This window comes from Tasmannia lanceolata, unplaced genomic scaffold (assembly GCF_043159265.1).
Source record: "Tasmannia lanceolata isolate RefF3 unplaced genomic scaffold, GAP_Taslan_0.1 ptg000026l, whole genome shotgun sequence".
Classification (NCBI taxonomy): Eukaryota; Viridiplantae; Streptophyta; class Magnoliopsida; order Canellales; family Winteraceae; genus Tasmannia; species Tasmannia lanceolata.
The window spans coordinates 9,393,674-9,537,476 of record NW_027518703.1 but is presented as its reverse complement, the minus strand read 5'-3'; the positions used below and the strand labels follow the sequence as shown (position 1 = coordinate 9,537,476).

Genomic DNA, 143,803 nt, shown 5'->3' with positions numbered 1-143,803 from the left:
GTGCCATGTCAGGACCACTTTTGAGAGCCAATCTAAATCTCTTTAGCAAGCATCTATATATGTGGCCAGCTTTCACCATTAACAATCTCTATCCAACATCATACCTATAGTTACAAATTAGGGCTCTTTCCTTTGAAAATGGATATTTGAGACTCTCACATACATGAAAGATATAAAAAATGGCAGTCATAAATCTTTGATCCATCCAAAAAATCTGTCGAGAAATGCTCGTACATTTAAAAAAGTAGTCTTCAATGCTCCCTTTTCTTTTTCAAGGATGACATCCTTAGTCATTGCCAAAATCCCTAGTTTCAGCATATACTGCCTCGGATATTAAATGTTGTTGGAAGGAAATTTGCTCCCAGAAAAAACATCCATCCCTCACCCCACCCTAAAAGTTAGCTTTGCTGGCTCCAGCTTGGGCAACCCCCCCCCCCTAAAAGTTAGCTTTGCTGGCTCCAGCTTGGGTACCCCCAAGCCCGACTGGAATTGGAGGGCTCCTTTGGGACAAAGGTCACACAGGGTTGTCGTTTTCTAGTCCAATCGGTATCAACGATTTAGACGAGGCTGAAGTCAGATCTGTGCCGCAAAGTATTAGACTGCTGATGGTTAGAGAGCTAAATAATCTAGAGGTGGAAGGGGATTCCCCCAGCGTAATCAGGTGGCTAGATGGGAGATCTACCCATCCTTTGAGATTTTCAGAGTTCATAGAGGAAATCTTTGAAATGTTTGAAGGACATTCACGATAGACGAATGGAGACGCGGATTGCTTAGCCCGGGAGGGGGCATCCCGTACGGCCTTAAAGATTTTTAACTTTCTCCCTCCGTTGTGGGGGGAGATATGTTAATGTAGGATTGGTCTTGTTTTTTTAGGGGTGCACCTCGGGTCTATTTTTAGGAATTCGGATTGAGCTTTTACCTTAAAATCGGGTCGGGTTTGGATTGATTCCGGTTCATTTTTTGGCAAAAGCTCAACCGACCTGACCCAAGTTGCACCCCTATGTTTTTTCTTCTGCTTCCTTGTATTTCTAGAAGTCGAGCCCAAAGTTGCACCCCTATGTTTTATCTTCTTCTCCCTCGTACTTCTAGAAGCTTCGACTTTCTCGTTTCTGTGATTTTCTTTTAATAAATCTTTATTAGTTCAAAAAAAAAGTATTGAGTGTGTTCATATTTGTTTAGTAATGAATTAGGTTTGTTTTGGTTTTTGAGTTTCGATTGTAAATCATTCTTGGAACAAACCAACAACGTTAATTGCTGCCAGATTATCAGTTTTGAACTTACAATAGGTTACTATGTTCTTATAAGATAAAATGTGCATGTTTTCTAAATAAAAATGAAGGTGCAAAAGTGCAAATGGAACTTTTTACTCAATGATCCATACAAATTATCTCTTAGACGCCACTGTTAAAGCATAAAAGATCAAACAATGCCATCTCCAATGGCTTAAGCTTTTGGCGTAATTGGTTGTTTGACATGGTATCAGAGTAAAGGTCGTGGGTTCAAAACTCCTTGACATTAGAAAAATTAACATGAAATGGCCAACCCGGCCACATGTGCCACGTATAGGTTAACCCTAAAAAGTGGGGCCACACGTGAGGGAGGAGTGTTAAAGCATAAAAGATTAAATAATGCCATCGCCAACTGCTTAAGCTTATGGAGTAATTGGTTGTTTGACAGCAACTGTGGATGGGCAATGGAAGAAAATCCAACCCCATTGGAATATTCTGACCCCCTTCTAGGGGATTTTTTTTATGAATGCCGGCCACTGCTTTTTTTATCTTCTCATCATTTATTTGATGGGCACAAATTATAGAATTATATGGTTAAAATAGTCCATTGAGTGTGGATTTTGTTACCCATCCATAGCTAGGTCTAGAAAATAAAATGTTTGGATCATTGAGCAAGTGCCTCTACTTGTACTTCCCTGTGTAGCTCAAAATCAGCCCGTTCACTTTTCTGTGAATGGATGAGATTAGTACACAACTGAAAAACAGATTTTTTTAATCTATGTCATTCATGGAAAAGTGATGGGCTGATTTCAGGCTATTCGTGACGGGGTGAACCAGCCTCTTTATTTTAAAACTACTTGCAACAGTAGTACAAGTGGGTCTAGCTGTTCAGTGACCAAAAACATTCATCTACTGGATCCTACAATGGATAGGAAATGAACTAAAAATAATTTTTAGAGGTAAGATTAGCCTCTTGACCCTCCTCGTTTGGGTGCAAAGACACAATTTCTGGGATGATTTCGTTTGATTTCTAAAGACTGCTCACATAGTCACATGTCATATATATATATATATGAAATAGAAAACCCAGAGCCATAATAGAAAAGATTTATAAAATTTAGGGAAAATTCTGGAAAAAATGTGATTTTTAGCTGAAAATCTCAAAAAAAAGGTTGAGTTGGCTAAATTCTCAAAAATGGGTGAAACGCATCCCAAGGCATGTTTTAAGACAAAAATGCCATTGAGTTGCTTTTCCCTCCAAGAAAGTAAGAAACGGATCCCAATGCATTTCACGTAACATTTATACCTTTTTACCTTCTTCTTCTCCAAGCCAACTGATGAAACTCCATTGCTTGTTGCAAAACTCCATTGAAATTCCATTGCAAACCAGTGAAACTCCCCTTCAGAACATCTAGATTTTATTGGATCTCTTTATTTTCTTTGGCTATGAAACCTAAGCTTCTCTGGTAGGTCCATTTTGATACATTTGCATAGATTTAACATGTTCCTTATAATGCTATAGTGTATTGTCATCATCTTGTTTATTTGTTAGGGATTTGTTATGGTTTTGTTAGGCATTTGTTATTGTCATCATCCTCTTTACAATGCTATGGTGTATTGTCATCATCTCTCTATCTCTCTATTATCCTCTATGTTTCTATTTAAAGTAAACCCGAATGAAACTCATGTCTATACAATCAGAACCACTATTTAAATGTGTGAAGCAATATTTTATTCTCGGAACCACTGTTGATATATGGGAACAAGTATTTAGTCCTCTCAACCACTAAATAGTGGTTCCAATGGTTTGAATAGTGGTTCTGAATGTGGAAATACAATCAGGACCCTAGGTAGAAGATCAAAACCACTATTTAAATACTTACGTAATCTATTTATACCGTCTTAACCACCATGTAGACCTCTGAACCACTATATAGTTGTTTCGAGAGTATAAATAGTAAGAATAAAAGGTTATGCAGCCAAAACCACTATAAAAAGTGAGAATCAGTGTATAAATAGGGGATTAAACACTCAGAACCACTAATTATACCTAGGAACCACTATATAGTCGTTCTAAGGTATAAATAGTGGTTCTAAGGTATAAATAATAGTTCACACATTCCACTGGTATTTCATTGGTTGTCAAAGTTGCAATGAATTTATAAACAATGGGGTATAAATAGTGGTTCTAAGGTATAAATAATGGTTCACACATTCTACTAGTATTTCATTGGTTGTCAAAGTTGCAATGAATTTATAAACAATGGGTTAAATATTTGTCTAAATACTCAGATCTTATGGTGGTTGATAGTTTAAATGGCCTAATACTTGTTCCGAGAGTTTAATTGTGAGATTGAAATTTTTCTATAAAAAGTGAGAATGAGTGTATTTATAGGGTTTTAAACACTCAGAACCACTAATTATACCTAGGAACCACTATTTACCACTACGTAGTGGTTCCGAGGTATAAATAGTGGTTCCGGGGTATAAATATTGGTTCATACATTCTAATAGTATTTCATTTGGTCTCAAAGTTGTCATGAATTTATAAACATTGGTTTAAACACTCAGAATTACATTTAGATGAAAGAAACAACAATTAAATCCTTCCAAGCACTAATTGTGGTTTTAAGATTCATGGGAACCACAATTACAGTCAAAACCACTATAAAAAGTGAGAATGAGTGTATACATAGTGGTTTAAACACTCAGAACCACTAATTATACAGTGAGAACCGATATTTATACCTCGGAACCACTATTTACCACTATTTAGTGGTTCCGAGGTATAAATATTGGTTTCAAGGTATAAATAGTGGTTCATACATTCTAATAGTATTTCATTAGATCCATTATCCTTTTTGGAGTGATTTTCGGATCTTAGTTTCTGAGTCCGAGTCACAAGCTATTTTGAGTCAAGTGGGACCATCCATCAAAGTGTCATAAGTCCTACTTATATTGTACATAGTTAGCGCTTAGAGTTAGGGATCAAGAGAAAGTAGAAAGAAACTCGAGAGAATGGACAATTTTTATCCAAACAAAAATACAGAACATGAAATGTTGTTTGAAGTTTTGAGTATGTTTTCCATAGGCTAATCCTCGCCCTTCAATCTATAGAGGTTTCCATAATCCGAATTTTCTCTATGGATTGGAAGGCTAGGATCACCCTATGGAAATGATTTTTTAGGCATAACCTATTTGCATTGTGGCCCATCTAATGGACGGTTTGGATCATCCTATGGTGTGACCCGTACAATACTTTTTGAAAAATGATGGAGTATATGGGTTTACACCATATAAAAACTCTTTCTCATGAAGAAACAATAGGTCTTCCCAACCATCAAGTCAAAAGCCAAGCGTATTTATATAATTGAACACAGTTTCTAGAAGGGCAGTGATAAATTCATCTCGTATTTTTCAAAATGGACTGTTAGACCTGGCAAACGGGTAACCCGCGTGAGTACGGGTACAACCCGTGCGGGTATGGGTACTGGCGGGTACAGGTAAGAAATACTAGCGCGGGTACGAGTAGCCTTTCATGAACCGGGAACCCACCCGGCCGGGTACGGGTATACCCGCGGGTAACCCGGCAAATTCTCGAAAGAATGTGATTTTTAGCTGAAAATCTCAAAAAAAGGTTGAGTTGGCTAAATTCTTAAAAATGGGTGAAACGCATCTCAAGGCATGTTTTAAGACAAAAATGCCCTTGAGTTACTTTTCCCTCCAAGAAAGTAAGAAACGGATCCCAATGCATTTCACCTAACATTTCTACCTTTTTACCTTCTTCTTCTCCAAGCCAACTGATGAAACTCCATTACCTATTGTAAAACTTCATTGAAATTCCATTGCAGACCAGTGAAACTCCCCTTCAGAACATCTAAATTTTATTGGATCTCTTTATTTTCTGTGGCTATGAAACCTAAGCTTCTCTGGTAGGTCCATTTTGATACATTTGCATAGGTTTAACATGTTCCTTATAATGCTATGGTGTATTGTCATCATCTTGTTTATTTGTTAGGGATTTGTTATAGTTTTGTTAGGCATTTGTTATTGTCATCATCCTCTTTACAATGCTATGGTGTATTATCATCATCTGTCTATCTCTCGATTATCCTCTATGTTTCTATTTAAAGAAAACCCGGATGAAACTCATGTCTATACAATTAGAACCACTATTTAAATGTGTGAAGCAATATTTTGTTCTCGGAACCACTGTTGATATATGGGAACAAGTATTTAGTCCTCTCAACCACTAGGTAGTGGTTCCAATGGTTTGAATAGTGGTTCTGAATGTGGAAATACAATGAGGACCCTAGGTAAAAGATCAGAACCACTATATAAACACTTACGTAATCTATTTATACCGTCCTAACCACCATGTAGACCTCTGAACCACTATATGGGTGTTTCGAGAATATAAATAGTAAGAATAAAAGGTTATGCAGCCAAAACCACTATAAAAAGTGAGAATCAGTGTATAAATAGGGGATTAAACACTCAGAACCACTAATTATACCTAGGAACCACTATATAGTGGTTTTGAGGTATAAATAGTGGTTCTAAGGTATAAATAATGGTTCACACATTCTACTGGTATTTCATTGGTTGTCAAAGTTGCAATGAATTTATAAACAATGGGTTAAATATTTGTCTAAATACTCAGATCTTATGGTGGTTGATAGTTTAGATGGCCTATTACTTGTTCCGAGAGTTTAAATTGTGAGATTGAAATTTTTCTATAAAAAGTGAGAATGAGTGTATTTATAGGGTTTTAAACACTCAGAACCACTAATTATACCTAGGAACCACTATTTACCACTACGTAGTGGTTCCGAGGTATAAATAGTGGTTCCGGGGTATAAATATTGGTTCATACATTCTAAAAGTATTTCATTTGGTCTCAAAGTTGTCATGAATTTATAAACAGTGGTTTAAACACTCAGAATTACATTTAGATGAAGGAAACAACAATTAAATCCTTCCAAGCACTAATTGTGGTTTTAAGATTCATGGGAACCACAATTACAGTCAAAACCACTATAAAAAGTGAGAATGAGTGTATACATAGTGGTTTAAACACTCAGAACCACTAATTATACAGTGAGAACCGCTATTTATACCTCGGAACCACTATTTACCACTATGTAGTGGTTCCGAGGTATAAATATTGGTTTCAAGGTATAAATAGTGGTTCATACATTCTAATAGTATTTCATTAGATCCATTATCCTTTTTGGAGTGATTTTTGGATCTTAGTTTCTGAGTCCAAGTCACAAGCTATTTTGAGTCGAGTGGGACCATCCATCAAAGTGTCATAAGTCTTACTTATATTGTACATAGTTAGCGCTTAGAGTTAGGGATCAAGAGAAAGTAAAAAGAAACTCTAGAGGATGGACAATTTTTATCCAAACAAAAATACAGAACATGAAATGTTGTTTGAAGTTTTGAGTATGTTTTCTATAGGTTAATCCTCGCCCTTCAATCTATAGAGGTTTCCATAATCCGAATTTTCTCTATGGATTGGAAGGCTAGGATCACCCTATGGAAATGATTTTTTAGGCATAACCTATTTTGCATTGTGGCCCATCTAATGGACGGTTTGGATCATCCTATGGTGTGACCCGTACAATACTTTTTGAAAAATGATGGAGTATATGGGTTTACACCATATAAAAACTCTATCTCATGAAGAAACAATAGGTCTTCCCTACCACCAAGTCAAAAGCCAAGCATATTTATATAATTGAACACAGTTTCTAGAAGGGCAATGACAAATTCATCTCGTATTTTTCAAAATGGACTGTTAGACCTGGCAAACGGGTAACCCGCGTGGGTACGGGTACCGGCGGGTACGGGTAAGAAATACTAGCGCGGGTACGGGTAGCCTTTCATGAACCCGGAACCCACCCGGCCGGCTACTGGTGTACCCGCGGGTAACCCGGCAAATTTAAAGAATAAATTGTATATATATTTACCAAAAAAAATTAAATGATTAATGGGTGTATGAACACATAAAGGTGGTACGATGGATGTACAAGCCTTGATATTTAATCCAACAGCAGCTTCTTAACAAGTCAGCTGCTGTTGGATCAAATATCAAAGATGGGATTGTGAGTACATGTTTATACGCCCATTCATCATACAAATTTTCATTTTCTTTAACAAATGTTTGTTTTGGTACAACCAAAGATACCAATCACATAGTCTAATTGCTTTGACTTGTTTTGTTGGCCCACCCACATAATCTATTTTTTACTATTTAGTGTTTAGGCATTAAGAATAAAAAGTTGAAAACCGAATGGCGGGTAACCCGCGGGCACCAACGTCCGACCCAGACCCACGCGCGGGTCACGAGTTCGGGTTGGGTGCGGGTATTTCTTTTCGCGGGTAATGAATTTGGTACCCGTACCCCTACGGGCCAGGTGTACCCACAGGTACGGGTCCCATTTTGCCAGGTCTATGGATTGTACAGCCCACACCATAGGATGATCCAAACCGCCCAATTGATGGGCCACAACATAAATAGGTTCTGCCCCAAAAATTATTTCCGTAGATGATCCCAACCATCCAACCTATAGAAGTTTTCATAATCTCAGTCCCTCTATAGATCGGATGGTTAGAATCATCATATGGAAATGATTTTTGAGGCACAACCTATTTACGTTGTGGCCCATCAATTGGGCAGTTTGGATCATCCTATGGTAAGGGTTGTATAGTCCATTTTGAAAAGGGAAGTGATATTTACGCCCCTTTTCATTACCAGGGACACCCAGTGTCAGTGTATCAATGGCAAAAAGGGACCTAATGTACTTTATGTCAGAAAAATCCAGTGGTTTGGATTGCAAAGTACACTGGCAAATGGGTGTCCCTGGTGATAAAAGGGGCGAAAATATCATTTCCCTTTGAAAAATATGGGCTTAATTCATCCTAGAAGGTGGCTATACAATGGAGTTTTACCGAAGGCAATGGACTTTCAACACTTGCATTGGGAAGAAGCAGCTAAAAAAAGGTGAATAGGGTTTGTGAAATTCCTTGGGATCCGTTTCTCAAAAAGGTAGAGAGAAAAGCAACTCAGAGGCATTCTTGTCTTAAAACATGCCTCGGAATGCATTTCGCCCCTTTCTGAGAATTTAGCAACCCTTTTTTAGATTTTCATTAAAAATCACATTTTGTTTAGAATTTTCCCTAAAATTTACAACTCATATCCCCTCTGATTTTGTTTATCCCATTGGAGAAAGTGCCTTCCATTCATATCATCTCATCCAAATCAGAGATGAAATCCTACAAATCCACTTACCACCAAAAAAAAAGAACAGACAGAAATCAATACATTCTTAACATCTCAAACCCAATTCCATTATTAAATGCTGAATAAATCTATATACCAAATCATAAAAGAGAAGAAATCCTCTAACCCCTTTCAAGAACCGACAGAAAAGATGGCTTTTTCTAAGTTTTCTTACTTTCACTTTATATACACTGTAAAACAGTAGAAAACCTCACCCACCCTTCACTCCTCATCTCCTTCCTCCTCCTCCACCTTCTTGCTAAACGCAACAAAACCAGTCGATCTAAGCCACCCCATAGCAAAATACCCCAACACCCCAACCACAGTTAAAGAAGCACTGATCACATAAACCATCTTACTCCCAATTGTCATCACAAAAATCAAAAACCCAGATGGAACCAAGCACATACACACTACTCCTGGTATACCCAAAGGCACTCTATAAGGTCTCTTCAATAAAGGGTACTTTTTTCTCAACCAAATAAAAGAAGCAAACTCCAACAACATACCCAAACTATACAAAAAATTAGCAGAAGCTATGATATCAGTAAAACCCATATAAGAAACCCCAAGACCCAAAAGACTAGTCACCAAAATCCCCACCCAGGGTGTGTTGAACCACACTGATCTCGCCGAGAAAAACCGCGGTAAAAACCCTAATTCTGCCATACCCAATAATTGAAATGAGCTACTACTCAATTGGGCTTCAAAGAGTCCGATAGCAGATAAAACGGACCCAACCTCAACCCAGTATTTGAGCCACTTGCCTGCGATCATCCCCGCCGCGTCCGCTAAGAACCCGTCAGTCCATCTGGCTTGATCGACGTTTAGAGCTCCAGTACCGGATAAAAGTGGGATTAAGTAGCCTAAACAAGTGAGAATTCCAGCTGAAAATAAGGCTTTTGGGAATGTTTTTTGAGGGCGATCGACTTCTCCAGCGAGAGTACTAGCATTATCCCAGAAATTCAGATTCCAAAACAGAGTATTGAAGAACAGACTCCAGTCTTTCTTTACGCCTTTCTGACCCAGATTAATCCAACGGTGGGGATCAATTTTGGGGATTGAGATGAAGGCCATGAGAAGGAATGGGAAGAGTGAAACCACACCAAGGGCTACAGCAGTGTAGCCTACTATGGTGAGTCCAGTATAATTGAGAAAAGAGAGGATTAAATTGAAGAAAAAAATTGCGAGATTGCGATAGAGACCACCTGAGAATATGGGGAGGACTAGTTTAAGGTAATCAACACAGAGAACTGGGTAGGCCGCGTTATTGATAGCGCCACTGAGGAATTTCCATGAGCCCATTAAAGATCCGAAGAAGGGTCCGAAAGCCCGATCGGCCCAGATTACGTACCCGCCATTGCCCGGAAAGGCGGTGGCGAGTTCAGCGGTGATGAGGGCTTCTGGGATGCTCCAGATGAAGGGGAAGATGAGGAATCCGAGGAGGGCGAATAAGGGGCCCGCAGCGGCTACCACGGGTTCTTCGCCGAAGGGCCCACCGGAGACTTCGAAGTAGATGAGGAAGATGAGGGGGATGAGAGTGAGTTTTTTGGTGTTGTTGGTTTTGTGGGTGGGTGCTGCTGTGATTGGGAGAGTGTTGTTTTGGGGGAATTCTGGGTCTTGGTCTTGTAATTGGTATTGGGGGTTATGGGTGGAAGCAGAAGAGCCCATGGGTTGCTCTTCTTCTTTTGGTTTTGAGGGTTTTGGGATTTGGAAAGAGGTTCTGGGAGACATAGAGGAAGAGAGTGGTCAAAAAAGGGTAAATGAACAGTACCACACTTGTTGCTAGAATGTTTGGGTAGCAGAGCTTGTTGGGGAAGAGATATGATTTGTCATGAGTGTATAGGGGATCTGGTAAAAATGTAAAAACGCATCTAGTAAATGATTGGGGTTTTGCAAAAGACAGGAATACCCTTTATTTAAAGAGCAGTATGGCCTGTGGGTGGCATGATGATCTTCCTCCCCCTCCTTTGGATTTCCGGGATCTTGTGGAAAAGTTTGGAAAGGGAAAAAAAATGTAAAATTGATTACTTTTTAGTTTTTACCCATGGAAAAAATAACTTGAACCCACCTTGTTCAACTTTTATTTAGAGAGACCTTCAGTTTATGATAATGTTCCTCTAAATTAACCATAATCATATTATTTCCTTCTAAATTGTGGGAAGAAAAAAAATTTCTACTTGTCTCAAGAAACCACTAAAGCGCTAGGAGCGTAACTGGGCGCGCTGCAGAGCGGGAACGCTTTTCTCTATGTGATTTGCAAAACGTTGCCAAATGCCGACACTCATGTTGCAAAATGTCATACTACACGATCTGCATAAAGTCCATAGTGGGCGACTCTTTCTGCAAAAACAGGATTTTGTGATTCTTTTTTTTTTTTTTTATGATACCTCCCCTGAATAAAATCCCTCCCCGGTTAATGTTTTCTGTGAGAATGGTTCACTGCTCGAGGATAAATTCACCCCTTTAACGTTTTTCTTTCCCTTAAAGGGGGGATTTTATCCATAGGGGGCAATATCATTTCCCTATCTTGTATGTGTTTTCCTACCTCAAATATCTACTTTGGCAGCTAGTGTCTCACAAAAATCTCTCTCTCTCTCTCTCTCTCTCTCTCTCTCTCTCAAACTCACAAGCACATTCAAACACATCTATTGCTTTGTTCTAACTCCAAGGATGATGGAGATAGAAAGCTATTGAAGTAAGGAGATTCATCCTCCTTTCTTCAGTTGGAGTAATCCGAAGATGGAATTTCCCTTGAAATAAATTATGCCAGCTCTTATGATTTAATATAAGGAAATGATAAATCCGCTGCTTTTCCTTACATGGTACACCCAAATGCAGTATACGTGGCAATCACATCCGTTGAATCCTTCTGACGTGAAGTACATCAGCTCCTCTTCAGTCATAGATACAGTGTTGTTGGGTGTCCCAAGTGATGAAAAGGGGGGCATTTATCATTTCCCTTAATATAGTATCGGTTAGCCTCGTTTCCCACAGTTGTATTTCCTAATGTAACTCAGGTTACCTTTTACGATTGTTTTTCCTTGTTTAGGTAATTTCCATATTACTGAGTAGGTTTTCTTAATTTCTTTCTATTTGGTAATTTCTATTTCTGATAATGCTCTCCCCAATTTCTAAAAGATGTAGATGTTGCGTAAGTATTCGACCGGCAATTTAGCGTCGTTCGCACACTGGAGGTTGAGTTTCCTCAAATTAACTCATTATTTTCTCCAATTTTTCTCCTATTCTATTATTCTTCGTTATCTTGTTCTATCAAGTTGGTATCAGAGTACTTTCCTGGTAGATGCTTCTCACTCGCCTTCAAAATAACAAGCTTAGTATCAAGGATCTAAAAGGGTCGTCCTCAGAAGAACAAGGCCCGGCCGGGCACAATGGAAAGTGCCTGTTACATAGGGCCCAAAAATTATCAATTTTGGTGAACGTCGGCATAAATTTTGTATCAACCCCATCTTCTCCTCTTTATTACTCTTTAATCACATTAAATTCTTCCAAGTCAATCTTGAGGAGCTTATCATATTCATCATACTTATCCTCTTCTTATAACCTTCTAAATTGAAGACAAAATCTCGTACTCCGGATTTTGAGGGAATCTGATTTGCCTGCATAGTTTATAGATGCATTAAAGGGAGGCATAGGTTTCAATATAACTTACCATAGCTTATCCATAAGAAGGAAAGAAAATAAAGCATGACAGTACTAGAAAATCAATTTAGATCTACCATGACAGTATTTGAATGCACATTTGTGTTTAGGGTTCTGAATTCATATTTTTAATTAGCAGCTCTCACCTATTTTCTGAAACATTAGGTGGTTTCATGAGAATAACAATGAATTTGTGTCTCAGATTGTCAGGACTTTGCAAAACATCAACAAAATTTTCCACCCATAGAAGCAAAATGTCTGAACAGAATCTTCATTGTAGGAAATGTATAGTTCCTCCAGTGTGGATGGATCTTGAGGTGCAACTTCAAACGTCAAATAAGTTCAGATTTTGGATCAAGTCTGAGTGACTTAATTGCTGCAATATTACTATGCTTGATAGATGTTAATGGCGGCTCGATATTACACAGGATATCTTCAACTACATCAGAAAATGCTATCAAATGAGTAAAGCATAAGGGAGTATGCAGACGTTGAGCTGGGTAAGTAAGCCATGTATCCGGGAGGAACTTCAAAGAAGGGCCGTGGGTATGTTGTACCAAATTTTGGTGTAGCAGCTATATTTCGATTCATCCTCTTCATGTGTTTGAATAGATTGATGTTGAACCCGTTTCGTATGACGGTAGTTGCTTGCCTCCTTGGCGCTGCCCCACTATGCACTATTCAGGGTGCTACCATTGAGAAGCTCTATTAGTAAGGGATTCATAGATGGTGAAGGCCCTTTAGTCTTTTGATCAAAGTAGGGGTCGTGAGAGAGCAGAGCATACCGCCCTGCCATAGTCGCACATCTGTTTATAGCAGCAATTGTCAACAAGGTTGAAACTTCCAGGAAAAAACTTCGAATTGGGAGTCCCATCCTCCTAGCGAACTTACTGAACCCTAAACCGACACAAGCAAACCAGTAGAGTATACTAGAGTATACCAGGGTGCTTCAGATATCCATGTCAAAGGAACTCGGAGAAATGACCCCAGAACTTGTAGTTCTCTTGCTACTCTATGATGCCACCCTTATCTTTACTGAGACATCAATTGCAGCCCACTCAAAGTGAAGGATACCTCCCTAGTGAAGACAACGCTCAGAGTTGTAATGGTTACATTTTCTTTGATGAAATCTATGGATCATAGTTCCAGAGAAGTTCTTGGGTAACCTTTACCTCTGTTTGGCAGGGTGGGCATGACTGAAATTTATCACCAGCACAAGGTGCTGAAAAATCTTAGTTGATTCTTATTTGACACACTTTCACTAATTTCAGGTTGTTCTATTTGACCCACTTACCAGTACTTTACTTCATGTATGGACAAAATAACTTGGTGCATAGCCAATTTTAAAGATGCCCTTAGCTCGAAACCCACTTTTTCGACACCGGCATCAAACTTGAGATGGGGAAGGTCGATTTAAAACTTTTATTTGGAACACTACAAGAGACTACTCAAAGACATGCATAGGATGCTAGCAGAGATAGAGCTCTCCAGTCCACTCTGTCTGATACTTGGAAATTTTTTTGGGTCTGAACCAAGCTCGAAAATTAAAAGAAAAGTGCAATTTTGCCCCCACAAAAGAAAGAATGCTACCCTATAGGCAAGTTATGCCATGTGATGATATATATATCTGCAAAAACAGGGTGTGTAGAATGAAATCTGAAAAACAAAATTTCGAAAATAAATATAAGTGTAGCTTGTAGGATGTAATACCTCTCCGTACAATATATAAATAAGAAATGTTCTGATAATAAAATCAATCTGAGAGGGAGCACAAATCCCATTCATGGTAAGGGTAGTAAAGTAAAGCCGTCAAAGATCTGCCCTCCCTGGATATCTGGGAAAGGGAATAACGTCTCTAATATTGTCGATGCCAGTGGCAAACAGAACCATGCGCTCGAAGCCCAAACCAAACCCACTGTGTTTGACAGTTCCATAGCGCCGCAGGTCAAGGTACCACTCATATGGCTCAAGAGGTAGCTCCATCTCCTGTATCCTGCAATGATAGAGAAAGGCAACTGTTATGAGGAAAACTCGTCCTATCTTTATACTAGAATGTAAAATTAATCGTCGCCAACTCCTGGTTCTTTCGTCGCCAACTACTGGTTCTTTGTATAATGTCATTCACAGAAGCATCGGTGGCCCACAATCAAAGTGGCTTTGTAGGAAGGTGACGAGTTTTGGATAGTCTCATTAACTCAGCAAAAGAATTCCAGTCAGGGAGTAATGAGTATTGACTCAAGTTTCAGGTCATCATCATATTTATCCATAGAAACTTATGGCGTGGGATCAATATTGAAAGTGATCTATTATGGGACATTGCCCATATTGCTAGCTGAATAGGAATAATTTCCCTTCAAAGACTTGGGCTTTCCTCTTAAGCTAGAAGACCCCAACAGGAAAAATGATGGAATATCATCGTTATAAAAAAAACATCAAGTCACACTTGGAGAAATGCAACTCCTGTTGCCTGTCTCTTCCTAGTACAATAACTTTTATGAATTCCACCTTAGCAAATAATCTACTAATTGCAAGTCCATGTATAGAATTCTTAACTTGTTATAAATGAAACAGTGAGATTCCTTTTAAAGTTCAATCTATCAGATCCAGAATGTTTATTTATTAAATTGAGAGATGGTCCATAAATCCAAAAGAGACATACGAACCTCAACCCCAGAAACCTAAAAGTTAGATTTTTTTTTTTCCTCTCCTTGGGAAATGGTGTAGGGGCAACAATGTTTCCAACCATTTTTATATTCCAAAACCAGCTATGCGCCTCATTTTGGTAATCAGTATGACAAAATTGTGGAGCTTTAATTTTCTTCATTGTGAATATGTCAATTTCTACAAAACAAGTACTAGCTGGTTGTGACTCATTAGAGACCCCAATACTTACACAAAGCAAGGAATTCAATTAATTGGAAGATACTCCATCTATAGAAAAAAAGGTGCCAACATCAACCCCAGAAACCTAAGAACTAAATTTTGGTCTCCTTGGGAAATGGTAGTGGAAAATAACCAATTCGTTTAACAAGTTTTTGTTCCAAAATGACATTGGCATTGTTTTGGTAGTCAGGAAATACAACTTCATATAGTCTACTTTCTTCATGGAATATATTTGTTCTTAAAAACAAGAACTAGCAAAGTGAATCATTAGAGAAGGCACAAGCTACTCATGGTATCCGAAAATTTACTTCAATAGCTTCTCATGGAGGATTAGGCATGTATGTCTTGCTTCAATAGCTTCTCATGTATGTCTTGCTCCATAAGCTTCTAATAAACCAGGTTAGGCTTTCATATTAGCTTCCATTCACACAAATCCAAGCGTGTAGGTTTTACTTAATCAGATTCTCATGATATTTGTGATTCAAATAAACTGTGGCAACTATGTCACAAATGCCTGGCCTATCTTAATGTAGAGATATTGAAGTGCATGTACATAGCTACACTGCTACAGTAACCCTTCCTCATTTTTAAAGATTGCAATTTACACAATATTCGATCAAATTGTATGTGTGAATCTTACAAGTTGAAAGTCAATAAAACTAGATAAAGAAAAGGAAAAAAAAATCATTTGTGTAAATGTCTGATATCCAAGCATCTATCCTAGCTCAGAATTCTAAAAGTGGTTAACTAATGCATTTCTCTCAGTTATGAATCTAGAACATGCAATAAAGTAAGGCCTATCTTAATGTAGAGATATTTAAGTGCATGTACATAGCTACACTACTACAGTAACCCTTCCTCATTTTTAAAGATTGCATTTTACACAATATTCGATCAAATTGTATGTGTGAATCTTACAAGTTGAAAGTCAATAAACCTAGATAAAGAAAAGGGGAAAAAAATCATTTGCATAAATGTCTGAAATCCAAGCATCTATCCTAGCTCAGAATTCTAAAAGTGGTTAACTAATGCATTTCTCTCAGTTATGAATCTAGAACATGCAATAAAGTAAGGCCCTGTTTGTTTCAGATTCTGACAACCGATTGTCAGCCCTAAACCTATTATTGGACTCGAATTTTGAGCCCAATAATAGGTTTGGGACTCACAATCATTTGTCATAATCTCAAATGAACAGGGCATAACAAAACAAGAGATCTGAATTATGCAAGAAGATAGAAGAATAGATCAGATGAAGAGGAAGGAGGAGGAGAAGAGGAAGAGAGACAGGGGCGGGGGGGAGATGAGGGGAAGATGTTTGTGGTTGAAACCCCAACACCACGAACTGTTTAATTAAGATGTCATTCACTTTACACAAACCCAAAGTGATGAAGATCGTAGAACCAAAAAGAAGCATATTTGCCCATTAAAACTTTTCGGATTTTTATTTCCATGTCATTTAGTTTCTAGGATTATTATTTCCATGTTTTTAGTTTTAGGGCTTTTATTTTCCGTGGAATTTTACTTTCTTTGCATATATATAGGCCACATGTATTAGGGTTTTTGGAGTTTGACGATGAATGAATGAATTGAGAATAGAGATTCTCCCCTATCCTTCTTCCCCCTCTTCTTCTCTTAATCTTCTTCTTCACCTCTTACTCTTCTATTTCTCGCCTCTAATTTCTTGCCTTCTCTCTTCTTTCTTCTAATCTCTTCCCCTTTCCTATTTCTATTCTTCTTCTCTTTTCCCCTATACCCTTTATTTTTCCAACCTTGGGCCACATCAGTTTGGTAACAGAGCAAAAGATCCTAGCTCTTTATCTCTCCATGTCTCTCTCTCTCTCTCTCTCTCTCTCTCTCTCTCTCTCTCTCTCTCTCTCTCTCTTTGAATCTTGAAAACTATCATAACTTCCCTCCAACAGAAAACCATCCGAGCCCCAGCTACCTCATGGTCAGACCCCAAACCCTTTTCCAAACCTTCTCTAAACTCAACCATGTTTCTCAAGTTGTTTGGTGATCCAAACTTGCAAAAAAATTGCCCTTGCAGCCACATCTCTGCAACTGTGTGTCACCGCTAGCCATCCCCGTCAACTCCGGCACGTCTCCCAAACTTTTCTTCTCCGCCCTCCTGTTCTGTGAAGTTTAATTAACTCAAGAGTTTCCATTTTTGGGTTTCTTTGACAACAAGTAAGTTCTGCTTTTATCTAATAGAATTTGTATATGTAACTTGCAGAGCAAGTTTCACTGTAACTTGCACAGCAAGTTTCACAAAGGCAAAGAGAAAGATAAGTTGCCAAAGTCAATTTCGTATCCCACTTGCTAAGGTAAGTTATTCCATATGATAACCCCCCCCCCCCCCCACCCTCCTTTTGTTCCCTGGACACCCCCCGTTAAGGCATATTTCCACCCCCTTTTCTTTCTTTAGGCACCCCCCACTTAAGTAACTCTACTTTTACCCCATTCTTACCTTGGGCACCCCTTCCAATTAAGTGAGACTAATTCTGCCCCCCCCCCCCCTCTTTTATCTTTAGGCACCCCCCCCCCCCTCCAAAAAAAAAACCAGAAAAAAAACAGGAACAAAGTTTTCTTTTTCTCTCTCTAGTCTGTCTCTCCTCTCTCCATCTAGTTTCTCTCTCTACTTTCGGGCTATTTCCACTTGAAATCTGTTAGTGACTTCTACACGGAAGTTGTTCCACGCAGAAAGGAGAGCACCAGCGACGCTCAGAACAATTTCAGGAGAAATCTCAGCCGTCGATCACGTTCCATCATCCGATCGACAACTTTCCAACATCTGATCGACGATCCGCGAAAAGCATTATTTTCCTTTCGACATCACGGACATATCTTACGGCTGATTTCTACAGATTCCATCTTGAGCCATGCGTCATTGATTCGCCCCACAATGACTACACCATGGGTTTCGTATTTCTATGGTTCAGATACCAGCTACTATTCCTATGGAGATTACGATGTTACATGCCTGCAATGGATCAACGCTCTTGATGCATACCATAAGTATTATGGTTATGATCATCAAATGACCATTCGTCGAGTCAAGGATACAGTATGCAAAGATGCCAAGGTGAAATGGAGACAGTTCTTGCGAGAGCGCAGTGAATTAGGCATGCCTTACTTATTTTAATCGAAGGCAAGATGTCAGTGATGAGTTCGCGAAGGTCTATGCTCAAACAGCTTATTATCGATATCATCAAAGGCAAAGACAAGTCCAGCCCCGAGGAGCCTGGGAACAACACACTCAAGCTACTTTGGATCATCACTCAGACATGATAGCTAATATGAAGGTAACCTTGAATCGCATTAATAAGCATCTTGGGTTTAAGGCTCCCAAGGAGGCCACGACTATCCGGAATTCATGCTCAGCCTACCTGCCTCCTTCTTCCCCTGTTGCTGAGGCTAATGCCACGACCGATGTTACAAACACCCACAACATGCCAGACGATGCTAGTGATGATTAAGATATTCTTGGTGATGAGGCTGACACTAATGATCCAGTTGCTGGGCGTACTGAGTCTGAGCCTATTGCAGAGATTGTAGACACTGAGGCCAATATGTGCAGAGGATGCCGATTCAACAGTAGATGAGCACAGTGACAGTATTGACTTTACAGTCGATGCTCTGATTGAGATGATTATGGATGTTGAGACCAAGGATTTCGGTGCACGTGACTATCATCATGAGCAATGTCAGTTTGACATCATAGAGCCACATGAGATACCGGTGGATGATGACCTTCTGGACGGTCATCATGAGGATGCAGGTGATGGCTTGACATATGTAGATGAGGTGCATGGGGATACCAATGCTGTAGATGGTTACACTGTGTAACAGGAGATTTTGGCAGACGTTGTTCATGTGTATATGGTGATGCCTGTGGATTTTACATTTGGCTCGACCAAGATCTTTTATGCAGTTACCATGAGTGACCATTTACAGTCTATGATTGGCCTCAGCCAGGTTGCCACTTTTTCAGGCCGTTGCACTTACCCAGATGGACCGCTTCTAATGCCCTATATCAGATGTGACTTCGACGACCTTCTACTCCTACTGCGAGACTGGGTCATTTATATATTTGATCCAGGAGGACTAGAACTCGAGGCGAGTTCTTTTCAACAAGGGGAGAATGATGAAGATCGTAGGCCCAATAAGAGGCTTATTTGCCCATTAAAACTATTAGAATTTTTATTTCCATGTCATTTAGTTTCTAGGATTATTATTTCCATGTTTTTAGTTTTAGGGCTTTTATTTTCCATGGAATTTTACTTTCTTTGCCTATATATAGGCCACATGTATTAGGGTTTTTAGAGTTTGATGATGAATGACTGAATTGAGAATAGAGATTCTCCCCTATCCCTCTTCTACTTCCCCCTCTTCTTCTCTTAATCTTCTTCTCCACCTCTTACTCTTCTATTTCTCCCCTCTAATTTCTTGTCTTCTCTCTTCTTTCTTCTAATCTCTTCCCCTTTCCTATTTCTATTCTTCGTCTCTTCCCCTTCTTCTCTTTTCCCCTCTACCCATTATTTTTCCAACCTTGGGCCACATCAGTTTAACCTTAGGCCACATCACAAAGTTGGGCCTTAGGCCCTGAATAATAAGTCGCTTGAGTGAATAATAAAAAACCCAAAGCTCCCCCTTTGTCTAGCGTGGGCGCTATCCTATTCTTCTACACTCGATAAACCACACAACCAAAAACCAAAAGTAGATTCTTGGAACGTTCATACCCAATACAGTGTGAGCATGCAACTCCTGGACTAGCAGGCCAATCTAAACACATTTCAGCAATTCTGCACAGGCCCCACCTCACTAATATGTGAATAGACTCAGATTACCTTACTAGCCTAAATCTAGACCGCGTCAACGTCAATTTAGACTGCATTGCACATTAGCACCGTCACCTTAGACAGCTAATGATTGGCACCAAGTGGACCTGCATGCATGCACATGGACATGTACACCCACAAACACATATTGATGCAGTCAAAGGTGCTAAAGTTGACTGTAGCAGTCGTCATTTACTGTGAAAATTGGCAGAGAAGGGTTGTTTGGATGTAAGGTGATTTGGTGATCTTAACTAATTTGTAGCATGTGTTGAAATTGTTTTTGAAGGCTCCATCCAGAAAAATCGTGAATAATATTTTTGAGGCTAAATCTATTTTTTCTTTTTATTTCAGAATGTACTTTTTAGGCTAAATCTTCAAAAAAAAATCCATTTCAGAATCATAATAGGTTTAGGGCATCTATGAGAGTGAAATAGACAATTTGGGTTGTTCGATGGACAAGTTAAGGATTTGAGGGTTAATATAAAGTTGTATGGACCTTCTCCCATGGATGTCAAATGGTCTTTTGCTTTAAGCTTTGAAGCTTGCTTTGTTGCAAGACACGGTCACATCTTGTCTATAAGCTATGTTGCATGGGTACAGGTACAAGTGTCAGATCCGACATGAGTATGAGTGTTGAATTCGGGAAACCCCAAAATGAGGATTAGTGGATTGGCAATATATTGAATCATTTAAAAAATGTAATAGCTTTGCATAAGAATATGGTTGGTACATGTCTAAAGGTTATACATTGGGAATCTTAATAGGCTAATAGATGTAATGTTTTTTTCACCACTAAAAATGTACTTTTTCGTATAAAAAAAGTTTTAACGGTAAAGCATTTTATTAAAAGATAGAAAGAGGGGAAAGGCCACCCCGACAACCAAAATGGTAAATACAGTGCAAAGGAGAAAGAAGAGCGGTACAATACCAGAAGAAGAATTCTCAAGAGGAGAGAAGGGGGGGAATGGGGGGATCAAACAACTCTAGAACTTCCCTACCTACACCGACCTTGCTAGTATGTCAGCCTCCCCGTTAGCTGATTTTTTTACATGGCTATAGGTAATGGATGTGCCTTGCACTCGGTCATTGAATCTCATCAAACCATTACACAAATCTCCATGGATGGAGATGAGTTCCATGCAGTCAGCTGATAACATTGAGGGAATCGTCCTCTACAATTAGTCTATCCAAGAAGGTGCCCTCTATTATCCTCATACCTTGGTGGACCACTCTCACCTCTGCTTCATTGGAATCAGTGATTCCAACTGGGCTTTCAGAATGCCCACCAGGATAAAACTCTCTTACAATGGATACAACTCAATTTATGGTAAATGTAAATCTGCTCTAGCAAAATTCAAGAAAAAAAAACAATAAAAGATAAAAGAGGTGCGTAAAGTGTAGCATCCGAATCCATGGAGTCTTGGAATCCAACATATGCCCAAAACTAGTACTTCATCCATTCATAAGAATCTATGTAACAGAATTCTACAGACTACAGGTATCCCCTTCTATTACTTTGATTTGATGTCAGCGCGAAGTATCAATTTTTCAATTTTCTATAATGTTCTCTTGCATTTCCCAGCCGACCCCAACTAGTTTGGGACAAAGGCTTAGTTGAGTTGAGTCGAGTTGAGTTGTTCTCTTGCATTTCCCAGCCTCAATGATCCTTTTGTCTGCTAAATCATGGCTAAATGAGATAGTTGTGATAATGGTGGAAGGATGAAACATAAAAAAGATGAGCTCATGCTGAACCTAGTCAAGCAAGTGGGTCGACCAACGCAGGCTTTTCTATTTGGGTCAAGAACAAGAAATAGCCATGCTAAGTGAATTATGGAAGGATGGTACAACTGTACAAGTGCCACAATGTATAGGCTATGTTTGGTTGCGGGCATTTACCTCGGAGGGTAGTCGTGTACATAGTCAACAGGGAGGAGCTGAGCATTGGATTTACCTGGAACTTACCTGGGAAAATAGTGGTATGTGATGTTTTGGTTGTCGACCTCGGAGAATAGTGGTAGGGGGTGTCATTAGCAATATATATGTGTGTGTAGAGAGAGAGAGAGAGAGAGAGAGAGAGAGAGAGAGAGACAGAGAGAGAGAGAAGAGAAGAGTCATTTCCAAGCAATTCACGCAAAATTCTACCTTTTTCGATGTTGGCTTGAATTTCATAGCGAGGGGAGAAGGGTGACACATCAGCAAACATGCAATGATTAACTAGGAGACATCCCTAGGAGTTTCCAAGGATTTCAATGCTATATTGGCAACCAAACGAGGAATTTTGATGACGTGGCACTCAAATGCCAAGTGAAATCCCTAAGTCTCCCTAGCTTTTGTGCAACCAAAGACGGTTGCTTGTGGAACAAGTTTGGAATCCAAGGGATAACATAAATTTATAAAGAAAATTTATTGTGGATGCTATGTTAGTAGAGCACTTGTTTAAAATTATGAAGACAATCTAAAATAACTACATGATTAGAGTACAAGTCATATTACATGTGTGTGTGTGGTTGCAAGTACATCCAGTTTTGTTTTTGTGGAGAAAGCACATTCAGAACTGAAAGTCAATATCAAACATATAAGTCAAGGAATAAGATTTGAATACCTCTTCACAATGACATCATACCGCTCCTCCCTTTGGCTTCCCCCAATCAACTCCCCAACCTGAGAAGAGAACACAAAGAACTTGGCATCTACCCAGTTGCATAAAGCACTATCTTAATCAAATAGTAAATATTTTTATATGATTCCCTTAAGTCTTGAGTCATAGTAATTCTTAAGTCCGTGTAATTGTATATTGTAAATAGTTGTGTATTAAAGTAAATATTGATCAATGAAGTGTATGAGATGACTCTAGGAATAGTGCATTAATTAATAAAATCAAAGACAGAAATCAGCATACCTTGGGTACAAGCACATCCATAGCAGCCACTGTTTTTTCATCATCATTGACCTTCATATAAAATGCTTTAATTTTTTTTGGATAATTATATACAATGACAGGCTTTTTAAATATCACCTCTGTCAAGTACCTGCATTATTGAAGAAAGAGCCAACTTAGTATAAACAATCAAGGGATAAGTAAGCCTTAAATTCATAACATAAGGTTCAAATACCTTTCGTGTTCAGATGCTAAATCTATACCCCATTCTACATTATTCTCGAACTTCTTCTCTGTGACATTCTGTAGAAGTTTTACTGCTTCCGTATATGAAATACGCTCAAAGGGGCTTGATGACACCAGCTTTAGACGATCTATGGCCGTTTTATCAAAATTTTTAACCATGAATTCCATATCATCGAGGCAATTGTCAAGTAACCACTGGCACAGAAATTTCACATATGCCTCTGCACAGTTCATATCATCCTGTGAAACGTGCACAAACTTTAAATGACTCCATCCTTGAATATACTTTACAAAATTCCAAAACATAGGCACATTAAAAAGCATTGTCATTCATTCTGGAAATATTATGAAAAGCAGAAAAAAAAAAACAAACACAACAACAGCCCAACAAACCAATGAAAATCCAGATAGGTGCGATCAACATGATCCTACTTAATTAAAATTCATAGATTTTCTTGTTTTTTGGAGAAGATTCGTAGATTCATATTTCAAATACCTCCAAATTTGCAAATGCTATCTCAGGCTCTACCATCCAAAATTCTGCCAGATGCCTTGATGTGTGAGAGTGTTCAGCCCGGAAAGTTGGTCCAAAAGTATACACACTACTGAGAGCACAAGCAAAGGTCTCAACCTGAAGTTGACCGGATACAGTTAGAAATGCCTGGCGCGCGAAGAAATCTTGGGTATAATCAATCTTCCCATCCTTTTGAGGAATGCCACATTTAAGCTTAGATCTCTCTTCTAGCCTTGAAAGGTTCTCTTTAGCATTTTTAAGTTCAGATAGGGAAGCATCAAGCTCTTCCTTGCTCGCTTTTGCAGATTTTAGATCTGCAACCATGCCTCCTTTGTCCTTAACAAGAAGCTTTGCCGCTTCTATTTCAGCTTCTGTTGGGGGAGGATTTTGTTTCAGCTCCCTCTCAACCTTTTCAGCATCAGTACACAAGGTTGTAACTTGAAACATTTCCCCAGCACCTTCACAATCACTAGTTGTGATGATGGGAGTTTGTACATAAAGAAAGCCATTCTTCTGAAAAAAGGTGTGCGTTGCATAAGCCAATGCATTTCTTATTCGAGCGACTGCAGATATCTGAAAACATGCACAAAAGACAGTCATAATAATGATACAATTCTGGGTGAAATGAAGGGAAAGAAGGTAGGTACATTTAAAAATATGTATGTCATCCATGCACTCGGTACAAATGGCCAGCTAAGATACCAAGCTCCTTCATCTAAATCAAAAGTTTGGAAGCATACAGTAGAGAGAGAGAGAGAAGGAACAATCGTGCTCATTCTTGATATGCAGAACCACGAAATAGTGATAAGGTGGACCGTGGACCATATGGCCAAGCCTTATTTTAAACAGCACCAGTATTAGAGGGTTGGACGATACTCTCCAATAGAAAATCCTAGGACCCAAACATGATTGACATTGACAACGCCTGAGGCAGTTTTCAACCCGGCCTAAGGTTCACTAGAAAATTATTTTGGCTGGCACCTATAACATCCTTGAGCAACAGATGGTCCAATTTCATCGTCATTTCACGGCATTGCAATATGCAAAACAACATCATTAGTCTCAAGCCACGAGCGCACCCATTCAAAGGGCATGTGGTTGATGCAAACTGCAAAGCCACATTTCACTGCACGAAGCCCTTTTTTTTGCCTCATCCAATTTGGATTTTGGACCCAACCTCCAATCATCATCAGCGTGCAATACTGGAGATATGGTCAGCAGCACCATGCCACAACTACTTGTGTCAAACCTTTCGAACATTGGACGCATGGATTTATTTATTTTTTTAATCGTTAGACGCATGGATAGCTAGTTACCACCCTGCCATAACACCAAACTCCCACCAAAGAATGTTGTCAGACTTTAGGACTTACAATTAGGGGTCTATGTTTTTTTCTGGGACACTGACCCACTGAACCACATTGTGGCCCATAAAATCAACCCTTTTCAACAAAAACAGCGCAGCCCTTGGGCAATTACTAATTTCAGACCATACAGGTTTTCTTTCAATTTGGTTAACTCCTCCAAATCACAAAAAAGAAAAAAAAAATACATATTTAGTTGCCATGAAAAAATATAACAAATTTTCTATTCGAAAAACTCAATTTTGACTTGCGTAAGTTAACTGCTAATAAATCTTTACTACTTTTTCCTTCTTTGAATGATCATTTGCAGTAGCTTTTTCTTTTCAATTGGGTTAACTGCTTGATATCACCCAAAAAAAAACTGCTTAAAAAAAGGTAACAAGCATTCTAGTCTGAAAAACACAATTTTGGCTTGCTTAAGCTAACTGTTAATAACTCTTTTCTACTTTTTTCTTCATTTAATTATTATTCGCAGCAGCTTTTTCTTTTCAATTAGGTTAACTGCTCTATATCACCAAAAAAAAACTACTTTTTTTGTTGCATTAAAAAAGGTAACAAGTATTCTAATCTGAAAAACACAATTTGGACTTTGCTTAAGCTAACTCTTAATAAATATTTACTACTATTGCCATGTCAAAAAAAAAAAAAATATTTACTACCTTTTTATTCTCCAAATTATTATTTGAAGATCAAAAAGATTTTTCTTTTCAATTAGGTTAACTGCTAGATATCATGAAAAAAAAAATACTTGTTTGGTTAACAAGAATTCCACGCTGAAAAACACAATTTTGGCTTGAATAAGCTATAACTATAGATAAATCTTTGCAGCCTTTCTCTTCTTATATTCTCAGATCATACACCTTTTCTTTCAATTAGGTAACTGCTCAGAATCACAAAGTAATAAAAATCTACTTATTTCGTTACCATTCAAAATTGTGTTCGTCAAATTCAATGTAAATCTCAAAAGAAAAGTAAGAACTTGAAAAAACACAATTTTGGCTTGCTTAAGCTAACTGGTAATAAATCTTTACTACATTTTTCACTTTATATTGTCAGATCATATACAATTTTCGTTCAATTGGATAACTGATCGAAATCACGAAAAAAAAAATCTACTTTGTTTGTTTCCATTCAAAAATATAACAAATTTCCTACCCAGATAACTCAATGACCTCAAATTCAATATAAATCTCACAAGAAAAGATCAAACTCGGAACAAAATTACCGTATTAGTCCTCGGCCGGAGATGAACAACGTCCCGTAAGAATTCAAGCGTGAGCTTAGTCTTAGGCAAAGGATACTTAACAGGATCAACAGGGCCCACTTCAAGAACCTTACAAACCCTAAGCTCTACATTCTGCTTAGTACCAGTAGGAGGTTTTTTCAATTCCCCCTCAACAAGAACACAAGTCCCCGTCGGAACGAGATCTCCAAGAGGCGAAACAGAGGCATCAACAAGAACCTGAAGATTCGCAGGGCACGAGCCATCATTCACCTCTAAAAATGCAAACGTGCCTTTTCCTTGTTCTCGGCCTGTTTTTACCCACCCTCCGACGGTAACCTTTTTTCCGGCGAGTCCGACACCTCCGTCCGGTCGTCCGACGATGTTTTTTATGAGGACTCGGCGAGAGAAGTTCTCGAATTGTATGGAGTCGTCGGTTAGGGTTGTGGATTGCATTTGGGAAATTGGGGGGGTGAAATCTTCGGCCATTGATTAGGGTTTTTGAAGGAGCGTCGGAATCAGAAGATGGAGGGTTGGGGAAGAGACTTTATACTCGGGGCACAAGAGAACAATAAACCCTAAAAGCTAGCGTTTTTATTACGAGGCATAATATGTAAAAGGGTAATGATATATTCGCACTCACTGTAGGATGATTCGAACCCCTTGTTAAAGTGAATTCTGGCGGACTTTAACGCTTTTTTGACGTGTAATAGGGGTGCGAATCATCGTACAGTGGGTGCGAATATTTTCTTAAAAATAACCAAAGCTACTAATATTAGCATTGACTTGTTTTGATAATTGCACTAATTTTTCTTGTCTTTGTTATTTAAACAGCGGTCATTTGTCAAAGGTTATTACAGTCCCCAACAACGCGTGAGGAAAGAGAACGAGTCCACGGAACGTTTATTTTACGGTCCAAAAAGGAAAGACAAGATGAGTTTGTGCAAATATTAAAACATGGTAGTGCCAATATCAGTACCTACCAAAATACCAATGGGATGATAGGATGAGAATTGGTTATTGTGGGAAGTGAATGAGAAGCTTCAGTAGCCATCACTCGTTATCAAAGTGATCTAGGCTCTTTCTTTCTTTCTTTTGATGGGTAAAGTGATCTGGGCTCTTGATCTAGGAAGTCACACCTTATCAATGGTGCACCGTTAACACATCCTTTTCTTTCGAAGGGGTTTCCAGTGCACTTCTCACGTTTGGTTACTTGAGTTTTATGATCTAGATTTTACAAGCTAAAAACTGGATTTTTTCAAGTAGTGTGGTTTTTCAAGTAGCGTGTGGCAGGGGACAAAAGTTATGGCTCATGGGTAGATACTGGACAACAAATACTGGAGAGACAAGATAAGTAGTCTCCTAATAGTTTGAATCAAAACATGCAACTTAATACCACCAGTAGATGGCGTGGCACCCCAAAATCAACCAAAACATGTAGTACACCACAGAAATCATGGATGAAACTGACTTAGAAAGTTTTTTCCATGGATTTTTTGTTGATCAAGTTGTGGAAGAGGGACGAGGCAGGTGGAAGAGGGAGAGAATTGCGGGCATGAGCGTGCGAAGAGAGGGTGAAAAGTAGCTGAAAAAACAGGGAAAACAAAAAACCTACTTAAAATATAGTTTTTGTTCTCCTTATTTTTTCCACTCACCCCAAACATGATCCAAACCATTCAATTTTAGTCCTTACTGTAGCTTAGGTCGTTCCCCAAAGACGCATGGTTCTAACTCTTTCTCATATGGGATTTTTCTGTACTAGTTGTACCATCCAAAAAATGAGACTAGGGGTGTCAACGGATCCACTTCGGGTCGGATCCACCTATGTTACAGTTACGAACCATTCAAATTCCTTATCGGTCGGATCGGAGTTGGATTGTTCTTCGAATCCTACTTTCCACATCATGATCACAATCCATTTTAATTCGGACCATCCATCGAAGTGTCCTCTTATATCCCACTAAGCTAAGTAAACAATTAATTTTTTAAAAAAGAGATAGAATGGCAGTCCACTATTAGTTTGTCTCTATGCATTTTCTTCAACTAAATTAAAATTTTATCTATTTTTAATCTACATGTATAATAATGCTTGTAAGCAATAAAACTAATCAAAATTACATACACAAATATAATGTATAACTATTATAAAAGAATATGATGCATAAAGAACAAAACCCCTCTCTCTTTTCCTTCTTGAAAGTATGAAATGAAACGACTGAAATGAGTGAGATCGCATTCCCGTCCGATTCATTAAGTGATAAGAGAGATTTTGACCAAAATACCCTTCATAAAACGGTAAGCATTAACAAATTTTGGAGGGTATTTTTGTAAACCATTTCGGATCGTGACTATCCAATGGGCATATGTGGCGTGCCCATACACAACTCAAAATTTTTCGAATCCCAGATTTGATGATCCGAAATATGCTCATGAATACTATTCATATGTTTAGATCCCGTTCATTAACGTTCGGATTCGGACGATCCATCGGACCGTCCGGATCCATTGACACCCCTAAATGGGACCAACTATCTAGAGTGGGCTCCCCTTAAACAACGACTTTAGATAATGAAGCCAAAGGGACGAGATATCTCCCTCTGGCCTCTTCCATTCACATTTCAGACAGTCTCTCTTTCAACAGCGCGCCATGTCTTGGAGCATCAGCTTTAGCCGTTGGTCATCCTTGAAAAAGCTCCAAAACCCCACAAGAAACAACCCTCTTCTTCTCCTCCTCCTCTTTTCCTCCTCTTCTACTTCAACTGCTTTGCCTCCTCCAATCCGAGTCTCACTCACTGAGTCCGCAGGCCGAGGCACATTCGCCACCCGCAAAATCGGCACAGGCGAACTCATCCACACTGCAAAACCCTTGCTCACTCACCCTTCCCTCTCCCTTCTCCACCAGGTATATATAAATTCATTCCTTTTCTTCTTTTCTTCTCCCAATTCTAACCCTCATTAAAAAAACCTCAATGGGGTCTTGATCATTTTATTAGATAATGCAATTTCTCAACATGTTCTTGTCATCTTCAAGAAATTTTGGGTTTATTTTGATGTGAGCCCATAAAATAATGTGTGTGCAATTGGGGCAGTTTTACAGATAAACTGCAATCTATAAAAATAAAAAATAAAAAAAAACCCAAATGACATCTAATGTATATGTGATCTAGGTCTGTTATTTATGCCTGAAGAGATTGGGAATGAAAGCTTCTGAAGCTTGCCTTTCTTCTCCACATGTCGATCCAACCTCTCATTTCTGCAGTGAGGAATGCAGAGATAACTCAAAGGTTTATTTTATTGTGAAAGATTGTTGATTTTACTTTTTATGCTTGGTAACACTTCTGCACTCTCTTAGGCCTTTTTTGAAGTCGAGAGGAAAGCTGATTGGTCGGCATATGATGATCACTGCAAGTACGAACCGTATCTCCATAGTTAGGATCATGTTTAACTCATATACTCAGGATCATGTTTAACTCGTATTGCATCACTGTGGGATTTCAATTTGGTACCTAGAATTGTACACCCTAAAATTTTGCCTGTTATATGGTTTGTGAGTGTGTGAAATCTTAATGCACAATGAAACATTGATATTTTTGTTTAACACGCCTGTATATAATATATTGCGTGAAATCTATTGCATAAGCTTAATTTTCTTTCATGTGTTTTTTGTTTTTTGAAATGGAATTTTCTTTTGAGTGTTTGCGACGAGAAAATACTCTCACTGAAAAAAGAAAAAAAAAACAAAGAAAAAACTGTTCCCTCTTGCAATATATTATATTTCGTAGGTTTTTTGTAGGTGAGCAATGAAAAATTATTTTATTGTGCATCCATTTAGGTAGTTGGAAAGCATTACATGCTGTTCTTCTTACTTTTTTGTCCTTTTTTTTTTTTTTTGAAGAATGCGGGGGTTGAAATATCCGTTTTTGGTGAAGCGCTTGGCTTGTATGGTTATATCAGGTGCAGCATCTTTAGACTGTCTTGACATACTCCAGCCAGCCAGTTTGTCGTTTGAAATGCTTTCAGAGGTGAGGACCTTGGAATTTTATCTGAATCAGGAATAGAGACATGAAAAGCTCGGCTAATAGCATTGTTCCAGTGAGAAATGTTTTTAATTACAAACATCTGGAGAACCGCCTACACTGCATTACATTTCATTGCGGTGTGCAGAAGGCTGAACATTTCTTGTTCTTGCATCTATATCAAAGGCAACCCACATTGCTATTCAGATTATTATGTTTTCTTTTATTCCATTGATAATCTTATATGTGTCAGTTTTTAATTCCTAGATGGAAAAGGAGTTTGAATTGTTGAGGCACACTTTGATGAAAGCAGGGATCAACAACAAGCACATAGCATGTATCCTTTGTGTGGGAGAAATTATTATCCTAGTCTCACTAATATCCTATGTTACATAGACTCTTCTGGATGGTTGAATTACCCATGTTGGATATATGTCAAATTCTGACACTCCATGTATTTGGGAAATACTTTTAGATTTCCTTTTTAACTCCACTAACATCAATTTACATTTACCACATGTTTGAGCCCTATCCCTTCCAACAGTAAACTTTTTATTTTATTTTATATGGAATAAAACATTAATCTTACATAAAAATTTCCTATTTTCATTTTACGGTTCTATCAATAGAAGTACTATATTTCTAAACTTGACGAAATCATAATGCCAAATCCACAAATCCTACTTTGCCACCCCGTACACATTCTGTATTGCAACAGTCAGATGTAACATAACTGTTTTTGCTTGCCTTGCTACCCTGGTAACATTTTTAGCATGTTTTTAAGAAACAAGTTTCTTTGACTTGACTAGTTCTAACGAAGGAATGGTATATCAGTGTGCTGGCCCGGATTCGTATCAATGCATTTCGCATTGAATTGGTTGGTGGATCGTATGAGGATCTTCTTTCTTCTGCAGCAGCCTCTGTTGCAGCTGAAGCTGCAGTCGGAAATGCTGTTTATATGCTTCCATCCTTCTACAATCATGACTGTGGTAAGGTTGCATTCTTCTACTCCCTTAAAAGTCTAAACTTATTCCTTACTTTTATTGAGATGTCCTGTGGGTGGTATTCGTATAACTCAAAATGGAACTGAGATCTCTACATTTCAATGTAATATGATGGTAACAGGAGCATAGTTTCACACTCTTTTGGTTGTCTTATCCGCTTCTGCATGACTGGGGGTGGGGATGGTGGGGAGTGGGGGGGGGAACAATGGCGAGGTATACACTTGTCACATTAGGGAGTCCTGGTTAACTCTAGCTGGCATCTGGTCAACATGTTCCCTACAGTAAGGGGGTAAAAAAAAGTGTGCACCAGCTTTTGTGGTAGACCCGAAAACAGATGAAATATCCATCGGAAGTTATACAAGAATTTCTATTATAAAAGAAGAACCAAACAATTTTCTATTGTGAAAAATGAGCAAACAATAAAATTGGGTTGAAGATACATGGGAGACTCTTGAAGTATTCGATTATAATTTGGCAATATATTCTAACCCCAAAGTACCATAAATTCCATCGCTTGTTCTCCTCTCTTAAATTCTTTCTGGCCTCATGAAATCATTTGTTGAGATGAGGTGAACTGGGACTGCTTGAGTTCTAGATATGGGGTGCCAAATATTCATGCTTGTTTTAGTTTTTAGAAACCAACTCTTGATCCTCTCCCCTCCCCCCCTCCCCTCAAAAAAAAAAAAACACCCACCCACACACCCACACCCTCTCTCCCCGTGCGCGCCTAACTGAAGACTCCTCATTTTGTTCCTACTTCTCAGTTTGGAAAAGAGAACTCCCAATAGATCGTAGCCACAACATTTTCAGAAAGCATCTTGATAAAGTCATAAAACATCTATTCCTCTAGTTGAAAATATTCCTCTCAAAGAACCCCACCATGATGGATAAAGCAATTGCATGATCTCATTCACCCTTCCCTCGCGTAAAAATCTTTTTCTTTTTAGCATATTCCTTGTTAAATTATTGGCTTGTTTATGAACTTTTCTTGCTTTGGTTCATCCTGGGTTGGAGAAAACTTTGAGTGCCAACAACTTATAGTAGTCCTATTTTCACAAATCCTCTTTTGAAAATGGCAAACCTTTGATTGATTGTAGGCTTATTCTTCCATTTTTTATTGGTAATTTCATTAAACTGCAAGAAGCAAAAGCAACTCATAATAAAGAAAGTAACATCAAAATACCAAACAAAAAGGAAAATTCATAGACAGAAAAAAGAACCTCATGGAAGAAAGTCGAAAACCAAAGTAGTGTCGCTGACAACCCTGGAGTAATCAAGTCAATCTGCGTTGTAATTGGCAGAATTCCAGACGTGTCTAATGAATGTCAATGCCATGACCCTCAATCGCCGCACAAATCTCTTCTATTGCATCTGCAAGTATCCATGAGTAGTTAGAGTCATTTAGTTTCATTAAGAGAATTGCCCTCGATGATAAGGTAATCCAACGAAGTCTGTCAACAAGACGAATCTCATACATGAAGGGCATGAACCTCCACCTCGTTAGAGTCTGTCTATGATCCTTTGAGGTTGGGCCTTAAATCCAGATGGATCCTTACTTTAAATACATAATCAGTTCCCGATTCATTGACATCTTTCTATGATCGTTTGCAAATGAAAAAAAAGAAAACATCTTCTTTACAAAGCTTGGGTTCAAAATCCTCCTTCATATGCATGTGTTTTTTTTTTCTCCATCCTTCACCAAGGACCATGTCCGGCAGGCAGGAATTTTTTTTTTCATGATAAATTAGTGTCTCCAAGTGATGAGAGAGAGCTAGGTCAGGTGGGAGGAGGAGAGATTTGAGAGGGAACGATTGCGATGAGGGTGAGGAGTGGCTAAAAATTAGGAAATGGTCAATCCTATTTTGAGTAGGCTTTTTGGTTTCCTGAGTTTTAGCCACTTCTCACCACTTGAGACACTAGTTTCATGATTTTTAGCCACTTCACCACTTGGAGACACTAGTTTATCATGGGGGGGGAATTCATGGTACCCAAACATGCCCTAAAGATTTGTGTTTTTCTTTTCCCTATAACATCTTGATTATAATTTAATGGTCTCCCAAGCAATAAGTGGCATGCTTACATTGGGACCACACTGCACGTCCTCTGTACTTTGGTCCCCTAAAAGAGAAAATTAAGTAACGAGTAGAAACATGTACTTCACCTCCCTTCATGAACCATTGTATCTTGTACATTTTGTGCTGCTCTTCTTCTTTCAAGTGCATTTTGTCCACCATATTGCTTGAATATGTTTCCATTGGATCATTCACTTGTAAAATAACATAACTTTCCTCCCTAGGTACACCTTGTTTGAAAGATGTTAGATAGCTGTCATGTCTCTTCATCGATGATCTTTGGTGGTGAAAACAGTATCTTTTGAATCAATAAATGCTCTCCACTTTGTGATATTTGGTGAGAGAATCATCTCGCATGTCTTGAGCCTTCTCACTCCAACTATCCTTCATGTAAAGCCTCTATTGTGTCGTTTTCACATGTGTTGCCCCTGTTTCTCCTTTGTTGTTCTTATGATCTTGTATTTTACTTATGCCACGTATGGCTTGAGCATTCTGCTGCAGGGGGAGGATGCTGTTAATATTATTTTTCTGAAGAATTTCCTTAATGTTATAAAGCATCAGCTAGTAAACTCGACGAGATCTTGAGGATTGCGGTCTTCTGACACCATAGCCCTTGTAGGTCCTAAAGAGTGTATTATAAATTACAAACTCAGCATTTCCTAAGTTTGCAGTGTAATAACTGCAATCTTTCTTATGTGCTGGTTTGTTTCTCATGGGCTCAATTTTATATTGATCAATGGAACTATGACCCCTTTCCCACACTAATAATTGTGCAAAATACACACTGCATGCTCGTTTATGTGAAGCTTCCCTATATTGTGTAATTTCAGTCAGTACAAGCGTCACACTTATTGCAGCTGGGAGTTTTTCCTCACAAATTGTGGATCATCTTATGCTGCTCCATTTGTTGGAAGTTTACTTCCCATTCCATATCAAATTAACATATGGTAGACCACCAAGTTCATGCTATACATTTTGCTTGTAATCTCTATCTATAGTTGTAGTATTGAATGTTCTAACTTAAAAAGAAGTGGCTGAGCTGAGTATTTTGCCATTTTCAGATCCAAATGCGCACATTGTATGGATAGATAATGCAGATGCAAGATTGAAAGTCCTTCGCGACATTGAAGAAGGTTTAAGTACCTCGAAACATTCATCATTTTTTTGGAATCAATCACCTTATTAACAATGCCAGAATTACATAAGAACTGTATCCGAATCTTATTTGGTGACAGGAGAGGAGCTTTGCATCTGCTACATTGATGCGAGTATGGATCATGATGCTCGACAGACCCTCCTTAATGAAGGGTTTGGTTTTCAGTGTCGTTGTCTTCGCTGTATGTCTGGCGATTAGAGAAAAAGCATTGCATTGATCATGCTTATATCTGGTTTCTGCGACTTTCGATTCTGTCAAATTTGCTGTAATAACCTTCAATTTTATTTAAAAAGATTATCCTTATAATATCAATTAACAGTTGGACTTCTCAACACTTCCACTTCTTTAGGGCCTCTTTGGCTACCAACAAAATTTTACATTATTCGCAAATAGCTCTTTGAAGAAAATCTTACCTGCAAATGGGACATTAAAGCCACTTTGGAAGATTATACCCAAAAAAAAAAAAAAAACAAACAGTATATACATAAATAAATTTTAGAGGGTATCCAAAGAGGCCCTTTATCTCTTTGATCTGTTTATGTAACGAAGGAAATAGATAATTAAATCCCCGATTATCTAAAAACATTTAAAATTACACAAATAACTCTAAGTGCATATAGGTGTACATGCAAATAATTTTTAGAGGGTACATAAAGAGGGCCTCAATCTCTTTGATATTGGTTTATCAAGTGCTTGCAAAGGGGCAAGGAAGCTGGGGGAGGAAGAGAATTGAGAGGACATTTGTGAGGAGAGTTTGATGTGGCTGAAAAATAAGGAAAACAAAAACTCTATTTTTTGTCACTTTGCATCATCTCCTCACTCATTCCCTCTCAATTCTCCTCCTCTCAACAGTCCACACTTGGAAAGCTAATATTCCATGGAAAAAAAATCCATGGTTGCCAAGCATTGCCTTAAAAAGATTATGAAATTGCCTCTTGATATTGCTGGAATTGTTTTATGACTGATATGTAAATTGTATAAGGAAAGTGGACTTCGAGGCGTGCACGAAACACTTTCCTTAAGGCTTTATTCACTCTCACTTGTTTTCACAAATTTGCTACGAGATTATGCGAATATCCTCTAGGATACAACCAAGTCTCGGTGGAATCTACAAGTAGCAAATCTTGGAGAATTCCCAAATAAATTTCTAAAAGGAATAATTCAAATATATGGCAAATGCTTTCATAAGAGAGAGAATGTTAAAGAGAGCAAGAAAGTCAAAATTATGAGTTCATTAGTTTCTTATTTTAGGAGACTACACCCTCTGTTTATAGGAGTGAAAACATCTATTTGGAAAGGTACATCCTTCAAGAATGGTTACACCCTTTCAAGAATTGACACACCCACCCTTTCAAGGATGGACACCATTTCAAACTGATGCCGTTCCAAATTAATGCCTCCTTTGAAAAATATGCCTTTTCAAAAAGATGCCTTTTCAAACAAACCGTTTCAAAAATTCCAACAATCCCCCACTTTTGTTTGTAAACAATTTATTTAAAAATACTTGTCAAACATTTGCCATAATTCATAGTCTTGTATGCTTAAAGATGGTATCTTACAATTTAAAACCACCTCTTAGTTTAAATATCTCAAAGTTGTATCAAAATGAACGGTGTCCGCAGATTAAACCAACATTTTAAGTAATACAACCGGAAGTACTAAACACATACAATTCCCTTATTCCTAATAAGAAAATCATTTACACTTTGCACTATTATGGCCATGTGCTATATCCGTATTCATGAACCTCTCGAGAATAAACCATAATTCTCTAAAGAAGCGGCACCACTTCCTTGTTCATATAGGTGAAGTTTTCTTGTGTCTTCGTTACTATAACACATTTAAAACTTCATTAAGAAATTAATTCAACCTCAAATTCGTAACGGAAAGTATTGTCCCAAGGTAGTTAGGGCTAATAGATGGACAATACCTATCAGTCACTCACAGTAACTTGTTTTTACCCCTTAAAACCTGAGAACTAGAAGTTTTCTAGAACTATTAATGGTTTTAAGCCACATATCAATAGTAGTACTCTTTACTAAGTCTCTAGACAAAGCCTTAATAAATGGATCAACCAAGTTTTTACTTGTCTTTACATAGACAATTGTAATGCCATCTTGTATCAATTGTCTCACAAACTCATGTCTAAGACTTATATGTCTAGACTTACCATTATAAGCATTATTATAAGCCCTTGATAAAGTAGCTTGACTATCACAATAAATTCTAACTGGACGCATAGGATTAGACCACAATTTAAGGTCTAGCAATAAATTTTTAATCCATTCGGCTTCCTTTCCAGTTGCCGCTAAGGCAATAAATTCGGATTCCATCGTTGAGTGTGAGATACAAGTTTGTTTCTTGCTTGCCCAAGAAACGGCACCCCCACCAAGGGTGAAAATCCATCCAAAAGTGGATTTATTATCTCCCACATTTGTAATCCAACTCGCATCAGTATAGCCTTCTAGTACAGCAGGGAAATTATTAAAATAAAGTCCCGGTCCAATAGTCTTCTTTAGATATTCCAAAACCCTACCAATGGCTTGCCAGTGTGATGTACTAGGGTTACTAGTGCACTTACTAAGTTTACACACCGAATAAGAAATATCTGGCCTCGTGCAGTAGCATACATTAAACTACCAATAGTACTTGCATATTCAATTTGTGCAACAACCCTGCCAGTATTATTTTCTAACTTAATACTCGCATGAAAAGGAGTATGGACTCCATTATGGGCAACAACACTTGGATATTAGTAGATTTACCTAAAGGTTCTAAACCTATTGGATGTAAGTGGGTATTTCGAAGGAAATACAATACGGATGGTACTATTCTAGCATTTAAAGTTAGATTAGTGGCTAAAGGGTTTAGACAAAAAGAAGGTATTGCCCATTTTAACACATATGCTCCTGTGGCACGTATCACTTCTGTTAGAATTCTTATAGCTTTGGCATCCTTATATAATCTTTATATTCATCAAATGGATGTCAAAACGGCATTTTTAAATGGAGATTTAAATGAGGAAGTTTATATGGACCAACCTGAAGGGTTTATCCTACCTAGTAATGAACATAAAGTTTGTAAATTGATTAAATTGCTTTATGGATTAAAACAGGCACCTAAACAATGGCATGAAAAGTTTGATAGTGCTATATTAAAGTTTGGTTTTATTCATAATTCTGGTGATAGATGCATTGATTCTAAATTTACTAAAGAACTATGGTGTTATAGTTTGTTTATATGTAGATGACATGTTATTAATTCCAACAGGAATACCTTTAATATTCCCCTCGTCATTTGTACAGAGATAACTGATGAAGATTTATCTAGACCATGGATGTTGGGTGGTTGATCTAGATCATCCATTAATGCGGGCCCTTCCTTATCTTTGAAAGGTGTTTAACGGACGTAGTGATCGATCAGTGGGATCGATTTATGTAGTAGGACCCACCGGATAGTCTGTGTTTGAGATGCTTTTTTCCTTTGTCAAATTTTGGTAAAAAAAAAAAGGGTAAAAAACAATGAAAGCTAATGCTACTTTGATGTGCTAATCTCAATATTCATAACTGTAAATAACAAAAGGTAGTAGAAAAAGGGAAAACAAAAGCATTTGCGTCTGCCGGGAGTCGAACCCGGGTCTATTGCTTGGAAGGCAATTATCCTAACCGTTGGACTACAAACGCCTATGGATGCCTAAGGAAGTTGCCAGAATTTATTTAAAAACAAAAGAGAAAGGTGAAGATGTTGAGTTCCTGCCTACTACTCAAGTAGATACTTCCATCATCTCTAAAAATTATTCACATGGAAGCTATCAACCCCCTCACTTTGTTTTATACATTATCTTCTCACTGCTGTTAAAAATACTAAGCATGGTATCAACATCCAAGCAGAAGAGTTTAGTCTTAGCTCAGTTAGCTCAATTGGGTAAAGGGTTTGTTGTGCAACCTTGAGGTCGGAGGTTCAATCCCAGCTCACCTATTTAAAAAAAAAGAAGAGGATTCAATTAGAAGAGTGTAAAACAAAGTGAATAGTGCCATTATCAAGATGTATTAGCGTGGATATTAATTAGAAAAGTATAAAATTAAAGAGAGGAGTGTCAGTATTAAAACAAGGGAGTGTGAATAAAAACCCCTCACCAAAATAATATCTAAAGAGTCCCTTCAAAATTTTATACGCAAAAATACATAAAAGGATAGTGCAGTGATAAATCGACTCCCCAAATGGATGAATCGACTCCCCATGTGTCTATCTCTCTCTCTCTAACCTGGAGGAGAGAGAAAGACACATGGGGAGTCGATTTATCAATTTGGGGAGTCGATTTATCACTGCCCAAAAGGATATGCTTCTGTAATGATTCCAACCAAGCATCCACTGAATTTCACATTAATAAATCACACAAACTGAACTGTGCTGTTGAAAATAGACAAAAAGAAAAGAAAAAAAAGGCCGCAAGGGCGCCCCATTGGATCCGCATGACTGCCCTACATTAAACTTTGCATTTGTCACTGTAATAATGACATGATCCAATGGGGCATCCTTGTGGTTGGTTTTTTTTTTTTGCAAAGCGCCCTTCAATTTAGCATTCCTTTAGTTGTAGGGAAATAATTTATGCGCTCCGATGTTTTGATAAACATCCGTCGTGTAGTATTTAAAGGGCTGTCAGAGGAATATTAGGGTTCTGAAAAAGCAATTAAAGCCTTAAATACTACACGACAAACGAGTGGAGCGCATGTTTATCAAAACATTGAAGCCCTGAAATCATTTCCAATTAAAGGTATTTTATTGTTTGGTCAAACTATATGATGGAATTAATGGTTTTTTTATTGTCCCATTTGAAAATTTTTAATTTAAAATATACTTATTTCCAATTATAAGGTATTTTATTGATTGGTCAATAAAACATTAAAAAAAAAAAAAAAAAGTAGATGGAGAGAGGGCAGGTCTTTATATCTTAGAAAATCTCAGGTGGTTTGATGCAATTTGTTGTGGATAATGCCAATGTAGGTGGGCCCAATCTGGATATTTATGTATATAATTTCCCCTCAAAAAAACAGCCACCTTCTGCTTCCATTTAATTACTTATACGTCTCTTTTTTTGACAGAAATTCTAAGGGAGATTATATTTTCACCCCCTCTGCAGTACGTATGCGCCCCCTGTTGACGTCAAATCACGTTATAATGGGAAAAGGCAAAAATAGTCTCATTTGCTAAATAGTTTTTAGTGTGTTCTATTTTGATAATGGCACTACCCACTTTGTCTTTTACTTTTATAATCAGCTTTCCACAGCTGTTAAGGGGGAATCAGTCGTGCAGGATTTTAATGTGCGGACTTCAAGGTATTGTCCATGCCTCTTTGGGGACTTTGGACTTTAATGTTCTTGGGACTCTGGGTATTCCAGCGGAGACTTTGTAGAGTCATGCAGACATTTAAATCACCCGTTAGTCATCAACAAATACATGAATTTGAAGTCCTAGAGTTTTAATGATCAATTTTTACTATGATCTCATAGATTTGTGGGCCCTACTAAAATATCTAAGTAATATTGTGCATTTGTGGGTCCTACTAAGTGCAAGGCCAAAGTAGTCATTTCACTTTGGATATGGTCATAGACTCATCTTTCTAGGCTGATAATAAGTCATTTGTTAGATTGATCTAAGCTGTCCACTTGAAAGGGCTTGGTTTGGATCTCCTATAGCCCCAAAAATCAGGCCAACACACCTATATTCCTCTATGACTCCACCTATCTCACGATCAACCAATCACACCCGTCCATCTCATCCAATAATTGAATGGCATATTGTTTGGGCCCACCAATAGACATATGAAAGCTAATTACATGATCTCATATAGCACTTATAATCCTTTCTTTCAAATAGTTTCTCTTGCCAAAAAAAAAAACAAAGAAGAAAATTGTAAGAACCCAAAATTTTGTGTTCCTCTTCTCTTGAAAGGGTGCACATATTAAAAAGTGGGGTTGTAAAATTCCTTCCTTGCAATTTCGCTCTGTTCACTTGCGTTCCCGGGAAAGCAAATCCCTGGAAACAGACTCCTTTTTGCTTGACAAGACCTTGACAAGACATAATTCTAGTGTTCACTTGCTTTCCTGAGAAATTAACAAGCCTGGGTGGAATATGTCAAATAATGACATGGAATTGCAAAAAATGACGTGGAAATGTCTCTTTTCTCACTAGTGTGGGAAACCAAATCCCATTATTTTGGTCGGATTTGCTTTCCCGGGAAAACTAGTGATAAAAGGTGGGCAAGCAGTTTCTCGGGAAACATTTTCCTGCATAGATCCTACGCACGTGAACAGGCGCGGGAAACCGTTTCCTACACAGTTTCCCTGGATTTCTTTTCCTAATGCCACGTCAGAATCCCGGGAAATCTTTTCTTTTCCTTTCCCGGGAAAATAAGTGAACAGAGCCTTAAGGTTCGGACGGTCTTTCTCTGACTGACTAAAAGTTGGTCCCGCAACAATTACCCATACATGTCAAATCACTCAGCCTATTCGAACGATCTCCAGTGATAATTGTGTGTGGTCAAAAGTCCAAGGAGAATAATGAATATAAAAAAGGAAATTGATATCAGCACAACTTTTATAACTGCACCAACCAATCTTGTCGTTTATTGAGCTGTCAAGGGTTATTACAGTTGCCCAAAAAGGAACAGACAAGCTGAGTTTGTGCAATTATTAAGAATGGTAGTGTGGATATCATTTTAATAAAAAAATACACAAATTTTCAAGTCCAGCGGACTTTCTTTGAAATCTACAAAGAACAATGAATAAAAAAATACACAAATTTCTCTTCTAGAATGGATTGATTTTGTGAGAGAAAACATAAAAAGGCAATGGCCAGGGAAGGTATGTCTGGTCATCGCCACCATTATTAGGTTTCAGGTCTAATCAAACCCAAAACCCAGAATTCTTGTCAAAGGAAAAGAACAGATTCTGAGAGAAAACAGAGATTTTCTCTCAATCAAATGAAGATTATGGAAATTATTCCTTTGTGGCAAGTTCTCTCTCTTTCTGGGATCATTTTTTGGATTTTCATCTCCTCATTTCTCAACCTGACCCACAAAGTCAGATCACTTCTCCAAACATCCATCACCCACCTAGTTGTTAATGGCACTCCCTTCATCCTTCACATCCAGGTAAACAAAACCCATATCACCATTCTCTTTGAATCTCTTCAAAAGATGGCAATTTTGAGATTTTATGAGATTTTGGGGTTTGTTTCTTGCAGGGCTTTCAGCATGTTGTCTTTGATACTTTTTTCTCTGCTATTTCATGTGTTGTCTCTGTGCCATTTTACACTGCTTTCCTTCCTCTGCTCTTCTGGGTAGGTTTTTTTTTTTTTTTTTTTTATCTTGATTGAATTTTTTTTATTGTTGTTCATAAGTTTTGGGTTGTTGGTATTTCAATGATTTCTTGGTTGTTCTTGTATTATTTGTAGAGTGGGCATAGCAAATTGGGTAGACAGATGACACTTTTGATGGCTTTCTGTGATTATTTAGGGAATGCTATTAAGGTATTTGCTTTTCCATAATGGGGTCTTTATGTTGTTTCATTTTTGTATTTGCCTTTTTATCCAGTGTATGTAATAATTTTGGGTGTTTGTGTGTGGGTGGTAGGATGTAGTATCAGCTCCTAGACCCAATTCTCCACCTGTTAGGAGAATAACAGCTACTAAAGATGAGAAAGAAAATGCATTGGAATATGGATTGCCTTCTTCTCATACTCTTAACACAGTTTGCCTCTCTGGGTATCTTCTAGATTCTTCTTTTTTGTTCTTAATTGGTTATGGTAATCATATTGAGTACCAAAATAATTCTGTTCTTGAATTTGAGGGTGTTGCAGATATCTATTGTACTATGTTTTGGCAAATAGCTCTGATACCAATGGTGTTGTAATCTTGGCTGGAATTTTCGTGGTTTGCGTGCTTGTAGGGCTCATTGGCTTTGGTGGGTTTGTAATCCCTGTTTTTTTATGCGGATTTTTCTGTTAAGATCTTTGTAGGTTTCGTTGATCTTGCTTTGTATTTCTCACTTGAAATTTCGCTTTGTTTTAGGAAGGATTTACCTTGGCATGCACAGTGCGATTGATGTCGTAGGTGGACTTGTTGTCGGGCTTGTGATCCTTCGATTTTGGATTTTGATTCATGATTACGTTGACAGTTTTATCATATCTGGACAGAATGGTACGGGTTTTGGAAATTCTCTACTTTTTTTATATGGATTTTTTTTCTTTCATTGGTAAAATCAAATGTAACTTTTACTCAATTATGAGAATTGTTGTTCCTTTTCGGGCCGATTTCTTTCATTAATGTTGTTACCTTGTTGCTAACTTTGTATTGCAGTTATAGCCTTCTCGGCCGCCCTTTCTGTATTATCGCTCTTTGCTTATCCAACACCAGAGCTTCCAACTCCAAGCTTTGAGTATCATGCAGCCTTCACTGGTGTTGCTTTTGGGATAGTAAGCACAAAGCGTCTCACCTTTTCCATATCAAAACTTATCATTAATTTATGAATTCCCTCATCTTTTTTTTGGGGGGGGGGGAAATGACAAGCCAATATTAGGAAATTTGACTTTAAGACACTGATACTTGGAGCAAATTTTCTCATATCTAGATTTTTCCGCACTATTGACAATGCGCGACCGTGTTTTGATACTGAGACAAAATCATCTTGTTTTACATGTTTTAACCAGCTGTCAAACAGCTATTACAATTCCCCAAAAGCTATTTGACAGCTGGTTAGAGCATGTAAAACCAAGATTGCTAGAGCGGGAAGCGGAAGCAGGAAATGGAGGCTCTCTTAACAAAACCATTAGTCACTTTCCACAACACTAAATGAAACAAGGAGAAAATATAAAATAACAATATTAGGAGAAGCTACGTACAGAAACTAAAATGGAGACTGGAGTTGATAGAGAGAGACTGGAGATTTTTGACTTCATCCCTCCTTGAGGCTACGAACTGACCACCCAGGTTGTGGGGTCTGTTTTCTCTATTAATAAAAATTTTCATCATTCGAAAAAAAAAAAAACAAGGCAGTGAACTCTGAGGAACGAGTGATGACTGATTGGACATGTGACTCAAAATTGGGGACATGATTATTCGTCGAACCTTCAAGCTCAAAGCATATCGGGTCATAATTTCAGTTTTCAGATCTAGTTGCATACCCATTAGAAATTTCCTTCTCCATGGAAACCCTTACCCCAGGATTGAGCCTTTGGCTCAATGGTCAAGACTTGGTTCATCAACCTGGAGGTCGGAGGTTCAATCCCAGCTTACCTACGCAAAAAAGGAAGCCCTTACCAACCAAAAAAGAAGGAAGTAAACCCTACAGCCCAAAGTGGCGAAGAACAAATAGAATTTGCTACGAAAGCTGGCTAAGGGGGTATTTCTGCGTATGAGAACATCGCAATGGAGGTTATAGCCGAAATAGGATTCGGCTCCCAATTACATTTTTTTAGCCAGTAGGAAACTTCACATTTTACTTCGTGCCCATCTCAGTGAGACCCAGTCACAGCATGCCTTTTCTTCCTAATTGGCCTAATTTATTCCCATTGTTTTGAGAGAAACTATTCAAACTAACCTTATTTATTGAAACTGTGGTAGATGATTCCAATCTTATTCACCCTTAATGGATTAGAACCTTAAAATTTTCAGTGGGCATCTCTCTCCACTTGAGGGCTTTCTGCAGTAAGATTCTGTACTATTTGATGAAATTGGCCGTACATTGTACCCGAGGAAATTTGTGCTTGAAAAAAATTGATTAGGTCATGTTAAATAAAACTTTTTCTCAAAAAGTCTTAATGGTGCCACTAAGTTTAACTAATTTTGCAACCCAAATTGGGGTTTAATGGAGTGATATTCTGCATGCTCAACTTTTTTACTTGGTAAATACCATGATCTGATGTTTCTGTGTTTCCCATAATATGCTTTGAGTTGGGGAGTGATAAATCGACTCCCCATGTGTCTTTCTCTCTCCTCTCTCTAACGCAGAGGAGAGAGAAAGACACATGGGGAGTCGATTTAAGATATTTGGGAGTCGATTTATCACTGCCCTTTAAGTTTCAAATGTGAAATTTGATATATTTTATTAAATAACTTACCACTTCTCACTAATTAAATAATTTAACACTTCTCACTAACAACCTCGGTACATGACACCGCTTATCAATGGATCTGCGTGTGAAAATCAATGTAACAAATCGAAACTGGAATGCTCCAATTAAAGCTTAGCAATTAAATAAAAAAATATTTTAACATGTTAACATGTCAAAATGCACATTTCTCATGTTGATGTATTGAAATTTGCTGCTATTGGGTGACAAACTTGTGTTGCTTCTCGAGGAAAGTGCTTGACCATGGTTGCTTAACAACTAATCTTATGATAGTCAGAAACCTTATGAACCAGAAAAATAGTTCTCTCATTTATGTGCAATAGTGTGCAATAGCATGATTAGGGTAAATTGATCTTTGTAGAAGGCGGTATGGGGAAGCAGTGATGTTCAGTTGTTTTAGCGGCTGACAGAAAGAAAGAAATAGAATTCTTTTTTTCTTTTTTTTATGAATGGTAAGAACTAGAATTCTTTGCCAACTAGAGAATGCTAGCATTCAGTTAATTATTCTAAAACTGAATGGGAACGTATTCTTATTTTTCGTATCTTCGGTGAAGATGTTTATTGGAGGCAGCGTGATGCTTGGATTCATAGCTAAAGTGTCCAAAGAACCATATGTTTCAACTGGAAGTGCCTAGAGTGAGAGTCAAACAATTTGTGGGTCATGTCTTGGTTCTATAGTCCTTGGAGCTTTCATATCAGTATGGATTGTTTTTCTTGAGAACCACAAAGAACTTCAGGACAGTGCACGAGTTGTACTTGCGAGAAAATAATCTTTCTTGCATTTATTAGCTCTTCCAGGAGATTGATTTGCCATCATCAGGTTTATAGAAGCTCATGTATGTGTTACCCAACACAGAGAGGAATCTTGGTTGCAATATTACTATTTGTCAGGGAAAAAAATTCAATCCATTCTATCTCCTGATACTTAGGATGCAGTGGAAAGTAGGGGCGACTTGTGGAGAGGAAATTTTCAATCCATTCAATACATCACGTATTATAATCACGGAAGGGGCGACCTGTGGAGAGGCCTACCTGGTAAAACCAGCCAAAGTAAAAGCGGGTGAAAGTTACCATAGAGTGGGCTGCCGAGGAAGGGGGTTAAGAAATCTATTGTACTCATGCATTAAAAGAGGTCAAACATGTTATCGACTTGATGGGAAAAGAGGGAGCGGAGCAGGAGCCCACGAAGACTCACTATCAGTAGTGATATCTTAGTATGTTAAGGATAGCATTGAAGTGGTAGTGGCTGTAGCAGTTGGAGTGTTGGATCTAGTGGGATGCCTTTCCCCTCGCTGTACTTGAACTGTTCATTTTAATAAATTTCTGTTACCTTTTATAAAAAAATAAAAAATTTCTGCTCCTTTTGTGCTTTTATTTCTCTTCATTTCTAATAAATCTTCTATCTTTCAAAATGAAAAAGAAAATTTTGAGGGCAGCTTTCATGCCAAAAGATGGATCAGAAAATTATCGTTATTCATATGTACATGGAGTTTCTGCATCAATTTCCATTTGCTATTAGAACTTGGATTATAGAAGTCATGCAATTTAGCTTCAAGCTGTCTTTGTGGATTCTTTTGGAATTAAGATTGAAAAACACAGTCCAATACATTCCAACTAAAAGTTAAAAAAAAAGAAAAAAAAGAAGAAAGAACCGAAACATATTTTATGATGTTATTACATGAATCTTGCTGTCCACTGACATCGCATAACATTTAGCTATTTTCTAGATTTAAGATCCTTTCTCTTATTTCTTTTAGTTGCTTGATGGGCTAACTAAATTTTCCAGAGTTGGGCTGCTACTCTTGTTTACATAATGAAATGTTTTCGGCTGTTGTAGGTTACAGGAGTCCACCAGACTTACCTTCAGTTTCACCATGACAACGTTCCACATATCTTTAGCCCACAACTCACCATGACAAAGTTCCTTGGAAGGACATTTGTGGGCATTCCTACGATTCTGATAGTGAAGTTTTGCACCAAGGCTCTAGCTAAATGGATGCTCCCTGTAATATGCAACACTTTGGGCATCCCCATAAGCTCGTCATGCTACATCTCTGCACTCAAAGAGTCTGTTGCCAGTATAGAGGACGGCGAGAGCATCCTGGCACTAAAAGAGTCTGTTGCAAGTATAGAGGAGGGCGAGAGCATCCCGGCACTAAAAGAGTCTGTTGCAAGTATAGAGGACGGCGAGAGCATCCCGGCACTAAAAGAGTCTGTTGCAAGTATAGAGGACGGCGAGAGCGAGCGATTGGGTTATCTTCAGAGGATGTGCTTCTCCTCTCAGGAGTCTTATGATGTCGACACCGGCATAAGGTTTCTTCAGTATGCAGGCCTTGCATGGTCAGTAGTCAATTTGGTTCCATTGATATTCTCTCATTTGAGGTTGTAGCAAGATTCCAGATTGAGGTTTGATTGATTGTACACTATTTACGTAGAACTCGTTTCATATTTGCGCTCATGAGTTAATAATAGGAATTATTCTTTTTGTATATTTCTAATTTGTTTGCTTAAACTTAGTTTGGCTTTCGAGCCATACTTGTAATTTGTAAAGACCACACGCTTTTAGAACTCCTAAATTACTAAAATTAGTGATAGTAATTGCAGAATTGTGATGGTATTCCTGTGCATTGACAACTTTGAAATTACTCAAATTGCCAGCTTGTTGCCGTATGAGAAAGATCATACAATATGGAAGAACCCATGATTGTTTGAGTATATAACATAAAGAAGTAAGCAGAGTAAGTTTTCAGTCACAGAAAATGTAAGAGATGAGGGGCATCTGTTTTGGATTGTAGGTGAATGTGGTTGAAGTTACCATCCACGAATAGACGCTTGCAATCCAATCTAGCACATTGCTTCTAGTCATTTTTTCTACAAATATATCATATATTTGCCAGTGGTTAGGATTGATTTGAGGCATCTTCACGCGCTCACCTGTGCAACAGTCCAGATCATCCCCGGCGTCGTTATTGGAGGTCCCTTGCCAGCTAGTGAGAAAATGAGGCACCATCAATCTCCGCTATTCAACCATATGATTATGGTAGACCCCCTCTTTTGAAACACTATCAATGCTAATGAAGAGCCCATACCCCCGATCCAAACCCCATACCCGAATTCAAACACCGCCAAAAGCACAATAAGCCCAAATTGTTTAGATGATCCAAAGCATTCATTTGATGGACCCGACACAGATAATGAGTGCCTAAAAAATCAGCTCCATAGGATGATCCTAACCCTTCGATCTGTCGACGAACCGTAAACAGAGCGGGTCTACCTCACCTCAGGGGTTGTAGTTGGTGACTTTTAAAAGTCAGGGTTATAGTTGAAAATGAGAAAGTTGATGGGGTGTATCTGTATTTTTCCCTTATTATAATTCTACACAAATTTGGCTTATTTGCAAGTGGGATGGTTCTGAATTTCTTTTAATTATTAAATAATAAATTTCTTTGTAACTACTGAATATCTTAAGCACAAAACTTTCTCTACAACTACTATATTATAGGGATTTGTTAGGGACCATCATGGGCCGGCTGTTACATGAGTACAACCACCTCAGACGAATTAAATGAATAAGACAAAACCTGTTGAAAATTGAGCCTACGTAGCTGTTTGCGCATGCAACAGCCAACCCGCGAAATGCCTTCTGGGGTGGTCCCTAGCAAAGCCCTTATATTATATACCTTTTAAAAGTTGGTTTCTTTGTAGCTATTAAATACCTTACATTATTAAAGTTAGAACCCTATTTTGTCCACATAAAATTTTAGGGAAAATTACCAATGGGGGACAAACATTTTGCAGAATTATCAACTGGACCCAGGCTTTTCAGAAATTACCAATGGGGGACAAAATCTGTCTTTTCAGTAAAAGCTGGACGAAAATACCCTTTGGCATATAAAACACGTTTTGACTTTGGAAGGGGGTTTTCAAGTCTCTACGATTGGGGTTATTAGGTATCAAAATGGGGTTACCAATTTTAGAACGGGGTTTTCAAGTCCCTGAAAATTGACCGAGAGTTCTGGAGTTTTGAAAGAGGGTTTTCAAGTCTTTAGGAATGGGGTTATCTAGTATAAAAAATGGAGTTACCAATTTCTGAATGGGCTTATCAAGTCCTTGAAAATTGGCCGAGGGTATTGGAGTTTTGGAATGGAATTTTCAAATCTCTAGGATTGGGGTTATCAAGTATCAAAATAGGGTTACTAATAACCCCAATCGTAGAGACTTGAAAACCCCCTTCCAAAGTCAAAACGTGTTTTATATGCCAAAGGGTATTTTCGTCCAGCTTTTACTGAAAAGACAGATTTTGTCCCCCATTGGTAATTTCTGAAAAGCCTGGGTCCAGTTGATAATTCTGCCTAATGTTTGTCCCCCATTGGTAATTGGTCCAAAATTTTATTAAAAAAAGCTTGCATTTTTTGTATGAAATTGTTTTCGTGTGTACCACTTCTTCTTGTGATTTTCAAAGCAATTTCCCCATCAGATACCCAAAGAATGCCCAATATCAATACACGTGCATTTTTCAATAGAAATTGCAATAGGATTATTTGATTAATGCCCCCCTTAGTCTAAATGGGACCAAACTACTTTTTCAAAGGGTATCTTCAATAGGTCAATTGGTATTGATCAAACGAAGATAGTTTATTTGGAGAATGGATCCATTGGCTTGCAGATCAAACAGAAAGAGGCCACAAGAGAGCAATTTATATTTCGTTTCTGGAAAGAAAGCTCCACATCTCATCGTTGTGTCAATAAGCCTCATTTTTCTTCAATGAACCAACCTCAAGATTACACCTTGATAATGATCCTCAGAAGCTGAGAAGCATGCCTTCAGCTTTGAGTTGAAGATCCAAGGTTGGATGCATCTTATATTAAAGTACCGAAGCTCATTGAATGAAGACCAAAAGGAAAAACAGCTATCAAAAAGTGCCAAACATAACATCAGCTAAATCAAGACTGAAATAATAGAAAGCACCCTCTAAAATTAGAATCTCCTCTCTCTACAGACCCCAGAATGCAAGAAAATAAAGAAAACCACGAGTTCTTCTTTGAAATGATACATGCTCTGCTTCAGCTTCACCACCAACGCCGAGGAAATCAGCACAGTTTTGAATATAAACGAATAAGTGGGGGAGCCTTACCTTTGCTCATTTTACATGCTTTCCCCACCACCAACCAAGCATAGAAGCTTGAAATTACAAATGTTAATCCGACAATAGATTTCTCAACATATCTGCAACTCCACCATCATCCAACAAGTTTTTGCTCATGCTGCTAGAAATTCGGTAAGAACTTTGACACTCGCCTCATAAGAAGTAGTCCGGTGTTCTACGGGTTACATCAGGCTCACCTCTCCTGGGCGCAGGCTCAAACTGCAACACAGGTAACAAGTTTTCAAACTTCTTGTGTACATTCTCAGACATGCTAAATGATAAAAATTATATATATATATATATATATATATATATATATATATATGAGGAATATGTTCGTGCGCTTGAGCGTTGGAACCAAATGGTGCACCATTCACATGGGTCCCACAATTTCTGTGAGGATCCAAACCATTCATTTGCAAGGCCCTATCATAGATAGGGTGTGTACCAAAAATCAGCTCCATTGAATCATCCTAACCCCTCCAAAAGTGGAGGGCAAAAATGGGCAGATTTGTGGTCTGTCCATTTTGACCTCCACAAATGGATGGGTTGGGATGATCCTATGGAGCTGATTTTTTGTACACACCCTATCTATGTAAGGCCCTTTCTAGTGAATGCTTTGGATCATCCTAACAATGTGGGCCTCATTGGTTAGAGAGTTCAAGCTCACCATAAGGTTCCAACGCTCAAGCTCACAATCCTCTCTCTCTCTCTCTCTCTCTCTCTCTCTCTCTCTCTATATATATATATATATATATATATATATATATATATATATATATATATATATATATATATTCCAGGATTTTCTTGTTTTATCGATGTTTCGCGACACATAGGTCCCACCATATCACGTATAAGCACATAGATGTGGACATGCCCAATAAACAACATATGATCATTGAACTAATTAATGTAGATACTGTGCACAGCCACCAAACAAAAAAAAACCGGGGAATAAGTTTGCAAAAACAAGATACAAAAGTGGCAAGAACCCAAAAAGCTTTTCAGATTCCTTTCAGAAGAGATGATACAGATACACAAGTAGCGCCAGCAATACACCAAGGGTAGCGTCAGCAAGACACCAGGGTCGGCACTGCCACTCCCTGCACATCAAGTGCACGGGCATTGGTCTGGCTAGCGTGCACAACGCACAGGGAGTGGCCCTCCCGGCATTGACGCCCTCCCTGATCATCCTCATACCAATTTCCATAATATATGGTATTCTATATTAATTGAAAGACTTTCAAAGTTCATAGACCATACCCAATGCTACGGCATCTTCCTCACAAATTAGTATGGGAAGGATCAATAATTAAAACACTTATAATCTAGTATTGGACAAGGCAATTTTCAATTGAATCCTTCATATCGCACAGGTAACATCTATGACCTACCATAACTAACTGAATTGAGATAGCAACTGGTATTACTGGTTAATGAGCCTTACTATAACAAGTCTAAATCAAACTCATTTGCATGTGAATCAGTTAGCGAGCCTTGCAAGTGATAGCAACTGGTCTTAATTGAGTGTTTTCAAGACATGCCAATCTTAAATTTCCTATAAACTTTGACATCTTTGTATACAGGCGAACTTAAATCTCATAGGAAGTTTGGTGTGTGTGTGTGTGTGTGTGTGTGTGTAGAGAGAGAGAGAGAGAGAGAGAGAGAAGGAGAGGGAGAGGGAGACCTGAATGAATGTGTGCCCTTTGCAATCATCAACTTCCAAGATCGATGCCATGTTTCCACACCGATAGCAATAGTTAGGTGCACTAAAGATGGTTACCACCTTTTGTTCCTGTTACAAATATATATGCATTTAAACCCTCAGATATTTAAACTTCTCAACCACGTGCAAAGGGATGCTCAAGATAATGAAGAAAGAAGGATTACATGTCCCCAATTGAATCCTTCCATGACTAATTGATGAGCTCTGGCGATTAGGTTTAGGTTGTTGGTGTGGTTAAATTGCTCCGATATATCCTGCAACACAAAATGCCATTAGTGAAGTCACCAGGACCAGGTAAGGTTCAAATAAAAGACGGCGGGGCAACTTACTTGGCCAAAGGTATATCCAGCTCCACGTGGAGAAATGCCCCAACCACAGCGATCATCTGGGTCAGACCATAAGAGGTCGCACATGGGCCCTTCATGAGGGACTTCTTGAACACGATCAAAATTTCGTATGTTATCAAGGGTCTCAATAGATGGGGACAAGCCACCATGCAAACAAAATATCTCTGATTCAACCTTCACATAGGACATAATGACAGTCAGCTAACAAAAATAATCCAAACTTAGTTTGACAAAATGAAACAGCTAGCCCTACTTAACAAAATCATCATATGTTGAATAGCATTGGAAACTGTCCATATTTGCGGTAAGTGTTAAAGGCATCCAAGGATTGGAGCCAAAGTTCTCCCACAAAGAATCCTGGGCAGATACATAAATAATATATGTAATGCATGGGTAGCAGTCTAAAAGAAATGTTAAGATCAATGGCAGAAAGTAGCATTTACATATGTTTTTCATAAGAACAAAGCATAGAACTATTAGCAACATTAAGTTGAGCCTTATGGAAACTTCCAAGGACTCCGCCAAGCCCATGTACAAATTTTGATGTATCAGACAATATTCATCAACTATATGTACGCTACTAGTGGTGGAAACAGTTACACAAAATGTGGAATCTTGCGCCTGGCAAAGATAAGTGCCATCAACTGATGTGGGAAAACAGCTTTGCTGATAAATTAGTTATGAAACTTAGCTCGAATAATAGATGGAAACTATTAAACAAAGGCGCCTTGTAATGCAGTGGCAGTAATTACTGGCAATAAGGAACTACAAATGTGCACAGCCAGTGTATCACTGTTTCAAAACTTAGAGAAAAACGAGAACTCAGCCGGGTAAAAGGGAGTCAACTCAGATGAGTAAATGATAAACACGGTCAAGTTTTCATTTACTCAGGCGAGTCAAAGGAGTTTTGATTGACTTGGTAGGGAAAAACTCAGACGAGCTCGGAGGGAGTCAACTCGAGTCACGACTGACGCTGAGAGTTTTTAAACAGCACGTGTGTAGCTGCCTTTGTGTAATCAATGAACAAAGACCTAAGTCATCAAATAAAATGTGAATACCAGCCATTCAATAAAATAAAATAAAATAAAAAATGTGAACAAGTGTAAACAGCAGGGCCAATTTGGGTAGTCTTATTCATGAATGTTCTCCAAATCAGATCCAAAGCCAAAATGAGAAAGCCTCGCAATCTCCGGAAACCTAATAAGATGGTGTGAATTGAAAGCCCATCATCTCTTAAGCAATTCCAAGAGACTCGAATATTGACTTACCAGTTGCAAAAGCCTAGTAACCAGTGGTCCTACCCATCATTTGCAACAAAGACCCTCCTCAAATGACCTACAGCACAGCAAGGAATGCTGGGTCCACACTTGCAAGATTTTTTTGCTAGCCCATAGTGCTATACCTCAAATGCCCATCCTCGCCAAAAGGCCCATCCTTACGATAAAACCTCTTGCCATGATTATATCAATATGAAGTGGCCATTTCTAGCAATCAGTATGTATTACTGAAAAGGTGGCACCAAGAGTACAGCCCAGAAAGCAGTTACCAAACAACAGTCGCAATAGGGAGGGCCTACCAGGCAGCAAATGCAACTATGAGAGAGAGTTTATTTTCCTTGCTGTCATATAAACAGGGGAACCCACTCAAATTAGATGGTTTACTGATATGGATATAAGGAGCTATTTTCAAGGGGCCTTGATGAGGTGGATCTAGTGTGATAAAAGGAGAACAGAAAAAGGAAGATTTTCATACATGAATCCATCACGGTGCCTTTTAACGTTCATTCACAGGTTTCCTCACTGCAATCACCTCTTGTTCCCCAATTGATTGACCCACAATGATACCTACTGCCTCCCCCAATTCGACCAGGTCATCATGAGTGGGATTCCAAATCAAATTCTCTCTCGATACGTTCCTCAAAAAATCTGATTCCTGTTGTCTTTTGGTGGAGAGGGGCTCATCTTTTGTTGTCAGGCAGGCTGCTTATCACAACTCTAGTCTAGAGAATTGTTCATATCACTTGACGAAATCAAAGGCATATGTAAAGATCATTGTGTTCCCTACTTCCCATTAAGCTAATGACTCAACTGATTGATTAGCCAAAGTGAACATAGAGACAATTAAATATAGAGCAATCTCAACAATTGATAAAATATCTTTCCCTTTAATGCATCTTTTGTCTTCTCAAAAAGTATATTAAAAAAGGTAGACAGTGCTGTAAATCCCTTATGACTTGCCTGATTTCTCTAAACGTACATCTCTGTCCATCTCAAGCTTAGGTGACCATGTATGCAGAGTAAATTTTACTAATTACTACAGTAAATATGCTAATTTTTTTGGCTTTGTTGTCTTCAGTTTGAACATACGCTTGCATGATTACATCTTGAATAAGAGTTTCTATTTTCGTAACAAACCTAAGGGCTGAATCCTGAAGGTTTATACAGATGAACTTCAAACAGTGTGAAACAGATAGATGAGTATGCTGACACCCAACAATGCCCATGATCAAACACCAGCATCAGTAAATACCTAAAGGATAAAAGGCACTCGAAATTTTGTACAGGTATATTGCTAGAATTTATGATGATTATTTGCCATATCACTACCACAAAATAAAAGTCAACAGTAGGTAAATCAGCCAAGAGAAAAAAAAAAGAGTGGAAACAGGAAACCTAAAGCCCAAAGAACTCAAGCAAAGAGGGAATATGAGAAATCCTACTAACCAAGGCTGTCAAAGGAAAATAATCAAAAAGGTCTGTGAAGATCTTCCATACATTTGCATTACCATACCTGTAACCAAGAAGTCAAAATCAAGTATTAGTAAAGATTAAAGGACCAAAAAAGAGAGAAACCAAAGGTTCTAGCACAAAATTCTAAATTGCTAACTACAAGAGCAACTAACGTCCTCTGGATACAAGAGAACCAAAGAAGCAGAAGTTTGAATACTAGAAACACAATGAAGGATATGACCACAACAGATTCAGTTTCCAGTCAACTGAAAATAAACAAAGGCCAAATCCTATGCAAACAGTTCAGTGAAAATGTCAAGAGAAAAATTGCAAATGCTTAAATATTTGAAAATCCAAAAACAACTAATGTGAAGCCAACTAAATTCCAGACTAAAAGAGAAAGGGGAAAACCGTGATAATTTCACTCGCTAACCCATCAGAATAGTCCTAATCGCAATCTGAAAAGCACAAAGAATTGTACTCGCTTATGCCCTTCACAGACTGCACAAGATAAAGGCTAGATGCCCACCTTAAATCAAATGGCCAGGAGCTCCTAGAGCCAACAACATAATTATAAATCAATCATTTTTCACAAAGAACAGCTCAGATTCCAAAACCTGAAATAGTTGTTAATGGAACCAGAAAGTGTGACTAATTCATATGGAAATGGTAGTGAAAACATTACATTACATTTACCATAAGGGCCCGTTTGGATACCTCCCGTTTTGTATTCGGATTTGGAATTGAGTTTTGAATACAAAATGAATAGATCCGGCAGCTCATGTAGAGGGAGACAAAGAGGGAAGGGGGTACTTCCTAGTGGAGGGGAGAGATTGAGGAGCAAAGAGGGTGAAGGAAACTGCCAGATCTGTGGATTTCCAATTTCTTCTTTCCACAGCAAATTTAGAATCTGATTTTTTTTTCACTGTCAGCTGCTGAATTAGAAATCCAAGAATTTGATCCGATCCAAATTACAATACAAAAAGGGCTGCAAATGTGAGAAATCCAAATCAAAATCTTCTCGGCATCCAAACGGGCCCCAAGTTAATATTCTAGTGACTGTTAGGAAGTCGTCGATTCAAAGCATTCTATCAATATTACAAATGTATGAATCTAGAGGCAAATCCATTCATCTTATGTTTTACATATAACTTGAAAAATGGAAAAACATTATAAACAAAAAATAATAAAATATTACCGTAAGAACTATTGAACCAGCAATTCAACTCCGTTACAAATAATAAGAACTATGGAACTTTGACATACCAAGAAATATTATAAGCTTGTTATTCTTTTTAGAAACCAATAAATTTAAGGATATAATCAAGCCTCAGTCGAGCAATCAAACCTCACTTACATATTAAAATGAATATGTTTCATGGTCTCACTACATAAGATGGATCTATATGCCTTTTGGTTGCAAGTCAGGTTTTTATCAAAATAAGTTAAAACGAACAACACAGATATTAAGAAAATGGATACGAAGAAATGGCCTTGCTACGCTTGTTTTGGTAACACTGTCTAGCCATCTATACAAGTGGCACTTTATGGTGAGATTGCTTCTACTGATCTTGTAGGCCAGCAATAATCGTACATTGCCCAGTTTCATTTGTTTGGATGATGCTACCCCCTTGAACGTCAGTACATCACCTCGATCAGAAGGTATGATTTTATGAGTTTTCTTTTAAATCCAAAAAGATGACTTTTCGATAATGGTGTCGATTAATAGTTCAAGATCATCGGCATGCAGAATGGCCAAACACAATGAGCCAGACTAATGGTTGTCCACCAGATTAACGGACTCAATCAACACAAAGTGCCACTCATACAGTGGAATAGACCCTCTAACTGAAAAGCTGGAAATGTGGCATTGCCTTCCTAGATTAATTCAGCACTGTAATGTTTATGAAAGCCAAATTGCAAGAAAGAGGCACAATAAAGTCTACAGATGGAGATCTCATCAAATAAAGTTATAAGAAATAACATTTCAGAAAATGTCAAAGGAACTTCTACACTTAGTTTTTGGGGTTGCAAATCATGAATACTGTCAATTCAGAACGAAATTTTCAACCGAACAAGAATGTGTGAAAGAAACTCACTTTCTTAGGCATTCATCATAAAATCCATAAACTTGTGTAATCTGCAAAGAAAATGTAATGCACGGTTCAAGGGCCCCTATTAAATATAAAAAATAGTTGAGACACCATAAATCTCGAGAAAGTAACAGATTTAGATGAAAAATGAAAGGCCTCCAAAGTGCAATATCGTGTGATAAACTGATAGTCCTAAAGAGCACTAAGACTATAATCCCTTACCCTCCAATAATAATTTGATTGGCCCAATGCACAACAAAAGGGAAAAGATCATAAGTAAACCTGGAAGTTAAAAATTATACCTGACGACTTTCATGATTTCCTCTAAGAATGGTTATTCGTTGAGGATATCGCACCTTCAGGGCCACCAGGAGCTGCATAAACAAACCAGTCAGTATCATCAAAATAGATGGAACTTCACCAAACACCAAGATGAAGAACTGTTGTGAGGCAGCCTCGGCATAAAAAATCATAAAAAAACAGTCAAGGTGAAACAGGGAAATACTTCAACATTATTAATCGCATGAAAGAACAAAAGGCCTATATTGCAATTCAAAGAAAAAAAAAACAAAAGGCCTATATTCAAAAGAAGAAACCAATCGATATGGCATACAAACATCATAGCCCAAAATTATGAAAGCTCCTGAAACCAGTGTGAAGCGGAAAAGAGTTAGTTAATATTGTTCAAATCAGGACCCAACTGAAGATGTAAAACACCCAACTCAGCACAACATCAAGCAAGTCATGGCCGAGCTCAGACTCGGCCCAGACACAATCAACAAATTGGGATTCATTTATCAACAGATTTTGATTGAGATTCCCCTTTTCATCCCTATGAGGCTATGACTAATTCCCTTCATCAATCATGAAATCATATTCAAAGCAAACAACAGGTTCCCCGTTGGCAACAACCACGGAAGTAGCTGCGGAACTACTGGGCCAAAAAAAGGTTTCAGTCGACAAGTTTTATAGGCCGGCAGGGCGGGGCCTGGCGAGAGAAAGAGACTTCAGGGATCGAATTGGATAGAGAACCTATACCATAAGAAGATCTAATCTGCTTTTGGATTGCTTCCACATCCGACTTCTTCAATTCTTGATATGGAACAGAACTTTGACTAACCTACCAGTTGTGAGCTGGCTGGATCGGCCTCCTCTCAGAGAATCTTTTAAGTTATTTTTGTATCTTGTTCAGATCAACTAACCAAGTCAACCTGCCTTCCAATAGGCAAGCCAAGTTTGGTTGGACAGTTCCTCAAAACATAAGTGAGATCCTTAATCCAAGAACCTAAAAAAAAAACGCTGAGAAAAAAGTTCAACGCACACGGAACATCTGCCACGGCCCGCGAGTACACAAGCCTCAACAACATTCTTAAAGTTATGCAAAAGTTATGAGCAAAAAACAAAATTAAATTCACAGAAACTGTCTCAGAAGAACCGAGCAATGACATACTAGAGTTAGCTTAGATAGAAGATTTTTGGGCAACTCAAATCCAAATGGGATGGGAATTGTGAAGTGCACTTTCTCAAGCCACCTATGCTTATATATGCAAATGAGGCAGAGGCTAGAGCCCTCTTATAGGAATCTTGGGGAAGTAGGGTTGTGAAAGCGGACTCTCATAGTGTTGTCATGTGCTTATAAGAGTCAGGTCCTTGGAGGCCAGTGCAGATTCTAGATGACAATTCGGACACATCTAGTGGTTAGGAGGTAGCCTCTGTTCATGTTTTATCAAAAGCAAACGACTGAGCAGATTTCTTAGCTGGGAAGGTGTTCTCACTTGGTTCATAGTATAGGTACTCTCACTTCAATTTGTCATAAATAAGTATCATATACCCATGTTTTTGTTGAACCAATAGCCAAAAAATTGTTAAAGCATGATAAACCTATTTTTCAAAGAGATTTGATCCCTATTTTTCTTTTAACTATCGTTGGGTCTGTTGAAAGATAACCACATCTCAATGTGGAGAGAAACTTTGACTCTTGGTTTGTACCAAGGTTTTAAATTTCGGTTTCGGGATTCACCGAAACTGAAATTTCAGCCGAAATCCCGAAATTTTGGTCGAAATTCGCTAGAAGTTATTGAAACTATGGATTTTTCTCCTGAAATTTCGGCCGAAATTTTGGTTTCGGTAAATTCGGCTAAAAAGGAATAAAATAATAATTTTATATTGAAATTTATCGACCGAAATTTTTTGAAAGAAATTTGGTACGTTTCGGGAATTTCGGTTTCGGAACGTTCGGATTTCGGTGTTGACCGAAATCCGAAATATTGGTCAGAAATTTCAGATTTTGGTCGAAATTTAAAACCTTGGTTTGTACAACTTTGGAAATACAACAAAAATGTCTGCTTAAAAATAATTACAAAGAAATTTCTTTAGGGAAAGCAAAATATCCATCACAAAACTGTTTTTGATCATATAACCTGGAAAAAAACTTAATTGCAGCATACTACTGAGAACAATTCCATCCTCCCCTCTAGGATATTATGGTGTCTATCATAGTAAATATAGCCCTGGCACCATAAAAAAGAAAGGATTATTTATTAGGAAATTGTCAATAAACCTTTGTATCAACAGTATCAGCAGTAATATCCGTGAGTGGCATGTATCTCTCATATATGTGCCGATTGTTTCTGAGTATGTGCGCATAATTTCATATCCAAAGTATATGAATATAATCAGTCATATATTTTCTTACAAGAGAATAACATGTAAATGGGAAGATTCATCTCGTACTTACCGTTACAGTCTCAACTGAATAATAACCACGATCAACATAGTCCCCCATAAACAAGTAATTGGTATCTGGACACTACAAGTCACAGAATCATTGAAAACAACACACATGTTATCAGGCCATGAACATTGAAAAAGAACAAAGAAACCAATAGCAACTTAATATAATAAAAAGTGGTATCAGTTCCCCAAAATAAAGAAGCAATTTGGACCAACTTCAACTCAATTTTATTCAGAAAGATTTTTCTTTATTTCAAATTCAGAAAATAAATTAATTAATAAGAAAGATTTTTCTTTACTGCAAATTCAATAACATGATCGTATTTCCATGGGATACTTTCTAGCTTTCATTACATGGAAGAAATTACAAGTAATTAAAATTAATGGCTCAAAAAGGAAAGGGCCAGCAGTCAGATTTTGCACCGCAATGCAGGAATCTCTCATTCATTTGACTCCTTAATCCCAATGACTCCAAGTATGCACACCAAACATCACTGTTATGATCACAGCACTAGCACACCTCACTAGCATGGGTTTAAATTACCACCGAAAATGGCACGTGTTAAAGTATAAAAGATAAATAACGCCTTTCTCCAACACCTAAAGCTTTTGGAGAAGTTGGTAAGTTAACATGTTGGAGAAGTTGGTAAGTTAACATGGTATCACAGCCAACGGTCTCGAGTTCAAACCTCTAGGATAGCAAAATTCCACATGCGATGGTCGGCCCAAGTGGGACCACATGTGCCACGTGTTTGCCAAGTGGGCCACACGTGCAAGGGAGTGTTAAAGTATAAAAGATAAATAACGCCTTTCTCCAACAACTTACGCTTTTGGAGAAGTTGGTAAGTTAACAACAAGAAACGACCAAAATGCTTCCATTTCCATCCCCACCAAAACGGAAACCGAAACGACCAAAATGCATTAACCAAAGTCATAAGTGTAATAGTGGTATATTATATTAGTGTGTATTGCATAATTATATTTATATGAATTTGTTTTTAAAGGCAATTATATTTATATGAATTGCATGCAAAATGTGGAGCATGTATTATGTATAAATGTTTATATGAATTACATGTGAAATTTGGTATTTGCTAAATTATAAGACCTGTGCAATAGTGCATGTCACTAGGTGTTCAATGCTTTTAAACCATTATGGATGGTTGCCTTGCTTATGTGATGATTTTTAAGTGTGTGCTTGTGCTTATTCTAGCATTTCCTGAAGTTTCGTCCTTAAATTCTATCTTTTGCGTATGTTTCCATACGTTTCCTTGATTTTACATGATTTCCACCGAAATTTCGAACCAAAACCGAAACATTTCTGTGCCGACCGAAACCAAAACCGAAATTTAAAACCTTGCTCACCAGGGCTACGATTCCCAGTGCTAGCAAAGTTAAGTTTGATGCATGGATGGGAGGAAGAACCCACCAAGGATAATGGGCATCTCGTAGAATGGAACTAATTTTGTAGATGTCCCATGACTTCCGAAGATTAGAAGCAGATATGCCCGTGAAAGCGTTGCTTGAAGCAGATATGCCCAGGTGTGTGTCTTTTGTTTTTTTTTCCTTTTTTATTCTTATTCAGATAGAGGTTGTCAAAAAAAACTCTTCCTAACCCAAAAAACATCAATATAATAATAATGTTAGTTCTCTTCAGAAAAAATATAACTAAATTGTATATAAATATCCTCTAAGGAGCTTAAACAAAATGAATCAAATTCAATCATCAACACATATGCCATAAAAATAAAGAAATGTCAAACAAATGACATTACACCCATTTTGAGCACTCACACTCCTCATTGAATAGAAAAATACAATCTGAGAATTACCTTCCCTCCAATTTGAAAAAGTTCTGCAAGATCATGAAATTGCCCGTGAATATCACCACATATCGTCACAGGACTTTTCACAGGCTGCAGCACCAAAAAAAAAGAGAATTTTTATCAGAACTTTTAACAATTAATGCATAGTGAATATATAAGTACAATTTCCGATACAATTCATGGTGATTGTTTTTGTTTTTTTTTAATGGTTAATTCGTGGTGAATATATACAAGTAAAATTTCTGATATAGTTAAGTCATGACGTGGTGATTGAATGCCAATTTGAGTCTAAAGACAACAATATAAGTCACAATTCCAAACTAAATGAAGTGCCACAGAAGACTTTTCCCCCTTTAGTTCAGAGTTTTCAGAACTGAGAATAGTAATAATGTGAAATAGGGATTACTTGCTAAAGAACAGTTAGAAGCAATAATTTTTCTCATCGTAGCCTTCTTTGACTCTATTACATGCTCACTTTTCTTGCTAATACTGTTCAATTATCAATATATTTGTTCATGCTTCCAAACTGTTATTAGTATATATGGATGATTCAGTTGTACATACTATTAGTTGATCCAGTTGTACATACTCTTCGTAGCCTTCATTAGCATCCTTTCCACAAATAGGTCCAAAATAAGCCCATTGAGTTTCACTATTTGGACTTCGAAAGAGAGTCCAATACCAGCATGACCCCGTTTCCCTATACTAGACCCGTCGAAATTCGGCTTAACGAGCCCAATGGGAGGAGACTACCCAGGAGACGGCTTGTCTTTGACAATCCTACTCAAACAAACTTCCGCCCAAGATCTACAGATAGACGATTTCGTAATAACCATGAAATCAGGGAGAATGGCCGCCGCCAATGCACAATGGGAGAAAAAAATATGTTGTTGAATGGAGTCGATGGGCCTATAATTACCATTGAATACTCGATTATTCTTCTCTTTCACAAACCTAACAATTTACAACACAATCCGACTCAAAAACTAAATGAATTACAATACATTTGAGGTTGGGAACATCAATAAATCTAAAAATTTCCAAGAACCTTATGAATATTGTGGCAAAAAATATAGGGAAAAAGAAAAGATTAAAGAAAGCTTTCATTCCAGGATCCTATCGCAGATAGACAGTGCAGAAAATCATGAAATATATACAGTCCCAACACCAAGTATATCATCTTAGAGACAGAATATCATCTAAATTCTACCATTCATGAAAAAAATATCATCTAAATTCCATCTTAATCCAAATTTTGGGCAAAGACTTCAATTCCATCATTGTTAATTTCCCAAACTCAAAGTACGAAGTTTAGAGGAGCCTTCCATCAAAGATTCAAACTCCTTCCTCTATAGTCGACCACAATGTAATCAGTGGAGAATGGACAAAGCTTATTTTATTTTAATAGAAGAGCCACAGGTAATGACACTTAAAGAGTACCTTGGGTACTGCCACTTGATTGACATAAACCTAAAAACATGTTGTGTTGCGAATTTATAACAGCAATAATACAACTGGAACTAACCAGGGAAGGGTTCTAAAATTAACAGTTTTAAGGTAACCATGACTTCACCCTACAAAGCAGTTTTTTTTTTTAATGGTAAACCCTACAAAGCAGTTAAGCAATAGTCGGAGATAATCAAACAATGGAAGGTATTCTTTGAACTAGCAACAAAGATCTTCGAATTTTCCTTGCCTTCATAACATAAACACAAATAAAAAGGAAAGACAAGATAAGAATATGAAAAGAAATTGAAGCCCGTCAACATTTCAATTCAATAAAGGTTCTAGCCCTTCAAGTATTGGTCTAGCACCACTGCTGCTTGGAACCATTGTATGAAGTATGAATGGTAGAACTGCAATTAACTAAGAATCAGTCAGAAATATTGTACGACTCAAGTAACCAAAAAATAGATTTTTTTTCAAATATTACAAGATGAATTCACGTTACACAATTTTTTCAGGTCCAATTAGGTATCTATGAAGGGTAGAACTGCACTAACTAAGAATCGGTCAGAAATATTGTACTTCGACTCAAGTGACCCAATAATATATATATATATATATATATATATATATATAGAGAGAGAGAGAGAGAGAGAGAGAGAATGGTTTCTAGAGACAAGTGCAGATAAGTTATCTACACACTAGCTTAAAATACAGTGGGAGCCCACATTGTTTGGGTGATCCAAAGCATTCATTTGATCAGCTTCGTAGGATCATCCTAACCCTTCGAACCGTGGAGGCAAAAAATGGACAGATTTGTGAAGGTTTATACACGTCCATTTTACCTCCACAGATCATAGGGTTGGGATGATCCTATGGAGCTGATTTTTTGTGGACACCCTATCTATGTGAGGGCCAATCAAATGAATGGTTTGGATCACCCAAACAACATGCCCTCCACTGTATTTTAAGCTAGTGTGTAGATAACTTATCTACCTACACTTGTGTGTAGAAACCGTTTTCTCATATATATATATATATATATATATATATATATATGAGAAAACGGTTCCTACACATATGTGTAGAGAGTTCTCTACATACTAGCTTAAAATACAGTGGGGGCCCACATTGTTTGGGTGATCCAAGCCATGCATTTTAAAGGCCCTCACATAGATAGGGTGTCTACAAAAAATCAGATCCATAGGATCATCCCAACCCTACGATTTGTGGAGGTAAAATGGATGTCTTTAAACCTTCACAAATCAGTCCATTTTTTGCCTCCACAGTTCGAATGGTTAGGATGATCCTATGGATTTGATTTTTTGTGGACACCCTATCTATGTGAGGGCCTTAAAAATGAATGGTCTGGATCACCCAAATAATGTGGCCCCCACTGTATTTTAAGCTAGTGTGTAGATAACTTATCTACACATGTGTAGGAACCGTTCTCTCTCTCTCTCTCTCTCTCTCTCTCTCTATATATATATATATATATATATATATATATATATATATATATATATAGAGAGAGAGAGAGAGAGAGAAAGGAAAAGGATTGTACGCTCGAGCTTACCAAGCTTATGGTACGCTCGAGTGCCCCAATCACATGGGTCCCACATTTTTTGTGGTGATCCAAAGCATTCATTTGCAAGGCCCTATCATAGATAGGGTGTGTACCAAAAATCAGCTCCATTGAATCATCCTAACCCCTGCAAAAGTGGAGGGCAAAAATGGGCAGATTTGTGGTCTGTCCATTTTGTCCTCCACAAATGGATGGGTTAGGATGATCCTATGGAGCATATTTTTGGTACACACCCTATCTATGATAGCGCATTTCAAATGAATGCTTTGGATCATCCTAACAAAGTGGGCCCATATGTGATTAGGCACTCGAGCATACCATAAGCTTGGTACGCACGAGCGTACATATATATATATATATATATATAGAGAGAGAGAGAGAGAGAGAGAGTTCCTAAGGGTGTCCTCATATAAGCTTATATGAGGTGGCTCTCACAAAACATAAGGGGCCCACATTGTTAGGATGATCCGAAGCATTCATTTGAAAGGCCCCATCATAGATAGGGTGTGTACAAAAAATCAGCTCCATTGGATCATCCTAACCCCTCCAAATGCGGGGGCAAAAATGGGCAGATTTGTGGATAAAACGTGTCTATCCATTTTTGCCCCCACTTTTGGAGGGGTTAGGATGATCCAATGGAGCTGATTTTTTGTACACACCCTATCTATGATGGGGCCTTTCAAATGAATGCTTCGGATCATCCTAACAATGTGGGCCCCTTATGTTTTGTGAGAGCCACCTCATACCTCATATAAGCTATATGAGGGCACCCTTAGGAACTCTATTCTCATATATATATATATATATATATATATATATATATATATATATATATATATATGAGAGAACGGTTCCTACACACATGTGTAGATAAGTTATCTACACACTAGCTTAAAACACAATGGGGGCCACATTATTTGGGTGATCCAAACCATTCATTTTTAAGGCCCTCACATAGATAGGGTGTCCACAAAAAATCAGATCCATAGGATCATCCTAACCATTCGAACTGTGGAGGCAAAAATTGGACTAATTTGTGAAGGTTTAAAGACATCCATTTTACCTCCACAAATCGTAGGGTTGGGATGATCCTATGGATCTGATTTTTTGTAGACACTCTATCTATGTGAGGGCCTTTAAAATGGATGGCTTGGATCACTCAAACAATATGGGCCCCCACTGTATTTTAAGCTAGTGTCTAGAGAACTCTCTACACATATGTGTAGGAACCGTTTTCTATATATATATATATATGAGGAAAGTGTTGGTGAGCTTAAGCGCCCCAATCACATGGGTCCCACATTTTCTGTGGTGATCCAAACCATTCATTTGCAAGGCCCTATCATAGATAGGGTGTGTAACAAAAATCAGCTCCATAGGATCATCCTAACCCCTCCATTTGTGGAGGACAAAAAATGGGCAGATTTGTGGAAAATGTCTGTCTATTTTGACCTCCACAAATGGATGGGTTAGGATGATCCTATGGAGCTGATTTTTGGTACACACCCCATCTATGTAAGGGCCTTTCAAATGAATGCTTTGGATCATCCTAACAAAGTAGACCCCAATGTGATTGGGCGCTTAAGCTCACCATAAGTTTGGTGAGCTTAAGCTCACCAACACTCTCTCTCTCTCTCTCTCTCTCTCTCTCTCTCTCTCTCTCTCTCTCTCTCTATATATATATATATATATATATATATATATATTAGAAGATGAATTCATGTCACAAAATTTTTTCAGGTCAAATTAGGTATCTGTTGAGCTTTATAAATACATACATGTGTGTGTGCGCGCGCGCCATTCAAAAAATATATATGTACTATATATAAGTGTGCGCACGTGCATAAACGTATATACAAATATTGGCAAAACACATATTTAAGGAGAGCCAGAAGGTCAGCTGAATTGGCAATAGGTGTGTCCTGCATAAGTTTAAGGGTGTGTACTGTGAATATCCTTTGTAGCCTCTTATTGTTTTCTTTAATAATATCATTTTTAAACAAAGATCTTTAATAATATCATGCTATCCTTGTTAAAAAAAATTGAACTCATTGGGAAAGCACACGTCAAGTCTGTACTAGCTGTTTGACATTTACGAAGAGCCAGTAACTCTCATTTATATTATGATATAATTAGTCCTTATATCAATAGGGAGAGTAAAAGTCAGTCTACCTGGCCCTAGATTAAAAAAAAAGCCCCATTATCTGTTAAAATAATATGATTAGTGATGATCTAAGGAACCTCAATATACATTGATATGGGATACACAAGTTTTCTCCTGTGACAGCCAGCTTCGTGGAAATACTGACCATTAATTACATCACACGGGGAATAACATATTAAGGAGGAAACCATCAGTTTTAGGGAACCAGCTCCAAATGGAATGTTTCTATAGGAAGCAGGCTCCAATAAAAAGTTAATTTGTTCAATCGATTGTAAGAAAGCCAATAACCTTTGCCCCCAAAAGCTGACAGATCAGAGAAGAATTTCCTTCAGGAAAAAAAGTAACTTCTGCATCCCAATACCTTGAACAGTCAAAGAATCATCTAAGTACAATCATATAAATCAGAACCCACCAAAATTCTATGAGATCTAAAGCTATAAAAGATAAAGCACATAAGGGAAGTAATTGAACAACAGGAAATGGAATAACAGAACTCACCTGTACATTGCTTTCTTCCATCAATATCTCCTTGGCCTTCTCACATAACACTCTAACCTGCATCAAAAAAGAAGAGAGCACGCAAGCTAAGTTTGCAGACCCTAAATGCCATGGCATGCATTAGTTTGGATCGATGCTCAAAATCAACACCTAAACTATATCATTATATTGCGAGAAAGAACTTTTGATAGGCTATAAGAAAAAACAAGTATAATACAGATAGCTTGAGATTGTATGTTATAAAAACACCTGAAACTTCAGGTGTAAGAGCTGGGATGCTACAGGGAATCAGTTCCAATGTCTCAAAACAGGACCCTACTTACAACTCGTTTCAGTGATCCGTTTTTTTTTTTAATGAATGGTTGCAGATTTCATTAATTATCAAAGGGGCCAACTAAGGCAGTCAACCCGAAACAGGAAAATACAAGACGAAATACAGAAATATCAACAAAGAATGCAACAGATACCCTAATTCAAGGAAGCAAGAAAGAAAAAAAAAACTCCAAACCCTGCATATCAACTCCCTCCCTCGCTAACCGATCCACTAAGCTATTAGCCGATCTTCTAACATGTGAAAAGAAAATTGAGGACCCAGAAACTCTGTCATGAAACTCTATCATGAAACTTCAGGTGTAAGAGCTGGGATGCTACAGGGAATCAGTTCCAATGTCTCAAAACAGGACCCTACTTACAACTGGTTTCAGTGATCCATTTTTTTTTTTTAAATGAATGGTTGCAGATTTCATTAATCATCAAAGGAGCCAACTAAGGCAGTCAACCCGAAACAGGAAAATAAAAGACGATGAGGGTTACTGGATGGCGCTCGCACTCTTCTTATTCAAATGCGGGTCCCCAAGAGTTATTGGGGTGATGCCGTCCTCACTGTCAACTACCTTGCCAATCGGCTTACCTCCTCTGTCCTTGGTGGTTCCTCACCTTTTGCTATGTTACGTCCTCATCATGACCCTTTCCCTCTCACTCCACGGATCTTTGGTTGTGTATGCTTTGTACACAATCTTGGTCATGGCCTTGATAAGTTGGAACGGATAATATCAGAATACGAGATCTTTGTACACTCCTCGTATTTGTCGTGCACATTAGTCCGTCAAGGTCTTGTATAATATCATAATACAAGACATATGCACAACAATATATAAACCATCTGTGAGGTACAACCAAGTTCCTTTGGACAGCCATAAAGACACTCCCCGTGTATGAAGTGTCAATCATCAATAGCTCTCTTTCGTGGTGGATACCACCATAAATCACAGAGAAAGTGTCAATCCCATGACACCTAGGCAAAGATTACGGGCATAGATCCAAACTCGAAGAAGAGGTGGTATTATTATTTTTTCAAACGAGCAACTGCATTGCAGCAAAAAAGGACAAATTACAAAGGGACAAATTACAAAGGGACAAGCTATCCTTGAATAACAAAGGTTACACTTGAAGCACAAAACAGAACTGCAACTACACTATAGGGAAAAGACAACTGATAATCAAAGTGCTCTGATCACAACTCGTTGTATGGCCAAAACATCTGCTACCGGGCTGGCCAACAACAAGTGATGTTGTAAATGCAGTTTGATTAGGTTGTACAGGTAAGAAATTTCCAATACTAACTTCCAAGATGCGGTATCATTTCAAAGTTCCATACTACCCCGCAATGAATGCACTATATTAAAAGCACTCCAATGAAAAATATGGCTAACAAAGCAAATCTTTAAAAAGTCAACTTTAGTGAAATGATATGTAATAACTAACTTTAGTGAAATGATATGTAATAACTAAATTGAGGTATCCAAATAACTGAAAAGTTGAACGAAGAGCATGATGCATGCGAGTGATAAATAGTTGGTGTCAAAAAATAACAACGAACAACTATACAATACTTACCATGTTACCATTGAAATGCAACAAAAAGCTAATGACTAGTAAGTTCACTAGACGGGCTAAAAACCAGGACTAGGTCAAAGCTCAAGTAAAATTAAAATTTACACTAAATCATTCTGCAAGTTCCCAGAAAAAAATTGAAAACCATTTCAAACTATAAAAACGTCAGGGCACACTTATGAAAACTATGATGAATAGCCTCAGTTAAATTATACCATGGAGGCATCAAAATCTCACCAAAAGAAGCACCACATGTTGCCACTGTATAGTAGGGCCGTTGGAGAACCAAAAAAAAAAGGCTACAATTTGAAAAAGTGTTAGATTTGGAAGTAAACTGAAACAAAAATGGTATTTCCCATCTGCCTCGTTGTGTCACCAATCAAACACTTCAAAATAGAAACTGAAAATGGAAAAGAAGTTTTCATATTGAATTGGGAATCAAATCAATAAAAAATAAAAAAACCTACATAGTTAACCAGGCTATGAATGAATCTGCACTCAACAAAAGGAAATTGAATTGTTTCCTATTAAGATATGCTTTCATTAACATATATTTCCATCGCAAGTAATCAGTAGATACCCATTTCAATGGATCTCAGACCTAATCACCATAACAACAACCTATAGCCTGAGAAGAAAAAAATAAATCCACCAATTACGACAGAAGAAATTGATCCCTGCAACATGACGAACCCTAATATGAAAAGTACGGAAACAGAAATAAATTGTACAGGAGATCTGAAACATTTGTATGGCAAATCTAAGCCACGAAGCTGCAATCTCATAAAATTCCTTTCCCTAGATCTCAAAAACCCTAACTCTACCAAAACAGAGAAACATTAAAGAAACGGCCTAGATCAGGAACAAAACACGCTAATTGACACAAATCGACGTTGATTGGCCGAAAAACATCCGATTTGGACAGATCAAAAGAGAATCGAGCAACAGAGATCGAGCATTTGTGGAGAAAATAAAATAACCTACATTAATTAACAGAAAACGAGAAATCATATGGAAAAGAGAGAGAGAACCTCTTGCTCGGAGAGGGGTTTGCACTGCATTAGCTGAGAAATATGCTCGTCAATGTTGCCATGGGAGTTTGAAGGTACTGGATCCACGCCCATCTTCTTCTTCAACACAGGAAAATCAACCTCTTCTCCTTCCCAATATAAGAGGGAAATGAATAGGCAAATCAGAGAAAGAAAAAAATACCAAACCCTAACCCTAACCCTCGTTTTGATATGTGCACTCTCTCCTCTTTTGGGAGACAGAGGAGTGGGGGAGGGATGGAATAACCAGTGGTGGTGGTGCTATCAATGAGAAAACCCTCGGCCTCTTTAGATCGCCCTTTTTTATTTTGAGAGGCGAGAAAAAGTAGAGAACGCCTGCAAATGATATACTTTTATGTGGACACTTTCTCTCTCCGTCTCGAGTTGTGTGTTTATTATTATCTTTACAATATAATCCGGCTACTGATATTAGCACTATCATGTTTTGATAATTGCACTGACTCATCTGGTCTTTTATTGTTTAAATAGCGGTTGGAGGTTATTACAGTTTCCAATATGGTCTCAGAAGCCGAGTAAAAAAGAAAAGACAAGCTGAGTTTGTGAAATTATTAAAATATGTAGTGCCAATATCAGTAATAATCCAACAACAGAGACTGTTTTGCGGACAATTTATGTCTACTTTCTTCATTTTTGTTGGGTCGGTGACGTATTTGCCATTCTCTTCCTAGGGCCACCCCTTGTAGTGTAAAAGGGTAGTTATAAATATGAAGAGTGGGCTGACCCTCGGAAGAAAAGGGGGCGATTATATCACTTCCCTTTTTGTTGGGAAAAAAAAATGTAGGCCCATCCTATGTCATTTAGTGAGGCGCCACTGCCACCACTACTTATTCAGCCTTGGGTTTAAATGTTAGGAGGAATATATGCATTGTATACATTGATTTAAATTTTGGTTTCGGTTTCACCCTAGGCTAAAACCAAAATTTCGGCCGAAATCCGGTAATAAAAAAAAAGTATTATTTTATTAATTCTCAGATTCAGTACGAAATTATCGAAATTTCGGTAATTTCTTCAGCTGAAATTTGGGGGTTTAGGCGAAATTTGTGTTATGCCCCAACCGAAAATTTGAGATTTCGGAATTCAAACGAAATTTGCCGTTTGGATATGCGGGTTTTAGAATCTTAGATTTCCACAAAATTGTAGATGGGAGACAAGAGAAGAAAGAGATCGGTTGTTGTTTTATGATTTCTTGCCCTTCTTTCCGACAGCAAGAGAGCAGGTGATCTTCCCATGATTGCAGGTTTTAGAAATCTCAGGATGGGGGAGAGATTTCTAAAACCTGGATTTTTTACTTAAAATCCAAGAAATGTTGCCAGGACAACATTCAGCAGCTTGATCATGAACCCTCTTCTACATTGTTTTCAAACTAAAACCTGTATTCTAAAATCCGTGTATCCAAACGGCCCCTTAAAACCACGAGTGTATCAAGCTTTCTAAAATGGGTAAAGCAGCTCTGCCCAAACTATAAGTAAGGTTACCGGGTTTGTGTGTGCGTGAGATTGACTGAGTGGATAGTACCATCAATATCAATGGTGAGGAACTCACACAGAGACATGTATGTGTATTTAATACCATTGATCTGGCAGAACATCATGAGGCGACTCGTGACCTTAGTCCTTATTGAACTGTTATCTAACTACAAAAAAAAATCAATTGTTTAGTTACTGTCAACAACCCTAATTCCATGTTCGTTTGAGATTGTGGCAACCGATTGTAGGCCCCAAACCTATTACAGGACTAAAAATTAGATGTAATTTATTTAATGGTCTAAATTAAATGTAATTTTTTAGTACTCTAATCGGTTCGGGGCCCACAAGCCACAACCTCAAACGAAAAGGGCTAAGAGTGGATTGGTGAGTCAGACCTAGAAATTCCAACCTATAAGATTTTCATACGTTTTCTAGGTGACTGTTATTCTTTAGAAAGTCCTCTTCAATTTCTCTAGCATCATTAACTTGGCAAATGGTAGGTGTTAAGATTTTTATTTTTACGTTTTGGGGGCGTTTGGATACATAGATTTTATAATCCAGGATTGCAAAATTCAAGATTTTACAAGCTAAAACCTGGGTTTTATGTAAAACTTGAATTTTATAAGCTTTTTGTTCATCTATAAGCATCTCAGTATTACCTCATTTTTCTCACTATTATTTCTATAGTAGCTCTTGAGAAAAGAATCATCATACATTGCTTTTGGACTTCAGATAATTCCAAGAGAGTTTAGACGACAGTTAGGATAAGACGAAAGCCGCAATTGACACTCCCCAGTCCGCAATCCTAGTGGGAGGGATTGGCACACGACAGTCATTACTAGGCACGATGGCCGTGTTGTGATAACAATTGGGTGGCTTAGTTATCAACAGCAAACCTAATAGTGGATTACTGAGTCAGACCTAGAATCATTGATCAAGGTGTGTTCAATAGCGAGAGGACTTGAGGTCCGCCAGAGAGTGACCAATGTGGAACTATTGCAATAGCCATTGTCTCTTTTAAAATTTTCCTCGAATTGTTTAGGACCGTTCATTTGTAGCAGCGGGGCAGGTTCAAGTTGGCCCACTGTTCAAAATACTCATTGGTCTATCAATCTTAGCCATTGGACGGATGGACTCTTTATCCTTACATGTCGAACATTTTTGTTTTGGTTGTCCACTTGCAATCCAACAATTGGATGTTAACTAGGATTATCTACGTGGTGAGATATTTGGATGTTGCTTGATTCAAAAGAAGCTCGTCAAACGAATGTGTACCTTAAGGCTCTGTTCACTTGTTTTCCTGGGAAAGGAAAATAAAAGGTTTCCTGGGAATCTGACGTGGCATTAGGAAAAGAAATCCAGGGCAACTGTGTAGGAAAAGGTTACTCGCGCCTGTTCATGTGCGCAGGAACTGTGCAGGAAAAGATTTCCCGAGAAACTGCTTGCCCACCTTTTTTCACTAGTTTTCCCGGAAAAGCAAATCTGACCAAAATAGTGGGATTTGGTTTTGTGAGAAAAGAAACATTTCCACATTAATTTTGGCAATTTCCTCCATTATTTGACATTTTCCACCTACGCTTGTTACTTTCTCAGGAAAGCAAGTGAACACTAGAATTCTGTCTTGTCAAGGCCTTGTCACGGAAAAAAAGGCTGTTTTCCAGGGACTTGCTTTCCCGGGAACGCAAGTGAACAGAGCCTAAGAGAGTAGTACTATAACGGCCCTCCTTAAAAAAATGATATCTGTGCACCTTAAATTTGTTTAACTACTGTTAATATGATAAAAAAATGTGATAGCAAGATGAGAAGGTCCAAGTCTGAACTTGAATGTTGGGAGAAAGGGACAACGATATTTTTGAGAAGTGATGCCCCCCCATCCCCTCTGACAGATTAAAATCCCCCCTTTAATTATTTGTTAAGTTTTAAAGGCAAAGAAAAACATTAAAGTGGGTGAATTTATCCTCAAGCAGTGAAGCATTCTCACAAAACCTGTTAGGGGGGGGGGGGGGGGGGTGGGGGGTGTATCATTTCCATATTGTTTATGATAAAGAAAATGGAGAGCGGTAATTGCATGTCAGTGTTTTTCATGTTAATAGTGACAACTAACATTTATCCACTGTCTTGTTTGGATTGTATAAAAAATATTCCGCATGAATAAATGTGTGAATTTTTTTTCTATTCCATGATTTGAAGGGGAATAATGCAGTTATGGCTTATTTAGAAGAACATCTTCATATATATTGAAGGTCCCTCCGAATAAAACTTGAATTGCTCTAGTTCAAGTTATTTTTTTCTTCACGTGAAATCATACAGGAAAAGTAAAAAATCTAAAACTTCCAAAAAATACCTACAATCCGAACAAGGAAGGGCAGTGTACAAGACATGTTGGTACTCCGTCTTACTATTTTAATCGTTTATTGATGAAATATGATGTTTCATTTCATTGAGTGGCAAAATATTAGTCTACTACTACCAATGCTCCACCATTTTTCTCTTTCCTCCTCAAGGACCTCCAACGCAGTTATTTCTTGGGCAAAGATTCTCCCCCGCCTTTGGTGTTTTGGTAATGCCCATCTCTACTTAGGGCAACAAAGGAGCCCCTACCTGTCCTGTCGAGACTTGATGCGACATAAGTCCGAGTCACTTAAAAAGTTTTAATAACGTCAAGAATAAAGTAGAAAACCAACTTAGTAGGACTAATGCTCCACTCCAATTGAGTTTGGGGACTATTTACGATATAGCAGGATAGTCACCTAGTGGACTCTACCAGCAACGCTTCACCACAATGGCATTGTAGAAAGGAGGAAGCAAACTTTGTTGGACATGGTCCGATCTATGATGAGCTCTGGCAATGCACCATTGTTCATGTGAGGTTACGCCATAGAAACAACGCTTTACGTCATTGGAGCCGAGTTCCAACCAAATCAGTGCATAGGACTCCATATGAGATATGGACGGGCAAGAAACTCACATTGAATCATTCGAGTAAACGGGTTTGTCCATCCCATGTGAAAAGGATACATACTGGTAAGTTGGAAATTAGGCCCAAAACTTTAAGATACGCTATTCTTCGACCCCATAACCACACTCAAGCTCTCATTCTCCATAGACCATACTGCTTAAAGTGCTCACATAATATTCGGTGCTATTATCTTACTTGAGCCGAAATGTCCCCGCCCCCTCTAATGAAGTTCTTCTACAACAGTGGCCCAGGGCTAAGAATGGATTTTGGTATCTAAAGTTGCCTAGATTGTCAAATGGCAACTCGATTTCTTCACTAGGAAGGGAAGTGATATATTCACCCCCATTTTCTTCACCCCAGTAAATCCGCGGCTACTCTTTGGTCGGGGAAAGAAAAAGAGCAAAGATATCATCTCAATAATTGGAAAAGGTAAAGATGTCATTTCACAACCAATCTCAATCACTAACCGGCCAATCGGCCATACTCTCACATTTTGTGGTCCCCATTTCACTAGGTAAACTCGTGGCACCATCCTAACCGTACAAACATTGTCGTCACGCAAACAAACGATAGAAGCACGTCACAGAATTTGCGGGGGTCCGGCATTTGACTTAAAGTAGGACTCAAATAGTCCAGTTTGAGTAGGCTTGAAGTTTCCTCATTTTCTTTTTCTGAATGACCATCACTGTCCTAATAAAAAGCCTCGATGAGAGGCTACCTAATGGGGGTATTTGTGTCATTTCCGATGCAATTTTTTTTTTGACGTCTTACCGTGTAAGTAGGCAAGTAGATCGCTTTTATGACGTCAGCCCCAGCTTGTAAATGAAAAGAAGAGAGAAAAAGAGAGGAATTTGCATTGCAAGGTATATATTCTTCTTCACTGTGTCCGTTCTAATCAGAGAGATTTTTCTGCGATTAGGGTTTCTTGAATTCCCAAAAGACGTTTCGCTTGCAACGATTCTAGGGTTTCTGCTTCTAACAGGTTCTTCTTCTTCTTCTTCTTCTTCTTCATTCTCTCGTTCTATATCGCCATTACAGATTTTGGAGAAAAGCTGCTTTTGATTTCCTATCTCTACAGATTTTTTTTTTCTTTTGTTCTGAAAATTCGTTTCTGTCATTGAAATATCGTTTTCTTTTTTGGACAATTTGCTGATTTATGTTCTGAGATCGATTTTTTTTTTTTTTAGTGGTTATTTAGGGATTTCATTCGAGGGTGATAGAGAGAAAGGTCTGCTCAGAGAACGATTAATTGATTTTATCCCTTATTTGCCCTTTGATACTTGATAAGATTATAGATTCTATATGGGAGTTGGTTATTGTTCTTGAGGTTTAGATTTCGTTTTTGGAAAGGGATTGTTTTGACTGTTTGGGTTTTTGTGCATCGGGTGTACGGATTAGGGTTTCTGGGTAACTGCAACAGGGAAAGATTGTATAGTTTCTGTCAATTATGCGAACATCATGGGCGGATTCTGTTGCGAATTCGGCAGCTGAGAACGTAGCTGCTGGTTCGTCTGCTAACAATGGGGTTTCAGTAAGTGGGTCTAGACCCACTCGATCATCTTATGTTCCACCACATCTTAGGAACCGACCTCCTTCTTCTGAGCCTCCTGTCCCAACCTCAACCAACGTTTCATCTGGTAACGATCGATCTGGGTATGGTGCCCCTTCGGGCGGGACCCAATGGGGCGGTCCTAGTCGCGATTCGGGACGCCCATTTGGCAGTGGCGGACGCATTGGTGGTGGGGGTGGTTGGAACAACAGGAGTGGGGGATGGGACCGTGGGAAGGAGCGAGAGGTGAACCCTTTTGAGAACGAGGATGCCGCCGCCGAGCAGGCGTTTAGTGAGCAGGAGAATAGTGTTATCAACTTTGATGCTTATGAGGACATTCCCGTTGAGACCAGTGGGGATAATGTGCCGCCAGCTGTGAATACTTTTGCGGAGATTGACTTGGGAGATGCACTCAATCAGAATATACAGAGATGCAAGTATGTGAAGCCTACTCCTGTTCAGCGTCATGCTATTCCAATTTCCCTTGCTGGGCGGGACTTGATGGCATGTGCACAGACTGGGTCAGGAAAGACTGCCGCCTTTTGTTTTCCAATTATCAGTGGAATTATGAATGGTCAATTTGCTCAGAGACCACGGGGAGCACGGACAGTGTATCCCCTTGCTCTTATTCTCTCTCCTACCAGGGAGCTCTCATGCCAGGTAATTTTCATTTTTGAAACTTCTGCTTACACGCATTTTTGGGGTGATTTTGGTTTGAGCTAGTTACAGTTGTCAATTTTTCTTTCTTTTCTTCATAGATACACGAGGAAGCTAGAAAATTTTCCTATCAGACTGGTGTCAAGGTGGTTGTTGCATATGGAGGAGCACCGATAAATCATCAGGTTTCACTAGTTTCTTTATCTTTCAGTTTTTTTTGTTTGACATGGTCGTTACTGCATCCTCCTTTGACATTTCTAACTCAACTGATGCTTTCAATTTTGAGCATCTTGTTGGTTATGCATATTTTGATATATTTGTTTTGCGCTACATTTGGATGGATGAAAAAAAAACCAAGATCTTCTATTTATTTCAAGAACTGGGAACTATCTGAATGCTAATTCGTACGGAAACTTTCCTAGTCTACTGTATGCCCTTTATATCACATACTGGTAAAATTAGGAAGTACGTAGAAGGTAGTTAAGTTGCATCCTTGATGGTTTTGTTGATGAAATGATAATTGCGACACATTTTCTTGTTCTCGTCATACTGCTAGGGGCGGCGATACTTTTTTTTACAGTTGTGTTAGTTTCTCTGCAGAAATGATCGGTATTGGGGTTCTCGAAACCTTCTTAAACAAGAGGAATTCAGTTCTACATTGTGTTTTTGTCTCGTATTGGGTGCTTGCTTTCATAACTTTTTTCATTTCTCATATCTGGTGCTCACATAATTTTTTTATTGAATATTTAGTACAGATGTGCATGGTAGATTTACGTTTCTTTCATCTGCTTATTTTATTTCTAATATATTGTGGCCATGTATAATCTTTCTTGAAGAGGTTACTATGCACACGGGGGTTTTCATATTGCATTTATATTTGCTCTTTTTGCTTTCCTGGGGGGTGTGAAAGAAGATTATCAGCACTACAGGCTACTCATAATGAACTTTTTTAGGTTACATTTTTATGGGTTCCGTATGTAATAATGCTCAGTGGAGGTTCTGGATCTGATGGTTTGGCCTACGCTTCGCTGTGATGCTTGCGATTATCTTAGGAAAAAAAAATTCCAGCTGGTGGTGTTTCATGTCAGTTGTTTAAGGATCTCTCTCTCTTTCTCTCTCTGTCTGTCTTTCTTTCCGTTGCTTATTACATGTTATAATTTCCGGAAAAATTTGATATAGCCATCATATTTTCTGCTAATAGGTGGTTATTCGTAGTGATAAACCAAATAACCATTGAAAAGAGTAGTTTTAACCCAGATAACCATTTACAAGTCAATGTGATGTTGCAGTTGGAGATAAGAGTTTCTGTGGGTGGATCTATATGTGACTTTGGGCTAGTTTGTGTGTTCAATTTAATTGAGATTGGGTGCAATTTGTGTGTAAACTTGCAATCTAATTATTTTAAGTGCAAAGAATTTTTTTAGCTCTAGGTGAAGTCTATGACTTCCAAATGTTGGGGGGATCACAGAACAGACACTAGAATTGAATTTTTCATAGCCATCTTTTTCTGGGCTCTAAATGAATTCATCATCAAGCTCATCGCAGGGAAGTAATGACTGCTAATCCTTGCTGAAAGGTCTGAAAACTCATAAACAACTCTTTAAGAGAATCTCCTACTGTTAAATAAAAAGTGATGACTCTACTTCTGCCAGATACATCCACATAATCTGCAACGAAGGCTTTAGGGTTAACAAACCTACTGTTTGTACAGATATGGGAAATAATTAGCTAGAGGTTATCCCCACCACATATCCCAGCAAAAAAAAGTATTTTTCCCATTACCAACACCCGGGGAGATAACCATATAAAAAAAATAAATCTGCGGAGATAAGATGGGCAAATGGTTGGAAACCAACTTCCGCTTCCTCCGTAAGTGGGATTTGAACTCAACCCACTCCTGAAGCTTATGGCTCATATCAGGATAACCCTAAACGTATCTCCTTATTGTTCGTAAGGATTCTCCACCATCATTTGTCCATTAAAGAAGATTCGGGGCACCACTTATAGTTGAATCACCATTTCACAGGATATTGAGAAAAATTTGCACCATTAAAAAAAAAAATTGAGAAAAATTTGCTTAATACCACTCGCCACCAGGGAAGGGATCTTATACATATAGAGATAGTAAGTGAGGATATTAGATAGAGCCACTTCTAGCATAGTGATTCTCTCCTCTCCCCTTGGGCAATTGCTTATTTGTGTCTTGACTCGTCCCTCATGCATAGGTCACCTATTCATCCCCCATCTTTTTTTTCTATTTTTGCTATTGGTATGGATTGTTTTGTATCAAAATGTTCGCTACAATCAGTTCCTCAAATATATGTTTCTCCATTGAGTTTTGTTTAAAAGATTGGACAAGGGAACTTACATATCTGCACATTGATTTTTGAGTTGGATTTGAGTTCATGAATGTTGCAAGGGTCTTCTTCCCCAATTGTTAATCAGTACGATTTACCCCCAGTATGCTTCAGATATATGAGACTTCTTCTAGCTGCTAATGTGTACCATTCGGCTCTAAGCCTATTCAAAACACATTGGACCTTTTTATTTAACTCTACTTGGAGAAATTAGTCGCTCACATATTGTTGTAATTTATCCATCTTGCATGTTTTGTAGCTCTATTACTTGTTTTCCTTTTCCCCATTACAACACCGAAGAGATATTCAGCTTGTTTTTATTAGATAAGAAAAAAACAATAGATTTTCAAGCTATGATTTTGGCTATCTTGAGGCTATCTATTTCATCCACCTCAACTTCTTTTTTTTTCCTTCCATTGGTTTGACCTTGTTCGACCTACATCTAGATTGGGATGCCTAATGTTTGGACGTTTGGTTGCACTTCTATTTGCGATGTCGAGGCCTTGTACATTATAATTTTGTCTGATTATGGATTGCTTAGATAGCAAGGCTTTTTTTTACCAGTTTTTTTTCTAGATGTTTTAGATTCTACAATAGCAAAAAGATAGAGGTGATTGAGCTTTCTTTAGAACATACTTACCTTGTTCTTACCCTCTCAAGGCAAAGGTGGGTAGCTCCATACATTGTTTCTGTTCTTAGCCCTCTGTTGGAAATGTTTTGGATTTCTTGTTGGACTTGTCAAAATAATGTGGGTTACCCCCATACGTTGTTTGTCAATTAAATGGATGTTTGTCCCTTTGCCATTAAGGGGTCTGTGCCATGGTGGTGCCCCTTTGTGTTCCTACCTGATTTTTAATCCACTGTTTAAACACTCCTCGAGCCAATCGTTAACATGTCTGAGACTCTGAGTTGAGTCCTTTTTACCCTTGGCGAGTTCTCATTGACTCGCCTGAGTAGACTCCCTTCTACCTTTGCTGATGTCTCGTCTAAATCCAAGTTTTGAAACATTATTTGAAAGGAAAAGATAAAACAAGGAGTCATAATGAATATTTTCATGATCAATGATGGAACAATCTGTCTTATAATGAGTATTTACATGTATTTTCATGATCAATGATGGAACAATCTGTCCATTGTGTATTGTGCTTTTGTTATCTCAAGCGTTTTGTATCTCAAAATTGTAAATGGAAAGGGAACAGAGCAAGCTTTTTTATAGGAGTCATAACGTGTATTTAAGTGATCGGTTGATTGAACAAGGGGTCTATTATCTCTTGAGCTTTCGGTATCTCAAGTGGTTCGGTATCTCCTGGGCGGACTCAGTTATGAAGTCTGTTATGGGATGGTCAAAAGGTCTGTTTGCTGATAGTTTCATATGCCATTCTATGGGGTGTAAAGAAATAAATGGATTTTAATGGTACTTGTAAGTTGTACGACAATTGGATTTTTGTCTTTGGATTTCAAGCTATCGGCTATTCAAGCTCTACTGGATGATATTGATATTCCTATTTGTATGCCAATAAGTATGATGTGTGATAATCATGCAGCCATTTATATTGCTAACAATCCAGTAATCCAGTATTTCATGAGAGAACGAAACACATTGAAGTTGACTGTCACTTTATTGGGAAGTTGGTTATGACCAAGAAGATTGTTATGCCTCATGTGAAATCAGATCATGTGGATGTAGGTCTTTTTCAATCTACATATAAAGCTGGGCATGATCAATATGTATGCTCCAGCTTGAGGGGGAGTGTTGAGAGCATGCGGTTAAGGGGATAAAATATCTGTCTTTCTCCTCTCCCTCTCTAACGCACGTATTCTCTCCCTCTCTAATTCAACATCTTCAGTATGCATCCACATAAATATGAAACAGAGAAGTGTATGTGCAGCTCTCACAAATCAGTTATAAGTTGTAACAATCATGAAACAGAGAAGTGTATGTGCAGCTATCACAATGCAGTTATAAGTTATAACCATCATCACATGTACGTAACATGTCATCGTGAACATCCACATAAAAGAAAAAAATGCAAGGCTGTACCAATATTGAAGAAATTGTAATCCAATTTGGTTTGTATTATTACTGCACATGCATCCAAAAGCGTACTGAATAAATAAACTGATTCTATTTGGTCTATTGCTCATTAGACATCATTAATGCCTTGTTATACAATTATTCCAAGCATAGTTTTCCTGCTGGAAGCCTGATTTACTGTATTACGTTCATGAGTCGTAATTTAAATGATTCTTTGCTTGATCTGCATTTTGGAGTGATTGAGTTACATTTCATTTTTTGGTAGCTTCGGGAATTAGAGAGGGGTGTTGATATCCTTGTGGCGACTCCTGGACGTTTGGTAGATTTGTTGGAAAGGGCTAGAGTTTCATTACAGATGATTAGGTATTTGGCACTGGATGAGGCTGATCGAATGCTGGATATGGGTTTTGAGCCACAAATTCGAAAGATTGTTGAACAAATGGACATGCCACAACGAGGTATGCGCCAAACCTTGCTGTTCAGCGCCACCTTTCCAAAGGAGATACAGGTTAGTTCATTATTTATCAATACAGCACATACATGCTTCTTTAATAGAGCCTAATATATAGTTATGCTGTATCCCACTATGAGATGTTAAATCCATCACCCTGTCTTCGTGCACTTCTCTCTCACCTTTTCTGGTTCGACAGTTACTATATATTTCTTGTGCAGGCATTTTCTTTTTATTTAATGATAATTTGTTTCCTTGTTATGATTTGTGACTTATTGTATGTGGGCTGGATCCCACTATGAGATGTTATAAAATCGAGCACCCCATCTTTCTTCACGCACTTCTCTCTCACGTTTTCTGGTTTGACAGTTACTGCATACTTCTCGTGCAGGCTTTTTCTTTTTATTTGTTGATAATTTGTCACCTTGTTATGATTTGTGACTTATTGTCCTCCTGTATTTGTAGGAAACTAGGATGTCTTTATCCATGTTGAGGTGCTGGTAATATGCCAACATGTATTCACTATTTATTTATTCAGTGTACTTGGTGATTAGGAGACTCTTCACAAGTCAGCTTTATCTGCCTTTTAGATGGTGTTACGTTCTTGTATTTTTCAGTGTCAATAGTCTATCTGTCTTGAAGATGGCGTTGCATTATTGTACTTGTCAGTGTTAACAGTATATTGCTTGTGAATTTTGTTCAAGTCATTATTAGTGGTATTCTTTCTGCAAAAGCTGCTATTCTGACATAATTCACAACATGTGGCTGATTGTGTATGCAGAGACTGGCCTCTGATTTTCTTTCAAATTACATTTTTCTTGCTGTTGGAAGGGTCGGTTCAAGTACTGATTTGATTGTTCAAAGAGTTGAATACGTTCATGACTCTGACAAGAGAAGTCACCTCATGGACCTTCTTCATGCCCAACGAGCAAATGGAACTCATGGCAAGGTAATACCGAGGCAAAAAAATGCATGCTATTTTATCTTTTGGTCGGCGTGACTCTTATTTACATAGAGGAAGCTTATTGATGGGTTTATTATCTGCATAAACGATTTTTGTGATCTATAACATTTAGTGACAAAACACCCTTTTTTTTATATTTCTGTTTTTAATTTCTTGGTTATTTATTTGTGTAGTAACCATTGCTGCTCTTGTCGACTTTGCAGCAAGCCCTGACTTTGGTCTTTGTGGAGACAAAGAAAGGGGCCGACTCATTGGAACACTGGTTGTGTTTAAATGGTTTTCCTGCAACTACTATTCATGGCGACAGAACACAGCAGGTGAGTTGAATGTGCTTTTGGAATGTCTGTCGTATTTTGATTCTGCTTTCTGCTTTGGTTTTTGTATTGCTATTGTATTTGACAGAACTGTTTTGCTGCTGCTGGTGTTTCTTTTCTCTTCTTGAATGAATTTCTTTGGTTGCAGGAATTTTTTGTTCCTCTCCCATGGTGCCTTTTCTATGTTTCTTTGTTCTGTATATTCTACAAGGATGGCAGGTTCTTATATATATATATATATATATATATATATATATATATATATATATATATATGTTGAATGGTAGTTTGCTTCCATACTTATTACCAATTATCATTTTGGGTTCTTTAAATTGCATTTGAATAGGAAAGTTGTTGCCATGATTGGGAGGATTTTGACACCAAAGGAGAAAATGATGCAGTCAACTAGATTTGTTTAACCTATCAATGCTATTATTAGAAGATTGACATGTCGTCACTTGACCTTGCATAAATGGTCAGGGGAGTGTTGTCAGAGGCCGATAGATGCCGAGACTTTACATTAAGGGATTAATGATTGCCCTACTAGGAGGGAGAAATAGAAAAAATAGTAAGCATTTCTGGCCTACCTGCTATGAAGCTCAAAGGACAAACATCCATATGGTTCAATCTCAATGCCAAAGTGGACTGTCTAGTATTAGCACATATACGTTCTTCCTTTGTATTTTCTCCGTCTTTTCCCTTCTTTGTTCTCTCAAAGAGGGATGGAAGATGTCTAGAAGGATGGTCTAAGATTGGTGATAGTGGAGGAAGAGTTAGGATTTTTGAGGGAGTTGGGGTGGCTATGACCTTCAGGAGATGAAGTTCTCCAAGGTTAAAACCCTTTGCGAGAAGCTAATGGTCTTTATTTATAGATGCTGGAGGGTGATTTCGTGTAATTGGGTAAATTTACCTTGTGTAACTACATAGATTGCCACTGATTTCTTAAATAGCGGTTTAGATTTAATGTTATTGTGGTCAACTATCCCAAGGTAAGGCCAGCCTTAGCTAAATAGGATAGAGGATTTATGGAGTTTTTATATGGTCTGTGTGCGTTGCTGCCCGTAATCTGAGCGCTACCCTTCATATTTGATCCAACGACAGCCGGCTTTTTTCAAAGGCTGTCGTTGGATCAAATATCAAGGGCGGCACCTATGTCGTGCCCCCATTACGCGCAGCAACGCACGAACACCATTAATTTCAGAGATTTATGTGTGACTAGGTTAGATGATTGGGATTTTGTGTGCAAATTGGTAAAGTGGGTACTTGTAGGGCTTCCTTAGATCATAATGATGGCATTCACCATGTGATTTGGGAAAGGCGACCTTCTCAATTTTAGGAATTTGAGAGGCTGTATTTGGTCATTTATGCCCTGGGGGTTTATCTTAATGAATTGGTTGTACTCAAGGATATTTTGCCTGGTGTCAAGTACCTAGGGCTTCTAATTTCTAAAGGTTTAATGGAGCCTAAGGGACACAAGTATAATTTCTCTTTAAGGTCTTACTGATGGGCTTAAGCACAGTTAAGACCATAGTTGCCGGAAACTCCTTGGGCGGGTGGGAAACCCGTTTCCTCTAAAATGTGTTTCTCGTGGTTGGGAAACTCGTTTCCCTTAAAATGAGGGAAACACATTTCGGAAACGTTTCCAAAATATGATACAGAATTGGAGAAATATTTCTGAAACACATGGGAAACATATGGAAAACTTATGTAAATAATGTGTAAGCACGTGATAAACGTATGCAACATTCGTAGAAAACGCATATGAAACGTGTAGGAAACATGTGTGGAACTTACGAAAATCATTTTGGAAAAAACACATCATTTCCTAAGACGTTTTTCGTACCATTTTCTATTGTTTCACGTTTCTCGTTTCCCCTATTTTTTTTTCATGTGTTTCCCGTTTCCGTTTCCCACCCTGGTAACTATGGTTAAGACCAATGTGTCTTAAGTTGTTTGCTGGATTGGGTTTTGAGTTTGCATTGAAGACATGTGGAGATAATTAGTAAAGGGAAATGATATGTTCGCTCCTTTTTTACTTGGGACAGCCCCTCTACTGTAAAAGAGTAGTCATAAATACACTGGAAGGGGTTGTCCCAACTCTCAAGTAAAAAAAGGGGCAGATGTATCACTTTCCTTTATAAATGTGATCAATTTAGCATATTTGATGCGAGTGCAATGGGTGGCTGGACCTTTGTGATTTGGAGCTTGAATTTGGGTGATCCAAGTTTTTTTGGAATCTCGGTTTATGAGAACTTATGGATTGGGTTGGAGAACATATTCTCAAATCGGTCGGGAACTCTGCCTAGTTAAAAGGGAATGAACTCAATGACGATTTACTCAGGGTTATTTTTAAACAATGGAATTTGGTGGTGGTGCATAGACTGACGTCCTGTGGTTGGGTCTAATATGGGTATGCTTAGAGATTATTTTGTATGGGTTCTAGAATATCTGGGATCATTTTCTTAGGGTTCTGGACTTGTCAGAAAGGGTTTTCTCGACAAATTGCTACTGTTTAATTCACAAGGGAAAAGGGCAGCCTGACATCTTAAGTGGCAAAGGGTCCCTCCAGTAAATGATGCCTACCATAGTTTACTAGGGATAGCCTTTTGCAAAATGGGATCTCTATACTGGCAAACGGAAATGAGGATTATTTTGCTAGATTAGAAATTGGTCAAGAAGATGATGTTTGGTGTGCAAAGTCATTTGGACGGGAAAATCTTAGCATTCAAGAGTTGGTGTTGGTGATTCATTAGCATCTCTTTTTGCTTTGTAGCATGGCCACTCCTACTTTTTCAAAATTTTTCTTGAGCCAGTCTACAATTAACGATGACTTCGGCTTTATTATTTTCACACTCATATTTTGCTACCTGCTTGAAACTTATTATTTATGTTTGTGTGGTACGCTGGTCATATGTGCTTCCATACTTCCTATTTTGACATGACGAATTGGGGCTGTGTGATACTTTTGAGTTTGTGGGATACTTTTTTTAAAAAATAGAAATGATCTTTACCATTTAAAAAAAAAGAGAAAAAAGAAAAAGAAATGGAGGATCTTTCTTAGGGTTAGCGTGGTCTTATTTTTTTTTCTTTTTATGAAAGGCGATGAGTGTTAATTACACAATGCGATGGGGAGGATGATAGATTCTGAGAGGGTTGGCAAAGGTTTTTGGGATTTTTTTAGGTTGCCTCCCATTTCTAGGAGCCAAACATGGTACTTTTTTATGAGGATTGCATCTGTGGCCCGTGGCATGGGGAATGACATGGAGCAAGGCTTGTGGTTGTGTGAAACTCAGTTGTGGTTTTGATACATACCATCCACCAGGGAGCTCTTTGTACTTTTTATAACAATGGAAGGGTTCTAGATTGGGTTTGCTCTTTGTACTTTTTATAACAATGGAAGGGTTCTAGATTGGGTTAGCTCGACTGTGGTCCTGATTGCAACGAAAGGTGTTTTCTTCAGCTTGTCTGGCATTAGTACTTTGCAAATGAGCTTGGTCCTTGTTTCTGATAGTGGAGTGTGGCTTATGGCAATTAATGTGTTGGCTATTTGTGGCGTACTGCTTGGCTTAGTACGAAAGTTTCATTCTAGTTGGCCTGTGTTGGTCCTCTAAGTGTTCCTTCTCTCTATCTATCCTTTGTGCTGGTTTAGTGGTCCTTCTCTTAGCCCTATTTCTTTAATCTTGTACCAGATTTGTGAAAACACACTTGATAAATATTTTTTATCATTAGATCGTATCATCATATATGCACATACGTACATGCATGCACACATGCGCATATCCAAAAGCATGCGTGAATATGTTACTTGCCATCTTTAAGTTACACGCCACCTTGACATACTGTGAAAACTGGCCTTTTGTCAACAGGAAAGGGAGTACGCATTGAGATCCTTCAAGAGTGGCACAACTCCAATCTTAGTGGCAACGGACGTGGCAGCACGTGGGCTTGACATCCCTCACGTTGCACATGTTGTAAATTTCGACCTCCCCAACGACATTGATGATTACGTCCACCGGATAGGGCGAACAGGGCGTGCAGGTAACACAGGCTTGGCGACAGCCTTCTTCAATGAGAACAACTCCTCGTTGGCTAGGGCATTGGCAGAGCTGATGCAGGAATCAAACCAGGAGGTACCCGCTTGGCTCTCCCGTTATGCAGCACGTTCTTCATATGGTGGGGGAAGGAATCGTCGTACTGGTGGTGGGGGTCGCTTTGGTGGCCGTGACTTCCGAAGGGATGCTCCCTTCAATAGAGGAGGAGGGGGTGGTGCTGACTACTATGGCGGAGGCAACAACAGTGGTGGATATGCGGCTTCCTCCGGCTATGGGGGTGGTGGGTATGGTCCTGGTGTTACCAGTGCATGGGACTAAGATCCCTCCTTTTACAGTTCGTGTTTTCTTTAAGATATGATTTTGATAGGAATACACACTTTTTTTTCTTTTCATCTTTAGGTCATATGGGGTATTCCATCCCTATTTAGCTTTTTAAGTTTCGTTTGGTTCTCCCACTGTTGGAAGGGGCTTGGGATTTTTGGGGTGCTGTAGAGGTTGCTACCACCACCACCACCAAAGGTTAGTGGGGTGGTGTGTGTGTAATCAAGGGTTAGGTGAACTAACAGAATAGAGGGTCCCTTTTTTTCTTTTCTTTGTTGTTTTGGCTGGGGGTTGTAGAATATGTTGGTGAGAGAGAGGGAGGGTTTTGTTATGCCGTTTGTTTCATCTCAAGACATATTCTTTTCGACCTGATTGTGTATTGTGGGGAGAGTCATTTTGAGGCTGTGGGTCTTTTCCTTTTCTTTATTTTGCTGTAAAATTCTGGTCGGTGACAGAAATAAATGCTGAGGAATTTGGAGAGTAGGATTTTCTTAGCTTGTATTAGAATGAAACTGTGCCTTGTGAATTTGATGATCCTTATAAGTAGTCAAGATCAGTTTTAACTGCGATACAATGAATAGCACTTATGGAGGTGGGAATCTTCGACCAATCTAGGCTATTCATATAAGTAAAGTAGTCCTACTTTTGATCCTAATAGCCCTCAGAACAATCTGATCATATGAACCAAAGGAATACTTGTCAAGGGTGCCGCTTGGGCCGGGGTTGGGATCGAATCCAGGTCTACCCTACCCAATTTGAGGAAGCATTCCCTCAATCCTAACACAACCCGACCTGAGCCTCGGGTTGAGGATGGTCAGCCCTAACTTAACCTGCCTCTAAAATCTCTCAACCCAACCTGACCCGGCTCACTCTTTTTCCAAATCGGGTCAAGTTGAGTAGGTTTGGGTTTGGGTTAGCCTAGGGCAAAAACAAAAAATAATACAAAAAAGAAAAGGGAAGTGATATATCCGCCCCATTTGATTACCAGGGACACCCGGAGCAGACTATCAATGACTAAATTGGATGTACTTGATGTCAGAAGAATTCAATGGGCCTGATTTCCATGTACACTGGCGCTGGGTGTCCCTAGTAATCGAAAGGGGCGGATATCACTTCCCAAAAGAAAAAAACATGACCCTAATGAAAATAAGGATAAAATACCATAAACCGAAATTAAATCGGGTTGGTTCCTTACCCAACCCAACCCAACCCAACCGGAGGTGAATGAGCCCGGCCCAAGTTGCATCCCAAAAAATCGTTTCGATAGCATGATCCTAGCCATTCCATCTATAGAGGAGCTGCATATTATGGAGATCGGAAGGCTGGGTCATCCTATGGAAAAGATATTTAGGGCTCAACCTATATGGAGATCGGAAGGCTGGGTCATCCTATGGAAATGATTTTTAGGGCTCAACCTATTTACGTCTGGCCCATCAAATGGACGGTTTGGATCTTCCTATCGTGTAATTTTTCAAAAAGTACTGTACAGGATGATCCAAACTGTCCATGTGATGGGACACAACATAAATAGCTTGTGCTAAAAAATCATTTCCATAAGATGATCCTAGCCCTCCGATCTATAGAGGTTCCATAACATGCAGTTCCTCTCTAGATCGGAAGGTTGTGATCATCCTATGACAGACTGGATGATCCTATCATGCGGTCCCTACAGTACTTTTTGAGAAATACGGGAATATAAGGGCTAACAAAACAAAACTCGAAAATCTCAAACCCTATTAGTTGGGGCCTCTGAAGAAGATTTTGAACACTCTTATTTCTCATGGGTCTGATGAGAAACCTTAAAATTTTCATCTCCATCTCTGCTCCATTCTCCCAAACCAACCCTCACCATCTCTACTCCCAACACCGAACCCTAGTAAAAGTTAGACTAAAATGGGTGAAAAACAGAGGACTCGATCACATAATCGACACCGAGACCGATCTCAAAGCCGCTTGCCTCATTAAAGACGCCATTAAAAGAAGCTCACACGGCTACCTCTCTTCTCGGATCCTCTCGGACCGTCAAAAGCCTCTCGGACTCACAATCCCCGTCATCCGTTTCATGCGCAGGTACCCAACTCTCTTTCACGAATTCCCTGACCCTAAATACAACAATCTCCCTTGCTTTCGTCTCACTGATACAGCCCTCTTCTTAGATGACCAAGAACAGGCCGTTTATCGGACCCATGAGTCCGATAGTGTCGAGAGGCTTTCTCGCTTTCTCATGATGTCTAACAGCAAGCCCATCCCATTCCAATCTCTCCTAAATTTGAAATGGGATCTGGGTCTTCCTGATGATTACATCAAAACCCTAATCCCCAAATACCCAGATCACTTTCGTATAACCAAACGCCAAGACGGGCTCTCGTGTCTCAATCTCGCACAATGGCCAGAGGAATTCGCAGTCTCCACATTGCAAAAGAACGCGGAGATCACCAATAGTAGTACTGATACTACTAGTGGCAATTCTTCTGAGTATAGGAATTTTAAGAAGGGTACATCTTTGGCATTCCCCATGAGTTTTCCGCGGGGGTATGGTGCTCAAAAGAAGGTGATAGCATGGATGGATGATTTCCAAAAGCTTCCCTACATTTCGCCGTATGAGGATTCATCACAAATTGACCCAACTAGTGATTTGATGGAAAAACATGTTGTGGGGGTTCTACATGAGCTATTGAGCTTGACTATTCATAAGAAGACAAAGAGGAATTATCTGAGGTGTTTGAGGGAGGAATTGAATCTGCCCCATAAGTTTACTAGGATTTTTACGAGGTACCCGGGTATTTTTTACCTTTCTTTGAAGTGCAAAACAACTACTGTGACACTCAAGGAAGCGTACAGGCGGGGGAAGTTGGTCGATCTGCATCCGCTCGCGCGAATCAGAGAGAAGTATTATTATGTAATGAGGACAGGGGTTATGTATAGGGGTAAGGGATTGACAGAATTGGAACGTGCGAAATTGGATGCGGTAAATGATGGGGAGGATCAAATGGAGCAACAGTCAGAGGAAGACATTGAAACGGGGGATGAATACTATCCGGATGATGGGTCAGATGTTGAGACAGGGTCTGATGAGGAATAGGATTATGATTCCCTATGTTTTACCTGATAAGAAGTTCATGTAATTCTTGTCGAGGAAGAGTTTCACTAGGTGAATATTTGATCTCTTCCATACTTCTGTTCAAATCTTGAAACACAAAAAGGAAATTTCTATGTCCCCCAATAAGGTCTTTGATTTTCAGTGAGGGTTGAATTTATTTGCTTTAATCTTACGCCCGTTGTATGTTGTATTTGTTGCATATACAGATAGTGGAATCAAAATATCAATAACATTGAGTTTGACACCCATAACAAATTTGAGAATGAAAACAAGGACTACTTTTTAAATTATTTGTTGTTTTTGTGCAGCTATCTTCTTCATGTTGAGCCTTCCATCTTTTTTTTGTTGACATGCAGACATATCTGTCTAACAGTGACATGTGATCGATTTTTTTTTGTTGACATGCAGACATATCCGTCTAACGGTGACATGTTATTATACTCTTTCTTTTTTTGTTTCCTGCTGCTTACTTGTCCTTCTAGAGGGCATTTTTAACTTGTTTAAGGGCTGTAGTTTTGGAATTATTGTTGTTTTTGTGCAACTATCTTCTTCATGTTGAGCCTTCCATTTTTTTTGTTGACATGCACATCAATGTACTCTTTCTTTTATGTTTTCTGCCTTACTTGGCCTTCTAGAGGGTGTTTTTAACTTGTTTGAAAAAGAATAGCCTTCTTTGACATGGATCAAACAATGTTAAAACTCTACTAGGGCCTTCATGGCTTTGAGAGGTGGATTTCATGGGATGGGAAGGAAAGCTTCTTTTTGAAATTATATCTGGTTGGTTTCTTCAGAGTTGTAAAAATTGATTTTTGACTTTCTCGATTAATGTCTTAGTTCAGGTTTGCGGCCAAATAGATTATAGTTCACACACAAATTACACCTAAAATGTCAATGGGTTGCATGCCCAACCCAATCCTAATATTTTGAATCAATTGTTAGTTTTAGCCTGTATGGATTGTTTTAACCTATTGAGCATATTTTCAACCAGGAAAATGGTATCATACTATTGGAGCTATGGTCGCCACTTATGCGACAAGGAATTTCGCTTTTATTCTTCCTCCAATCTGAACATCACAAGATATCCAAAATAACAAAAATAAAGTCCAGATTTTAAACACAAAAGTTATTTGGGCTGAAAAGGCAACATTTACGAGAAAAGTTGATATATACCGAGTTAGTTGAGTAACCATGATCTGTGCTTCTCAAATTGGTGGAGGTTTATGGAAGTTTGGTAGCAATAACATTGACATATGTCAAAGTTCAAGCTTCCTCTATTTGATCTGCTCGATATAACTTGGGTTTTACATGTCTTAGATATGTATTGGACTTATTGTGAAGCTTCCTTTATTTGATCTGCTCGATATAACTTTGTTGTTACATGTCTGAGATATGTACTGGACTTTTTGCCTTCTTTTTTGATCTTTTAACATTTTCTATTTGTTGCTTGTGGTGGTACCCTGTTTGCTACTTAAACATGGTCACTATTGGGTATATCTGTTATCTTTTTGTCAGAATGAGTTAGTTCACTAGGGTAAGCTTATTCTGTCATCTGGTGGTCCGGTTGTCTAATCGAGTTTGTTTCCCCATCAAATCTCTAGCATGAAAATGCTCATACTGCCATTATTGTATGCTTATTCCACGGTGCAGTCAGTAGTTGTAGTTGATCGTTTCTTTCCTCATGTTCTTATTTTTCCTCTGCAACATTTGGCAGTTTGGCTTTGATTGGTACAATTGGACAAATTCTTTGTCTAATGGCTGCTGTTTTGGATGTATGGAGTTATCCACGTCTTAGGTTCCTGAAAGTTAATTTCGATGGTGATATTTGTGAACTGGGACATCCATTGCAATTTCTATACGAGACTTATCCATGATGGATGCAGAGATTAGGTGCTCCGTCTTGGTCCAATTGCTTTGGTTTATACTAATATAGCCTAATATGGTCCTTTAGCAAGGGGCTGAGGGTTGTAGCTTAGGGTTCTTAAGTGAGGTTTGTAGTTTTTCCAGCCTTGCTGAATAATGTTTGTAATTGAGGAATATTCCATATGTGATGTGATGGGATAGACATGTCTTCTTGCCTTCTTGGAGAAGATTCTTTTAGGAATTACAAAGATCATCATTATTGATGGTATAGCCACGACTTATTGCCTCCTTGGAGGATTGGGCAATTTTTTTATGAGATTTGGAAGATTGGAAGATCATTGTGATTCAATGGGCCATGCACTCTGCAGGGAATTGATCCATGATGGATGTGGATAGTGCTGATCCAATGTCTTGGTCCAGTTGTTTTTGGTTTATACTAGCTTAATGGAGACCCTTAAATGTAGCTTGAGGAAACCAGGGGTGAAGGTTTCCATATAACCAATTACATAATTTGTTTAAAAACTTTTAGTACAAGCTGAGCTTCATACCTTTCAATGGTACCATCTTCTTTAACTTTGAGGTGTATACCCACTTATAGCCAATGACATGCTTGCAACATGGCAAGTTCTCTAGCATTGTTGGCTTCCATCTCTTTTTTGATTTCCACTCACGATGAGACATTGCTTCAACAAAACTGGATACCTGTCATTTTTATATATAAAAAAACTGTATGCTCTCAGTCAGATGAAGTGAAACAACTAGGATAGATGATCTATAAGAGGATGACCTATCTTGGGAGGTAACAAAGTGGTTACTAAGATATTTGGAAAAATAAGATATTTGGAAGATGACCTTTTTCCTTCCTAATTACTTTTAAGGTGAAAAACTTGTATGATTACATTGATTCCTTTGATATTCATTTTGGGAAGGTTCAGAAAGGTTAATCAAATAACAACAGGTGTTGATATGGACTACGATGGCGTTAAAGCTCCACAGGAATTGGGGGAGTTCTTCGAGATGAGTTAAGTTATACTAGATGGGTTTTTTTTTGGTTTCATTGGGATCACGGATTCTTATGAGGTAGAGTTGAGGGCAGTTCTTCACGGCATTAGGATCTCAGATGCTTCTGGTCTTGGCAGCTTAATTGTGGAGGGAGATTCATTGAACGTGATTAGGTGGATGGATGGCAGCCACCATTTTCCGTGGAGATTCACGCACATGATTATGGAATTCATGATAGTGTGGCGGGTTTCTCTGAATTTCCAGTATGTTAGGAGATCGGCCAACTCTAATACAGAGTGTCTTGCCCGGGCAGGAGTTAGGAGGACAGCCCTGAAGATTTATGATTTCCTCCCCCGTGAGGTCTTGAGTTTCTTGGGGGCTCTGTTGTATCTTTTATGTTGGCTTTTTTTTGCCCTTTATGTATCTGCCCAGTTTTGAACTTTTCCTTTTTTTTTTCTTTAATATAATATAATATAATCCTTTTCCACTAGAAAATGGCTTTAAAACAATATTTATTCATACTCAAAAGGATATACTGATTTAGAAGTTAATTATTGCAGTGGTCAATGAGGAGATGTAGAAACTGAATACGCTGCGTATGTGCGCAAAAGAGTGCGACAATTATGTGTCATCTTCGATTAAAATCGGTAGGAAAAAATTGTTGCATCAGGTAGATCATTTAAAGGTTGGAAAATGAAAGATTCAAGGCATTTGTCATAGGGTGAAAAGGTAATTTGCTTTGGAATGGGAAGCAGAGATGATACTTGTGTAGGGCATGGGCATCATGCCTTATCTATGTCTATATTTTGATGATGTAACTTGTATTAAGCAAAAAGTTAATAACAAAAAGAAGAAGCATGGTTTGAAAGATCCATTGTTCTGAATAGAAGGTCTTCCAAATTCTGTTTAAAAAAAGAGATCCAATTGTCAAAATGGTCCTACTGATGTCCGGGAGACTGATATTTATCGCCGTTAAAAAATCTATTAAAATTGAACATAGACTCCTAGATGGTGCCAGCCCTCTTTAATGTTAGAAATAAATTTTGATGGCAGCTCTAAAAGTAACTATGGTCCTGCTGATCGCGAGGGAATTTTTAGGGACCACGATGAAAGAGCTCTCAAGTGCTTCCCCAGTCCATGTGGAATAACATACTCAATTGAGTCAGCACGAGAGCACTACTTGCTAGTTTTCGAATCTTCAGGGTCTGTTTTGTGGGCAGTTGCATCCTTGAAGAGGACTCTAAAATCGTTATTGCTTGGGCCAAAGGGGCGGCAGTGGGCCTTTGAAATTTTGGAACTGTGCAAATCAAATCACAGCTACAACATTGACGAAGATTGGCCAATTTGGAAGCGGATGCTTTGGCCAAGGAACTGATCGTAGCGAGCTTATCATTGGTGATGTTTATCTGATTGTGTAGCATTTTATCTTTTTTTTTTAAAAGTTGACAATTTATTGAATATTGGTTGGGACAAGTTGTCCCCTCCGTATTACAAAGTAAGGATCATTGATCCAGTAACACACCCTCAAGTGTTTACAAAGAACTTACAACTAACGTTTCCTCCCTCAGAACTCCTGACTTAGCTAATCCATCCGTCTCCTCATTTGCCTATCTCCTTCGATGCTCAATCCTAGGATTTAGTGACCTTATAAGATCGAGCGTTTCCGCTATTAGATCTTGTAGTCGCCAGGGACCCTTTGAGGTACCCGATGCCCAAGTCACCACATTTGTCGAGTCTCCCTCAACTATTAATGGTTGTTGATTCTTCTCATATGCCCAGCGCAACCTGAAAAGAAGAGCCCTGATTTCAGCCTCATTCGAATCACAAATCCCAACTAGGCCTGAGAATGACATTATAATAGTCTGTTTGTCATCTCTAATCAGACCCCCAATGTCTGCCTTCCTCGGATTGCCAATAGAGCTTCCATCAAAGTTGAGCTTGAACTACCCACATGGTGGGGCCATCCATTTCGGCTTTTAGGTTTAGTTCGGATCGTTCTATCCCAAATGATTGACCACCAATTCCTGACTAAATCCTCCACGCCATAGGGGATTTTCTTCTTTATCTTGGCCCATGAGATAAGTTCAACCTTGATTTCAGTCGCCAACCGTCCAGATTTCCTGCTTTGATCTTAAAAAATATGTCTGTTCCTTTCCTTCAATATATTCCAAACAATAGCGTAAGGGAAGGTGGACCATAGTAACTTACTAGTTTCCCCGAAAGGCCCATTTGTCCAGTTAATTATAAGTGAATTATAGAGCTCGGGCAAACCCAAGTCAACCAATTGCCCTCAACCATAATTGGTAAGAGAATGGACAATGCAGCATCAAATGATCCAGTGTCTCTTCATTCTGATGACAAAGGACGCACATCCTTGCAAGACTAAAATGCCTCCTTTTTAATCTTTCGCAAGTATTGATTTTTCTATGCACCAGCGTCCACGCAAAAGCTACCACTCTTGGAGGAGCAAAGGATTTCCAAATGCACCTTTTATCTGACTTCTGACCTGTATTTAGTGTCACAAAAAAAGATTTGACCGTGAATTTTCCATTCGGTTCTGGTGACCATATCCATTCATCGTCTTTGAAGTTAGAACAGTATACCGAGTGTAACTGTACTAGAAGTGGTTGAAGGTCCTGAATTTCCATGTCCTTAAGATCTCTTCGTAATCGAATGTCAACGCTTTTCCCATCTGTCCCTCTCGTACCAGGTAGTCCGCCACCATTGCTTCAGGTCTTACCACAATCCGGAACAACCTCGGGTACTTCACAGAAAGCAGTGTTTTGCCACACCAGAGGTCCAGCAAGAATCTTACCTTCATACCTTTCCCCACCTTATATCGTCTCTTTTGATCAAATTCTTCCTTGACCGAGCAGATGGATTTCCAAGAACCCGATCCCTTCCCACTTGCTGGTTTCTTAATGCTCCTATCCTCCCATTCCGACCCATATTTGGAACCAACCACGCGGTGCAGAGAACCATCTTTTCATTTCCATACCGCCATAACCATTTTTCCAGTAAAGACTTGTTACTCATCCTTAGCTTCCCAATTCCTAGCCCTCCATCCTTCTTTGATTTAGTTACCCTCTCCCAATCCATTAGGTGTCTTAATTTTCTGGATTGCACGTTTCCATCCCAAAGGAAATCCCTTTGTAGCTTTTCAATTCTCAGAGCCACCTTAACTGAAATTTTGAATAGCGACATGAAGTAGAACGGCATGTTTGCGAGAGCCGCTTTTATCAGGGTGATTCTTCCCCCAAAGGAGATGTATTTCTTCGTCCAGGTAGCTAGCTTCCGCTTCACTCTTTCTACCATTGGATCCCATTGAGATGCCGAAGGGACACCAAACCCCAATGACAATCCCAAATAAGAAACCGGGAAAGCCCCAGCAATGCAGCCAGTTGTTTCAGCCAGGTTTTGAACCACCTGCCGATCCATATTTATGCCCAAGAGCATGCTTTTACTGAAGTTAATCTTGAGACCCGAAGTGGCCTCAAACCACTTGAATATCCTTATGACATTGGGGATAGGCTGGGAGTTGCTTTCCAAAAAAACTAGCGTATCATCAGCAAACTGGAGGTGTAATTTGCTCACCTTTGGGTCCTGCTTGTAAGCCTTGGATCAGCCCTGCACTGCGCCTTTATCAATAGCAGGCTAAGTGCTTCCACCACCAAGATGAAGGGATACGGAGCTAATGGGTCATCCAGCAGAAGACCCCTTGAACTCTTAAAATATCCTTCAACCGAGCCATTGATAATGACTGAGAAGCTGTTAAAAGATATTACCGATTTGGTCCATTTTCCACATCTCGTGCCAACACCCATCCGATCTTGTATGAAATCAACAACCTCTCAGTCTATATGATCATAATAAGCTTTTTCAAGATTGATTTTAAAGACCAGACCAGGCCTCCCGCCCTATTAACAGAGTCAATAATCTCATTGGTTATTAGGACCCCTTCCAGAATCTGTATCCAGTCAACAAAAGCACCCTGAAAATGGGAAACGATGCTCTCCATACAACTTTTCACTCTTCGAGCGAGCAATTTGGATACAATCTTTGGAATGCTGTGAATTAAGTGTAGCATTTTCTCTTCTTTTTGCTTTTGTGGGTTCCTGGCGTATTTCATTTTCCGTGACTCTTTAGGACACCTCATCTTGCTGTACCTTGCGTCATTTCTTTGCAATGCAATTCCCTGTCCGGAAAAAAAAAAAATCTACTGCCTAAGTTGATGGTAGAGGAGTGCTATCCTCACGAACTTGCGGCCTTTCATGATTAAACTAACGATCTGCATGGGGGTTAGAGCTTTAAACTGGGCCAGAATGGCAGAACCATCCCCATCAGAGTGAAAGTAGACCTGGAGTAGTTGCAGGAGGGAAATTATGGACAGGGTACTCCATATGGTAAAACATGAGAGACGGATTGCTTAAAGCCAGAAGAAAGAGCCCATCCTCATGATGAACAGTCATACCGAGTCAGATTCAATGCCCTTCTACTACAGTGTCAGACCGTTGAAGAACACACACACACGTAGTGTCGTGTGAAGAAGAGTTAATGTCATGGTTGCTAGTTCTAATACGCTCAGTGGTGAGCATGCGTAAATGTTACATATTAAGAGTCCTCTATGTATGCCTAGATACATACTAGATGACTGAACTACTCAAGTATCAATCTGTTCTCCTGCACCCAATAAACTGTCCCTTTCCAGTTTCTAGTCTCACCAAGTCTGTTGAGAATCACAATTCCGAATAGAAGACTATTCCATACATAGCATAAATGGAGTCTAATTAGCTTTTTCCTTCACAATTCACAGATACTATCTCTAACAGACTACTGTAAGCATAAGAGCATATCAATTCACTCTCTTTTCAGCGTCCATTAGCAGATTACATGGGCATCATTGACGTCTCCAAATTCCAGGCAAGTTTTTTTTTTTTGAATGGTGAAAAGAAAATTCTAAAGGATTCATTAGCTGACCCCAACTAGTTTGAGACAAAGGCTTAGTTGAGTTGAGTTGAGTCGAGTGTAGGTGACAAGAAAATTCTGTGCAAGTATTTTTACTCTGTTTAGCTCTATAAAACCACCAGTGGCTGGTGCTAGCTATAGTGAATATTTACAACCAGCTGGTCCAATCAAGACCTGTTTTTACTTTCGGCTGCTTGATACATTTCAGACATTTTTATGAAAGATAGCAACTATTAGGAGTGTAAAATCTCCATGCAATTTTTTCAAACAGTTCCAATTTACAACATGTTGGCTTTGTTTGTCCCTGAAATCAGTATCCACTGCATATTATGATCATCTCTGTTGAAGCTTACATGTTGCCTTAATCTTTAGCTTAGCTAGCTGATGCATCAAGTAATTATGGGCGGTACATATACTTTGCAGGTGGGTTGCGCCTGATTACCACCTTCGACATCAATGTATGTTGTGGCTTATGTCACAAATATCTCCCACATTTTCAAAATATAATGATTTTATTGTGACATTTTGTTAAACGACCAAAACCTGAAATAATCCCAAGAATTTAAAAATTGTAGCGAAAATTCCATTTACTTAGATAAAGATTACTATATTTTATATTTTATATTTTTTCTTCGGAAAATGATAAACTGAAGGGTGCCCTTGCAAAAATAAAATTTAGAGGTTTCTATAACGGGCAATCGGTTTGGATCATCCTATGATGTGGGCCCAAAGTTTTTTTTTTGAAAAATACTAGACTTCATTGCCTTCACGTGCTAACAACATATAAATCTTAGGAAATATGGGGTTTTTAAAAGCAAAAAGCAAAAGGGGATTTTTTTCAAACTGTATACGGGTGTAAAATAGTCGGCCCCGCTCATCCGAACATGAGGTATTAATAGTAGGCCTCACTACAACAAAACATGATTTGTAAATTGTGGGCTCCATATGCACGGGTTAGGGGAAGATGGTGGGTTTACCTAACAAAATATGGAGTGTAAAATAGCGGGCCCCAACATGATATAAGAACCACTCTCTGCCCCCTGGGAGCAAATTCCTGACTCCGCTCTTTGCCATTACCATCTTACACACGGCGACAATCCAGACTGTCCACCTGATGGGTCCCATCATGTATGGGCCATTGACCAAATCCCATCGTTCAGATGTTGGGATCATTGAATTCGTGTCATTCTTGGACCCTGACTAATCCACAGTAGGACCCACAAAATGGACAGTCCATATCTCGACAGATAGGAAGTGTGACCTCTCTCTCTCTCTCTCCCCCAATTAATTTGCTTATACTTAATTATTTACTAATGTTCTTTCTTAAGTCAGTTGTATGCTATACAGATCAGTTTTGGTGAGAGAGTGAGATGGTTAAATGCATGAAAACGATAGATGATTATAGTGTCTAATCAACCTCTTGAATGTTTTTAATAGCTGATAATGGCCTTTACAACTAACAAAGCAGATGCTGTTATCAGCATGTGATGTAGCTGTGTTTTTGGGAGGTGAAGGTAGGGGTGGCAAAATTGGCCGAACCGGAACCGAGCCGAAACCGAACCGGAAATTCAGTTTCGGTTTGGTTAAACCAAACCGATTCAAATTTCGGTTTGGTTCGGTTTAGGTATCAAACCGAACCGAAACCGAATATTTGCAATTATTATGAGTAAAGGGTGGCAAAATTGGTGGAACCGAACCGAAACCGAACCGAAAATTCAGTTTTGGTTCGGTTTTGGTTTGGTAAAACCAAACCGATTCAAATTTCGGTTTGGTTCGGTTTGGGGGTCAAACCGAACCGAAACCGAACCATTGCCACCCCTAGGTGAAGGCGAGGCCCCGTCAGTGCTGTAGCCTCTTTATGCTATAATAGGCTGTTACAATCCCTAAAACCTATACACAGCCAGTAAAGATAGTGTTTAATAAAGTAACAAGTGTCATTATCAAAGCAAGGGTGCCCAGATATTATTTCATTTTGAGTCTCTGACTACCCTGCTGGGATAAAATGGGCCGTTCTCGATGGGGGTAGAAAGCTGGGTTTTATTTTATCCTCGGTGTTAGCCCATCCCAGAAACACTTATCCAAGGATTTCTAATCCCGTGGAGAACATCACCATCAGGCGCAATCTGATCGTTGATCTGCATTGTTCATCAAGTGGCCCCCATTGTGCGAATTTGAGCCATTACCAATCCAAGTTGTGCCCACCGTATTGATGTTCCAGATCAATAATTCCTATTTACATCTATCTACTATATGAGAAGTGGACCACAATGGGGACCAACTGCACCCCCATGAGTTTTGTTTTTTGTTTTGTATTGTTTTTTTTCCAGGTCTTCTTCATTTTACGAAGAGAGGTGGTGAAAAAGTAAAAAATGAAGAAAACATCCTGTACTTTCCTCTGTGCATGATTTGCAATTTGAAAATTTACTGAAATAGTGAAAAGAAGAAGAAGAAGAAGAATAAATAAGATAAGAAAGATATTGCAAACGGCTATTGAAGACCATAGAAGATCATCAGAACAAGCACAACTATATTTAACAAGGACAACAACCATCTTTGTATCTCTTATAACCAATTGATGGAAGCTGGCCTATTGGTCTTGAATTGAGATAAAAATTTCAAGAAATGACTTGCATGCCCTCAATTTATCTTCTTACTTTGATCAATTCAAATGGTGCTAAAAGGTTAATATTGACGGTTAAGTACAAGTTTAAACTGCTCATTTATAATTAATGATGTTTTAATGATGGGATTATCCTTGTTTCCAGAAAAGAGCAGTGACCCACATGTGCTTAAGTCTACGATCCATCAGTAGCACAGATGGGAAGTGCGATTGTTGTTAGGGGCTCCACGTGAAAGCAAAGATCTCACATCGGAAAGGTTGATGGATGTGGATGGGCTTATAAGGATTCGGGCACCCTCCCCTCGGCTCCTAGCTTTTAAGGGTGAGTTCTACCCAGGTCCCAACAAGTGGTATCAAGCCCGGGGTAACCTGGTGTGCTTCCAAGGAAGAAAATATTCCTCGGAGAAGAATCTTATTGACCCTGATATGCCTCTGGGGATGGAAAAATCCCTCGGGGAAGATCTCGTAGTTCCCATGTTGCCGCTGCATGGAGGGGCGAGATTGTTCACGTTGCTTTCTTGTAGAGGGGAAGATTGTTGGGGGTTCCACGCAAAAGCAAAAAAGATCCCACGTCGGAAAGATAAGTGGATGTGGATGGGCTTATAAGGACATGACACCCTCCCCTTAACAGCTAGCTTTTAAGGGTGAGGTCTACTGGGGTCCCAACAAGTCAAGAAGTGGATTGACTTGTTTTCAATGCAAGAGGAGGTTACCACGGCCCAGCTCTGATACCACTTGTTGGGAACCCTGTACAACTCACCCTTAAAAGCTAGCTGTTAATGGGAGGGTGCCCATTTCCTTATAAGCCCATCCACATCCACTTATCGTTCTGATGTGGGATCTTTTTTGCTTTTGCATGGAACCCCCAACAATCGTAAACCCTAATTTTCACTTAGGCTTTAACTGTAAACCGATCCTCGCCCTTTTATTTGATAATCAGACATTTTACCTTAATGCTTTCTCGATCTAGAAAATAAAATACAATGCATCAATGATATGAATGTTGAGAAAATCTGTCGGGCAAATATGATCTGATCATGCACAAAAAAGTAAAAAATTATACACAAATAAATAAAAATTATAAAGTAAAACAAGTCACAAGATGAATATCGAAATTTTACTTGATTAAGAAGGAAATTTTCCCAACAAAGAAAGTTGTACGGGGAAGTTAATGATGCCAAAGAAAACCATTAGCGCGAACAATCGCTTTGCAGCTCTCATTCTATTGGATTAACTCTGGAATCATCGGCGTTTGGTAAATTTGGAAAAGAAAGTTAATGATACCATTGGATACCCTAGAAATCATAGGAGACTCTCTACACTTAAAGTGAGGACTCACTAGGCATGCCAAAATAAGATAATGGTAGTAATTACAAAGCCGACATGCGCTCATGCATGTAATCTAGCCGATATTGTAATTAATCTCATCCTCAAATTCACAATCCAAGTGTAAATGTTACAAGTATAAATGCGGATATCCATTGTGAGACCTTTGCAGGGTTATGTATGTCTAGTGTGCTCTTGCTCCCCAAGGTTGAAGACATAGTGAAAACCTTTGTGTGTTTTTAAGTTCATTTGCCTCTTTGGAATTGTTGAGATTCCAAGGGTAAAATCAGTCATTTCCAATAAAGTTCCTTAGGCCCTATTTCTTTTGGATTGCCAAAATCTATTCTGAGTCCAAAACTGATTATTGTACTCAAGATCGATTCTCTAATTCCTTAACAGGGACTTAGCCTGCACTTTTAAAAGGGTTGACTGGTAATAATTGCGTGTTGTAGAGGGCTTGACCTCTTGTTCTGTGACTGGAAATAATTCGTATTTTCTTTGTAAAAAAACAATGAAGAAAAGACATACAAAAATGGGAAGTTGGTAAAAACCATGGGTCCAGCTTTAAATCTTTGGTTAGAAAAATGCAATGTGCTCACGTTTTGAAGATGATATTTTTGTTGTTTACTTTGCAGAGAAGAGGGAGAGAGAACATTAAAAAGTAAGGCCATCTGGGTCACTCTTTGTAAAAGAAGAAGGGGTTTTTTTTTTATGGGTTTGAGCTTAAGAATCTCGATCTGAAACCCCCTTTTGTTTTTCCTTCTAGGAGTATTTTCCCATGATTTTTGTGGGTTTCTGAGATGGAGGCCCTTGAAACTTCTAATATTCAGAGGGCTAGTGCTCGAGTTCAAGCCCCATTGGTAAGCCGATTCTTCATCTTTTTTTTTGACATTTAAATCTTTATGAGTTATGTGGTAAGTTGCAGGTTTTAGGTGCAAAAAAGGGGAATAAAGTATAAGGATGTTGGGTTTTTATTTTTAGGGTTTTAAAGTAGAACTATGTGTTTTCACATTTTAGGGTTGATCAATCTGTGTATTGGGGGATGAATCTGTTTTTGTATGAAATTGGTTTTTAGGTGGGATGGGTTCCAGATCTGTGGCTATTTGGAATTGTGTAGATTTCTTTTTCTTTTTTAGATAATAAAATTAGACAATTGGGCATGATCTGGGAGTAACATTTGGTGAGAATACTCCCCTTTTTTTTTTAAATTACTTTTCTGGGATATTTTATATATTTTTATCTTGGAATATTGGCTGTTGGATTGTAGACTTCTCATGGCCATAGTTTCTGTCAGGTACATGTTTTACAGGATTACCCTGTCTTTAGACTTTTATCCATTTGTTCTCATGGGGATACATATTTTGAGTCTTATAACAATTGCCCTGTTCAGAGTTTCTTGAAAAATATGGTTTTAAAATGAGCTACATGCTTGCTTTATAATTGCTTTATATATTTCCATGTATGGAGGTGATTCCATCAATTAACTCTAAGTCCCAGTGTTGTTATCAGTTTTACAAACTCCAGTGCGTTATTCAATCATAGTATAGAAGTGAAGAGGTTTAAGCACATTAGTTACTGCTATAATGTTTGTCTATATAGTCTTCAATTTATCTCACCACTGACTTTTGAAAACTATTTGCGTAATGATTTCCTTGATTTTCTTCATTTTACTTGGTTCCATGCGTCTTTTTTTTAATGTCAACTAGAATTGATTAAAAGGGCAAAGCCCAAGGTCGAAATGGTCAGAAACAAGTCAATCCAAAAAGAAAAATGGATACAACTAAAATATCAAGGGGGTAGAAAGTTAAAAAAAAACTCCAGTCCGGTCTTGGAGATTACAGAACAGGCTAGATGATCTGCCTCACTGTTGCCAGAATGCCATGTGTGCTAGAACACCATGGAATGACCTTCCACCCTGATCTAATATCTCCTCTATTTCGTCTGTGAACCTTCAAAGGAAGCCGACTCACTGGTTCATCCACCTGACCACATTCAGAGAGTTTCCTTCCTTGATCATACGGTCCAAATCATCGCTCAACCAGGATCCTAGTTAGCAATGCCTTGATTTCTACTTCATTCGAGTCCGTTTCCTCTAGAGGGCTAGAGAAAGCCCTCTTGGTGTTGCCATCAGCCTCGCAAATGAGACCTCTCAAACCAGCTGGTCCTGGTTTCCTAAAGCTATAGCCATCAAAGTTGAGTTTCATTTGTCCGAGGAGAGGGGGCACCCATCTCGGGGATGACCTGCTAGAGCTGATCTTACTCGTCCCAATCTCGATCCGGGATCTGCGCAATAAGGATTCCGATATGCCATGGAAATCAGAAGGACTCCGACCCATCAATACCATTGAGGAGATATGTTGTTTGATAGCGTGACAGCTTCTGGCCTTTCCAACAACAACATGGTTATTTCTTTCTCTCTATGCAACCCAAAATGCTGCTAAAAGGTCCGAATGCCACAAATTTCAACCCTCTCTTAGGCCAAGGAGTGAAACTCCATTCCTCTATGAGATCTGTACTTGCTCTGGAAAGACCCATTGCATATCAAACAAATTAAGCACAAAGTTCCATCTCTCTTTGTCCACCCCTCAATGAATAAAAATGTGATCCAAGGTTTCTCGTGCATCTATACACATAACACAGTGATCAATTTAACAACGTCCTCCAATTCCTAAGATAGTCCACCGTCATGATTTTATTGAGGCATATTGTCCAAACAAACACACAAACTCTAGGAGGAGCTAGAATCCTCCAAATTCTGTTAGCTAGCAAAGAATGCGAATCATACTTCAGGTGATTGTAGAAAGAATGGACAAAGAAGTCTTCCAAATGATCCTAGATCCAAGCTCTCATGTCCTCCCCCTTTTTCTACAGAGTCAAACATCTCCATGATCATGACAACCCTATTTTAATCTATGAACAAATTTCTGCGAAACGGAACCCTCCAACTGTTCTCCGATGAAGGCATCTCTGACAATCCAATCCTTCTCCTAAGCTAGAACATAGAGTCTCCAAAGCCAGAACATACACATCAAGGAACTTCTCTTTTAGGGTTGATGTACCACACCAAGGATCTATCAAAAATTTATCTCCTTTGCAGACTCTAAATCTGATACCTCTAAGGAATATCAGCAAGCCATTCAGGAGGGGTGCCTTTCAATTGCATTTGGAGGGCACCCGAGACGATGTCTGGCAGCAAGAGTGGAGAATATTCCACCGGAGATTCTTTTGAAATCCTTGAGGAATATTTTGAAGGCTGAGGCAGATTCATCTATGGCTTTTGATGGAACGGGTCAGGTGGGAGAGAATCGAGAGATTGAATAATATAAGGGGAGGATTTGTTTTTAAAATAACACAAGGGGTAAAATGTTTACCAAAACCATTTTGATCCTAGGAGTGGAGGAAATCCAAGGGTCACATGGTGCCCACCATCACCAACACCGCCGCCGCCGCCGTTGATGTGATACAGGTTTGCACCAACTGTCTTTGGTGATGGTGGATACAACTGTGATTTTTGTCGTCTCACTCCAGCTACTATCCATTTGTCTTTTCTACAACACATCCTTCTCTGTTTCACCCTTTGTATCTTTCAAGATCGAGTGGATGGCTGAATAGTCCTCGAATATCTTTTGCACAGCATGAATGCCAGCGAGGTGGATGGGTTTCAGCTTCTTGGCCTCAGTGCCAATAACTATGTGTCTGATTTCCAAAGTCCAGTAACTATGCATCTCGGCCTCAGTGCCAGTAACTCGTTGAAATTTTGAGCATCTCAGTACCCGCTGTAGCATCCTCAGTGGCAACACCTTACTTCTCTCTCGCTCTTCTCCTCTCTTCACTTTTTCCTTCCGTTGTCTCTCTCTCTCTCTCTCTCTCTCTCTCTCTCTCTCGTTTGTGCCATCAACAATGGCATTCTCATTATTTTGGCAATTGATTAAAGTGCATTTGTCATTTAAAAATATACACTTTAAGAGCTGTAACAAACATAAGGGGGTGTAATGTCTAAAAAGGGGTGGCAATATTTGATGTGTGTATGCATGTATGTTATGGTCAGAATATCAAAAATCCCTTGCCTAATCAAGCAATTACAATGTGGAAGGCTGTGCTACTCATAATAAATTACTCTTGACTTTAATAGATGATACATTGCATGAATTGGTTGCTGAAGAAGTGCATTGTTTATCTAATGAAGCACAAAATATGGTTCCAATCACAAATTTTTGTGTAGTATTTGATATCTTAGTAGAAAATACAGGCTTCAGAAATCATTATGCTTTAACTGATTTATAATCATTCTATCTTGTATGGTCAGTGCCCCATTATTTGCATATTAACATCGAAAAAATTGCAGGTTGAAACTGTGTCATGCTATTGTAGAGTAGATTCAGGCTTAAAAACTGTGGCGGGGGCAAGGAAATTTGTCCCTGGATCAAAACTTTGTCTCCAACCCGATATCAAACCCCATGCTCACAAGGTTAAGAACGCACGTCGGGAGAGGAATAGAAATCAAGCCCCATTGCTGCTAGGGCTTCCTGATGATCTTGCTATAGCTTGTCTGATCCGGGTCCCACGTGTTGAGCATTGCAAGCTACGGTTGGTCTGCAAAAGTTGGTGTCGTCTTTTGGCGGGGAACTTCTTTTACTCTCTCAGGAAAAACCTCGGAATGGCAGAAGAGTGGGTTTACGTAATCAAAAGAGACCGTGATGGAAGGATCTCTTGGCATGCTTTTGATCCTACCTATCAACTTTGGCAGCCACTTCCACCTGTTCCTAGAGAGTATTCTGAAGCCCTAGGGTTTGGTTGTGCTGTTCTCAGTGGTTGCTACCTTTACTTATTTGGCGGAAAAGATCCGCTTAGAGGGTCTATGCGACGTGTCATCTTTTATAATGCCCGGACAAATAAATGGCACCGGGCTCCAGAGATGCTGCGGAAACGACATTGTTTTGGTTCTTGTGTTATAAATAACTGCCTATATGTTGCTGGTGGGGAATGTGATGGGAACCAAAGGACCTTACGGTCAGCTGAGGTCTACGATCCCAACAAGAACAAATGGACCTTTATTACTGAAATGAGCATTGGTATGGTGCCCTTCATTGGGGTTGTTTACGATGGAAGGTGGTTTCTCAAAGGGCTTGATTCTCACCGCCACGTCATGAGTGAAGCTTATGTCCCCGAAACCAACCAATGGGGTACGGTCAATGACGGGATGGTTCAAGGCTGGCGTAACCCTAGCATTTCATTGGATGGGAAGCTCTACGCATTGGACTGCAGAGATGGATGCAAGCTTAGGGTCTATGATCGAGCTACCGATTCTTGGAACAAGTTCAGCGACAGCAAACTCCACCTAGGGAGTTCACGGGCATTGGAGGCTGCCGCGCTTGTTTCTCTCAATGGAAAACTTTGCATAATTCGTAATAATATGAGCATTAGTCTGGTTGATGTTTCAAGCCCTGATAAACACTTGGAGAGCAACACTCATCTATGGGAGACTATATCTGGCAAAGGGCATCTCAAGACGTTCGTCACAAACTTATGGTCGAATATTGCAGGTAGAAATGGTCTGAAGAGTCACATTGTTCACTCTCAGGTGCTTCAGATCTGAGGGCAGAAGTCTTCTGAAAATTCAACTTGCCTCTTCCCTTTCCAAATGAATCAAGCGATTAGTGCAGAGTTTCTGGGATAAGACGATATTGGAATATGATTGGATTGATAGGTTTTCACATGATGATTCCAAATGTATTTATACATCCTATGGAAATGAAACTCTTTAAAAATTTCCTTCAGATTCACAGTTTTATTTTCTCCACACCAAAATGATGTTTCCACAAAGCTGTTCATGGGTTCATCACTCTGTAGCATGAAAGAGCAGAGGTGAGAGATAGGAAATGGTGCCCTTTTAAGCAACTGTTTCGAAATTAAGAAATGGGTGGCACCGCCAACTTGTTGAAGACGGCTTACAGCATGGTCTTGATTCATGTGTTACAATTGCAAAGCCATTGTGGGGTAATGAAGCATTTGAAAAGGATACAGTGACAAATCTTAGTCCAGTCTGAAAATCTGTTCAATTTTTGAATGACATGGAAAGGCCGGCCATGTGAACATCCATGAAAGGAGCAGTGCAAACCGTAGGCCTTAAACTTCTTCACGTGGGTTATGTGGTTTTTGGTGTATGTTGTGGGTTATTAGTATGTGAACTCTCTTGAATGCTTTGTGAATATTGGTGGAGATCATCCATTGGACATGTTTTGTTGTACAAAAAGCTTTCTTTGTTTTCTCAACCGCCTCCAGTGGCACAAATGGCATATTGCAGGCTGATTGGTGCCAGAAAAAAAATCGCGGGCTCCACCAGGGATGGCCCATAGCCTGAAAGTTGCGCTGATTGGATGATCCTAGCCGCTAGTTCATCCAATTGGTGCAATTTTTTTTGCCCATCCAAGAGGTCTATGGATTTGAATAGTGAGATGGGCCATAAACTGGCTTTCATATTGGTACAAAGAATCGAGTTTATGTAAGGGCTGCTATTTTCACCCCCATTATTTGTTATTAGGCCCCTAAGTACACATGGACACTCCTTGGTTGGAGGTGCATATGGCTTGGCATGTTTCATTGTACATGCCTTACTATGATTAGGCTCTGGCATAGCCTTGTCTTGCTATAGTTCAAACTTAATTTTGACCCTTAAACATGACTCCTTTTTGAGATGCTTCCGAACCGCTAATGAAGTCAAGTCAAGTCAACTAAGCCTTTGTCCCAAACTAGTTGGGGTCGGCTAATGAATCATTTAGAAAACTTTCATGAAGAAGATGAAAGAGCCTACCTGGCTCAAATTGACTAATGAAGCAATGAACTTTAATTAATCCTCCCCTTGTAGGTCTCATTGTCCTCTCTCCAACACCGTACATATACCTCCCTCCCTTATTATAATACCACACCCATTGAATAATAGAAAATTGCTATTTGAGGCTCTTATTTTTTTTGCACTTATGAGTGAGGTCACTTGGTGGTGGTTGGGTTGGTGTGGAAACTCAAGTGCAAGTGGGGTGGGTAGAATACTCTTCACTGATGCCATTAAGGACAAAAATAAAATAGGGAAATGATATTCCACACCCCACCCCCGAAACGGATTAAATCCCCCCCCCCGGCCCCGGCGCGGCTTTCTTTGCCTTCAAAACTCAACGGATAACGTTAAATGGGGGGATCCCCCCCGCCCCCCGGCTTTCTTTGCCTTCAAAACTTAACGAATAACGTTAAATGGGGGGATCGCCCCCCCCCCCCCTGCGGCTTTCGCGGCTTTCTTTGCCTTCAAAACTTAACGAATAATGGGGGGATTTTATCCATCAGAGGGGGGAAATATCATTCCCCAAAAAATACTGTTGAATGACATCGGCTCTTATTTGATCAATAGATTGACAATTTCAAGTAAAATTTTCATTTACTATTATTTTTATTAATTTTTCGATACTGTCATACACCATATTTATTTATTTTTTATTATTAATTAACTTAATATCACCTTTTCACGGGCAGTGATATTTCCACCCCTTTCATTTGTCTTTTCCTAAAAAAGACTGCATTTCCACCCTAGTTTGTTTGTCTTTTCCTGAAAATAAAGTCGTTTTGAGGATACGACAAACAAAAAGGGGTGGAAACATTGGGAAAAGGGGGTAGGTATCATTGCCGATAAATCAATTAGAGATATAGAATGTGTAAGACTTTTATGGACTTGTGTAGCACATGTTTTGGCTTTTATAAAACCAGATTGTAGAAAATGTTTGATTATAGTGAAGAGCAATCACCTTAGCCAAGTGTGTTCATGTTGGAAGGGATACAATAACGGGTTAGTAATATGCGTGGGCCTGTTGTAAGCCCAATAAGGTTAGTGGGCTTATTTGAGTTATTATAAATAAGTCTGTAATGGGTGGACTCCTTTTGAATTATTATAAATGCGGGATTACTCCCTATGGCCTCTCACACATAAGGTTGTTATATCTTTCCATTGAAAAACACATAGGGAAGTGGAGAGAATAGAAGACCACCACAGACCATTCTTTATTTTGTAGACAATTGGAATCATCCCAAGATCGAGAGGATTGATAAATCATCTTGTCAGAGGATAAAAGTGAACAGAGGTATTTATGCCTGATCTCTTCTTGTGCTTAGTTTCTTTAATCATATGCTCATGGTTTCAATCACGCAATATTAGTTTTACAACATGTTGCCAATAAATTCCCGTTAAACTTCTTTGTAACTCCATTTCAACTTTGCTTTGCAATTCTATAAATACTCATCTACATCCCTGTGTACCAATGGGAACTCTCAACATCAGCTTCAAGTTGTCTTGAAGCAAAAGAAACCGCATACTCTCAACGTCAGCTTCAAGTTGTCATGAAGCAAAGAGAGCCATATTCAAACATTACACCAGCAAGGGCTCGAGTAAACGTATTGAATTGGATGAGTTTAGGTCCATGGAGTATGTAACCGCCACCCCTAGGAAGGCACATGTCGCAGGAACGAGACCCAAGCCGTATCTACTAATAGATAGACACGAGACAGTACCATGGCAGTCTTTGGGATTTGGAGAAGAATCTGTGTAAGAATGAGATATGAAAGTGTTCTTAGTCACACCCATTATCAGTTCAACATTAACAGAAATCTGCCAATATTAGAATAAAGTAGAGGGAGACGATTTTTTCGCCCCCTGTAGGATAATGCGCTCCCTTTTAACGTGAATTGTGGGCAGCCTTTAACACTTTTTGACGTCAAATCACGTTAAAAGGGGGGCGCATTATCCTACCGAGAGGCGGGGGTGAAAAAATCATCACCCTAAAGTAAAACAGAGACATGTTATGACATATTCCATCACTGGTTATTCTCAACTGGCTATGCAACTGTCATGTTAGGAATTGGATAAGAGACTCGATTTGAATTAAAAAATGTAAAGATGAAACACCTTAAATCATCTGCATGAAACTGCAAATTTGAACGTTGTTTTTTATTTATTTGAAAGAGTTGCATGAGTAGTGGTCAATTGATGGTTCATTTGTTCCATTATGTCACTTTCAACACATAGCACACATTCAACTGATCCGATCTTTTTTGATCTATATATGAGCTAGCTCATGTTAAATTCAACCTCTGGACATCTAGTCTACATCTGAACAGTTCCAATTGAAAAAAAAATTAAAAACAATATAACAATTTAGAATATGAACTTCATTTATATTCACCAACATGTGTTGATTTTGGATGACATCTACCGAGTTCCATGGGGACCGAAGTCAATCGAAGATTGATTCTTTGCAGGTGCATCCACATAACCAAAAAACTCCATTTATATCGACAAAGTATTGATGCCATTTCACTCATAAGTTCAAAAGTAAAAGAAATGACTTGGTCATCAACTTTAAACATGCAAAATATCTCTATTTAGAATGAATCTTATCACACATGTTAATAGGTATTTGATCTTATCACACCATTATTGACAAGAGATTTGCTAGGGTGCATCCCAAAAGGCTTTTCGCGGCTTGTCTGTCGCACGTTGTCTCCATTCACGAGGTGGCTGGTCTGACGTGAGACAGACCAGCCGCGAAATGCCTTTTGAGATGGACGCTAGCAATTCCCTATCACACCATTATTGACAATTGTGCTGCTTAGGTGATGATTTCTAGCTGTGTATTTGTGTTATTTTAGCATTTCCTGAGATTTCATATTAAATTTCCATCATTTCCATAAACTTCCATAAACTTATTATGATTTTACAGTATTTCCATGGACTTTCATCATAAACTTCCATAAATTCTGCGGAGACCAAGTCCATACTAAAGCTGATGTTTGAAACCTTTCTTGGCAGTGCAAAAGGCAAATCAACTTGCAATTGTGGTATATCACAACACTGTTGAACTTGTGAAACTATTCAGAAAACATTTTCCAAGGTTTGTTAATGCCCTTTTAGGTAAAAATTACTTGTAACATTTAAAGTAAAAACATTAAAAGTTTCACCTGAAATAATTTTTACCTAAAAAAGGGTTACCAATCCTAGGATAGATTAATTTTCAAGAAAAAAAATCAGGAAAAAAATTCATGGTTGCCAAACATACCTAAAATAATGCTTTTATTTTGTATTTTATCATCCATGCATGCTAAACACTGGATAAACTTGATGTGGCATTAATCCATTCATGCAACTAAGAGAGAAATACATTTCCAAGAATCATATTGAGTATTATAGAGAAGATTGCCATGATAAAGAGGACTTTCAAATATTTTAGATGTCTTAAAAGAAAAAAAAATTCTAAGAATAAAATACTCACCTTGATAGGATTCAAGAACAAATAATGCAATGCCACAAGATATTTTGTCCAAGAAACTCAGCGATCCATAAACAAATGCACAACCATTGAGATCTTCACCAACTAAAAAACTTTCCATGCTAACTCCTGTGACCTGTTAGGCAACAGCATCATCAGATGGTAGCCACTAAAGAATTATTTTGGTGTTGAAAACTAAATGGTTTCATGCTCAAAATAACAATATCACCAATGGAATTTTGGGATATACTAATAATATCAACATGTAATTATCATATCCAGTTAACTTTAATAACTTTATGTGGGAGAAGTAGCCCACAAGAACATCAAAATTGGCGTTCAGATAGATTTCATGTGATACAAGAAGGATGGAACAAGGAGTCAACGAAACAACAGCTATGTCTAGCAGCCTTGCTCCAATGCCACTTAACTTGAGAGATAAATATTAAAAAATATTACGACTTACTGAAAGAAAAATAGGGCTTAATCACTGAATATACAATTACCAAAAGAATAGAAAAAAGAGGGTAAACTTACAATAAAAGGGTCAAGAATAAAAATTAAATAAAAAATATAGAAATACATGTAAATGGTGTATATCAAATAATAGAACACATCCAATATATTTCTAGATCAATTAGCCTTCTGTGAAAAATGTTGTATCAGTTACTAAGGTATTTATTTAGATACCATAAAAGGATCAATTTGATGCCTGAAATGATATAAATGAAATTCTGGACTAGATTTGGCTTACAATCATTAAGGCATTGGCAACACCGATGATTACTGCAAGAATATAGATGAAATTGTGCATATTGCTAGGAAGAAGGAGGATGCCTGCACCAGAAAATATCCACAAAGTGGCTCCAACAGTAAAGAAGGCCTTGAGACGTTTGCCGGTCCATTTGATCTCCTAACATATGAGTAAATGATTTAAAATTCAAAAATAAAATAAAATAAACGAACCACATACATGTAAAATACACATATTTATTCAACTATAGAATTACAATAGAAAACTGAAACCTGTAGAAGGACAGAGACCACAAAGCTGCAAATGAAAATAACAGCAGGTACCTACACAGTTAAGTTAGGAGGTAATATCAGTGTCCCAAGATTCTCCAATTACAAAAGAAATTAAAATAGATATGAAGTAAATGGAATGTGAGTTTGATAAGGTCTGAACATTTACCAAAGCCTTAGAAGATTGATGCATTTGCAGATCATTAATGATATAGAATGCAAGAAATGACTGTGGAACAGAGTAGCGACAATGTTAATAAACTATAGACTAAAAACATGTGAAATAATTCACCACTATTAACTGACATAGATACACCTTTTACTTATTCTATAATGTTCCATTTCATTTTCAAAATAGAACCCCAAGTTCATTATTCTCAAATAAACACAAAAGGATGCTAACCTGTGAAATGTTTGTTGTCAGTCGGGTGAGCATATAAACAAGTGCAACTTGATAATACAGAACCTTTTTAAACCAATAGGCCCAAGATATCCTTTCAGGAATTTTGCACTGAATTTGTAGCTTCAATCTACATAATCACAAATTCACAGACATATGTGAAGTCTAAGTTTGATTGTTTTAAGCAAGTAGCACGGGTATCACAAGAGAAGTTACATATGGAGTAATTATCTTAAATGATGCCATGAAAAATTCGAACATAAAGGCACATCAGGAATCTCTATCGCACCTTGGTTCTTTGGTTCCGATAAGAAATATTCCCACAAAACAGCACCCGATAAAAATTGAACAATATGCGATCCAGCGGTACTGATCAATTTAAAAGAATGAAAGAGTTAAACCAAAAGAAAAGACCAACAAAACATGAACTTTGTATTTAACATCTCTAAATATGCATACCTGCCTTTCAGTGTCGACAGGGGTTTTGGCACTGTAAACACTGAAGACACCTAAAGCAACTGCATATAGGGTGAGATTGGCCACCTTCAATAACAGTTACATTGAAAAGGTAAAGACATCATCACCTTGATTATGATCTAAATAAGGAAACAGAAAATGCATGTTCAGCATAAAAAAATTAAAATTTAATAAAATTTAAGGTGGCGGCTTGAGGTAAAAAAAAAGGATTAAGAGAGCAGCTGACCATTGTAAAAGCATTACGACAGCTTGCAAGCACAACTCTGCTGGTTGGATTCAATGTGATACAATTAACCATTGACCTTCAACAGGAAACAATTGGCCCGGGGAAAATAAATGATTTGTATGTGAATAAATATTATAGAATACAACAACCACTTATTTGATAAGCACGAACTAAGTGGAAATTTTAAAGTGGAAACGAATATTACATGTGTGAAACTTGGGTGGCAGCCCAACCCACATTGAAAATTGCAGCAAATGTGCTGTAGCCAATTGTTTGCAGGGCCAAAGAATTGTTACCAAATATTTTACAAGGCAGGCAACCACCAAAAACAGAAGAAAAGGAAATAGCAACCAGAATTGATCCTCCAGCATGCCACATTTTGAAATGCCCAAACCTGTCTATCTGTGAAATGAATATTTTCAGATGCAGATAATAAAGAATTATATTTAATTAGAATTTTTCAGTTTAAATGTGTCACAGATTTCACAAAATAAAAAATGAAATAAATACTTTGTTCAGATAAGGATCCACATTGCCATTTTTTTGGTGCGTTAAAGTGGTGACTGAACCCGTGATTAACGTTCAGCCCCTCACGTTGTAACCATTTTGCATTTAGCACAACTCTTGTGATTGACAGATTATGCCAGTAGGAAAAATGTAAAAAATAATAGTATTTTCCCCAAACATATTGCTTTGTCAGTTTGCGCTTACTAAAGCATTTTAATCTTTCCATGGATTTTCTTCAACCATGGGACGCATATTTTAGGATATAGCATATAAAAAAGGTACGGATCTCTCAGTTAATCAAGTATATAGACTCTACAACAAATCCATGTTTGATGTAAAACTCAGAGAATTTTATGAGTTTAGCATTCTATTCCTTGTATGTTTATATTCCTGCAACAGATAGTTTTTCACTTTCTTGTGTCTGTTATGCCCTTTCCCAAGCCAAGTTGGTTGTGAACCTATTACCTATTAAGATCGAAATCAAGAGAAAATCATGAGTCATGACAATGACAAAGGTGTCAAATTGCAATATGTTGCAACTTGCAAGGATGCAATATGTATTAAGAGAGAGAGTATAACTTATTTAGACACTAATACATATATTATTATTATATACTTGTATATAACAAAACGTTAAATTGAACATATTCAACATTTTATATGATGTGGTTGGGTTTCTTGAGTCGTAACAAGTTACACCCCAAGTAAAAGCCAATTTTAAAATGGGTTTTGAGAAGTAGGACCAAGCCCAACCTGAGTAAGTGTAAAGTCATCCCAAACACGGACTCAAAATGGTTTGCTTACTTTGGCTTTCAGACCAGCCCAGCTGAACTTTAACCAAGCCCAACTTGTGATAGCAACAGATAAAATACTCAAATAGAAGAAACAGAAAATTAAGGCCCTGTTTCTTTTAGATTATGGCAACCGATTGTGGAGTCACCAACGATTATTGGACCGAAAATTGCACTAAATTTGACTCCAATAATCTGTTGGAGACTCCACAATCGGTTGTCATAATCTAAAACAAACAGGCCCTAAATAAGGTTCCAAGTTTACCAGCTCCCCAGAAAATATGGTTGCAAATCCATCAGCAACCTGACCCGAAAGCATGATAGTAGCTGCATCCCTGTGTAATGATAATAACCACGACAATTATATTGGGAAGAAAGGTAACACTACTACACTCATGCTAAAAATCTGGATAGAAATTCTAAGAGACAATTAATCAAAAATGTATTTTTTTTAATGGTACTAATCAAATGTTTGTAAACCAAAAGCAATGGAATGGAGACATGTGATCCTTCCCAGCCATAGAAAACAACAGATTTCAGCAGACACATAACAATTCCTGGTCTGGAAACAGAAATCTAACGAAGTTCACTAATATAAATTCACAGAATTGAACTCAAATACCCATGAAAAGCAATCTATAATTTATATGAATTTTCAAAAGAAAATTTAAACTTAATAGTGATGTCTAAATTTTGCAACCAATAGAAACATTTAAGCCCGGGACTTCTTAGATACTTTAGGTTATTACCTGGATCTCATCTAGATAGTGTTCACAAGAAAATTTCTGTAATGACTGTGATTAACTTTTCTTTAATAACCCTAAGATTTAGGCTTTGGATCGATGGATCTAAATTTCAAGGGTGGGGATCAACGATCCATCGTTGATCAACCCTTGATCGTAAAATTTAATCACTCTTTTTCCTTCGATTTGCCTAGATCCGTAGATCTTAGAATCTATGGCTAGTGAAGGTTAGATCTAAATTCTCTAATGAAAAGAAGAAAATAATTTCCGTGGAAAATAGCACTTAAAAGGTGGAAAATTTTTTGAATTTTAAAGTGGAGGGAAGAAACCCACGTTTTTCCACAAGGAAAAACGTGCATATATATATATATATATATATATGTGTGGGTCCACCTACAAATCCTTTCAAAAATCCGTATACTATACTTTAATTAGAAATAGCATTTTCAAAACTACTATATATATATATATATATATATAATTAAGGTAAGTATCAATGAGTGTATGAAAGATAAGTTAAGAATGTTGGGGAGGGGGAAGTTTCCTTTTCTTTTTAGAGATTTGATTTCCACTTGAAAAGGAATCTTGAACTCCTTCTTTTGGTATGATTGACTCTCTTATGTAAAATTCAAATCTCAAATTTTTAGGAGATTTCTTAAAGGATAAAATCTAGAAATTTTTGAGAATATGAGCAATCAAATCCCAAATCAAGGGATTTGATTGTGAGCAACTACCATAACTCTTTTCCCTCTCTTTTATATATTACCTATATGGTAGTCATGGGAAATTAAAGGAATTGATTGATGGCAACTTACCATAACCTCTCACCACACCATAATTTCCAATCTTAAATTAAGGAAAGTAAAATAGTATAAGAAGAGTGATGCACTCCTCCCATTCTTGCACAAAAACGTGGGAATAGAGAGAGAGGGTCACTTTAAAACAAAAAAAAAAAAGGAGGAAGAAGGGAGAAGAGAAAAAGGGGAAGGGAAAAACCCTAGTCATCTTCAAGCTTTGTAGCATCACAAGTAAGTATAGTGTACATATTTATATTTAAATCTCTTGCTGTTTTAATACCAAAACCAGGACAGCTATAGTGCTGCCTGCGTGATATATACTTGCTGTTTTTAATACCTAAAACCAGGACAAGTGCTGCCTGTGTGATATTTAAATCTCTTGCTGTTTTAAATCCCAAAACCAGGACAGCTATAGTGCTGCCTGCGTGATATATACTTGCTGTTTTTAATACCTAAAACCAGGACAAGTGCTGCCTGTGTGATATTTAAATCTCTTGCTGTTTTAATACCAAAACCAGGACAGCTATAGTGCTGCCTGTGTGATATATACTTGCTGTTTTTAATACCTAAAACCAGGACAAGTGCTGCCTGTGTGATATTTAAATCTCTTGCTGTTTTAATACTAAAACCAGGACAGCTATAGTGCTGCCTGCGTGATATATACTTGCTGTTTTTAATACCTAAACCTGGACAGCTATAGTGCTGCCTGTGTGGTATTTGTACCTTAGACAGGGCAGCAGTTGTATCATTGCAGGTACCCTGCTGACCCCAAAGCCAGGGGCTCCTCCCGATAAAGAAAATATGAAAATGATTAAAAAGGACCTAGACCAAAATAAGTTGACCTATTTCACTTATTGATTTGCCTACAGGAGCCATCTCGTCCTACTGCGATTATAAGATTAAGGCAGGTGATAGCTAAACTTTGCTCGTATGGCTTTCAAATTATACAACAAGAATGGTGAAGTATCTAAATCTTTATGTTTTCGAAACTATTCTATGATAAATGAAATTTTGTCTCTTGTATTATATATTGGAAATGGAATCTGATTTCTAATAAAGATTTATCCGTTTAATTGTATTTGTCAAACACATGAAGCAGTTTGGAAATATAAGAAATATCCAAAGAGGAAATGGGAAAGGGTGATGGGAAACCTTGAGTTATCCCCGTAATAAAAGGTATACAACTTGGGAGAACCGCGCAACTCCTGGTTGATGTTGGAATCCTACGGAGACCAAGAGTCCCTAGGCGGTATGATCTATCGTAATAAGTCCCCGCGGAATCGACCGTGTTGGCAAGGGCAACAAGCTAGTGGGAGCTGGAGTGCCCTGGGTTTAAATGAAATTGTTATGATAAAAATGTGGTAAATTTATAATTGTTCCAAATGTTATTGAATTATTATCTTTCAGTTATTAGTACATTTGATAATCCGAAATGATTTTACTATTCAGTTGCAGAAGATTTTGGCAAAACATTCTTTTGTAAAATTTCAATTGTCTTATCTATAATATGGATCTTGATATGTTATTTTATATTGAATTCTTATACTGGTTCAGTTTCTATCATTCTGCTGACCTTATTTTCTCCCCAGGACTAGAGAATTCTAATGAGGGTGCATTTGCGCACGAGGATGTCTAGGAGCGTAGGATGATGGGAGCAAATAATTATGGAAGACGATACCCTTCGTCAACCCCTTTGAATTTATTTTAAATTGGCTAGTTCGAAACTTTACTTAATTGAGTAATTGGTTTTAAGTTAAAGTTATTGTAAGGAGACATTTGGAAATGGAATAAGAGCGATGGTTATTTAATTTTCATATATTGTTTTAAGAAAAAAATACTATGGGTATTTTGGCAGGTGTTCGCTTGTAGCGATCCGGTCATGGAAATCGGGTCGTTACAATTTCCTACTTACAGTTACAGCATATATCTGAATGTGATCATAAGGGTGCAGCATTTATGCCTAAAAAGTTAAGGGAATTCATTGTTATATGATATAATGATATCATCAATAGAGTATTTGATGCAATTTCTGTCGGCCTACAGGTCCCAACAACTATTACACCAAATATGCCAGCACCCATGAAATTCTACAGAAGAAAAGAGAAGGAAATTAAAGCCTTAACCGGCCTACAGCATCAGAATGATTTCATGCTGACATGACCTGACGAACCCACACCGGTTCATTTGCTCAGAATTTTGAGATACCATTCCATTTTTTTATTGCAGCGATTCATTAAGGTTTTTGGAAAACTTTTAGATGCGTCATAGGGGGAGTTTAAGTAGGGGTTGATTTAAGGAGTTAAGACTGTTTTTGGAATTCACTTCAAATTTGATTTTAGCAAGGATTGATAATAGATTATGTGAAACAACCAATTATTTAATCTTTTATACTTTAACACTCCCCCTCACATGTGGCCCCTCTTTTTAGGGTTGGCTTACACGTGGCACATGTGGCCCCTCTTTTGGGTTGGCCATTAGATGTGGATTTTTAATATCAAGGAGTTTTGAACCTAGAACCGTTGCTATGATTTCGTGTTAAACAACTAATTACTCCAAAAGCTTAAGCTGTTGGAGAAGACGTTATTTAATCTTTTATACTTTAACTAATTATAAGTGCATTGGGGATATATTATAAGTTGTTTTTGTATCTGAGTTCTCTATTCAGGAGTCTGTACCAATGATAAATGGAATATGAGTTTCAGAAAGATATATTGAATGAATATTCTGATTTTTCTCTAGTTTATTAGTTTAACGATTCTTCTGCAGTTCTATTATTATAAATTCTCTGTGGTATTTTATTTTTGCATAATATTTTCCAAAAATTAAGTCAAATTTTATTTCATAAATAAGTCAACTTTTATTTTAGAATACCTTATGATTCTGTAATCTATTTGTCATTCCTTCATTCACAACGATTTAGGTCATTTACCCCAAATCCTTAAAATTGTTAAGTCTTTATATACTGATTGAATGCTCTACATAAAAAATTGTAGAACTTTCATTCTATCAGAGCAGGTTTTGATCTAAAAGTTCATTCTCTTGGAGCCTGGACAGACGATGAACCTCCAAGCCCTTGTTCCAGTGATTCATTTTTACGAGGTAATGAATCTCCAAGCTTTAAGATAGTTTTTCACAAGGTTGCCAGAGCGGGAATCGAAAGCGGGAATCAAAACGGGAATCGAAAGCGGGAATCGAAGGCTCCCAGGAAAAAATCCTACTCAAGGTTGCCAGAGCGGGAATCGAAAGCGGGAATCGAAGCAGGAATCGAAGGCTCCCAGGGAAGAATCCTGCTTCCATAGTTTTTCACGCGCCATCACAACTGACCAAATGAAGCTTTATGCTATCTTCTGTATTATTCCACAAAAAAATTATTTGAAGATGGTCTAATCAATTGATAATGGAAATGGGGCAGCAAAACAAAGACATAGTAGAGAAGGATATTAGCTAACACCACCTTCATTAGAGTAATCCATCCTTTCAGAGATAACTAACTCTTCTCCCAGAGAGAAAGTCTCCTTTCAACTCATTTAATAATTGAATCCCAAAGGTTTCTGGAGGGCCGAACAATACATAACAGGATTCCCAGATAGGAATTTGGGATGGAACCAATTCTACACCCCCAAGGCTTTGGAAAAAACTTCCTTTTTTCACCTCGCTCAACTAGATCCTCATCTGGATGGACTTGGAGAAATTAATATGTAGCATATAAGCACTGTCTTTAGATTTTAGACTTTACCAGATGCCACCCTAATATTGAAATAGTGAAACTCTCTTCTCCTGTGGACGTAGGCACACTATCGAACCCCACAATTTTTGTGTTTCTTGCTTTGTGTGTTTGTGTTTCCTGCATCTAATCTTTTTGTTAGCTGCACATTGAGTTTGATTTTGTTTTTGGGGACTAGAGATCTTCAGGTTTTTTACAGAACACACTTTGAATGTTCGAAATCAGACCTCTCAAAACCTTCCTCAATCTGTCAACCAAAACCTTTGCCATAATCTTATACACTCCCCACTAGACCAAGGGGATGGAAATCAGTGAGTCTATCTGCTACATTTCCTTAGGGATAACAGATATGAGTGTAGCCCAGTTAACTAAAGACCCTCAAAGAAGCCGTTGAAGAAAGTCGCAAGATCACCAATAATAGACTCCCAACACTTGTGGAAAAATGGCGGACATAGACCATATGGACTCGGACTTTGTCTCCTTTTAAGGAAAAGAGAGCCACCCTAAGTTCCTCCTCGCTGAAAGGGCATTAGGCTTGAAACTAGCAGTCTCATCCAACCGACTAATATCAATATTGGAAGGTGGGGCAAGGGGCCTGAAATCTGAAGAGTAGAGCTCCTCATAGAAGGGCACAATTTTCTTTTCTCTCAGTGAATACGTTCATCCTTCCAAATCTCATTCAACTCCTCTTGTTCCACTTCCCAAACATCAGAATCTTTTCCTGTGCAGATTCCATAAATTCAAATCCCAAACTGTGGATTCTCCTCAAGCATAATGCATGCTGCAAAATGTATAATCATCACATGCCTAATCCAAAAACTATGTCCCTAAACAACTAAACTTTTAACTCTTTACCTCCCAGAATTAAAGAATAGTACCAGATTTAGGTACCAACAGGAATAATTCTCAGCTAACTTATCCAACGATGTTGATGTCGCTGATAATGGGTGAATTGGATAATTCCCCTCATGCAAAATACAAAACACAAATCTTTACATGCCTATTCCAAAACCAAATCCCCTGAATGCCTAAACTCCCAAACCTTTGCTTGCTGAGATAAAAGAATTGTTCCTACTTCAGTTACCAACAGAAATGATTCTTGGTCGAATCCTCTGTACAGGGAGGATTACGATCACATAATAGGCTTGTCAAGAACATGTTTGTTGGGTCTTTTTCAGCTAGGCAACCGTTAACCTATTTACCTCTGATGATCACAATGATTCGGAGATCAATCAGATCTAGTTCAGAGCAGAAAAACTTACTCGACACCGATGAGCTCACTAATTTTGAGATGAATCGAGAAAAACTGTCAATGATTCCTCCATGCACCCATTAGTCAGGTTTCGTATAGTAAAATTCTTTTGCATCTCTATCTTAGTAGCTTCATTGCTTTTAAATTAAATATAGAAGAACAGAAACTTAAAAGGAATGTACCTTGAAGTCAATCCAATCTCCGTCAGGAACACTAAGAGATAAGTAAACCAACAAGCAGATGTAATGTCATTGAGCATGTGCCCTATAGCATAGTAAAATACTGAACACCTTCCGAGAGGCTTAGTGCATGGGTTTTCATTTGACGATTCATCTTCAGTCTCATCAGTCATAATCAAAGATGGTTATAAAATGCGATGTTCAAAGTATCCTAACCACAGAAGCCCCTGCAGAAAAGTAATTGAGAATAATAAAAAAACTGAACTTACCCACTCGAAAGCTGTTAGAATATGTGGGATCGCATAGTCAGATTGTGTTGAATCCACACCATTGGATCACCATGGTGCTAAAAAAAAAAATCCTTTAGAAAGTGACAATACTATTTCTTTCAAATCCCTAGAAGCCTAGTCTATGTGTTGCATCAATATAGCAATGAGTGCTTTAAAATCAATTCTTATCCCATTCAATACATGATCTCCATTTTAATCTTATAGGACAGAGACAACCTCTCTTTCCTTCATCTAATTGCTAATTTATGCTAGCTACCTATTCTAGCTAGACAACTCCATTCAACCCACTTGCCTAATCTAGCACCACAGTGATCCAATGGTGTGAATTCAACACAATCTGACTATGAGATCCCACATATTCTAACAAAAGCAGAAATAAAAAAGATGAAACACAATTTGTGGCAAAGATGAGTTGTTAGTTGTTACAAATCAGAGAAGATTTGGCAAGAGATTCTGATACAAACAAACAATAATTTTGAAAAAACATATTGTAGTGATCTTAAGTAAGATGTAAAGAAGTGATTTGGCTAGTCACACTACAAGCCTACAAGGGGTATGAAGAATCCTTAGAAAAGGAGGTTGAAATCATTTGGACTGCAATTTTGGTTCTTGTGAGCAATTTAGTAGAACTATGCTATGCAACAATAGTCACTCTGTTTGGTCCAGTCATATGCTAGTCTTATATCTCTCGATTCATAGGCGTTTTGGAATAATTTGGACTGCAATTTTGGTTAATGTGAGCAATTTAGTAAAACTATGCTTTATAACATTAGTTACTTCATTGCAATTTCATAAATGGGCATTTCACCTATTTTTCAGCTATAGTTTCGACGCATATAGAATTCAACCAACAGGTGACTTGCTATCTTATTCATAAACTAATTTATATGACATCCTAATAACACATACGTTATTGAAGTTTCCAATGGTATTTACAATCTTAGCAGCAAATGAAGAGATTTGCTGCTGCCAATTTTAGCCATCCAATGTGTACTCATAATATCATCTTACCCAATTAGACAAAAGGTTTAAGTAAATTTTTGCACCAAATAGAAGAAAACCCATGCATCTTTTCCTTTATCTTCAAATGGGTAGATAGCAGAAAGTGCAGAAAATCAATATAAAACAAACAAGGATACATAAAAATGTGGGAGAAAAAACAGCCACTTTCAGAAAATATGATAGGAATCTCTCAAATAAGTTTAAAAAAACAACCCATAAGAGAGCAGAGATCACATACTTAACTATAAGCAGCAAGGTTCTGACTCCAAAGCATAGAGATGATTCCTTGAGGGAGAAAATGGGGGGAGTTCAAATGGAGAGATAGAAAGAGAAGAACGTTCCTTCAGTCAAAGGTAAGACAAAGAAGACGAAGGGTTGCGCAAATAACGGCAGCGTGGTGCTTGCGTGATATTGCCTATACCGAGAGGCGTGAAAGAAAAAAAGAGCTACCAGTCTTCTCGTTTTAAAGTTAGTTTTGTCTTGCGTGGTTAGTGGTTGGAACTTGAAAGTTGAAACTGGAGGAGGAGGTTGCTTGAAACGAGAAATCTAGGGAAATGATGTATTGTTCCCCTTTGTCTTCCTCAGGCACCCCCTTAAGTGTAAAAAGAGTAATCATAATTCATAAATAGTAAAGGGGTGCAAAATTGGGTCGGGCAGGTCGGTTTTTAAAAAACCCTACTCTACCCGACAATTATCTCGGGTCGGGTCTAATTTTTTACAAGAAAACCTAAGATTCGTAAACCCGATCCTACCCAAGATAGTTTCTTAGGTTGGATCAGGTCAAATTTTCATTTTTTAGCATAGGATAGTGACTAATTTTAAAGATTGTAGAAAAAAAAAAAAACAAATCTTCACACCAAAAATGTCTAAATTTATGTCATCAAGTGTATAAATTTAATAGTGAAATAATATTTCCCCCAAATTAACCTCGAGGAGTGAACCATTCTCACAAAAACCGTTAGAGGTGGGATATCAGTTCCCATTTAATAAGGACATTGTATTTTCACATAAGCATGATCACCTCAATGAAACAAATTGTATCAATATATTGGAAACTAATTTTCTTTGTTATTCAAGAGATATTTAAGAAAGTCACAATACACCCACATTAGTTGGGTCGGATTTTTGGATTTTGGGTTTTTTTCTCTTTAACCCAGCCCCATGCAAGATTGTGAGTCGGGTTTTCAAATTTAAAATCCGACCCTATCCAAGACCCATGATTTCTAAACCCGACCCATGTTATTTTTGGGTCCGGTCGGGTCGGGTTTTGTACCCCTAATAACCATGGGAAGAATAGGAAGAGAATATATTGCTTTCCGGGGTCTCTGGACGATAGAAATAGAAGGAAAGAAGGAATATGGATTCCTTCACTTTTTGGTTACAGAGGAAAGTCAAACACTGCAAAACGTTTTGTATTTGGAAAATTTACAGCCGACAGTTGCCTAATGTGTGGTTGCGTTAGGCAGCTGTCCTAGCCATCTAATAGCTATTCCATCCCCATTGTCCATTGAGCCTGCTCTGAATAATCCCCCCCTTCACCGGATTATTACCGATATAATCATAAAAAGCTAATTTTTTGGGAATTTTAGACCAATCTTCCGATAAACTCAGATTTTCAGCTAGCCCGGCTCCAACTCTTCGATATATTTCTCACCCGGGCCTGGTCACTGCGACCCCCTTTGTGAGGAGGCACCCCTTCTTCCGAAGTTACGAGGCTATTTTGCCGAGTACCTTAGAGAGAGTTGTCTCGCGCCCTTAGGTACTCTCTACCTACCCACCTGTGTCGGTTTCGGGTACAGGTACCCTTTTGTTGAAGGTCGTTCGAGCTTTTCCAACGCAACCAAATAATGAAATCAAGTTAGGAAATGGAAAGTGTGGACTTTGACTTGGCTCACTTTTTGGTGCATCCAAAGGGACCCTGAAGATAATCTGGTGGGACCCATCAAACTGTTCAAGCGGTAGGGTCCACCGCTCACCATTGACGTCCTACTTCTTTGACCAATATTGATGAATGTAAGCCTTTGGATCATCACCCGTAGTTATGATCGCCTTATAGACTGATCAGTGTTAGATTTTCGGCCTACGGGCTCTTCAAGAGAAGCCCATCTTACTAGTTCTAGAGTTTTTATATGGTGGCAGCCTAAAAGTACAGTGGGACCCTACCTCTTTAGATGATCTAATCAATTCATTTTGTGGTCCTCAACCCAGAAATCTTCTCCATTGAATGATCCTAACCCTCCGATTTATGGAGGTTTCCATATCGACCTTTTGAACTTTGAAGAATATTTTTGAAGCTCAACCTATCTATGGTGGAGACCATAAAATGAATGGTTCAGATCATCCAGAGAAATCGGCATCACTACCTTTTTATGGTAGCAGTGCATCACAGTTCCCACATTCCTTATATATTGAATTCACTGTGACTCTTCATCTCACCCTATAGTGTAGGAAACCCATATGTGCTTCAGCTGTTTCGTTTCCCCATTTATTTCCTTTAAATAGTATACAACTATCTAAAGCTCATATTTTCGTTTTGGCATGGGACACTATTTCCATTTAATTCCCTAACTACTCAAGATAGCCATTTCCATTTCATTTCAATTTAGAAATTTTTAGAAAGGACTCGCTGTCCTTATTAAAGACGTCTAGGTATCATTCCTAGATACCTAATATGTGTTGGAAATTTTTGTTGAGGGTACTGTTGATGATAGAAAACAGAAACTTGTTGCTTCAAGGCGTGATATCACTTTCCTTAAGACAAGATTCGCCCCCACTAGTAGTGTGCAAAGGGGATCCGCGAGTTGCCTCCAAGATACAATGAAGCCTAGTAGGGAAGCCCTACTAATGTTTGATGACGCGTAGCACTAGCGGAATCAAACCCGAAATGCCCTTCCGAAATTTCAAGCCTTAGAGAAATCTCTAGATTCTGTTTCTGCAGAAAAACAGTATCTAGAACAGTAAACAAAAGAAAAACAGTATGTAGAAATACTTGGGGATTTTTTGTAGGAGTGTAGAAGAGAGTGTAAAATCAGTCAGAATTGCCAATTCGATTTCTATATAAAATGACTGAAGTTTGCACATTTTTTATAGACCATCTGGTGTCTTTTCAGTGTGAAAAACACCTCTACAGGGCACCTTTCCAGAATGTTTGAAATCTGACCGTTAGATCGCACCCATTGATATTGAACGGTCCTGATCGATCCTAGATGTGACTGTTGGCTTGAGTAAAACCTCTCTCCAACCCAGTCATCGTTAGATCAACCATTTATGGTGTGGATCGCACCCCCTTGGCACATGACCATTGGGGAAAGGGACACAACCCATTTGATCACACCCTTTGACCGTTGGAGTCATGGGCCCGTTGGGCCGACCGTTAGGCCCGAACCGAAACGGGCCCACCGATAGGCCCGAACCGAAGCCCAACCCAACTGAACCATTCGGCTTGATGGGCCTGCGAACCATTTGACCCACCCATCCGACCGGTCCACCTTCATCTTGATCCAACGGTGCAGATCAAATCTGGAAAAATTAAAGGCTCCAATCGCTCCTCGCGACGTTGCGTACGTGCGAAGTGCAAAGTGCGCCTAAAAAAGCGCCAATAAAGCGCCACTATGCGCCCTATAGCCCATTGCCCACGCCGCGCGCGCGCGTGTGCGAACGGTGCGTTGCACCGTCCCGCGGGTCCAACCATGGGTTCAACCCAATGTGCAATCAACAAGAGTTAGAAAAGGTAGTGCTTTATAAGCCCTTCTCTTTCTTTTCTCTCATCCGATGTGGAACTATCTTTTCAACTACTGTAGACACCCCATTTTGCTCTACCTTAATCGATAAAGAAATTAGGGTTTGTTTTCCGTCGGTTTTCCAATGTCTTTCTTTCCCGCATCCGTTTGTTACATTTCTAAATATTTTTGGTCGTTTCCGTCGTGTTTCGTATTTTCCCGCTAAATGTTGAGAAGGATTATTCAGAAAAATCTAAACCAGAGAGAATTGGGACCCGTTTGGTGGGCCCGCATTGGGTGCTTCGATTAAATTTGGATCGAGAAAGTTGGACCCATTTGGTGGGGCCGCATGATGCATTTTGATTAAATTTGGACTCGTTTGGTGGGCCCGCATTGAACATTTGTTTAAAATCGAATCAACCGAGGGCCCACATTGTGGGGCCCGCGTTGTGGGGCCTCAGTGGGGCCTCTTGTGAGGCCTCTTATGAAGAGCAATGATGGTAGCTCTCCACTAAGACAACATGATGGGCCCTCCACTAAGAGCAATAATGATGGACTCTCCACTAAGAAACATGATGGGCCCTCCACTAAGAGCAATAATGATGGACTCTCCACTAAGAAACATGATGGGCCCTCCACTAAGAGCAATAATGATGGACTCTCCACTAAGAAACATGATGGGCCCTCCACTAAGAACAATAATGATGGATTCTCAACTAAGAAACATGATGGGCCCTCCACTAAGAGCAATAATGATGGACTCTCCACTAAGAAACATGATGGGCCCTCCACTAAGAGCAATAATGATGGACTCTCCACTAAGAAACATGATGGGCCCTCCACTAAGAACAATAATGATGGATTCTCCACTAAGAGGGACAACATGATGAGCTCTCCACCAACATATCTCTCTCTCTCTCTTTCTCTCCCTATATATATCTCCCTTCCCATCCATAAGAGGGAGGAAAAAAAAAGAAATTTATCTTCCATTATCTCTTTCTCTTCCATTATCTCTTCTAATCACTCCCTCCAATCCCTTTCCTCAATATATTCTTCCATCCCTCTCCCTAATATTCTTCTTCCATTATCTCTTCACTCCCTCAATCACTCCCTCTAAACACTCCAGAGAAAGCGAAAGACGGCGGAGCGGATCGGCGGCGGCAGGATTTTTTATATTTTTTTGGATTGGGCGGAGATCTTCACCACAGGTAGGTGCATTGTTCTCAAAATATTTCTGTATTTTTCCGAATTTTTCTGATTTTTTCCGCAAATTGTGTTTTAAAAATGGAAAACTCTTCAAAAAACATCTTTTGACGAAGAAAAATTAAATTATATACCAAACAGATTCTAAAATTAATGAAATTTCGTGAGAAAATAATATGTTACTGATTCATTTTACCATGAATTTGTAAAGATTTTTGGAGTTTATTTGGTATATTATTTAATATTTTCTTTAAAACTTATCAGATTTTAGGAGAATTTTTACTAACATCAGATCATTATTAAAATTCATAAAATTTTTACAGTAGTCTTATCTTCCATATTACTTGTTACTGTAAAATTTTCGTGTGATTTGGATCTGTTTTAATATGGGATGTAGTGTTAATTTATAATCTGGTCTAGAAATTGTAAAATCCGAAATTGGTCGTATATAATTTCTAAAATTCATGAAAATCTCACTGCATGCTATTTTGATTCATATAGTATTTCTGTAGAAATTTCATAGAATTTAGAGTTATATTTCTACTAGTTTATGTGTTAATTGTGCAATCTGGACATTTAATGGTTTAATCAAGATTAAATGTGAATTTAATGTAAAAATATGCAAAACTCATCCTATAAGCTACATACATTTTCATCTTGCTGCTGTAGAAATTTCAAATCATTTCGAATTTATTTGCAACAATTTCACTTGTAAAACCGCTCATATGCTTAAAATTGATAAAATCCATGGAAAATTCGAAATTAATTGAAAATCATATAAAAATTCCTAAAGAACTTTAAAATTCTGTCACATGTTCACTCCTTAATCCATTGAAACAGAAATTTTAGGATCTTTAGATTTTCCTGGAAAAATGGCCCGTGCATCCATAATCGTATCCCAATTGCAACTTGATCTTTGACAATTTGAATATTTAAGTTATAGCATGTTGTTGGCTCCGAGGTTAGTGTCCACGGAAATCCTGAGATTCTGCCAGGCAATAAGATGCTATAACCTAAGTATTAAATTGCACAAGGAAAGAGCGCACGATTCCCTCCTTTGGATGCCATTCAAGGCCGAAATTGGTGAACCCTAGAACCATTGGTAATCCTTAAATGTCTAGAAACTGAAAATCTTCGAAATCTGAAACTCATTAACCTCGAGAACTTAAATCGATTTATCTTGTGTCTTTCGGAACCATTGGATTATGGTTTCCAATCTAAGAACCATTAGAGCCCAATTTAGGAACACTGGTGTCGTGCCGTGTCCTAGGTTTTAGGGAGTCCTAGAGTTAGGAGTCCAGCCTCATCACGGACGCTTGCTATGAATAGCAACCGTACCATAGGTCTAGTTACACTAGTCACCCGATCTTTCCCTAGGACAAGCCTAGTAAACTAGGATGTAGGCAAAACCTGCATTAGTCTAAGGGACAACTTGCATTCAGATAAGAATCATATAGCATCTTAGATGAAATCCTAAGATAATAAAATCCTCAACTTGAATTAAATAATTCCTCTTAAAACTGTTGAAACAGTCAAATCCGTCTAAGTCGGTGTCCTAGTTGAGTTAGGCATATGTAGCTTAGCTTAGGTGCACCGAACTACGTCGACTCTGATCCCAGTGAGGCTTGGGTACGTAGGCAGCTTGGATGTCTGATGGCATACCACCCGCGAGTCGGCACCACAAACAAATTGTGGTGTTTTGTATATTAATTTTCTTGTAAATGCTTAATCAAATCACTTAGGACTTTCCATGAAATTAGAATTTTAGGAGAACTTTCACTTAGATTGAATCCAGACAAATTAATAAATCAAGATACACATTTAGGATTCACATTGAAATTAGATCATAGGATGCATGTCACTTAGTTTGCACATTAACATAGAGTTGAATGAGCCATTTAAAATAAATTTAAAAGAGTTAGCTTTTGGAATCGAAGACCGATTATCGGGCAAGAATGGTGCATGTGGTGGATAACTCCCCATACCTTCCATTCTCGTAACCAGGTAGCGAGTCTAGATTTCTGGTTAATTACGGGTCCTAGATCCCACATCTAGGTGGCGACTCTGTCAGTCTCTTTCGTGTGGAATTCGGATTGCCTTAGTGATCCCAAGTTCACAGGAAAGATTAATTCAAATCAATAATAAAATGCACACGCCAATCGCGTGGATACGAGAGACCAAGAGAGAGAGAGAGCGGCGGCTCGCGCCCCACACCCCTCTCGCGGGATCAGGGTACCACAGTCTGGCGACTCTGCTGGGGACCACCTAACTTCATTAAAATTTCAAAAGATAATTCATTTGAATTTAATTTAACTGGCTCATAAAAACTCTATACTTGTTAGATTAGTTTGCCTTGTTTTATTTTCTCATCACATTTTACTTGAACTTAATCTAACAAAACCTGAAGGCATCATAGATTGCGCAAACTTATTGCACACACTTACATCACTTGCATCTAAACCCTTGCATTTCACGTACACACACGTCCTATTTTAGGAACCCGGAGTGTTATCTAGCATGGTTGACTGGGATTTCATCACCTGGTGCCTCTGTGCTAGAGAAGCATTCCACCTTTAGCCTAGTACCTTTATGGTACGTAAACGGATCTCTTGTTCACGTACTGATACGCCGGACACTGGTACAGTATATCGAGCAGGGATTCGCGCTAAGGGAACTCTTGGCCTTACCCCTAGATTAACCCACACATGCATGTAGTATACGAACACATGTGCATCACGTGTGTGAGCCTAGTTTAGGATATCCTACCCATTGGTGTCTAGATTAGGCCGTGGTCCATCTTCCAATGGTCACGATCGGTCCTTATATACACGAACAAAGTCATGAGTCGAGATTCTCTCTCCACTCCGATAGATTAGGATTAAGGTTGATGCCTTCAGGTAACACTGATAAAATGTGAAAAAAAAAAAATTCCCTTTGAGTTAGGATATAAATCCCATCATTTCCAAAGATCTCATAGGATTAGTCATTCATGATCTATCCGTTGAAAGCAATCTTATGCTATCTCATCTAATCTTTTGATCGTGCGTCTTTCGTTCTTCTGTCATACGATTCGATCGTATCTTCATGCCATCCCCTAACTGGCAGATGCAGAATCTCACAATCTTTCGATTATGCGTTCTCATGATCTGATCATGCCTGGTCCAGATGATCCAATCTTACTTGTACCCTTAGTCCTTTCTTACTCTAAGGGCAACCTTTTTCAAGAATATTTTGCTAAGTCCTTCAGAGTTCACTATCATAATCCTTGAACTAGGGGCATTCCCCTATGCGAATCAGTCATCATGGTCAGTACAATTGTTGAGTCCGGTCTTACATTTCAAGGTCAATGCCTAGTCCAGGCAAGTTATCTTCTGTTTCTCTTTCTTATTTAGAGTTGTGAATCGTGAGCATGTTCAGGATAGGTCGTCTGATGTAATAGCTTTTCTTTAAATAAAATTTCAGTCAGTTCCAAAAAGTTCACTTGTGTCTGTTCTTAAGTGTGCTTCTGATCTTAAAATAAGACTCCCTCCTCAAATGAGGACAAAATTGACGAAACTCCACTTGAGTCACAGCAATTACTTGAACGAGAGGAGGAGCGCCAATCCCAACCTTTCAAAGATGAAATTGAAATGATAAACACTGGCACTGAAACTTTGATTCAGTGAATGCCGATTGAAAATACATTACCCTCTAAAGAGTGTGAAGAATTGATAAAATTATTTCAAGAATAAGAAGATTGTCTAGAAAAGCTACAACCGATACCAGGGGCAAGACATAGATGGAAAGCTCAAAGAAAATGAAGAAAGTGAGAAGATATATGCTATACAAGGGGCATAGAGTGGAAACAACTTTCATATTTCCAATCAATGACCTTGGTTCTCAAATTCATAAAGCCAACAAATTCAAGATGAAAAGTTCAAAAGCAAACAATGAAAAGTGATCATCAGATATCGAGAGTACGAATCCATAGATGGAGGATGTCAAAGAACAAGTTTCGCTCTATGAAAGTCAAAAGCACGTATTAGAATCTTGAAAGAAGAAGATCCATTATCTCTTACCTGGAAATGCCGTCAAACTCCGCGAAAAAAAAAACAAAAGAGAAAAAAAAATAATCAGTACCAGAGGGACTCTAGTAACCTAGATCGATTCCCAATCTGAACATCGAAAGGCCTCCTTTGGCCGATTAAATCCCAAAATCAAAACCCAATGTCAAAAGAATACCGATTTGCAAACCCTTCGAGCCTAAATCAAATTTTCTTGAAAACCCATCAAACTTGGGGCATTCCCCCGAACTACGCGAGACCTGATCCCTATACTGGGGTACGTAGGCAACTCGGTTGAACCGAGTTCGGTCGATTCAAAAAGGAAAAGAAATTCAATCCTTTCAAAAAAAAAAGAGAGGGACAAGTTCCAAAAGAAGAGAAGTTAATTGTTCCAGAAAGAAAAGAAAAAAGGAAAAAAAAATCAAACAATTTATCTTCAAACTAGGGGCATTCGCCCTGAACTACACACGACCTGATTCCTACCTTGGGATATGTAGGCGACCTGTTCACAGGTTCGGTCGAAATCTTTGTTGAGCCTTAAGCCATTCTTTGAAAAGCCCTATCCTACCTATAAAAGTCCTTCTGGTGTTCAGAACTAATGAGCTAGGTCCTGAGATACAATAAAAAAATGAAATGATGATGAATAAGAAAAATAACGGAGTTTGAAGATCTGCTAGACTGAAAACCTGAAAGGGCGGTCTAGGCAAAATTTAAGATCATTCCCCTGCTAAGTTGAAAACCCGAAAGGGCGGCTTAGGCAAAAGCTAAGGGGATAGCCTGCTGGATCGAAAACCTAGAAAGGTGGTTCAGGCAAAAGTTAAGGCTAGCGCGGTCCGCCAAGTTAAAAACCCTGAAGAGGTGACTTGGTCACGGTAAGAGAATCAGTATAAGAAGGCAACAGCCGGTATCAAGACTGAAGATCAACTGAAGTTCAAGCAAATTCAAGTGATATCCTCAAAACTGGGGGCATTGAAGCTAAGCAATCTTAGGGGTCGTAATTAAATTCTTGAGGCATTACTGTTTCGAGGAAGAAGTCCGGTGTTTACCAATTGAAAAACTATTCCTTGAAAGGATAGACTTACCAAACAAAACATTAACTAAGTCAGAAGCATCACTATGTTTGTCAGTATAGTCAGTCAATCTTTATTATTCTAAGTTCACTCCTTCAGGGCTGCTCAATCCTTTGAGTAGTGCCTTTCATCTAAGTTTTCTCTTTAGAAAGAGTCAATTGTCGTTCCTATGTCCAAATGATGTAACTGTCTTGGTGAAGGAGGCCAGGCCTAGGCAGCTCCCTGCAATTATACCTGAAAGAGCTCGAGAATTTAGTCAAACAACTTCATTTCAAAGAAGATCAGCTCAGAAAAATTCAGAAGTAGAAACATCAGAAAGCCCAGCTTCCGTAAAAAGATCATACCCCAGGAAGGCACCTTAAGCTTGGAAGAGCCTCAGATGCAATGATGGTCGAGCCAATTTCTCAGAAAGATGAACCGTTAAAATTCAGAATTTTCTTCCAGTTAGTTAAATACTATCCTGGTCAAGAAATGTTTATCTAAACACCTATCAAGAGGCAAGTCCCACTTTTCCATGATTATATCCAAGAGAGCCGTTGTTCTAGATTACCAATTTCAAGTGTCTTGTTCAAGGTTTCAGTCATCCAAATCCCCAAAGACAAGACCAGCAGTCTCTTTGAGAAAAATCTTGTTGAAGTTTCATAAAAGTGTTTCTAATCCATTCTTGTTAGTAATGGTTCTTCGGTTTGCCGTTTCATCATTCGTCAAAGTCCTAGTTTCCGATATCTTTGTCAGGCACGATCTATAACATCCTCGATTTCATTAAGTTCAAAAAAATCAAAAATTCATCAAATCCAATCCTATGTCAAATTCAAGTTCATGAAAAATCTCTAAATTCTTCGTTGTTGAATTCATCAATCAAAGCTATCTTGTTTCTTTGAGCCTGTTTGTGAACGGTGCCTCTTTTCTCGAGTCCATTTGTAAATGGTCTCGTCTTCTCCTTGAACCCGTTTGTGAACGGTGTCTCATTTTTCTGAGTCCATTTACGGTCTCATGTCCTCCTTGAGCCCGTTTGTGGACGGTGCCTTATTTCTGAAAAATCAAAAATTCATCAAATCCAATCCTATGTCAAATTCAAGTTCATGAAAAATCTCTAAATTCTTCGTTATTGAATTCATCAATAAAAGCTATCTTGTTTCTTTGAGCCTGTTTGTGAACGGTGCCTCTTTTCTCGAGTCCATTTGTAAATGGTCTCGTCTTCTCCTTGAACCCGTTTGTGAACAGTGTCTCATTTTTCTGAGTCCATTTACGGTCTCATGTCCTCCTTGAGCCCGTTTGTGGACGGTGCCTTATTTCTGAAAAATCAAAAATTCATCAAATCCAATCCTATGTCAAATTCAAGTTCATGAAAAAACTCTAAATTCTTCGTTGTTGAATTCATCAATCAAAGCTATCTTGTTTCTTTGAGCCTGTTTGTGAACGGTGCCTCTTTTCTCGAGTCCATTTGTAAATGGTCTCGTCTTCTCCTTGAACCCGTTTGTGAACGGTGTCTCATTTTTCTGAGTCCATTTACGGTCTCATGTCCTCCTTGAGCCCGTTTGTGGACGGTGCCTTATTTCTGAAAAATCAAAAATTCATCAAATCCAATCCTATGTCAAATTCAAGTTCATGAAAAAACTCTAAATTCTTCGTTGTTGAATTCATCAATCAAAGCTATCTTGTTTCTTTGAGCCTGTTTGTGAACGGTGCCTCTTTTCTCGAGTCCATTTGTAAATGGTCTCGTCTTCTCCTTGAACCCGTTTGTGAACGGTGTCTCATTTTTCTGAGTCCATTTACGGTCTCATGTCCTCCTTGAGCCCGTTTGTGGACGGTGCCTTATTTCTGAAAAATCCCAAAATTCATCAACTCCAATCCTATGTCAAATTCAAGTTCATGAAAAAACTCTAAATTCTTCGTTGTTGAGTTCATCAATCAAAGCTATCTTGTTTCTTTGAGCCCGTTTGTGAACGGTGCCTCATTTCTCGAGTCCATTTGTAAATGGTCCCGTCTTCTCCTTAAGCCCGTTTGTGAACGGTACTTCATTTTCTGAGTCTATTTGTGAATGGTCTCATGTCCTCCTTGAGCCCGTTTGTGGACGCTGCCTTATTTCTGAAAAATCAAAAATTCATCAAATCCAATCCTACGTCAAATTCAAGTTTATGAAAAATCTCTAAATTCTTCGTGGTTGAAGCTATCTTGTTTCTTTGAGCCCATTTGTGAACGGTGCCTCATTTCTCGAGTCCATTTATGAATGGTCTCATGTTCTCCTAGAGCCCGTTTGTGAACGGTGCCTCGTTTCTCGAGTCCATTTGTGAATGGTCTCGTCTTCTCCTTAAGCCCGTTTGTGAACGGTACCTCATTTTCTGAGTCTATTTGTGAATGGTCTCATGTTTTCCTTGAGCCCGTTTGTGAACGGTGCCTCGTTTCTCGAATCCATTTGTGAATGGTCTCGTCTTCTCCTTGAGCCCGTTGGTGAACGGTACCTCATTTTCTGAGCCCATTTGTGAATGGTCTTTTATTCTCCTTGAGCACGTTTGTGAATGGTACCTCATTTTCTGAGTCCATTTGTGAATGGTCTCATGTTCTCCTTGAGCCCGTTTGTGAACGGTGCCTCGTTTCTCGAGTCCATTTGTGAATGGTCATGTGTTCTCTTTAAGCCCGTTTGTAAACGGTACCTCATTTTCGAGTCCATTTGTGAATGGTCTCGTCTTCTCCTTGAGCCCGTTTGTGAACGGTACCTCATTTTCTGAATCCATTTGTGAATGGTCTCTTATCCTCCTTGAGCCCGCTTGTGAAAGATGTCTCATTTTCTTTTAAAAAAAAAAAAAAAAAAAAAAAAAAAAACCGCTTGAGAACGATCTTTGTTCTTTCTGTTCGGAATCCATTCGAAAGTGGTATCTCATTCTCTCGTTGCCCGTTTGTGAACGGCACCGCATCAGGATTTCTTATTATGTTCTAATTCTAGGATTTCATTTAGGGCCTTGCATTAGGTAGTAAATGTTTGCGTCTAAGTTCCGTTTGTGTAGAGTCTTTTGTCGATTAAAGCTACGCAAAATGGCTCTGTCATTTTGACTTTGGTATTCGATGACTACGTCATCTCTACCAAAGAGGGGCATCTGTAGACACCCCATTTTGCTCTACCTTAATCGATAAAGAAATTAGGGTTTGTTTTCCGTCGGTTTTCCAATGTCTTTCTTTCCCGCATCCGTTTGTTACATTTCTAAATATTTTTGGTCGTTTCCGTCGTGTTTCGTATTTTCCCGCTAAATGTTGAGAAGGATTATTCAGAAAAATCTAAACCAGAGAGAATTGGGACCCGTTTGGTGGGCCCGCATTGGGTGCTTCGATTAAATTTGGATCGAGAAAGTTGGACCCATTTGGTGGGGCCGCATGATGCATTTTGATTAAATTTGGACTCGTTTGGTGGGCCCGCATTGAACATTTGTTTAAAATCGAATCAACCGAGGGCCCACATTGTGGGGCCCGCGTTGTGGGGCCTCAGTGGGGCCTCTTGTGAGGCCTCTTATGAAGAGCAATGATGGTAGCTCTCCACTAAGACAACATGATGGGCCCTCCACTAAGAGCAATAATGATGGACTCTCCACTAAGAAACATGATGGGCCCTCCACTAAGAGCAATAATGATGGACTCTCCACTAAGAAACATGATGGGCCCTCCACTAAGAGCAATAATGATGGACTCTCCACTAAGAAACATGATGGGCCCTCCACTAAGAACAATAATGATGGATTCTCAACTAAGAAACATGATGGGCCCTCCACTAAGAGCAATAATGATGGACTCTCCACTAAGAAACATGATGGGCCCTCCACTAAGAGCAATAATGATGGACTCTCCACTAAGAAACATGATGGGCCCTCCACTAAGAACAATAATGATGGATTCTCCACTAAGAGGGACAACATGATGAGCTCTCCACCAACATATCTCTCTCTCTCTCTTTCTCTCCCTATATATATCTCCCTTCCCATCCATAAGAGGGAGGAAAAAAAAAGAAATTTATCTTCCATTATCTCTTTCTCTTCCATTATCTCTTCTAATCACTCCCTCCAATCCCTTTCCTCAATATATTCTTCCATCCCTCTCCCTAATATTCTTCTTCCATTATCTCTTCACTCCCTCAATCACTCCCTCTAAACACTCCAGAGAAAGCGAAAGACGGCGGAGCGGATCGGCGGCGGCAGGATTTTTTATATTTTTTTGGATTGGGCGGAGATCTTCACCACAGGTAGGTGCATTGTTCTCAAAATATTTCTGTATTTTTCCGAATTTTTCTGATTTTTTCCGCAAATTGTGTTTTAAAAATGGAAAACTCTTCAAAAAACATCTTTTGACGAAGAAAAATTAAATTATATACCAAACAGATTCTAAAATTAATGAAATTTCGTGAGAAAATAATATGTTACTGATTCATTTTACCATGAATTTGTAAAGATTTTTGGAGTTTATTTGGTATATTATTTAATATTTTCTTTAAAACTTATCAGATTTTAGGAGAATTTTTACTAACATCAGATCATTATTAAAATTCATAAAATTTTTACAGTAGTCTTATCTTCCATATTACTTGTTACTGTAAAATTTTCGTGTGATTTAGATCTGTTTTAATATGGGATGTAGTGTTAATTTATAATCTGGTCTAGAAATTGTAAAATCCGAAATTGGTCGTATATAATTTCTAAAATTCATGAAAATCTCACTGCATGCTATTTTGATTCATATAGTATTTCTGTAGAAATTTCATAGAATTTAGAGTTATATTTCTACTAGTTTATGTGTTAATTGTGCAATCTGGACATTTAATGGTTTAATCAAGATTAAATGTGAATTTAATGTAAAAATATGCAAAACTCATCCTATAAGCTACATACATTTTCATCTTGCTGCTGTAGAAATTTCAAATCATTTCGAATTTATTTGCAACAATTTCACTTGTAAAACCGCTCATATGCTTAAAATTGATAAAATCCATGGAAAATTCGAAATTAATTGAAAATCATATAAAAATTCCTAAAGAACTTTAAAATTCTGTCACATGTTCACTCCTTAATCCATTGAAACAGAAATTTTAGGATCTTTAGATTTTCCTGGAAAAATGGCCCGTGCATCCATAATCGTATCCCAATTGCAACTTGATCTTTGACAATTTGAATATTTAAGTTATAGCATGTTGTTGGCTCCGAGGTTAGTGTCCACGGAAATCCTGAGATTCTGCCAGGCAATAAGATGCTATAACCTAAGTATTAAATTGCACAAGGAAAGAGCGCACGATTCCCTCCTTTGGATGCCATTCAAGGCCGAAATTGGTGAACCCTAGAACCATTGGTAATCCTTAAATGTCTAGAAACTGAAAATCTTCGAAATCTGAAACTCATTAACCTCGAGAACTTAAATCGATTTATCTTGTGTCTTTCGGAACCATTGGATTATGGTTTCCAATCTAAGAACCATTAGAGCCCAATTTAGGAACACTGGTGTCGTGCCGTGTCCTAGGTTTTAGGGAGTCCTAGAGTTAGGAGTCCAGCCTCATCACGGACGCTTGCTATGAATAGCAACCGTACCATAGGTCTAGTTACACTAGTCACCCGATCTTTCCCTAGGACAAGCCTAGTAAACTAGGATGTAGGCAAAACCTGCATTAGTCTAAGGGACAACTTGCATTCAGATAAGAATCATATAGCATCTTAGATGAAATCCTAAGATAATAAAATCCTCAACTTGAATTAAATAATTCCTCTTAAAACTGTTGAAACAGTCAAATCCGTCTAAGTCGGTGTCCTAGTTGAGTTAGGCATATGTAGCTTAGCTTAGGTGCACCGAACTACGTCGACTCTGATCCCAGTGAGGCTTGGGTACGTAGGCAGCTTGGATGTCTGATGGCATACCACCCGCGAGTCGGCACCACAAACAAATTGTGGTGTTTTGTATATTAATTTTCTTGTAAATGCTTAATCAAATCACTTAGGACTTTCCATGAAATTAGAATTTTAGGAGAACTTTCACTTAGATTGAATCCAGACAAATTAATAAATCAAGATACACATTTAGGATTCACATTGAAATTAGATCATAGGATGCATGTCACTTAGTTTGCACATTAACATAGAGTTGAATGAGCCATTTAAAATAAATTTAAAAGAGTTAGCTTTTGGAATCGAAGACCGATTATCGGGCAAGAATGGTGCATGTGGTGGATAACTCCCCATACCTTCCATTCTCGTAACCAGGTAGCGAGTCTAGATTTCTGGTTAATTACGGGTCCTAGATCCCACATCTAGGTGGCGACTCTGTCAGTCTCTTTCGTGTGGAATTCGGATTGCCTTAGTGATCCCAAGTTCACAGGAAAGATTAATTCAAATCAATAATAAAATGCACACGCCAATCGCGTGGATACGAGAGACCAAGAGAGAGAGAGAGCGGCGGCTCGCGCCCCACACCCCTCTCGCGGGATCAGGGTACCACAACTACACTTCTACATCCTTTTGTAAAAGCAAATATTTCCAAGAAAACATTTTCTTTTTCCCAAACGCTTTTGATAAAACATTTTCCAAAACACTAAAACATGTAATATACTTGATTTTGAAAATGCAAAATCACTAACAATCCCCCACCATTTTCAAAATTAAAGAAAATTTTCTCATCAGGCTTGGAAATCTTATGCATAGATGAAGGTATCTCTCGATTTGAACCTTCACTTAGTGAGGACATATCAAAGTTAACCAGAATTGCATAGTAGACGTATCTTTGAACTAGCTATTCTATTTGGTTAACCGGATACGTCTCACACACAAGATTTCACCTCTTTGGGCAATTTCTAAAACCGACACATGTACTGGCCTTGTGTCTATATCTTGGTTTCATGAGCGCTCTAGAGACTAGCCAAGTCTCATAGGAAGCGGCACCACTTCCACACTCACATAGGTAGGCTTATCAAGAGTGCCCCTGTAACTAAAACACTCCAACACTATGTTATAAGCCTATTAAGAGTTTAAATACTCAGCCTTCTCCTTTTAAACATTACAGGTACCAAGCACTTTACCTTGGGATGGCAAATAATACAGATTATAGTGCTTGCAATCACTCCATATGATGTACTTGGACTCATTGAACTCAAGACTTGATGTTTATTCAAGTGTTGAGTTGATGTTCCATCATTGGTGACTATTGGTTAATGGCTTTAACCCCATCCCTAATGATGTTTTACACACCAGATCTCTTGCAAGAGCTTTAGTGAATGGATCGGCCAAGTTTTGGCTCGATCTCACAAAATCAATAGTTACTACTCCATTAGTAAGTAACTCTCTTATAGCACTATGTCTAAGTCCTATATGTCTGGACTTACCATTATAAACATGATTATATGCCCTTGATAGTGTGGCCTGACTATCACAATGGACATAAATCGATGGCATTGGTTTAGACCATAACGGAATTTCCAATAACAAATTCCGAAGCCATTCCGCCTCTTTACAGCATGCTGCCAGAGCTATAAACTCTGCTTCCATAGTTGGAGTTGTTATGCATGTCTGTTTCTTAGAGGCCCAGGAGACTGCTCCCCCACCAAGGGTGAAAATCCACCCACTGGTTGATAAATGGTCTATACGCTCAGTTATCCAACTAGCATCAGAGTATCCTTCTATTACAGTTGGATACCCACTATAACATAAACCATAGTCTATAGTTTTCTTTAAATATTTTAAAACTCTATAGACTGCATTCCAATGAGAAAAACTAGGATTACTGGTAAACCTACTAAGTTTACCTACAGCATATGCTATGTCTGGCCTAGTACAAGTCATAGCATACATAAGACTACCAATTACACTAGCATACCCCAGTTGAGAGATAGTCCTGCCAGTATTAAGATACAACTTTATATTTGGGTCAAAAGGTGTTGAAATGGGTGAACATTCAAAATGGTTAAACTTTTTAAGAACTTTCTCAATATAATGTGATTGTGTTAGAATAAGACCATTGTCCTGTCTTATGATTCTAATACCCAAAATCACATCAGCTTCACCCATATCTTTCATATCAAAGTTTTGAGAAAGATATGATTTAGTACTTTGAATGCTTGCAATATCAGTACCAAAAATTAACATGTCATCAACATATAAACAAATAACAACACCTTTGCCGCCCTTAAATTTACTGTATATACATTTATCTGATTCATGTATCTTATAACCATTTGACACTAAGACTTTATCAAATCTTTCATGCCATTGTTTAGGGGCTTGCTTAAGCCCATACAAAGATTTGATAAGCTTACATACTTTATGCTCTTGGCCTGGCAGAATAAATCCCTCAGGTTGTTCCATATACACTTCTTCATCAAGTTCACCATTTAAGAATGCGGTTTTAACATCCATCTGGTGAATGTGAAGTTTGTATATGGAAGCAAGGGCAATCAACACTCTAATGGTAGAAATCCTAGCAACAGGTGCATATGTATCAAAGTAATCAATACCGGGTTTTTGAGTAAACCCTTTGGCAACTAACCTTGCCTTAAACTTTTCTATGGTCCCATCTACATTGATCTTCTTCTTGAAGATCCATTTACATCCTATAGGTTTAGACCCAGGTGGAAGATCAACCAAAATCCAAGTTTTATTACCCATGATAGAATCCATTTCGTCATTAATTGCTTCTTTCCAAAAAGCAACATCTTGTGACTTTATGGCTTCTCCATAGGTTTGAGGGTCACTTTCTATGCTTAAGTTTAACAAGACAGAACCTTGGAGTTTTTCCCTTGTCCCTTCTACCAGGTAGGTTACAAAGTCAGGGCCAAAACTCCTATCCCTTCTATCTCTTAAACTTCTTCTTATTTTACTAGGTTGTACACTAGGTTCACCAACTTCTGTTTGTGATTCTAAAGGATGATCTACAGAAGTTGTAGGTTCAATTTCTTTAGGAATTGCAGTGAATCTATTTTCATAGAAAAATGCATCTCTAGATTCAATTATGGTATTGACATCTATGAAATCATTAGGTTCTATAACTAAGAACCTATAGGCCTTACTGTGACTAGCATATCCCAAAAAGATACACTCAATACCCTTTTCACCTAATTTTCTTAACTTAGGTTTAGGGACTTTAACTATAGATCTACAACCCCAAACTTTAAGGTAACTTAAGTTTGGTTTCCTTTTCTTCCACAATTCATAAGGGGTTATATTAGATTTCTTACTTGGTACCCTATTCAAAATATGACAAGCTGTAAGTAAGGCTTCACCCCAAAAACTTTTATTTAAACCAGAATTAACAAGCATAGCATTAATCATTTCAGTAAGTGTCCTATTCTTCCTTTCTGCTACACCATTTTGTTGTGGTGTATAAGGGGCAGAAGTTTCATGGACTATGCCTACTGATTCACAGAAATGAGGAAAGTGATATTCACCACCTCTATCTGATCTGAGACATTTAATGCTTGTTATACATTGGTTTTCTACTTCAGTTTTATAAATCTTAAATTTTTCTAAAACCTCATCTTTATGACTAAGTAGATAAACATAACAGTACTTAGAATAATCATCAATAAATGTAACAAAGTACTTTTTACCTCCATTTGTGGGAACACTATGTATGTCACATACATCACTATGAATTAAATCTAACAAGTTAGAAGTTCTATCTACTTTAGGAAATGACTTAGTGATTATCTTGGTTTGCATGCATGTTTTACATCTATCTACTAAGTCATTTTCATATTTAGGAATTAAGGTTAACTTAACCATATCATTCATTTTTCTAGTATTTACATGTCCTAAACGATTATGCCATAAAGATAAAGAAGAATCCAAAACATAAGCAAAGACATTCACTTTATTGATATTAAGTTTGAACATCCCTTCATACATATATCCCTTCCCAACAAAAGTACCCCCCTTAGAAAGAATGAACTTGTCAGATTCAAATACAAGTTTGAAGCCATTCTTGTTGAGAATGCTTCCAGATACTAAGTTCTTTCTAACTTCTGGTACATGGTAGACACCGGTTAGAGTGAGTCGCTTGCCGGATGTGAACTCAAGTTCCACCTTGCCCTTCCCTTTGACTTCTGCTGTCGACGAATTTCCCATGTATAACACGCTTCCATCTTCAACTGTTTCATAAGTTGAAAACAGGTTCCTGTCTTTACAGACATGCATCGTCGCACCAGAGTCAATCCACCAATCATTGCCATCTTCAAGCATATTTGCCTCTGAAATCATGGCGACAAACTTTTCTTTGTCTGTTGGTGCACCCGACTTCTTATCCTTAAGAAGTCGGCACTCACTCTTGTAATGCCCTGGTTT

At 38.4% G+C, this 143,803-nt stretch overlaps 9 protein-coding genes and 1 non-coding gene across 15 annotated transcripts; 5 read left to right on the top strand and 5 right to left on the bottom strand.

Annotated features, from left to right (window-relative positions):
• Nucleotides 1-8,560: 8,560 nt before the first annotated feature.
• LOC143858522 (putative polyamine transporter At3g13620) lies at nt 8,561-10,332 on the bottom strand. Its single transcript, XM_077369165.1, has one exon. The coding sequence runs from the start codon at nt 10,249-10,251 to the stop codon at nt 8,740-8,742; it is 1,512 nt and encodes a 503-aa protein (XP_077225280.1). The 5' UTR covers nt 10,252-10,332; the 3' UTR covers nt 8,561-8,739.
• Nucleotides 10,333-13,837: 3,505 nt separating this feature from the next.
• On the bottom strand, nt 13,838-26,709 carry LOC143858411 (asparagine--tRNA ligase, cytoplasmic 1-like). The gene is made up of 6 exons (XM_077369064.1): nt 26,126-26,709; nt 23,519-24,109; nt 23,012-23,262; nt 22,798-22,927; nt 22,501-22,559; nt 13,838-14,173 (listed from the first exon to the last, which is right to left on the bottom strand). The coding sequence occupies exons 1-6, from the start codon at nt 26,609-26,611 to the stop codon at nt 13,990-13,992; spliced, it is 1,701 nt and encodes a 566-aa protein (XP_077225179.1). The 5' UTR covers nt 26,612-26,709; the 3' UTR covers nt 13,838-13,989.
• Nucleotides 26,710-28,712: 2,003 nt separating this feature from the next.
• LOC143858596 (histone-lysine N-methyltransferase ATXR4-like) lies at nt 28,713-34,704 on the top strand. Of its 2 annotated transcripts, none has more exons than XM_077369279.1 (8): nt 28,713-29,024; nt 29,290-29,406; nt 29,475-29,530; nt 30,018-30,144; nt 30,406-30,475; nt 30,948-31,127; nt 34,276-34,347; nt 34,450-34,704. In XM_077369279.1, exons 1-8 carry the CDS (start codon nt 28,770-28,772, stop codon nt 34,566-34,568), a joined length of 996 nt encoding a protein of 331 aa, XP_077225394.1. In that variant the 5' UTR covers nt 28,713-28,769; the 3' UTR covers nt 34,569-34,704. The 2 variants fall into 2 exon arrangements, with proteins under 2 accessions (XP_077225394.1, XP_077225395.1); XM_077369280.1 differs by having other exon boundaries at nt 30,948-31,132.
• Nucleotides 34,705-37,981: 3,277 nt separating this feature from the next.
• On the bottom strand, nt 37,982-38,053 carry TRNAG-UCC (transfer RNA glycine (anticodon UCC)). Its single transcript has one exon. It is a non-coding gene; the product is annotated as a tRNA-Gly (tRNA).
• Nucleotides 38,054-41,138: 3,085 nt separating this feature from the next.
• On the top strand, nt 41,139-47,117 carry LOC143858693 (lipid phosphate phosphatase delta-like). The gene is made up of 8 exons (XM_077369411.1): nt 41,139-41,523; nt 41,616-41,711; nt 41,826-41,900; nt 42,004-42,134; nt 42,230-42,333; nt 42,441-42,569; nt 42,729-42,844; nt 46,338-47,117. Exons 1-8 carry the CDS (start codon nt 41,353-41,355, stop codon nt 46,887-46,889), a joined length of 1,374 nt encoding a protein of 457 aa, XP_077225526.1. The 5' UTR covers nt 41,139-41,352; the 3' UTR covers nt 46,890-47,117.
• A 2,318-nt stretch (nt 47,118-49,435) lies between these two features.
• On the bottom strand, nt 49,436-70,109 carry LOC143858363 (serine/threonine-protein phosphatase PP2A catalytic subunit). Its single transcript, XM_077368995.1, has 11 exons — nt 69,722-70,109; nt 66,798-66,854; nt 61,111-61,194; nt 59,283-59,354; nt 56,848-56,919; nt 56,552-56,592; nt 54,447-54,513; nt 51,706-51,897; nt 51,541-51,630; nt 51,338-51,445; nt 49,436-49,866 (listed from the first exon to the last, which is right to left on the bottom strand). Exons 1-11 carry the CDS (start codon nt 69,812-69,814, stop codon nt 49,801-49,803), a joined length of 942 nt encoding a protein of 313 aa, XP_077225110.1. The 5' UTR covers nt 69,815-70,109; the 3' UTR covers nt 49,436-49,800.
• A 4,918-nt stretch (nt 70,110-75,027) lies between these two features.
• On the top strand, nt 75,028-87,365 carry LOC143858686 (DEAD-box ATP-dependent RNA helicase 37-like). Of its 2 annotated transcripts, none has more exons than XM_077369395.1 (7): nt 75,028-75,167; nt 75,584-76,394; nt 76,493-76,576; nt 81,049-81,291; nt 82,016-82,183; nt 82,402-82,515; nt 86,379-87,365. In XM_077369395.1, the coding sequence occupies exons 2-7, from the start codon at nt 75,633-75,635 to the stop codon at nt 86,880-86,882; spliced, it is 1,875 nt and encodes a 624-aa protein (XP_077225510.1). In that variant the 5' UTR covers nt 75,028-75,167; nt 75,584-75,632; the 3' UTR covers nt 86,883-87,365. The 2 variants fall into 2 exon arrangements, with proteins under 2 accessions (XP_077225510.1, XP_077225509.1); XM_077369394.1 differs by having other exon boundaries at nt 75,373-76,394.
• A 1,265-nt stretch (nt 87,366-88,630) lies between these two features.
• Nucleotides 88,631-90,275, top strand: LOC143858620 (protein WHAT'S THIS FACTOR 9, mitochondrial-like). Its single transcript, XM_077369313.1, has one exon. It carries the CDS (start codon nt 88,666-88,668, stop codon nt 89,965-89,967), a length of 1,302 nt encoding a protein of 433 aa, XP_077225428.1. The 5' UTR covers nt 88,631-88,665; the 3' UTR covers nt 89,968-90,275.
• Nucleotides 90,276-102,231: 11,956 nt separating this feature from the next.
• Nucleotides 102,232-107,993, top strand: LOC143858618 (F-box/kelch-repeat protein At1g55270-like). Of its 2 annotated transcripts, XM_077369311.1 has the most exons (3): nt 102,232-102,419; nt 102,525-102,618; nt 106,104-107,993. In XM_077369311.1, exons 2-3 carry the CDS (start codon nt 102,559-102,561, stop codon nt 107,352-107,354), a joined length of 1,311 nt encoding a protein of 436 aa, XP_077225426.1. In that variant the 5' UTR covers nt 102,232-102,419; nt 102,525-102,558; the 3' UTR covers nt 107,355-107,993. The 2 variants fall into 2 exon arrangements, with proteins under 2 accessions (XP_077225426.1, XP_077225425.1); XM_077369310.1 differs by having other exon boundaries at nt 102,232-102,618.
• A 1,816-nt stretch (nt 107,994-109,809) lies between these two features.
• LOC143858760 (uncharacterized) lies at nt 109,810-123,947 on the bottom strand. Of its 3 annotated transcripts, none has more exons than XM_077369476.1 (13): nt 123,717-123,947; nt 122,185-122,408; nt 115,752-115,821; nt 114,394-114,590; nt 114,189-114,264; nt 113,945-114,028; nt 113,775-113,854; nt 113,489-113,615; nt 113,255-113,314; nt 113,089-113,139; nt 112,817-112,975; nt 112,066-112,198; nt 109,810-110,338 (listed from the first exon to the last, which is right to left on the bottom strand). In XM_077369476.1, exons 2-13 carry the CDS (start codon nt 122,352-122,354, stop codon nt 110,166-110,168), a joined length of 1,380 nt encoding a protein of 459 aa, XP_077225591.1. In that variant the 5' UTR covers nt 122,355-122,408; nt 123,717-123,947; the 3' UTR covers nt 109,810-110,165. The 3 variants fall into 3 exon arrangements, with proteins under 3 accessions (XP_077225591.1, XP_077225592.1, XP_077225590.1); XM_077369475.1 differs by having other exon boundaries at nt 109,811-110,338; nt 123,712-123,947; XM_077369477.1 differs by lacking the exon at nt 122,185-122,408 and having other exon boundaries at nt 123,712-123,947.
• Nucleotides 123,948-143,803: the final 19,856 nt, after the last annotated feature.

Excerpts from the sequence above, each read along its gene's own strand:
- LOC143858693 (XM_077369411.1), top strand. The coding sequence starts at position 41,353 with ATGAAGATTATGGAAATTATTCCTTTGTGGCAAGTTCTCTCTCTTTCT. Across the intron at positions 41,712-41,825 it reads TCCTTCCTCTGCTCTTCTGG|AGTGGGCATAGCAAATTGGG; the intron begins GTAGGTTTTTTT and ends TATTATTTGTAG. Across the intron at positions 41,901-42,003 it reads ATTTAGGGAATGCTATTAAG|GATGTAGTATCAGCTCCTAG; the intron begins GTATTTGCTTTT and ends TGTGGGTGGTAG.
- LOC143858596 (XM_077369279.1), top strand. The coding sequence starts at position 28,770 with ATGTCTTGGAGCATCAGCTTTAGCCGTTGGTCATCCTTGAAAAAGCTC. Across the intron at positions 29,407-29,474 it reads AATGCAGAGATAACTCAAAG|GCCTTTTTTGAAGTCGAGAG; the intron begins GTTTATTTTATT and ends GCACTCTCTTAG. Across the intron at positions 29,531-30,017 it reads GCATATGATGATCACTGCAA|AATGCGGGGGTTGAAATATC; the intron begins GTACGAACCGTA and ends TTTTTTTTGAAG.
- LOC143858363 (XM_077368995.1), bottom strand. The coding sequence starts at position 69,814 with ATGGGCGTGGATCCAGTACCTTCAAACTCCCATGGCAACATTGACGAG. Across the intron at positions 61,195-66,797 it reads TGGAAGAAAGCAATGTACAG|CCTGTGAAAAGTCCTGTGAC; the intron begins GTGAGTTCTGTT and ends TTGGTGCTGCAG. Across the intron at positions 51,898-54,446 it reads ATTTTCCTTTGACAGCCTTG|GTTGAATCAGAGATATTTTG; the intron begins GTTAGTAGGATT and ends TCCTATGTGAAG.
- LOC143858760 (XM_077369476.1), bottom strand. The coding sequence starts at position 122,354 with ATGACTGATGAGACTGAAGATGAATCGTCAAATGAAAACCCATGCACT. Across the intron at positions 112,976-113,088 it reads TGGTCTCTGTCCTTCTACAG|GAGATCAAATGGACCGGCAA; the intron begins GTTTCAGTTTTC and ends CTCATATGTTAG. Across the intron at positions 112,199-112,816 it reads TTGCCAATGCCTTAATGATT|GTCACAGGAGTTAGCATGGA; the intron begins GTAAGCCAAATC and ends GTTGCCTAACAG.
- LOC143858411 (XM_077369064.1), bottom strand. The coding sequence starts at position 26,611 with ATGGCCGAAGATTTCACCCCCCCAATTTCCCAAATGCAATCCACAACC. Across the intron at positions 24,110-26,125 it reads TCCGGCCGAGGACTAATACG|ATATCTGCAGTCGCTCGAAT; the intron begins GTAATTTTGTTC and ends GCATGTTTTCAG. Across the intron at positions 14,174-22,500 it reads TATGATGTCATTGTGAAGAG|GATACAGGAGATGGAGCTAC; the intron begins GTATTCAAATCT and ends CTATCATTGCAG.
- LOC143858522 (XM_077369165.1), bottom strand. The coding sequence starts at position 10,251 with ATGTCTCCCAGAACCTCTTTCCAAATCCCAAAACCCTCAAAACCAAAA.
- LOC143858620 (XM_077369313.1), top strand. The coding sequence starts at position 88,666 with ATGGGTCTGATGAGAAACCTTAAAATTTTCATCTCCATCTCTGCTCCA.
- LOC143858686 (XM_077369395.1), top strand. The coding sequence starts at position 75,633 with ATGCGAACATCATGGGCGGATTCTGTTGCGAATTCGGCAGCTGAGAAC. Across the intron at positions 76,577-81,048 it reads GAGCACCGATAAATCATCAG|CTTCGGGAATTAGAGAGGGG; the intron begins GTTTCACTAGTT and ends ATTTTTTGGTAG. Across the intron at positions 82,516-86,378 it reads ATGGCGACAGAACACAGCAG|GAAAGGGAGTACGCATTGAG; the intron begins GTGAGTTGAATG and ends TTTTGTCAACAG.
- LOC143858618 (XM_077369311.1), top strand. The coding sequence starts at position 102,559 with ATGGAGGCCCTTGAAACTTCTAATATTCAGAGGGCTAGTGCTCGAGTT. Across the intron at positions 102,619-106,103 it reads CTCGAGTTCAAGCCCCATTG|GTTGAAACTGTGTCATGCTA; the intron begins GTAAGCCGATTC and ends AAAAAATTGCAG.